This window comes from Fundulus heteroclitus, unplaced genomic scaffold (assembly GCF_011125445.2).
Source record: "Fundulus heteroclitus isolate FHET01 unplaced genomic scaffold, MU-UCD_Fhet_4.1 scaffold_57, whole genome shotgun sequence".
NCBI lineage: Eukaryota > Metazoa > Chordata > Actinopteri > Cyprinodontiformes > Fundulidae > Fundulus > Fundulus heteroclitus.
In genome coordinates, this window is record NW_023397000.1 from 768,362 (window position 1) to 912,540 (window position 144,179).

Here is a 144,179-nt window from a genome sequence, read left to right on the forward strand (position 1 = left end):
AATTTGACTTTGTAAAGTGCCTTGAGATGACATGTTTCATGATTTGGCGCCATATAAATAAAATTTAATTGAATTGAATTGAATGAGAGACGTGAATGTGTTAGTTTAAACCACAAAAAGGTGGTCATCGCGAGAGGTTCGATAAACCAATCAACTGATCATTGATCGGGGAAGGCCGGGGCGTGGTACTTAGTGTGTCAATGAGAAGTAACAGTAAGAAAAGGGAAGTTAAGAGAACTAAGAGTCAAAGAGAAAAGAGAATCTAAGAGTTTTAAGAAGTTTAAAGAGACAAAAAGCGCTAAAAGAACATGTCATTTTGAATATTTTGTGCTTGTGAATGGATTTTGTTTTAACTGTATCGGAAGAAGGGGAAGGGGGAAGTAGTGATTCCAGTGCAAGCCTGACACTTCCTCCACGCAGAACTTTAGAACAGAGAATTGTCACTTTGGAAAGAGGTTTAAGATATACTGAATGGGCGCTCACGATTTGTGTATGTATCTGGGTTTCAATGGCAATAGTTCTACTATGCACAGTAAAATTCAGATATTGGACTGAGAATACAGATCGGACATCACACCCCATACAGACATTAAAACTGCAGTCCATACTAGTTACACGCTTGCCTGTTAGCAGTTTATATATATTACACTAGATTAATTAAGAGTACAGATAAGTTACAGACACATTTACGGGATTAAAACAGGTTTTATTGCAGGATCAGAAAATGGCAACAAAATATGGTAAGAAACTGATGAAAGCATTAGAAGATGCGGGAAGTAAGAAACATAAAAAAAGGGGACATAAGCTGGTAGTGTCCTGGGAAGCGGCAGGTTGGATACCAGTAAGTGATCCTCCAACAGAAGAACAGCTCCAAAGAATTGAGGCTCACCAGGAGGGACTGCTCAAAATGGCCCAAGCAGCAGAAGAAAAAGAGAAAAAAGGTAGGAGTGTTTTTCACCCACAAGGGTGAGGAAGTCAGATGCAGCCCGACCCGAAGGGGAGGAGAAGAAAAAAGGTAGGTCCTCACAACCAGAGCCGCCCACTCCAGCCCAACAGTCATTGTACCCACCCCTGCCATCTGCCCCTCCTCCACCGTACAGCAGCAAGTGTGCTATCAGACATACCAGAAACACTGTGGACAACAGGAGCACATGATGTGGGAAACCTGCAAACAGCTCCTGTTGTGGTTCAAATCAAGCCAGAAATCAATAGACCAGTTTGGAGACCCCAATATAAGATTACTCCAGACCAGATGGAAGGAATCAAGCCTACACTGTGATGAACAGGAGTCGGACCCAAAAACTACCCGAAAACAGGTCAGTGGCGTTAAGAGGTTTGTTTATTTAAAGGAGAGGGGAAGTGTGGCTCTCGGGGCGCGCTGCTTGCGTCTAACCGGCCGGCAGTCTCCTGGAGACAAGGGAACAGGTTAGTGACCAGCGGGGTAGACGTGAGAAATCAGCAAAGCTGGATCACTAACCTGATTGCGGGCTGGATTGTTCGGGGAAGGTGGTTCTGGATATGAGAGGCGTCCGCAGGCAGTTGAGGCCGACAGGCAGAGTCCGTATGGGGTAATCCAGGGGCGCAAATCCAATGACAGTCCGGGTTCGTTAACGTTGGGGCCAAAGATCCAACAGCAGGGATATCCGAGGTCGGGTTCAGGTTCGGTCCAGGTTCGGCATACGGGGAGACAGTCCAGGGGGAAGGGTTTCCAGACAGACAGGTATCGGACAGACAGGACCAGAGAGGGCTTCGGCAGGCTCGGGAAAACAGAAGACAGGTCAGGTCGGCAACAGACAGGCAGGAATAAACTAACAGGCTGGAAGGTGCTCGGCAAAAGGCTAGAGACGTTCTGGCACTGGAGACTGAGATTGACTGGGTTTTTGTGCAGCTGGAGACAGGTGGAGCCAGTAACGGTTAATTGCAGAGAGGTGGAGCCTGAGCAGGTGAGTAAAAAGGGGAAATGGATCAGCTCCAGTGCCAGAAAGCAGGTGGAAAAGGCTGGAGAATGGTTCAAGATTTCAGGCCAATCAATGATGCAACAACACCAGTGGTACATCCCGTACCTGATCCTCATGTAGCATTGGCACATCACTCTCTCCAACATTGACTCATTTCATAGTAGTGGACCTGGCAAATGTGTTTTTCTCAGTGTGTTTTTTTACCGTACCAACAGGAGCTTTCCCGGTCCCGACTGCCTGCTTCCAGGACATTAGTATAGATTTTACTGACATGAGCGCCGAGAATGCAGTGGGAGGCAAAAGGTACTTGTTGTTAATGGTGGACAGATTCTCAAGGTGGGTAGAAGCAATCCCTACTAGAAGAGAAGACAGTAAAACAGTAATCAAATGGTTACAGACAGAATTAATTCCCAGATTTGGAGTTCCTCGGAGAATCAGGTCAGACAATGGAACTCATTTCAATAACAAACATTTAAAGGAGGTGGAAGCTGCGCTTGGAATCACTCACTCCTTTGGTTCTGTTTACCATCCACAGTCTCAGGGACTGGTGGAAAGAGCAAACCAGACCTTGAAGGCTAAAATAGCCAAAGCATGTCATGGAGGTAAGATGAAGTGGACAGAAGCACTTCCTCTTGCGCTTATGAGCATGAGAGCATCAAAAGGGGGAGAAACACATCTTTCCCCACATGAGATCTTAACAGGCAGACCAATTCCTGGACCACCCAATGATGGAGGTCATATGCCATCGTTGGATGTTCAGCAAGTTGAAATGACAGCCGACATGGAGGCTTTAACATCTCTGGTGTCAGCCCTTTCTACCCAGGTGGCGAAGGCATACAAGAAGCCGCAGACCACAACAGAGGGGGAAGAGCACCCAATAAAGGTTGGAGACTGGGTCAGGGTTAAAGTTCACAAGAGGAAGTGGACTGACCCCAGGTGGACTGGACCGTTCGAAGTGAAGGAGGTTACTTCACACTCGGTACAGGTTAAAGGGAAATCCGGAGCCCTTTGGCATCACCTGACACATTGTGCCCCAGCTAATCCACCTAGCCGCAGTTTAGCGGAAACGCAATCTGACCTAAAGCAAAATGCGCTTATTTGGGGATCCAGACTATCCTCAGTCTGGAAGGGGACCGGAGGTACTTACCCAGAACAAGATGGTCAAAAGGGGAATAGTGGCACTCACGGTACTAGCCTTAGTGCTCGGGGTGATTTGGTGGTATCTGGAGAGAGGACAAGTGCCCTCAGATCCAGTTGTTGCTGGTACCGTGGGGACGACAGAACACCACGGTACATAGAAGTGTTAGCACATAGAAGTGTTAATGTCCATCGAAGCAGAACCTGAAATTGGCATAGAATAAGGTCACACCCCAAGGGGTGTGAAAAGGGGGACACAGAAATCTTTACTTTTTACTTTTTACTTATGATTGTTACATTTTAGTTCTTAGGGAAGCTTTGCAATTTCAGCTTAAGTAGCATTTTTATATATATCATTAACATAACAATTAAGTTTTGGTGTCATTTTATTTACTTTTGCCTGCGGAAAATGTTTTGTGCTCTACAGGAGAAGGTCACACACTCTCAGGCAAGAGGTTCTGGTCTGATATCATTTTACCTGTATGAGATAAAGAAAGATTTGCTTACTGCATCAACTACTGATTGTTTCCGTTACGATTAACAGTATTTAGCCTTGTGAGATTCAAGTATTATGGGTTCACTCCTAGTAGGTGTGAAAAGGGGGATTTGAAGGGAAAAGAATGTTTAATGAAGTATTTAAACCATGTGCACTTAATGTTTGTGTTTGCTTGTTTGTCGAGGCCCAGTGGGAGAATTTGCAGCTGGTGTGTGCAGAAGGGTGCAGCCGATATCAGAAAGCCTAAGAAGATAACTCGAAAAATGGTTCAAGGACGCATCCTGAAATCCTGGTGAAAAACAAGTTGCGGAACGGAGCTGCATCCAAGGAGGAGGCAAGGGTAATCGCACCATGCTGTCAACCAGTAAATGAACTGTTACTATGCCCGAGATGCTGCCTTAGCTTATGATCAGACCAATAGGGTCTGTTTGGGCTCCCTTAAGGAGAACCCTTTTATACCAGGTGCGCCATTGTTAAAGCATCCTCTTGGGAGCTTGGTGTTAGAACTGAGCTCCATCAGGACCGTGCACGTTTAACTGTGCGGAATGTATTGCTCTGTTTAGAGTAGGAATAAAATGCTTTTTATTTTTGAACTTATTCAGTTTCCAGTCTTTGATTTTTACTTTCACTTTCTCGCGTGGGGTAACACAAAATCTCCTCAACAAAGGTAAGAGCTTTGTCTTCTTAGCTCTGTTGTTAGCATAGATGCTAGGATAATGATAGCTACGCTACCAACAGGACTTTTTGTCATTTATTAGTTTTTATTTCTCCATTAAGTTGCTACGCTAGCTTTATTATATTAAACTATTGCTATATCCTATTGAAATTCCTTAAATTTTTTATCAAAAAGGTGGATACTATCAGGGCGGATATACCAGCTTTTACTATGAGTCCCTGTGTGGTAAATTGCTGCTCATTTGTCTTTACGCAGTTTCAGCCTGTCTCTCCAGCTGTTTTAACGGAAATTGTTTTAAAGCTAAAACCCTCATCCTGTTCCACTGACCCGGTCCCTCCGCACTTTTTTATGGAAGTTTGGGACACCATTAGCCCGATTGTTGGTGAAATAATTAACAGTAGTCTGTCTTCGGGAACTGTGCCTTCTTTCTGTAAAAAAGCGACAGTTGAACCACTGATAAAAAAACCTGGTTTGGATCCCATAAATCTTTCAAATTATCGTGTTATGAACGGAACTGAACAGGTGGATTCAGTATTCAGGCCAACAAGCAGAATGTAGATGTTAAAGACGATTTATTGCTCTCAGACTAGCAAGATAGGGACAAGCAGGCTCGATGGTCAAAATGGCAGTCCAAAAACCGGTACACAAAAAGCAGTCCAAAACAGGCAGAGGTACAGACAGGGCTAAAGCAAGCTCGGATAATCCTGGGACAGAATCAGGTCGGTAAAACGGTAAATCAATCAGACAGGGCAGGAAGAACAGGTTCAGGGATCACGCTGGCTCAGAATCAAAAAAGGCACTCGGGTTTGCATCAACAGGGCAATCAGAAAAAGAACGCTGGAACAAAACTCACCGTGGGCTCGTAAATGATCTGGCAGAGAACTGAAGACCGAGGCAGAACTATATAGTGGAGTACACAGGTGAAATGGAGTGAAAACTAATTACAGGGAAACAGCTGGAACTAATCAGAGGCAGGGAAGTGACTGATAGAGAACTGAACTGATAAGCTGGTGACTGCTGACAGGGAAGTGACAAACTGATTGGGTGAAAACAGGGAGGTGAGCTGGCAGGTGAACAGAACTGAACTAAAAGCTTGGAGAACCCTGACTGATAGTATAAAACGAAGAACAAAACAAACCACAACAAAACTCAAACTATTCCATAATCCAAAACTAAGACAGAACTTAAAATCATGACATATCGACCAATTTCCAAATTGCTGCTTGTCTCAAAGATTTTGGAGAAATGTGTCTTGGCACAAGTGCAACCTTTTTAGACGAAGCTGGTCTTTTAGATCCTTTTCAGTCAGGGTACAAAAAAATTTCACAGTAGTAAATCAGCACTGTTAAAGGTTTTTAATGACTTGTTTTTAATAACTGATTCTGGTAGTTCAGCTATTTTAGTGCTTTTAGATCTTACTGCTGCTTTTGACACAGTTGACCACACAGTTCTTTTGGACCGACTGAGGGACTGGGTGGGTGTCAGGGGGACTGCTCTGCAGTGGTTTAGGTCCTACCTGTCAGAGAGGTCTTTCTCTGTAAGGCTGGGGGACTGCACGTCATCGTTTGCCCCCCTTTATTGTGGAGTCCCTCAGGGTTCTATCCTGGGACCTTTATTGTTTGCACTATACCTCCTTCCTCTCAAAGAGATTTTTACCAAATATGGTATAGCGTACCATTTCTATGCTGATGATTGTCAACTTCATTTGCCAATTGCTAAAAACAGCCTCTGCCCCCTGACACGCCTTCTTGACTGTCTGGGTGATGTCAAGGCTTGGCTGTCATAAAACTTTCTGAGGCTTAATTAGAGCAAGACAGAGGTGATGGTGTTTGGAAGTGCCATCACTGACTTAGGACCTTTCAAGCATTTTGTGCATTCCAATGTAACCAACCTAGGTGTCACCATAGACAGCGATTTTAAACTGAACGAACAGATAAATAGCGTTTTAAAATCCTGTTTTTAATCATCATCATCTTTTATCTAAGGTAAAACCGTTTTTATATTTTAACCTCTTTGAGCAGGTTTTACACTGTTTTATTTCTAGCCGTCTGGACTACTGCAATGCATTTTATTCAGGCATTAGCCAACGAGCTCTCCCCCGTCAGCAGTTAGTCCAAAATGCAGCGGCTCGTCTTTTAACGGGGACCAGAAAACATCAACAAATTACACCAATTCTTGCGTCTTTGCACTGGCTCCCTGTTCGTTTTAGAATTGATTTTAAGATTTTATTGTTTGTATTTAGAGCCCTGGATGGGATGACTCCTAAATACATCACTGACCTCCTCCAGATTTATTCTCCGGCACGTGCTCTGAGGTCTGAGGGCCGTCTTCAGTTAATAGTGCCTAAGACGAGGCTAAAAACCAGAGGGGACAGAGCCTTTTCTGTAGTTGGCCCTAAACTTTGGAATGCTTTGCCCCTTCATGACTTCCTCTGCGGTGGAGTGTTTTAAGTCTCGTCTTAAGACCCACTTTTACTCTTTGGCTTTTAACACCGCTTAGTTGTGTGGTCCTCTGTGTCCTTTTAGTTTTTTTTAAATGGATTATATATTTTTTTATTTTTTGTTATGTACAGCACATTGGAAACTTTGTCTGTTGTGCTATATAAATAAAGTGGATTGGATTGATTGGATTGGATATCAGCCATTCTGTTTCACAGCTTTTAGCCAATGAGTCACACCAGGGATATAGTTGATGTATAATGTTGAGCCTTTTCATACTTTGTTTTAGAACAGTGTCAATGCTGTTGGCCACTTGGTCACAGTTAGAGCACGCTGTCACAGCTCTATGAATAAAAATGAGGAGCCTCATTCCCTTCAGCTTTTTCTTTTTGTGTAGTATTTTACTGCCGTTGCAGACTTTGCAGTATCCCACAAAGTTCCTCTGTGGGTTCAGTGTGTTTCTCAGTCTCGTCAGTAGATTTGGAGCCTCAATTAATAAAATAATTCTGCCCATTCCTGTTAAAACTGTGATAGTTTATGACATCATAGACTGAGAAAGACGCTGTCAATTATGTTGCATGCACACTAATAATCAGTTCATTATAGTATTTATGGATTATGCTGCTGTCGGGGCAAACTCCTTGTGTCCTATACTGTTATTTTTCAGGAACTGACCAAAAAAACCATGGATTTTAAAAACTTCAGACATCACTGCATATATTTTAGTTATTTATTACATAGATAGGCATTCCTCGGTTTTTAATATTTTCATGCTCGCATGAATTAGTGTTCTTGACTAAAGTCAAATGGAGGATTGAGCCTGAGAGTGCCATAAAAACAAGACCTGGTGTCTTATCAGATTTTTATAGCTTTCAGTCCAAATAACGGTGTCCCATAGGGGTAATTTGATTCTGATAACACTGGTTATTATTATGCACATGTAAATGTAGTCAGTGAGTGAAAAATAAACTTCTTTGCATCTGCTGTTTCCAGCAGTCATAATTTTCATGTTGCTTCTTTGATAAATTAAACATTAGATAAATCCATCTAAAACAGCATGTCTCTATTTCTAGTTTCCACTGGATAAGAAAGAGGATCCCATGGCTCTGGAGTGCCTGTCGTGTTCTTGTGCTGCAGGTAAAGCTCCATGTAATCACATAGTAGCCCTGCTATTTCAGACGGCACACTACAGTACCATTGGCTTCAACACTGTGGCATCCACCAGCTCGCTGCAGACATGGCATCAGCCAAGGACACAGGTTAATTAGTATTTACTACTCTTGATAATGTATTTCTCATATTGTTGTCATTACTAATGTTGTTGATATATTTATTATTGCTTTTGTAGGGAATTGCACCAGAGGCAACAAATGAGACGAAGGTGTTTAAGCCACAGAAAAAAAGAAGTGTTGGAACTGGGGCTAAGTGCACACTTTACAGAGCATATACTGGTGAGTTTAAATTAGTTTTCCTCTCCACTCATTTAACCATCAACGCCTTTTTTTATGCATACCTCCTTTTTGTTTTGTTTTTTATCTGTTAAAATCAGTCCACCAACATTCACCATTGTTCTTAGTCATCGCTCATTGTTATTTATTATGACTTCACATTTGATATTAATTCAATTCAATTCAATTTTATTTATATAGCGCCAAATCATGAAACATGTCATCTCAAGGCACTTTACAAAGTCAAGTTCAATCATATTATACAGATTGGGTCAGATTATACAGATTGGTCAAATATGTCCTATATAAGGAAACCAGTTGATTGCATCAAAGTCCCGACAAGCAGCATTCACTCCTGGAGAAGCGTAGAGCCACAGGAAGAGTCATCTGCATTGTCCATGGCTTTGCAGCAATCCCTCATACTGAGCAAGCATGAAGCGACAGTGGAAAGAAAAACCACCCATTAACGGGAAGGAAAAACCTCCGGCAGAACCAGGCTCAGTATGAACGGTCATCTGCCTCGACCGACTGGGGTTACAGAAGACAGAGCAGAGACACAACAAGACAGACAAAAAGCACAGAAGCACACATTGATCTAGTAATCTGTTCTACATTAGATGGTAATAGCAGGTGAGCCGTCTTCTCTGGATGATACCATACCATACCATACCAGCTTTATTTATAAAGCACTTTAAAACAACCACAGTTGATACAAAGTACTGTACAATCCAAAAACACAACAAAATAAAAATAATTATAATAAAAAGTAGTTTAAAAACAAAGACATACACTTTAAACTAGATCTCACTGGTGTTGAAAGCCAAGTTAAATAGATGGGTTTTAAGACGAGCTTTAAAAGTGGACAGAGAAGGGGCCTCTCTGACCTGCAAAGGTAAGTCATTCCATAATTTGGGGCCTATAACAGAGAAAGCCCTGTCCCCTCTGAGCTTCCTTTTTGTTCTCGGTACCTCCAAGAGCAGCTGATTTGCTGACCTGAGAGACCGATGGGGTATGTGGAGATGAAGAAGCTCAGTGAGGTAAGCCGGGGCAAGATTATGCAATGATTTAAAAACAAACATAAGAATTTTAAAATGAATCCTAAAATATACATGATGATGTCACAGTTAACAGAACGCCAGACCAGGTGTACCTACTATGAAGATAAAAGAGAGAGAACAGAAAGTTAAAGCAGAAATGACAACACATAATGCATAATTGAAGAACAGTAGAACTCTATAGAGTGAGAAAAATAGACCCTGATGTCCTCCAGCAGCCTAAGCCTATAGCAGCATAACTATAGCGGTAGCTCAGGGTAACATGAGCCACTCTAACTAGAAGCTTTGTCACAAAGGAAAGTTTTAAGATTAGTCTTAAAAGTAGACGGGGTGTCTGCCTCACGGACCAAAACTGGGAGTTGGTTCCACAGGAGAGGAGCCTGATAGCTAAAGGATCTGCCTCCCATTCTACTTTTAGAGACTCTAGGAACCACCAGCAGACCTGCAGTCTGAGAGCGAAGTGCTCTGTTAGGAACATACGGGGTAATCAGAGCTCTGATATATGATGGAGCTTGATTATTAAGGGCTTTATACGTTAGAAGAAGCATTTTAAATTCTATTCTTGATTTAACAGGAAGACAATGAAGGGAAGCTAAAACAGGAGAAATATGATCCCTCTTGTTGATTTTCATCAGAACTCTTGCCGCAGCATTTTGGATCAGCTGAAGGCTTTGAACTGCATTTTGTGGACTTCCTGATAGTAAAGAATTACAATAGTCCAGCCTTGAAGTAACAAATGCATGGACCAGTTTTTCAGCATCACTCCTGGACAGAATATTTCTAATTTTGGCGATATTCCTGAGGTGAAAAAAGGAAACTTATTCACCTCATATTAAGATTTATGGGATATTTCCTGTCTGGCAGTATGTTTATTTGGGGTCTTTTCTGCTCACTGACTGAACACCACACGCTGCAAGAGCAAACCTGTTATATCTATAATTTTAACCTAAATCGTAACTAAAAAATAATCGCTCCTACAAGAAACATTTTAAGAAGGAGATGGTGGCTGAGAGCTTCCTGGAAGTGAGTGCAGACACACCTGAACGCTGTTGGAGAGCGGCATTTCAGCACCTGAGTGGGAGCGTCATAAATCTCCCCTGCTGGTGGCAGCAGAAGACAATGAGTCTGAAGCCCCCTCTGTGATGTGACACCGGGTCCTCGGCTGTCTCTTTCTCTCCTATCTTCCCTTTGCTCTATTTTCATCTTCCTTTACAAATATCTTTATAAGATAAGAGTTATTTTTACAGATGACATTGTAATGTAAATTAAATCAAACTTATTTGTTTATCAATTTTTGACAGGGCCTCTTCCAGATCTTCATGTGATGGCCATTGGTGAAAAACTTAAAGACGTTCGTCCACAGCAACAGATGTATAGAAATGAAAAAAATTGTTTAAATTTCTTATAAAAGACATAGGTATTTGCAGCATCTATGGATATTTGTTGATTTTGATGTGAGCAATTTTCTGGGTTACTTCAAAACTTGTAAACAGTGGGCATATCTGTGAATTAAAGTAACCATTTAATGAATAATGCATTCTTTTTTCTTTTTACTTTATTTTGGTTCTCAATTTCAAAGCAAGACACAATGTCATTTTCAAAACAACCATTTAGCATTTACATTCAACCAATTACAATCTTACAGTGTCATAGCTGTAAAGCCTTTTGCAGTAAGATAACATCCAAGCTAGCAGGCCTCAGACGGGCTTGTCCCCCTTGACATCAACAGGTCCCTGGAAATTTGACATCAGGCAGCAGATGGCCCACAGCTGATTCACTCATCCTACCATGGAGAGCGGAACAATTCCATCCCAAATGTGGTATTCAAACGGGCAATGGCCTGGGTCTTCTGAGTGACTGGTTTGCTGACCTGGGTTGATTTCTTTAATGGTGGGATGATGAGATTTACCCCCACCTCTGACAACATTTTCTCAATCAGCAAACCCTTGTCAGCCATTACTTCATCCCCTGGCTGGAGTAGCTGTAGAAGCTGGGATTTCTGGGATGGCAGCTGTAGTCATGATCATTTTGCACTGCCTCCAGGTGGGACCAGTCCTCTGTGCTGCTCCCTGGAACAGGCATCTCATTGTCAGCTGCAAGGCGTTTTCTTGCTCGCCTTGCAGATCGCTCACCTCTTCCTACAATAAAAATTTTGTTATCGTTTTGATGTCATTTCAAACAAGCAATGTGATTGCCACACTTAAAACAGCAACCGCAATTTTAAAAGAAAGAGTTAGCATGAACCCCTTAAGGTATGTTCTTGAGTTCTGAGTAAAAGTTATCTAGTAATTTATTACCAATTTAAATACTGTACTCTTACCTTTGCCCCAATCATTCCACGGGAATTTAGATGGTACTGCTCCCTTCTTTAACTTCTTTCGACCACTTGCAGAAACGTAGGTCTCCTCTGAAGAGAAGTGCTGACTGCAGACATAAGTGCTGCCGTGAAGGATTTTAAAATTTGGCCCCTCGTCTCTTCTTATTGCCGTCACCCAATGGGCACGAATCTCAGCATCAGCCGGGAAGTCGTGAACACTGAGATATGGAACTTTTTTTTGTTGTTCGAGCACTGTGGGACACTGCAGTAGCATTTTCTCTGTGATTGTGCCATGCTTGGTGGATATGATGCTGATGAGAGATGGACACAAGGAGGACAAGGGGAGAAAAATTCAGCCCCATTTACACTACCCTTGTTAAACCGAGCCGAGCCAAGAACAGTCCGAGCTTGGATCAGTTAACCAAGCCGAGACGACCGTTTACACACCACCTATCCCAGTTCCTTGGTTGCTCCTCGCCTCTTAGTAGCGATCTGCGGTACTGCTGTTCTCTGGGATTGAAGGCGGGACAAAGCAAATCAAAACGGCGGCGCCCGTAACATTCAGGATGTTATGGTTGGAAAGAGTCGGCTTTTGGGACGTGGATAAAACAAATGAATGTCTAATAAGGATTTACAGACGCAGGAAACAACAACACACACTGAGGTTCATCACACTGCGTAGCAGAATCATCTCTGGAAATCGTGTGGCACGTAAGGAAGCTAGTATTATTATGAATGTCTGAAATTTGTCTGAATCGGGACGTGCAGCCAGACATGCTGGAAAAACCGCGGACAGTCAGCTGACTGTAAGGGGATGACGTGGTCTGCTCATGTGCTCTTCGTTATCAGATAACCAGGACAGAAAGAATCAGGCCGAGACCACACCAGGAACTGGTCTGCAGTTAGCGCGGCCCGGTTATGTCTAGCTTGGTTGAGTTCAGTCTGCTGACCGTTTACACTCAAGAGTTATCTCGATTACCGAGCTCGGACTGGTCTCGGCTCGGTTAAAAAAGTGTAGTGTAAACGGGCTTTAGATTCATTAATACTTTTTTAAACCTTTATTTAACCAGATAAACTCCTATTGAGATTAAGTTCACTTTTTCAAAGGTTGATCTGACTAAGAGGTCAGCAGCACATGTCATTACTAATACAGTGTAATAAACAAAACAATTTCAGGCCTCTACTTAAAATACACAGTATTTTGCACAAAAACTAAGAAAAAAGTGCATTAATATAAAGTGCAAATATTATGAAGAAAATTCATAATAATACACAGAAAATTCACAATTCAGAAACAGAAGTACTTTCCAATAGACCCACGGTCATTATTTTTTTTTTAGGAATGAACAAAAAGATTCAAATGGAATAAGATATTTTGAATTCAGTGACTGCAATTATATATAACACGTCACCATAATCAAGTAAGGGCAGACCTCTCAACTTTTATCAAAAGTTAAGAGTGAGATTATGCTAATTTGGGGGGCGGGGCTTGTTTGGGGGCGGGGCTAACCGGACCCTGGAAGAGCCGGTGGAGTCAACTCCATCTCATTTTTATCCCACCAGACAAAGAAGTAAACATGTATTACTTTTGTTAAAAAGAGAAAGAGACATATTAATACTTTATTGTTCAGTTAATGGATTAAAACATAAAAAAATACACAATTGTTCAAATAATACTGAATAAAATTAAGTAGTTTTAAGTTATTGAACGAATTATTACACTGTTACACATTCATCTATGGGTTGTTTATCATTGTAAATCTATAACCTGATTGGTGAATCAGGCTGAGTTTCATCAAGCCTTTATGGTCAACATTTTCCCCTCAGCAGCAACACTGAAGCACACAGAGGTTCCCGCAGCGTCTTTACACACGATCCAGCTGCTGATGTCTCCCTCCTTTCAGCTCAATGCACTTCTAGACTGTTACAGTTTATAACATTCTCATCACCTTTCACAGCGACAGGTTTCTCAGTCAGTCGTTGCGCTGACCAGACAAATCTCTATTTCTCTCGTCAGTGCGCTCTGGGGGGTGAGGTGGGCGGATTTTACCCCCGTGCGCTGCGTGCGAGGGATAAACAATGGGGAAAACGTATAACTAATTACTGTAAAGGGCTCCTATAAAGGGAACAGGGGTACTGACAGATCTGAGATGAAGCCCCTGATGTTACAAGTTCTTTAAAATGACCCTTAAAAGTGCGCACCTGAATTAAAGCGCAAGGCAGCACGCCCACCGAAGCGCCACTGATTCTATGTTGTTAGAAAAAATAGCATAAAACACAGCTACTAACTCTCCTATTGACTTTAACTGGCACACGTTGCTACCGATGTGGACATTTAACGCAGTGATTCACGTTTTGAATGGTGAACGGTGATAAAAGCACCTGCTACGAGGGAAAGGAGGGGGGGAGAGGAGCAAGCGCTGAGGCACAGAAATATGGTGCATGTAGTTAAAAAATGCAGAATTAATAAAAACTAAACCTATAAACAGACCAAGTGGCGTTTTAAACTGCATCTGGTTAGCAGAACTGTTTTTATGATCCAGCGTGCAGCCATGACTGGTTCTGAATGAATCGGTCATCTGGCAGCAGCTCTCCCCCGCCCCCTCCTGTGTACGCGTTACAGGACCTTACTGGCTTACTTTCACCACTGTTAAGACTAAAATTATTTATAACTCTGATCACTCTTCTGCTCTGTTAACACGAACTGCAGCAGGAATTATTGATGGCCACAAGCTGTGAAAGAAGCCGAAACAGCTCAGCAGAAGGCAGAGTTTTGTCGTCCGCAGCCCAGATGGGCTTTGTGATTTTTTATGCGTGAGAAATTCCATGTTTGCGTGTGAAGTCAGTGAAATGCGTGTGTCACACGGTCAATGCGTGAGAGTTGAGAGCCCTGAGTAAGGGGAACAATGTTGCAGATAAATGTTTCTTTTCACTCAGTGAAAAACAGGATTTATTTCTATAATAACAAACGAGCTACAGTAATAATTTTATAACATCTACATCAGATTTATGATAGGTAAAGTAAGCTAACAAGCTGCTGCATGTTAGCTTTGATCTTCATGTTACTGTCCCCATCAAAGCATCTATAAAACAGCAATGATTGCTACCAATAGGGCTTGGGATCCGCGTTGCATTGTGGGATGTGGCGGCCATGTTGATGGCTACGGGAACGTTAACATAACGTTGTTGAACGAAGAGACGTAGAAGTAGAATAGATAGAAAAAAAATGTTAAAATTCCGAAAAAGATCTGGAATTTACCGGGACACATTAAATAGAGAAGCCAGGGACCGGTATGTTGACAAAATCAGCATTAATAATAATTTGGATCCATATGAAGTTCCAAACAATGAGTGGAGCGCCGACGACCACTTGTTGCCACTGTTTTGCATATCAGACGTCTTTGGCTACCTTGTTAGTGGTGTGAGTGCCTATACTTCAGAACAGTTCCAAAGCTACAAGTACTTGGAGTCTCATGTGCAGTTCATGAATGGATGGGTTCAGGAGCTGCAGATCTTAAAGCCAGCAAACAGTGGGAACACAGTAATTCACACAAAGGTAAGCTGCGCTCAGACGGGCTCTGCCACCTGCTAACCGTTAGTGCTAACAACCACTCACGCATGTAATGTACTTTTAACTAGCTGCTATGTGTTTCAAAGGTTTAATTAGTAACGTTAACTGCCAACCCTCCCTAAACCCTCCGGGTTTCTCACATATTTGAGCCTTTTCCCGCTGCCCTTTTAGTATTTATGTGCATGTTTGTGGTGGCGGCTGAAGGAAAGAAACAATGTAGGCTATAAAATAAAACCGTGCATCTTTAACTTACCAGAAAGAAAATGCAGGGAGCACACTCTCATTGACATCGGGATACTGTGGAAAGTTATGATCGGTAGTCTTAAAGCCAAGCGAGCCGACGACTCTTTGTTATCTCTGACACTTGTTCTCCGTGGTTCCGCCTCCAGGTAGGAAAGCGGTGGAAAGTTAACGCATTTTCTATGTTTTTCCCATAGCGATCATGTGTGGCGCTGTTACAGCCCACAATACAGCAACGGTTTACCATGGTTGAAATCAAGTTAAGGTGAAATTAATCAAATTAAAACACGGCTGAGAGGGAGTACAGTACGCGGTACACTGCAAAAACGGATCTAAAAATAAGTAAAATGTTCTTAAAGTTAGTGTATTTGTCCTTGATTTAAGCAGGTAAAAAATATTATTTGCCAATGGAATGAGTATTTTTACCCCTAAAATAAGATAATTAGACATTTTGCACTTGAAATAAGGTGATGGAGATGAGTTGTTCCTATTTTAAGTGCAAAAATCTTATTCCATTGGCAAATAGTCTTATTAACCTGCTCAAATCAAGGACAAATACACCCTATTTTAAGAACATTTTACTTATTTTAAGTTCCGTTTTTGCAGTGTAGTCATAGGCAGTAGTCTGAGTAGCGATAAAAGAGGCAATCAACATAGCGGCCACACAAAGTAATTACGTCATGACGCCCAAGCCCTATACTAAGGAAAATAAAGACAGCCAATACGACACGTTTAATATTGTGCTCTCAGTCTTACCTTATGAAATCGTGCTGATTTTCAGTGAAACACATCTTGACCTCCAGAATTTTCTATATAAAAGCATGTAGCCGGATGTGATACCCTGCTCCGCTTCAAAACGGAAGTTGAGTGACGTCATGTGAAAAGGGTCTAACCACTGAGCTATATTATACTAACCTGACTCTCGCCAGCTGTATGTCGCTCCGCCTAGCTTCACTCACATACATCTGGGACATCTCCCATAGAAAGTGATTTCTCCAACCAAATTTATGGTCTGGCCAATCAGGACGCAGGGCTGGAGTTTCATAGATGTGACATAGTGGAGACGCGACCGTGACGTGAGACTGTTTTGATTCAGACAATGGCGGCTCGCATCGAGGCAGCAAGCGTTAACATTGATGCTGCTATTTCTTCCGTGTTGTCCAATCTACCTAATATTGTTTCATTAAAAGAACATCAGAGAACGGCTCTGAAGGCTTTTGTTGGTGGAAACCATGTTTTCGCCCTTCTCCCGACCGGATTTGGCAAGTTTTGTTTTCTGGGGCGCGTCCCCAGCGGAAAACAAAACTTGCTATGGTTAGCGGTTAGCGCGAACCGTATTAGGAGGCCTTTAGTCCTCAACGCGGTCGGCCCGGGATCGACTCCGACCCGCGGCGCTTTGCCACCTGTCTTCCCCCCTCTTCCTGTCAGCTCACTGTCAATAAAACACTTGCCACTAGAGCCGCAAACACATTATTTTTTTTTTCCTGCGTCGCTCTCACAGCGTCACGGGTTAAATAGCACGTCGATAAAGATGACAGACAAGTGGCTTATCCAATCATATGCAAGGATTTTTGATAAGGCCCAGCCTTCTATAAAGGCAATTCCTATGGAGGTATCCCAGATGTATGTGAGTGGAGCTAGGCGGAGCGACATACAGCTGGCGAGAGTCAGGTTAATATTATACCCTGGAGTGCTGATTTTGTCAAAAAACTGAAGTCATTGGCCGCCATCTTGCTACTCCCTACTCTCACAGAATCTCATAGGATTTGGTTGCAACAACAAGCAGTTTTCTGGCTGTGTGAAAACGTTTCACAGGTAATTTTACGGTCAGTGGATGCACTAACACTATCAAATACTAGGAAATTAGGTGCTGAAATATTTTACATGTTATTCATATTCATATTAAATATATATAAATATATATATATATATATATATATATAACATATATATATATATATATATAATAGATATATATAGATATAGATATATATAGATATATATAGATATATATAATATATATATATATATATATATATATATATATATATAATATATATATATATATATATATATATATGTCTATATAAGTATGTGTTTATGTATATATGTATATATATGTATACACATATGTAAATATATGTTTTGTATATTGTTATTTATATATTTAAAAATGTTAAATACATATATTTAAATCAATAAAATGCAAAATATTTCAGTACATGACTTTCTCAGTACTTGATAGTTTTAGTACATAACATAAAAGTATATGGCATTTGACATTTAAAAGTCTTAAGCCCCCACCCCCTTAACATGAGAAAATCCTCGTTATTCCTAGCCTGACTTGTCGGAGCGACATGCGTCTGGCTTGAGTCAGGTTACGTTATTTATTCCATGCTGTAGCGCAAATAGTCCCTAGTTACTGAGGGGAAATAGGGAGTACCAATATGGCGGCTGGTGGCTTCAAAGCGACTCGTTCAAACAGCGGGCTATTAGCACTCCAGTGTATAATATAGCTCAGTGGGTCTATCAGGGAAACAGTTTTGCAACATTGAAAGCAGAATCTCCAAACTGCAGCACATCTAGCTTAGCTGCTGTCAAGATTAAGCACTTCATTTATTGTTTAGTTTACCTAGAAGTTTTATGTATTAAATAACATTTCCACAGATTTGAATCTGGATGCAGATTAAAATTACATTAGAGACGCATTCCATTAGAAACAGTAGCAACTTTAATTGGAAGGGCTTTCCTCAGCCAGCCAATGAGCGCTCGCTTGCATTCTATAAGCACGACCCAATTGGCTAAAAGTAGTCCATCTGTGACATTTTGATACCTGATTGGCCAGGAGGATTGTACACGGGCTGGAGGTCCGCCTGTTATCTTTTCTCTGGGTGGAAGTCATTTTCCATCCAGATTCCAGGCTGGGAGAGAAGAAACGTCGGGAAGCAGACAGCCAAATGGAGGCAGACTAGGAGAAAAGGGGGATCGGAAGTGGTGGCGTGAGAATGCAGCAGGTTTTCTAGCAGAGAGGAGCAGCAGTGTGCAGCGGCGCTTTGTTTCAGGTAGGCTCTTTGTTGTTGGAGCGGTTGATCCAGACAGAGCCCAGAACTGGTGGCATCATATCAAGTTTGCTCCGGTACCATTTTGCCTTGGGGTTTGTTGACAATCATTTGCGTGTAGGGTATACAGCTGACGTGCAAAGACTACGGATTGTTGGTATGTTTGAAATACTTTGGATACTAAAACTAGCTGTGCGTGTGCTGCACTTCTTCGTTCTGCTAACTTCTCAGTGCATGTCTGGTCTCGAAGCGAGAGGACTGAGGTCCAGAGGCGGTTGATCCCTACCTGAAATGAGACAGCGTTTTCTGGAAGTTCACACTGTGGCTTCATCCTCCATGTTAACCACACATGTTTGCTGTGACTGTAGAAGTTGTAATTGTGAACTCATTGTTAATTACCTAAAGCTAATGGGAATAAGGTGCTGAAGTGAAGAGAACATCTCAAAGCAACAGTATTTATGCTGGAGCCTGATGAGTTACTGTAATACCTTGTGGTAGCAGTAATGTTCACGTATCAAGGTGTTACCTGGACGTTTACTGAACTCTGCATGGCTTAGAAAAACAAATGTGTAGCAATCAAGTGTGTCTGCAATAAATCTATAAAACAAGAGTTTCTGACTGGATGCCTATGGCCTAGGCCTATGTGTTCATTGTATGTGCTGGCGAGAGGACACATGCTGTTTGTTATTTAAAGGTAGCAAGTTTTAACAGTTACAGAACATGAAAGAAGACAGAAACACAGAATGTCTCAATGAAAGGATTAATAATATTAAGGCTTATGTCAAATAGTTTTTGAGATAATAAATGCTCCTTAGATCACCTGCACACCAATTGGTGAGCATGTTACTGTGCAGTTGTTAGGCACACGGCATTATGTTTTATTATGAATTTGTATTGCTTCCAATATTTTGCCTGGTCAATGAGAAGATCATTTTAGGTCGGCAATTTGGAATTGGAACATCGTCGAGGTTTAATGTGATGTAACTCCAAATAGATCTTGGACAAATTTTCATAATTGTCCTTGGAAATCGGAATTTCCAAGTAGCAAGTCAATTAAGTCCAGATAACTTGAACATCCCCTAATACTGAAATTCCAAACTTATTAGAAAATTTTAAATTGTTGTTTTAAATTGTGTGTTAATAAAAAAATATCTGAGTTTAGTTAGAATATTGTTGTGCAATTATACACTGTTCAAAATTATTTAATGTTTAATAAATAACCCTCTGTTTGTTAATTATTGTCTGGTGATGATTAGCTCTTAAGCTTATATCAAGACAAAGGTTGAAAGGGATGAATTCGAGCACTAGCGATCTTTTAACAGCAAAACCTGCACACACATAGAATAAAGGAGTGACAACTTCTTTTCAAGTTCAATAATTTAATAACAGAAATAAAATGAACATCCAGAGAACATCACTATGTAATGCTGTTGATCTGAATTAACACTATATTTCGATTACCAAATCCTCTCTACTAGGCTAGTGAAACTTAACTAAACTACTAAGCAAAATAAAGATAAAAAGAAACTAAGCTAAGGAACTATTTAGACGCAAAAACAGGACAAAAGACAAACAAAAGTGGTTGAATAATTCAGTGAATCCCGTTCACTGCAGATCTATTTCAAAAAGCATGTAATGGAGTTAAATTAGCTTAACTAATTTAGGAAAACATTTGGCATGTTTTTCAATCCATTCACAATGCGAATCCTGAGTTAAATAAAACATTATTTGATGAAATAATATTTTGTTTAAGTTAAAGAACCAAAGTTCAACTTAAAGAATGTGAATTGAGGTTAGATTAGCTTGACTAATTCAGAACATTTGACATGTTTCAACCCATTCACAATGAAAATCCCAAGTTAATCAGAACATTATTTTGAGTAAATTACATTCTAAAGACTGAATTGCCCAGTAAAATCATTTACTTTTAGGATTGCTTGCCTTTGTTTATGCAATTCTACCTCCGGGCGCTAGGGGTCACTGTAGCTATGGGCCGCTAAATCGGTTAAAGCCTAACGTTATCAAAATTGCCTTTAAACCGACATTAATATTCAATATTAATGGAGGAATAAGGCTTATAGCTCTATCTAATGATGGCAGAGCGAAAACAACAATCGTTATGCTTTAAGACAAGCTCCTTTGAATGTCCGGAAATCGGAAGCTACTAGAAGCTAATAGTATTTTGGCTAACCGCCTCTGGTTCGTCTGGTTCCGGCGCTCTCAAAGGTTTCTGCGCTTACAGAGGGTCCTGCGCTCATGGGTTCCGACGCCTTCCCCGCGTCCACTTGGTTCCTGCGCCGACAAGGGATCCTGCGCTCCTGAGTTTATGCGCCCATGAGGTTCCTGCGCCCGATGGGTTCCAGCTTTTGTTTTGTTTTTGCCCGCCATCCGGATACCCCTGTTAGGATATCAACGAGGTCAAGTGGAACGAGCTGTTTATCCCAGAACTGCATGGCACACTTAGATGGCACTGACCCAAAAGATTGGCACATATCTATCAGATACCACCCCGGAGGTGACACAGCTTCCCTGCTGATGTCACAGTTTGGATGTGTACCGCCCTTGTATGGGTGTGTCCCGAGATCCCTTTATAATGTTTGTGTGATGAGCACTCGAGGCTTCCTGCCGATCAGGAGCCCATCAGCGCTGGTGTGACTGTAACTATTTCTCTGTCTTTACGTAGATAAAATATAACTAAAAGCATACTTGTCTGTTTTATGCGTCCTACATTCAAGGTAATAAGTAAGTGGGGGTCGCCTGACTGGGTAAAACGAGCTGGGTCCACTGAGGGTGTTTCACTGTAGACGGGACACGGTGAAAACAATAACACCCCCCTCCACCCGCCCAGGCAAGGAGGTTATTGGTCGTCTGGAAGCCGACCTTGGGGGAGGGGGGAGAGATCTAATGTAATGTTGCAGCCTTGAGGCTGCATGCTGAACATTTCTCGCTCCATTTCTCGCTCCAAAACTTTGGAAACCAGCTCTGTGTGTGTGTGTGTGCTGTGTTCTGGGTTCATCCAAGGCAAATCATGACAGTTTCTCTGTCCAACCTGTCAGCGCCTCATGGTCCACTTTGGTCATCCAAGGATGGAGCACTGAAAAGCAGGGAAAATTGTTGGTCTGTTCAACAGCGGGCTGCGGCTCCGCGGCCTAGCAGAAGCAAGCATGTGGCCTGGAGCTAGGCGAAGCGTGGTCTGGGCAGCTTGGAGGCCTCGACCGATGTCCATTCAATAGTCTGATCGCTCAGCTTGGTGAGGGAAGGCATCCACCGTCTCACGTCTGCTTTCCTGCAAAAGCTGACAAAAATAAACAAAGCTGTTTCGGCATCCCTTACTTTGCGGCAGGTTTGCACAGAAGTCAGAGTGCAACTTAGCTTTGTTCCAGCAGTTCCTCCAGTGCCAGGGAGGTCCTCTATCGAAGCAGGCAGATGAGTTTAGCAGCACTCTCCGTGCAGCTGGTGGGCTTTGTAGGCCTCGATCCCCATGGTGCAAGCTTTCTCAAGCAAGCCCCTCTTTCCTCTCAGGAGGAAGGAATGGGGATGGCTGGTAGCTTTGTCCTGGAGAAGTGGTTTGAGAGAGAGGTTCTGAGAGAAGGGCTGATCAGAAGTGTGGCTCTGAGATGAAGTCTGTGAGGCATCGTTTACAGCAGCACCCTGCTGAGATAAAGGCCGTCCTTGCCTGGAACTCTCCTTTGTGGCTGTGTGGTCAGAATTAAATCTGACATCAATTATTTCATAATGGCTGTAATATGGCACAACAATATAAAAGCAACCTTTATTTTTACTGCTGCTAAGGTTTTATAACATTTTGATTTTCACAGTTCTAATAATATAACATTCAATATTTATCAATAGTTATTTTAAATATGACACACAGTCTTTAGCAAAAGGATTTGGCAGCTTTAAGTGCATATTTCACACAATGCTATTCCATTTTGATATTCTACTTCTTTAACTGGGAGTATACCAAGCAGATATTTGCTGGTTTATTAGACAGGCTGTAGCCTGTTGCAGTAGCCAGGCTGCAGTTTGCTGCTTTACAGATATCCTGTTTATAAAACAGTGTTACGTTAGTAAGAGTTAGGGGTTGCACTCTTTCAGTTTTAACATTATGTCTATAATAGTTTCCAAACATTTCCATTTTTCTTCATTTTAAATGAGGCAAACAAGTAGTAGGCTTCTTTTTGTCATCTGACCTGGTGGGGGTGAAGGGGCAGAGTAAAGGAAGAGCTAGTACAGATATCTTGATTTAACATTCAGACAGATATCTTGATTCAGCATTCAGACTGATATCTTCATTCAGATGTTAGCAAGTATAACTTCCTTGGCTAGCATGAGATGTAGCTTTTGTTGAGAACTGGTTCATTTGCTTAGCAGTGCTGCAAATCGCTGTAGGGTTTGTGTAGACTTTTGAACAGCCTGACGAATGGACTCGGTATTCAGCTGTTTTTTAGTTTTTCAGATGATGCAGGTCTTGTAAGGCCTCCCATAATTTTTCGGAGCTGGTTAATTTCCAGCATTATTGTGGTAAATATTTATAAAGGAATATCAAAACAAAACAAATGTCTCAGTTTTCTTGTCAGTTGTGTTAAATTGACAGAATGAGCAGACACACGGTTCAGCTTAGCTACTTTAAGCATACATACCTAGCGGCAGGGTTTTCTCCTAACAGTCTGTCCTTCTTATGTTTAACCTTTTCTAATGCCCCTGCCCCCCCCCCCCCCCCCGCCCCCCCAAATAAACACACGTGGTGACTAAAAAACGGCAGGATATCTGTTTGTGGCTGTCATGGAAACAAAGGGAGTCTGGTGGCAGAAGCTTAAATACAGGCCATGTGCTTCTGGTTCCTACAGCACACTTCATGTCAGAGGCAGCATGCTGCTCTCTATCGGCTGTTTCAGATCATTTTACTTTCCAAAATGTGAAATATTTTCACCGTTTAAGTTTTGACAACTGATTAGTAAGTTAACAGTTAATAAATAAATACTGTGTCACAGTGATTTAAAATGTGTGAGCTTTACTTAGACGCAGCTTAAATGGTTATCCACATCAAGGTTTTGTCCTGTATGAAGAGCATGAACATGAGAGGGGCCTACATATAAATGCTACTTCATGTGCTTACAAAGCCCCATTGCAGGATGGATGCAGATGAAGACTAGACACTCAGTTTTGTCAGTTATGAAGCACAAACATGCAAAATGTAACTTGTCTGTGGAGAATCCTGTTCCAGACTGAGGGTGTAATGTTGCATAGATGGCTGTCACAAAGTAAAGTAGTAGCAGCAGCACCGGGAGCTTGTTCCACAAGCTACATATGAGCTAACCATTATCGCATGATATTGCAGTGAATGAGAACAAGTTATAAATTACAGGAATTCTCTCTAATTATGAGCAATTCCATTTCTCTGTTTGTGTTAAGATGTTTGTATGAATGTGTGAATGTCATGAACCGCTGCAAACCAATTCTGCCTATGCTGGTGAAGATTATCAGTCGTCCAGGTCATGATCATTCCAAAAAAAGTAAAAAAAACAAAACAACTGGACTTCTTTTCCGAAGTTTGAAGATGTTTCGCTTCCCATCCAGAAAGCTTTCTCAATTTCAAATGTCTGGAGTAGTGTGGAGTTCCAAGCTTTATATTATTGACCAAAAATGTCTTGTATGGCTCAGAGGGGGAACCAGTTTCAGTTTCATTTACATGTTATCTAAATATTCAAATCAACAGCTAAAATGTATTTACCACCCAGCCCTACCTTGAAGTAGGGCTGAATGATATAGAAAAACAGCATATTGATAAAATATAAATCATATTGATCAAAATTCATAATTATCAAAAAATTAAAAATGTATTTTAAGTGCAGCCCTGGCCATTTTATTCTGTTGCTTAAATACCCATTTTTAGATATAGAACACTCAAACACTGAATTCAACCAACTTCTTTATAAAAACTGCAAGTTTTTTAAAAAGAAAAAAGAATGCATGCCCTCTGAACTGTTTGAAGGGGGCAGAGGTTGGTGATGAAGCGTTTCTTGGTCTGCGTTTGTAATTGGTTGGGAGGATGGAATGACTGTAGTATTAACCTACCTGATAGTTTGTTACATGATTGTTATTGAATTACCATCTGGCCCTACCTTGAACCAATGACCACAATACAAAGCTGACTATATAAATACCATTTTCTTATTTTCTATTAATGACTGTGTAACAAAATGAACAAATAAAAAAGCTTGCTCTTCACTTTACGCTTAAATGGCCCCTCAGTGAGGCAGCTCATCAGTTTTCCCCCTTACTGTTTACAGTCATCACCCTGAACACACCATCCCCACTGTCAAACAGGGTGGTGGGAGCATCATGGTTTGGGCCTGCTTTTCTTCAGTAGGGACAGGGAAGATGGTTAAAAGTGATGGGAAGATGGATGGAGCCAAATACAGGAGCATTGTGGACGAAAACCTGTTGAAGTCTGTAAAAGACCTGAGACTGGGACGGAGATTTCTCTTCCAACAAGACAATGATCCAAAACATAAAGCAAAATATACAATGGAATGGTTCACAAATAAACATATTCAGGTGTTAGAAGTCCAGACCTGAATCCAATCGAGAATCTGTGGAAAGAACTGGAAACTGCTGTTCACAAACGCTCTCCATCCAACCTCACTGAGCTCGAGCTGTTTTGCAAGGAGGAATGGGCAAAAATTTCTGTCTCTCTGTGTACAAAACTGATAAAGACATTCCCCAAGCGACTTGCAGCTGTAATCGCAGCAAAAGGTATTGCTACAAAGTTTTAACTCAAGGGGGCTGAATAATTTTGCATGCCCAATTTTTCAGTTTGTCATTTGTTAAAAAAGTTTGAAATATCCAATAAATTTCATTTCACTTCATGATTGTGTTCCACTTGTTGATTCTTCACAAAAAAATACAGTTCTATATCTTTATGTTTGAAGCCTGAAATGTGGCAAAAGTTGAAAAGTTTAAGGGGGCTGAATACATTCGCACGGCACTACATATATAGTAGAGTACTATAAAACTGCTGTGATTCATTGTTGAATCACAGCAGTTTTCAGGGGAGGCCACTGCTTTGTCCTTGTGTGAAACATGGGTGGACTGAATTGCTTTGGTATGTGGTGGTCCGTTTCCATCCAGAAGGCCATTTGTGTGTCTGTCTTCCTGTTTGGAATATCAACATCCTCAATAATTTTGCTCCACCCTCTCATAGTCAGGCTATACCATCTCTCTGCAGGCCAATCTAAAGAGGCTACTTATTCTAGTTTTGACTGCTGTTATATTTGATCTTTTGCACTTAGATCAAGCCACTAATGACAACCTTTGTGTTAGTGAAGTAGTCCCCAACCCTGGTTCTCAGTGCTCACTGTCCAGCATGTTTAGGACAGGTCTGTTCCGACACACCTTATTGAAATGAGATGATGGTAATGTGGAGATAATTCGGTTATTTGAATTGGATGTTTTGGAGCTGGTCAACATTTAAAATGTGTAAAACTGATGGCCTGAAGTCGCTAATTGGGTGTACCGGGACAATTCCCGGTGGGCCGGTCTGATATTTGGGCTGCAAGGGCCATTGTTCTCTTTTTAAAAATTTTGACCGCTGTTCAATTATGACACTGTAGAGTGGATCATGTTTTTGCGCTGCTACCGCTATCCTTGGCCTGCCTGTCTCTGCCTCCACTGGCAGCTCTTTTTTTTTTCTTTTCTTTGTTTTGCGCACCCTGACGTTACGTCAGTTCTCTCGGTCAATGGAGTTTGAAAGAGCAGATGGCATGGCAGAGAAAGCTAGACTTAAAGAGGATATCTCTGAAAACAGACGCTGCTAAATATGCAAAAATGGACAGCTTTTTCAATAAAATTAAATAAAAGAAAATACTAAAATCCCATGATTCCCAGCGGTTTGTAATTTCCTTTGAAGATCACTGAAAAAAAATGTGGTCATCCAGATTAGGTACATGTAAGGCAAGGCAAGGCAAGGCAAATTTGTTTATATAGCACAATTCAGTACAAAGACAATGCAAAGTGCTTTACATGATTAAAATATAGCAAAATAAAACAGAATAAAAGCAAGTAGGAATAAAATGTAGATAGAAAAAAGAACAAAAAAGTGGTGATTCAGTTAACTAGAACAGTTGAAGGCAATCCTAAACAAATGTGTTTTTATTCTTGATTTAAAGGAACTCAGGCTTTCAGCACTTTTACAGTTTTCTGGAAGTTTGTTCCAGATAAGTGGAGCATAGGAACTAAATGCTGCTTCTCCTTGTTTAGTTCGTGTTCTAGGTATGCAGAGTAGGCTGGAGCCAGAAGACCTGAGTGGTCTGGAGGGTGGATACACTGATAACAAGTCTGTGATGTATTTAGGTGCTAAGCCATACGGTTATTTATGGACTAATGGACTATTTATGGAAGTATTTCAAAGTCTATTCTCTGAGATACAGGGAGCCAGTGGAAGGACTTTAGAACTGGGGTGATGTTCTCTACTTTCTTAGTCTTAGTGAGGACGCGGGCAGCAGCGTTCTGGATCAGCTGCAGCTGTCTGATCCACTTTTTAGGCAGACCTGTGAAAACACCGTTGCAGTAATGAATTCTATTAAATATAAACGCATGGATTAGTTTTTCCAGATCCTGCTGAGACATTAGTCCTTTAATCCTGGAAATGTTCTTCAGGTGATAGAAAGCCGACCTTGTAATTGTCTTTAGATGCTTTTGAAGGTTCAGGTCTGAGTCCATCACTACACCCAGATTTCAGACCTGATCGGTGGTTCCTAGCTGAAGCTGTGAGCTAACTTTTGATCTTTCCTCTATTGGTCCAAAGATTTTTACTTCAGTTTTGTTTTTATTCAACTGGAGAAAGTTTTGGCACATCCATGCATTGATTTCTTCTAGGCATTTACTCAGTGCCTGAACTGGTTCATAGTTATCTGGTGACATGGTGATGTAGAGCTGTGTGTCGTCTGCATAGTTATGGTAGCTGATGTTGTTATTTTTTTATGATCTGAGCTAGAGGGAGCATGTAGATATTGAAGAGGAGGGGACCCAGGATGGACCCTTGGGGAACCCTACATGTGATTTTTGTTGTCTTTGATCAGACCTCTCAACTTTTATCAAAAGTTAAGAGTGAGATTATGCTAATGTTGGGGGCGGGGCTTGTTTGGGGCGGGCTAACTGGACCCTGGAAGAGCCGGTGGAGTCTCAACTCCATCTCATTTAGACATGTATTACTTTTGTTAAAAAGAGAAAGAGACGTATTAATACCTTATTGTTCAGTTAATGGATTAAAACACAAAAAACACACAATTGTTCAAATAATACTGAATAAAATTAAGTAGTTTTAAGTTATTCACCGAATTATTACACTGTTACACATTCATCTATGGGTTTGTTTATCATTGTAGATCTATAACCTGATTGGTGAATCAGGCTGAGTTTCGTCAAGTCTTTATGGTCAACATTTTTCCCTCAGCAGCAACACTAAAGCACACAGAGGTTCACGCTGCGTCTTTATGCACGATCCAGCTGCTGATGTCTCCCTCTTTTCAGTCAATGCACTTCTAGACTGTTACAGTTTATAACCAGCCCGTTGCCAAAAAACGCATCCCCTGCTGTTTCATAGAAATATACACTTGTAGTTGATGTAACATTTTCTACGTGTTTACACAATTTTTAGATTAAAACATAGGGGGATGCGTTTTCTGGCAGCCCCATAGCCAAAAAACGCATCCCCTGCTATCTCAGAGGAGTTGACACTTGTATGACTGTATTCCTGTATATCCATCTGTAATTAAAGGACAAGGGTCAGCAAATGCAAATTCTGCCCTGTAAAACAATGACAGCGCAATTGTCGCTCTATGATCTGAAGCCCCATTTGGAGCTTTTAAACAGGCTTTTGAAAAACTTTGATAATTTGCTGCTGTACTATTATAGATTTTTCAGAATAAAAAGCTAGCAGATGTACAGAATCAAAACATAACAGAAATACAATTATAGAGCATTCAGTATTGTAAGAAAGCCCACACTGTTTCTGGATAAATAGATTATTGTATGAGTTAAGTTCTATTCCGTTTTATGCCTCTTTCCTTGTAAGTTTGAAATGTCCCATGCTCCTGAATGCACCATAGCTTTATGACGCTCACGAATGCATGTTTTTATATAATTAATATAACAACAAGTCACTCCGTTGGTCGTATTTTAATTCGTTTTCGTCGATATTCATTTGTACAGAGCGAGGCGCGCTCCTGCGACAGGGGATGCATATCTCGGCAGGCATGCACTTTTGAGCATAACAACGGGTCACTTTCACCACTGGTTAAGACTAAAATTATTCATAACTATGATTACTCTTCCTGCTGCTCTGTTAACACGAACTGCAGCAGGAATTACTGATGGCCACAAGTTGTGAAAGAAGCCGAAACAGCTCAGCAGAAGGCGGAGTTTTGTCGTCCGCAGCCCAGAGGGACTTTGTGATTTTTATGCGTGAGAAATTCCATGTTTGCGTGTGAAATGCCATGTGTTGCGTGTGAGCGTGTGAAGTCAGTGAAATGCGTGTGTCACACGGTCAATGCGTGAGAGTTGAGAGCTATGTCTTTGATGTAAAGTTACCTACTGACACAAAAAAGTCCCTGTCCTTTGGGTCCTTAGGATTTAAACCAGTGGAGAGCTGTACCAGAAAGGCCGACCCAGTTCTCCAGGCATTCTAACAGGAAGGAGTGATCAACAGTATCGAATGCTGCACTGAGGTCCAATAGTACCAATATTGTGGTTCTTCCACAGTCTGTATTTATATGGATGTCATTAAACACCTTAATAAGGGCGGTCTCTGTACTGTGGTGAATACGGAAGCCAGACTGGAAAACGTCAAAGCGGCTGGTTGTTGTTAAGGTGTTTAATTGTTGAAACACAGCTTTTTCAATAATCTTACTGATAAAGGAGGTTTGAGATGGGCCTGTAGTTCTGGAGTAGAAGTTTGTCTAAGTTGTTCTTTTTCAGCAGTGGTTTGATAATTGCTGTTTTTAGGGACTGGGGGAAAACACCTGACAGAAGGGACGTGTTTATTATCTGAGTCAGATCAGACGCTATGACAGGTAAAACTTTTTTAAAGAAAGCTGTGGGTAGAACATCAAGACAGCAGGAGGAGGAACTTAGCTGCTGAATGAACTCCTCTAAGGTTTTGGAGTTTATTTGGCTGAATTGGGACATTTTGTCAGAAGTAGTTCCAGCTGAATACAGCATTGGTTCTGGTGTAAAGTCTCTCTTTATAGATGTCATAGTGAACCTAGAGTCTGTTCTTTATCCACCTGCGTTCAGCTTTTCAACATTCCCTTTTTTCACCTCTAACTGCTGGAGCATTTCTCCAAGGAGATTTTTTCTTCCCGGAAAGAACTTTCACTTTAACTGGAGCAATGCAGTCAATGATGTCTGAGACTTTAGACTGAAAGTTATCTACTAGCTCATCTACTGAGTTGCAGCCCAAGGTTGAAGTATCAGAGTAAGCTTGAATAAAAGTTTCTGTGGCATTGTCCTTAAAGGTGCGTTTTCTTACGATGTCCCTTTGGCTAAATGAGTCACTGGTAATGATACATTCAAAGGTAACGGAGAAGTGATCGGATAAGGCAACATCAGTTACATTGACCTGTGAAATGTTTAGACCTTTAGTGATGATTAAGTCTAAATATGGTCCCCTGTTTGTGTGTTGGCTGTTTAACATGTTGAGTTAAACCAAAGTTTCTAAGTGTGTCACACAGTTCTTTTGCACTTCTGTCTTCAGGGTTGTCAACGTGAAAGTTGAAGTCTCCACCAATAATTAAACAGTCATAATCAACACATATCACAGACAGGAGGTCACTAAAATCATTAAAAAAGTTTGATGTGGACTTAGGAGGCCTGTACACATTCAGAAACATAGTTCGTACCGGGCTCTTTACCTGGAGAGCCAAATGTTCAAAAGAGTCAAATTTTCCCAAAAACACCTTTTTACACTTTAGTGAATCATTAAACAATGTTGCTACTCCTCCACCTTTCCTTTGCTGTCTGCTCTCACAAAGAAAATTGTAGTTTGGAGGAGTCGACTCCAGCAGAATGGCTGCTTCATTAGATTCATGTAAGCCATGTTTCTGTTAAAAACATTACATCAAGATTATTGTCCATAATGAAGTCATTAATTAAAAGGGATTTTCCTGACAGAGATCTAATATTTAATAAACCCAGTTTATATGACCAGGTGGTTGATGATGTCTCTGACAGGTTGCATCTGACAGTTTGACTTTTAAGTACGATTGATTATTCCTGTTTGTTTTCCTTTTGCTTTTCTTATTTCTGCCACATATCATAACAGATATTCCATATTCTCTGTCAAGAGGCCCAGGCTGATGCTGGAAGCGGTCTTGTCTGATAAACATACTGCCAGGGCCTTGTGTACATCACAAGGAAGTTATGTACATGTTATGTTAACTACTATCAGTTTCTGGGACTGTATTTCAGCCAGTATAATGATTATCCAGCTTTTTCTTGCATTCCTTGAATTTTTCACACTTCATCTGCGTAGCTCTGGTGTAGTCGCGGAAAAGCATAATAGTGGTGTTTTCCCAACTCAGCTTGCCTTTGTTCCTTTGGTCTGGGTTTTGTGGCCTGGTGGGGTTTGCTAGCTAGCAATCCAACATGGCCATTCAATCTCTCTTCTCCCTTCCATGTTCAGCAAATTTGGCAACAGCTCCTCCAAAAATTTCACCACGGCTCCCTCTTCTTTGCCCCTTCACCATTGGCTCGTAAATGATCTGGCAATTTGGAGTGGACTGAAACTGGTTTAAATAAGGGGGTGAACAGGTGCAAATAATCAAAGGAAGGGTGGTGACTGACAATGAACCGAACTGATTGGCTGTTGAGTTGACAGGGGAGTGACAAGCAAACAGATAGGGTGGTGAGGTGAGCTGGCAGATAGCTGGCAGGTGAACTGAGGTGACTGATTAGAGGCTGATGACAAAGAAGCGATATGAGCAGGCCAAATGAACTAATTACATAAACCAAGTACAAAATCAACCCAAAACAAAACCCAAACTATAACATAAATTGATGTTAATTCCAGATTTAATTCTTCAATTGTTTGTTCTCAGTCAATCGATAAACAACTAGAATTTTTGGCCTTGGATGTAGAAATAGCTAAATCGCTACATATTACTGTGGCTGGGTGTTACAGGCCTCCATTTGCTTAAAAAGAGGCACTCTATTTATTCATTAAAACAGGTTTTAGATCAGTTAAATTACACCAAACTGCTTTTAGTAGGAGATTTCAACTGGGACTGGTTAAATGCAACTTCTGACGAGTTTAAAAGCTTTTGTAATTCTATTAATCTCACCCAGTTAGTTAATTCTCCCACCAGGCCTAATCCCCAAAGTCCAGATAAATCTACCTTGATTGACGTGATCTTAACTAATGTGCCTCATAAATTCTCTTCCTTGGGTGTCTTCTGTAATGACCTAAGTGATCATTGTGTGGTTGCTGCATGTAGAAGCACTAGGATTCCAAAATGCAAACCCCGTATTGTTTGCAGAAGGAACCATAAAAATTTTAATGAGCAAGCCTTTCATCATGATTTGTCTATGGTGAACTGGGAATATAAATCTAATTCCAGATGTACAGCTAGCTTGGACTTTTTTCAGAGACATTTTCATGCATGTTATAACTAAACATGCACCTTTGAAGAAATTCAGGGTAAAGGGGCGAGAAAATCCCTGGTTTTCTCCAGATCTGGCATTCATGAGCGTAATAAAGCATGGGACAAGGCAAAACAAAGTAACTCTGTCAATGATTGATAATTTTTTAGACAGCTTCAAAATAAATGCACTTTTCTTTTTAAAAGGGCGAAAGCAGAATTCTTTTTGTCTGTGACGACTGAAAACCTTAATGACCCACAGAAATTCTGGAAAGTGATCAAATCTCTGTCTTTTAATAAAAACTCATAGACTCTTCCAACATTTGTACCTAAAGACTCGGTCACCGTTTATGATCAAACTAAAATCTTGAATTGTTTTAACCAGCATTTTTCATCATCTGGTTCTCTACTTGATTCAAAAGGGACATCTACCAAGAATATTTGTACAGAATTGCCCATGTTTTATGGAAATCCTTTTAATTTTGCTCCTTTTACTTGTCGCAAAGTACAGTACATAAAGCTTTAAGAACATTAGACCACAGAAAGCCCCCTGGACCTGACTTGATTGAGCCCTACTTCCTAAAACTGGCAGCTGATTTCATAACAGAGCCACTGTCCATTCTTTTTAATCTTTCAATTAAAAACAAGTGGAAATCTGCTTTTGTCCTTCCTTTATTAAAAGGAGGTGATCCATCAGTTCTTACCAATTATAGGCCAATTTCAAATGTATGTGTTTTATCCAAAATTCTGGAGTCTCTTGTTTGTGATCAATTGAAAGAGTTCCTCCAATCAAATGACATCCTTTCTAAATATCAATCGGGTTTAAGAAAAAACACAGCACTATCACTGCTTCTATGAAGATGGTAAATTATATAATTGTAGCACTTGATAAAGAATGGTACTGTGCTTCACTCTTTATTGATCTTTCAAAAGCTTTTGACACTGTAGACCATGCTATTTTAAAACGCAGACTTCTTTTCTTTGGATTGTCAGAGCATGTGGTTGCTTGGTTTTCAAACTATTTAGAATACAGGTCCCAGTGTATAAAATGTGAGGGTCTCTGTTCTGAATTTGTAACTTTTAATAAGGGTGTGCCACAAGGATCTGTTTTTGGGCCCCTCTTATTTATTTTGTACATCAACAATGTTGAACAAAATTTCTCTGATGCTAATATGCATTTTTATGCTGATGATACAATTATGTATTGCTTTGGGTCATCTCTTGAACAGGCTATTAATTCCCTACAGAAAGCCTTTGTTGCTGTGCAGTATTCATTTATTAAATTATTTTTTAATGCTGACAAGACAAAGTTAATGTTGTTTTTCAAATCATAAGAAGGTGCCTCAAACCCTGCCAATAGTGTCCACTCTGGAGGGGAATGTCATTGAAGTGGTACATGAGTATAAATACCTTGGAATTGTAATCGATGACTCCCTCACTTTCAAACCTTTTATTGATAAACTTGTGAAGAAATGAAAACTTAAATTGAGTTTCTTCTTTCATAATAAGAAATGCTTTTCTTTTGGAGTAAAAAAGCGCATCGTCTCTGCCACGTTTTTTTCGGTCTTAGATTATTGTAACCTTTTTTATAAGAATGCTAGTTCTTCATGTCTTCAAATGTTGGACTCTGTTTACCATGCTTCATTAAGGTTCATCACAAACTGTAGAGCCATGACACATCACTGTGACCTGTACTCTCAGGTGGGATGGCCTTCCCTCTTTACAAGGAGGGAGTGTCACTGGTACACTTTTATTTACAAGCCCCTTCTCAGATGACTGCCCTCTTACATTTGTGCCTTAGTTACACAGAAAAGCACGGCCTCTTATGCCCTGAGATCCAACGATCAGCTGTTGCTCATGGTTCCGTTTGCCTGCACCGAGCTAGGGAAGAAAGCCTTTAGCTACGCAGCTCCTTCTGCGTGGAATCTTTTACAAAGAGACTGGAAGTTGACTGAGTTTTTATCTTTAAATGCTTTTAAGTTGAAAGTGAAAGAATTTGAAACAGCCTCAATTATCTGTAATTGTTTTCTTTGATGTTTGTGTGTGCCTGTCATTTAATCTGATGTATACCTGTTCAATGTGTAACTTTGCTGCCTCTTGGCCAGGACTCCCTTGAAAAAGAGGTTTTTAATCTCAATGGGATTTCTTTCCTGGTTAAATAAAGGTTAAATAAAATAAAATAAACCAAAACTAAGACAGAACCTAAACAGAAAACGTAAATTGTGGCATTCTTGTAATTAGTGATATGAGTTTAGTCTCTACCAACGTGGTGGGGCGACATATTTCTGCCAGCCCCCTCAGATCTTCAGAAATGTTTGTTAGTTCTGAGTAAATGTTCCTGATATCCTGACCTATATCCTTAGCTTGTCGCTGGTCGGGTTCCATCTTGGTCCTGCATCATGGCGTCAGCCCCATGTGATCGTAGATGTCTTTGAATATCTCCATAAGCCGAAGTTAGTTAGTCTTAGTTAGTATCAAGTATACTGGAAGCTATTATCTCTGGTGTAAATATTTTAAAGGATATAGGCAATAATGCAGTGTGGCGCTTCCTATCCTGTGGCTTCTTCTTGCATCCCGTTATGTCACTTTGACTAAGACCAAGAAATTCAAATTCTTATCACAATAAGAATTTTTTAAGATAACAATAAAACAATACAATAAAAGCCCAGCCCTGTTTCAAAATGTGATTTAGTGTCAGAAGCCAGTAGTGATGAGGGGCTTGCTCTTGTTAGTATGGAAGAAACAGATGAGCTGTTGTAACAAAGTGTGTGAACAAACAAGCATTAACTTAGTTCTAATACAGCTGCCTTCTATATCCAATGTCAGTGACCCATTATTATATATATATATATATATATATATATATATATATATATATATATATATATATATATATATATATATATATATATATATATATATATATATATATATATATTATTAGCATTAAAAAGATAGTAAGTCTACAAAGGCCACAAGTGAAATGGAATAGGATTAAATATGAAATAAATCTGCTTATTTAAAAAAAATAATAATAAGTCATTATCTTAAGTGGGCCTGTCTGTGGCATGAAACTCCAGAGCTGAAAATTAGTCCCCACTCGGGCCCTGTAGGTAAACATAGTCCGTTTTCTATCTCTGGTTGCTCACATTCCAGTTCTCCTTCTCCATTTGCTTTCCTTTCAACATATCTTCAGCATAACAATCTGATATTGGATGATTCATAGCCAGTCTGAGAATTTCAGCTGGGGGGTACATTGCAGTTTTAGCTGATTTGTGATCTTGGAGAGCAAGATTGCTAAGCTCTGAAAACTGGAGGACCTCTGTCTTTTATTAAAACTCAAAAGGTTTGTTGCTGTCTGGGTTGTTAGTTATGGGTCTAAAACACGAATTAGGACATTTGTTAGCTTTCATACAATGAAGTCAATGGATTGATGTATCAGAAAATAAGTGACAGGAGGAACAGTTCACAGAAGGAAAACCAGGTATGTCTCCAGATCATTCTGGTGTGTTTCCAGGCCTGAAGTAGTGTGTGTCCCTCAAGCTGTAGGTCGAACAGGATCTCCCCCAGTGGGATGTGCGATGAAAACCTTCAAAGCATAGTGTCCACGAGGCATCCTTATCAGGTGGCCAAACCATTTTAAATGAATACATTCAATACCTCCATCCATGGCCAAAAGTAATGAGAATGACACAAATATTATATTTTCACATGATCTGCTGTCCTCTGGTTTTCATGTGTGTATGTCAGAGGTCATCACATATGTACAGAAATACAACTGCAATCATATTATGAGTAACAAAAGCTTTTAATGACAGAATGAGTTAATGCAGCAAGTCAATATTTGCAGTGTTGAGCCCTCTTCTTCAGGACCTCTGCAATTCTCCCTGGCATGCTCTCAATCAACTTCTGGACCAAATCCTGACTGATAGCAGTCCATTCTTGCATAATCAATGCTTGCATTTTGTCTGAAATCCTAGGTTTTCGTTTTTCCACCCGTCTCTTGATGATTGACCACAAGTTTTTAATGGGATTAAGATCAGGGGAGTTTCCAGGCCATGGACCCAAAATCTCTATGTTTTGTTCCCTGAGCCAGTTAGATATTCAATTCAATTCAATTTTATTTATATAGCGCCAATTCATGAAACATGTCATCTCGAGGCACTTTACAAAGTCAGAATCAGTCAGATTATACAGATTGGTCAAGAATTTCTTACAAAAGGGAACCAGTTGATTGCTTCAAAGTCCCGACAAGCAGCATTCACTCCTGAAGAAGCTAAGAGCTACAGGGAGAGTCGTCTGCATTGTCCATGGCTTTGCAGCAATCCCTCATACTGAGCAAGCATGAAGCGATAGTGGAAAGAAAAACCACCCATTAGCAGGAAGGAAAAACCTCCAGCAGAACCAGGCTCAGTATGAACGGTCATCTGCCTCGACCGACTGGGGTTACAGAAGACAGAGCAGAGACACAACAAGAGAGACAAAAAAATCACACAAGCACACATTGATCCAGTAATCTGTTCTACATTAGATGGTAGTAGCGGGTGATCTGTCTTCTCTGGATGATGTCACAGTTAACAGAACGCCAGACCAGGTGTACCTACTATGAAGAAAAAGAGAGAGCAAAAAAGTTAAAAGCTGAAATGACGACAGTCATTTCAATGTAATGCAATGCTAAACTGGAGAACAGTAGAAATCTGTAGAGTGAGAGAAATAGACCCTGATGTCCTCCAGTAGCCTAAGCCTATAGCAGCATAACTATAGAGGTAGCTCAGGGTAACATGAGCCACTCTAACTATAAGCTTTGTCAAAAAGGAAAGTTTTAAAATTATTCTTAAAAGCAGACAGGGAGTCTGCCTCACAGACCAAAACTGGGAGTTGGTTCCACAGGAGAGGAGCCTGATAGCTAAAGGATCTGCCTCCCATTCTACTTTTAGAGATTCTAGGAACCACCAGCAGACCTGCAGTCTGAGAGCGAAGTGCTCTGTTAGGAACATACGGGGTAATCAGAGCTCTGATATATGATGGAGCTTTGATTATTAAGGGCTTTATACGTTAGAAGAATAGTTTTAAATTATATTCTTGATTTAACAGGAAGCCAATGAAGGGAAGCAAAAATTGGAGAAATATGATCCCTCTTGTTGATTTTCATCAGAACTCTTGCTGCAGCATTTTGGATCAGCTGAAGGCTTTGAACTGCATTTTGTGGACTTCCTGATAGTAAAGAATTACAATAGTCCAGCCTTGAAGTAACAAATGCATGGACTAGTTTTTCAGCATCACTCCTGGACAGAATGTTTCTAATTTTGACAATTTTACGGAGGTGAAAAAAGGAAACTCTGGAAACCTGTTTAATATGGGATTTAAATGACATGTCTTGGTCGAAAACAACACCAAGATTTTTAACTTTATTACCAGAGGCCAAGTTAATGCCATCCAGATTAAGTGATTGATTAAGAAGTTTATATTTTGAGGACTCTGGTCCAAAGATTACAACTTCTGTCTTTTCAGAATTTAAATGCAGGAAATTTAAAGTCATCCAGCTTTTGATGTCATTAAGACATGACTGCAGTCGAAGTAATTGATTGGATTCATCAGGATTTATGGATAAATATAGCTGAGTGTCATCAGCAAAACAGTGGAAATTAATCCCATGCTGTCTGATAATTTTGCCGATCGGAAGCATATATATAGTAAAGAGAATTGGTCCAAGGACTGAACCCTGTGGTACTCCACAGGTGACCCTAGAGTTTGAGGAAGATTTATTATTAACATGAACAAACTGGAATCTGTCCGACAGATAAGATTTAAACCAGCCTAATGCTTTCTACTTAATCCCTACAGTATGCTCAAGTCTTTGTAGGAGAATATTGTGATCAACTGTGTCAAATGCAGCACTGAGATCTAACAGGACAAGTATAGACAAAAGTTCATTATCTGAGGCCATGAGAATATCATTAGTGACCTTCACCAGAGCTGTTTCAGTGCTATGATGAGCTCTGAAGCCTGACTGAAACTCCTCAAGTAGGTCATTGCTTTGTAAATGTTCACATAGTTGATTAGCAACTACTTTCTCAAGCATTTTAGATAAGAAAAGATTAGATGTAGGTCTGTAGTTTACTAACTCATCTTGATCAAGAGATGGTTTCTTAAGTAAAGGTTTAATAACAGCTTCTTTAAAAGCCTGTGGTACATATTCATTTACCAAGGATAGATTAATCATGTCTAAAATAGGACCACAGATCAGAGGGAATACCTCCTTAAACAACTTGGTTGGGATTGGGTCTAACATACAGGTAGAAGCTTTAGATGAAGCTAAAGTGTTAGATAGCTCAGAAAGCTCTACTGCTTCTAAACAGTTCAGACACTGCGCAGGTTCTAAAGATTCCTCCAACGCTGCCTCACTTACTGAGGATGAGGTAATCATGTTTGGGAGGATGCCAATTATTTTATTTTTAATGGAGTAAATTTTATTTATGAAGAATCCCATAAAATCATTACTGCTAAGAGCTAAGGGAATGGATGGATCAACGGAGCTATGACTCTGTGTAAGTTTGGCAACTGTACTGAAGAGAAATCTAGGATTATTTTTATTCTCCTCAATTAATGATGAAAAATATGCTGCTCTAACTCTGCAAAGGGTCCCTCCAGATTAGGTAGGATTCCTCTTGGTGTGTAGAGCGCCATTTTCTCTCCAATTTCCTAACATTGTGCTTCAAGGAACGCAGCTCTGAATTAAACCAAGGAGCCAGCTTCCTGTGAATAATCACCTTCTTTTTCAAGGGAGCTACATTGTCTAATGCAGAACGCAATGACGAAGTCATACCGTTAACAAAAAAAATCTATTTGTGAATGGGAAGAAACAACATTGCTGCTATATGCAGGGCATTTCTGCAATACTGAGGATATTAATAGGGGAACAGACTCTTTAAAGTTTGATACAGCATTGTCCGATAAAGATCTACTATAATGGAACCCTCTTTTTGGGGTGGAGAACTCAGTTAGATTAAACTCAAATGTTATTAAAAAATTATCAGATAGGACAGGGTTGTGAGGAAATACTGTTAATTCTTCACAATCAATGCCATAGTCAGCACAAGGTCTAAAGTATGGAGCCAAGAGTGCGTCGGTTTATGCACATTTTGAGCAAAACCAATTGAATCTAGGATAGTTTTAAAGGCTACGCTAAGGTTATCACATTCTGTGTCAACATGAATGTTAAAATCACCCACTATAATAACCTTGTCAGTGTTTATCACCAAATCAGATAAGAAGTCTGACAACTGATCCAAAAACTGAGAGTAAGGGCCTGGTAGACGATACAAAACAACAAACAGAAGAGGTTTTATTGCTTTGCAGTTTGGATGAGGGAAACTGAGGGTTAAATGTTCAAAAGAACTGTAGTTATTAATTGGCCTGGGACTAATTAATAAATCAGACTGAAAGATGGTTGCCACTCCTCCTCTTCTTCCCACAGATCTGGGAATGTGTAAATTTGAATAATTGGAGGAAGTTGACTCATTTATACTAATGTAGTCCTCTTGTAGCCAGGTTTCTGTGAGACAAAATAAATCAATCTGATTATCAGAAATAAATTCATTAACTAACAAAGTCTTTGGAGGGAAGGACCTTACATTTAATGGACCACATTTAATTGCTTTATTTTTAGGTTCAAGATGAACCATATTGACATCGTCCCAATAGGGTAATGTGTGGGTAACAGTACAGAAGCTGCAGGGAGGTGTGTTAAACTACGGCTCTGCTTCCTGGTCTGGACCCTGGGTTGTCAGCATTTAGGAGAACTAATAAATCCGGCCAGATTCCTAGTAAAAAGAGCTACACCATCCAAAGTAGGATGGATGCCGTCTCTCCGGATCAGACCAGGTTTTCCCCAGAAAGTTCTCCAGTTATCAATGTAGCCCACTTCGTTTTCTGGACACCACCTAGACAACCAGCGGTTGAATGATGACATGCGGCTAAACATGTCATCACTGGTCAGATCAGGCAGGGGACCAGAAAAAATTACGGAGTCAGCCGTTGCTTTAGCAAACTCACACACCGAAGCAATACCAACTTTAGTGACCTCCGATCGGCGTGACCAGGTGTCATTACCGCCAGCGTGAATAACAATCTTACTGTATTTACGCTTATCCTTAGCCAGCAGTTTCAGGTAAGATTCTATGTCGCCCGTTCTGGCCCCTGGCAGGCATTTAACTATGGTCCCTGGTGTCTCTAGTGCCACGTTTCTGACTATTGAGCTACCAATCACCAGGATCGGCTTCTCAGAGGGTGTGTCGCTGAGTGGGGAAAATTTGTTAGAAACGCAGATAGGTTGGTGTAAACTGGGGGCTGAAATCTAGAGCTATGCTTTCTACAAACAGTTACCCGGCTGCTCGGGTGCTTCTGGAGGACCACTAAGTGAAGTTACGCTAGGTCTATGTGGCTCCGCGCTAGCAAAGGGGTGGCTATCAGCTGGTTTTTCCATAGCACGGAGCCGAGTCTCTAATTCTGACACCGACACCCTCGCCTCCAAAGCTACAAAAACACTACATTTATTACAAGTACTATTATCACTAAAGGAGGGGAGACTTAGTCAGAGACGGAGAAGCTGAAGTAATATTAGGTAAGGAAGCCATTGTGGAGCTAAAGCTAGGCTAGGCTAAAGCTAGGCTAGCGCCCATTTACCACGCCAAGAGAGCAAACCGTGTAAAACACGAGGAGTTCCCAAGCGCACCTTTGCTTTATGGCAAGGTGCTCCATCACGCTGGAAAAGGCATTGTTCATCACCAAACTGCTCCTGGACGGTTGGGAGAAGTTGCTCTCGGAGGACATTCTGGTACCATTCTTTATTCATGGCTGTGTTTTTAGGTAAGACTGTGAGAGAGCTGACTCCCTTGGCTGAGAAGCAACCCCACACATGAATGGTTTCAGGATGCTTTACAGTTGGCATGACACAAGACTGGTGGTAGCGCTCACCTCGTCTTCTCCCTACAAGCTGTTTTCCAGATGTCCCAAACAATGGGAAAGGGGATTCATCAGAGAAAACGACTTTACCCCAGTCCTCAGCAGTCCACTCCCTGTACCTTTTACAGAATATCAGTCTGTCCCTGATGTTTTTCCTGCAGAGAAGTGGCTTCTTTGCTGCCCTCCTTGAGACCAGGCCTTGCTCCAAGAGTCTCCGCCTCACAGTGCGTGCAGATGCACTCACACCTGCCTGCTGCCATTCCTGAGCAAGCTCTGCACTGCTGGTAGCCCGATCCCGCAGCTGAAACACTTTTAAGAGGCGGTCCTGGCGCTTGCTGGTCTTTCTTGGGCACCCTGGAGCCTTTTTGGCAACAATGGAACCTCTCTTTGAAGTTCTTGATAATGCCATAGATTGTTGACAGAGGTGCAATGTTTCTAGCTGCCATTCTCTTTCCTGTTAGGCCTTTTTTGTGCAGTGCAATGCTGACTGCATGTGTTTCTTTAGAGATAAGCATGGTTCACAGAAGAGAAACAATGATGCCAAGCACCAGCCTCTTTTTAAAGTGTCCAGTGGTGTCATTCTTACTTAATCATGACAGATCGATCTCCAGCCCTGTCCTCATCACCACCCACACCTGTGTTAATGGAGCAATCCCTGAAACAATGTTAGCTGCTCCCTTAAGGCAGGGCTGCAATGATGTTGAAATGTGTTTTGGGGGATAAAGTTCATTTTCTAGGCAAATATTGACTTTGCAATTAATTGCTGTTACGCTGATCACTCTTTATAACATTCCGGAGTATATGCAAATTGTTGTTATAAAAACTAAAGCAGTAGACTTTGTAAATATTAACATTTGAATCATTTTCAATACTTTTGGCCATGGCTGTAGAGGCATTTTTGCCTTTTGGTCCTGGACTCTCTTGAACATAACAGCACCACCACCAGCACACTACTGCAGACAAACCTCAAATTGTCAGGGTCTCACGTTCCAGCCCACCCCCACTCACATACTAGACACATGAACTGACCCTGAATCTGAATGGTGTAGATCAGGGGTTTTCAAATTCATTGAATGTGAGCCCCCCTTGGAATAGGTAAAGATAACTAAGCCCCCCCTCCCCCCAACACACACACACACACACACACACACACACACACACACACACACACACACACACACACACACACACACACACACACACACACACACACACACACAGGTCCCTGCAGTATATGCATCTTTCTTTTGTGTTCCTGGAATGCTGTTTCAAAAACAACTGATAGCCCTATACATGTTTTTTTTTATTGTATTTGTTTAACAAAGTGCATTCATTAAAAAGGCCTACTCATAAAATATCCATCCAAATATTTCCATCTTACATGCTACTTTTACTGAGACATCACGAACAGAGGACCTACTTTTAAAATTGACCTGTCATTAAAAGCAAATTCATAAACGATTGTTTTCAATAGCAGACAAACTGAACTAAACAGACGCCAATGTCAAACTGAACTCGCGTCAGCAGGAGACGTCAACTGAAATAATAATAATAAAAACGATTTAACAGACATCAACGTATTCCATATTACGATTTACGTTTTAGGCTAATTATGCACAATTTAAACCTGTTGCTATTTTAACAACTATGTTCTTAAGCATTCTCAATGTGAACAATGAGGACGCGCCTTTGATGGGCAAAGCTGTTCGATGCGGGGTTGTACAGAAAAAAGGAACAGCCACAAGTCATCCTGCACTTGTAGCCTTGAGCTGCATTTGTTTTTGATCAGGGTGTGAGTGGAAAACCCACATTCACACATGTAAGTGAAGATGAAAGGGATCAGGACTCTCATGGCTTTGCGGACACATGGGGAAACTCGTTCTCGACACTCAACCAGAATCGCCTAATCGGCATTTCCACCAGTCTCTGTTTTAAGTCCACATTCAGGGCTCTCAACTCTCCCGCATTGACCGTGTGACACATGCATTTCACTAACTTCACACGCAACACACGGCATTTCTCACGCATAAAAATATCAAAGTCCATCTGGGATCCGTTCACAGCTCTGTTCATCCAGAGCTCAGTCTATACCTCGCCTTCTGCGGAACTGTTTCAGCTTCTTTCACAGCTTATTTCTGCTGCAGTTAACAGAGCAGCAGGAAGAGCGATCAGAGTCATGATTTTTTCGTCTTAACCAGCGGTGAAAGTGCGAAGCAGGAGGCAAGGGGGAGAGCGGCTCCAAGATAAAGCCTTCATTCAGAACCAGTCTTGGCTGCACGCTGGATCAGAAAACATCTGCTAACCAGATACAGTCTAAAACACCATACAGTTTGTTTATAAGTTTTGTTCTTATTTATTCTGCATTTTTTTTAACTACGTGCGCTGTGTTTCTGTGCCTCAACACTCTAACTGCTCCTCTCTCCTCCCTTCCCTCGGAGCCAGGTGCTTTTATCAGCGGTCAGCCTTCAAAACGTGAATCACTACGTTTAATGTCCTTCCAATTGTACCAAAATGCCCCAATTAAAATCAATAGGAGAGTCAGTAGCTGTGTTTCATGCTCTTTTGTTTTTTAACGACACAGAACCAGTGTGTTGCACGGTGGGCGTGCTGCCTTGCGCTTGAATTCAGGTGCGCAAAATTCTGTCACATGTAATTTAGGTGCGCACTTTTAAGGGTCATTTTAAGGAACTTGTAACATCAGGGGCTTCAGCTCAGACCTATTATTCCTTCTATTCCCGCTAAAGGAGCCCTTTACAGTCTTCATTTATGCATTTTCCCCACTGTTTATCCAACAGCTGGATGCAGCGTGGGAAAGTAACCAAAACATAAATAAAACCCAGAGACTCCTTCTGGTTGCCACCCCAGAAGCCAGCTGCCCGCTCATTACAGATGCTCCATTGTAACCTTGTCCAACAAGGTTGGATTTGTACTCAAGTCCATATCTTTCTAAACAGTTGATTATTCTGTCCTTAAGTCCTCCTGCATCAAACTTTGTTGCTTGTTGAAAGTCAACAAAGCTTTAATTTGCACTGCTCTGTTGTCGTAATGACGAAGGACCAATGAAATCTGCTCCTACTTCTTTAGATCTTTGGTCTCATCAGTGATTACTGAAAAAATGTCACTTTTCTTCACTTCATGAATTATGTCTTCATGGACCATATTGGCCAAGCATGCCAATATTTAATTCTGTATTAATGAACTTGTGTATTTGGCATTCTGTCTTCCATTAATTTGCTTTAACCAGTGTGTCATGCATTGCTGTCAGTTCTAACATTTCTAAAAAGTTACCTTTGTTTTCTACCTCTTAAGTCTTATGGTGACCGCTTTGGGCAATGTTTTGTGTTGCAATTTTGTGTTGCTTATATATCAAGCGGAGTACTATAGCGAAAGCAGTAATGCTCCACTTGTGAAAGTAAATCTTTTGGGCTCTCTTTGGCATTAAGAAATCAATTCTTAATGCTTCGCAGCCAAACAGGACATGTTAAAAAAGAAAAAAAAATGCTCCTAAAACACTCACAGCCAATAAGAGCCGGTGGAATTGGGCCAGGTAAAAATAAATAAAAAGGTACTGTTTAAAGGTGAAAAATAGTAGGTGCCAAGCCCGGAGTGGCTAATCGGGAGGATTGGGAGAACTCCCACTGTAAGGCCTGGAAGTGAGGTTTTTTGTGGGTTGGGGAAGTGGTGAGGATATTTTGAGAGGGTAATTTAAATTCGAGAGAAACCAGCGAGAGAGCATATGTACGAAAGGAAAAAGTGGACTTATTCTCTGAGTTGCGGTGAGTTTCTGATTTTCATTATCCCAGAAAGAAAATGCATGGTTTCTTGTATTCTTCATAAATATAGGTGCTGTTGTATAGGTAGCATTATAGAAGTCATTAATGATGCAAATTACAGAATGTCGCATAAGAGCTCTAGAACTGATTCCACCTGCTGGATTTATGGTGGAACTTAGAGAATGGACACTTAAAAACAACATCGTTTTATTTCAAAACCAAATTTACTGACAGCTAACAGGTACAGCAATGGGGGCATGTTTTGCCACCAATTATGCCAATCTCTATATGGGTTTTTGGGAAGAAAGATGTCTCTACTCGGATTTAAATGAGTACCTTGACAAAGTTATATGGTGGGGTCGTTACATTGATGATATACTTGTACTATCGTCTGGGACAGATCGAGAACTGTTACATTTTCATTCTTATCTAAATAACACAAATGCAAATTTGAAACTAAGTCTTGATTTTTCTTTGTCAGAAATTAATTTTCTAGATTTAAAGATTACAAATATTGCAATGGTGATTTACACTATTTTCACACAACGCTACCAATGTTGAATATAGACCTGTTCATGCGGTTGTTTTTATGTAGACAGAACAAAATGCAAACTTAAAGCCAGATTAGCAGAACATAAGCAAGCCATCATGACAAATCCACTATACCCCAAGACCATGCATTACAAACATGCAAAGCATGGCAACTGTAACACCTTCAAAATCTGTGGCATAGAACAAATCCAAGAGTCTGTAAGAGTTGGTGATAGACTAATCAAACACTGATTTACACCCATAAAGCGACACAATATTGAGGTTTGAATGAAGAACTGGACTTTTCCTCTTTTCTGTGAGCGTTATAAACTCTACAACAATTTTGGAAATGGTTGTCAGTTATCAATGTAAAACTATGAATGCTTCATTGCAATGTTTTACTTACTTTTCTTATGTATATTTTTCTTATGTATATTTCTATTGTACTTGATCAGATATGGGTTATATCACCAGGTGACACTGGGTCAGGCCCCTCTGAGCATGTAATTTACAAACAGGTCCCTGGCAGCCATCTCGAGTTTGCCCTGATGAAGGCCTAGGAGCTGACATGCGTTGGCATTTTTTAACCATTTAGCCATGTTTAAACAAAGTCTTTTTTAAAACAATCATCAATTTTTGAGTGCCTCAGTTTCCTGTATTTTACAGAATGTTACATGTCAGTTTGGGTTGTTGTTTTAAAGCTAAATTAGATACTTTAACCAATGGTTAGCATCAACAGCTAAGGATTGTTAACTTTTTAGTGCATAACATAAAGTAACTGTTCGGATATGTTTGTATGTAAACTCTCCATGCATTAGTTGGGTATAATCACAGTTGTTCGCTGTTATGTACACTAAGTAAATTTCATGGCTTCAAGTTTTCTTTATGTCAGGATGTATATTCTTCAATATAAAATAACATATTACATTTTTAACCCATTAGAATCCACGGTGACACCAGTGTAACAATCAATTTGATTGTTCCAGATGCTTCCTTCTAAGGCTTTATGTCTGATATATGGTATGGAAATGCAAAAAAAAAAGCATTTTATGTTATCAAGCAGTAAATCTGTCAGGTTTACTTATTTTCAAAATTAACATTTGTTGAGCTCTCTAATAGCTCTAGGTAGACCTATTAGAGCGACCTGTCCAGGTTGTACCCCGCCTCTCACCCATTGACAGCTGGAGATAGACACCGGCACCCCTCACGAACCCAGCAGGGATAAGCGTGTTAGAAAATGAATGATGGATGGTCTGGGCTATTTCTTTTTCCTCGCCATCAAGATCTTTGCCAACTGGCGTCAGAAAATGCTATTATTGGGCTTTCTTCGTCTGGAAACAAATGTTTACAACACCTTACGGGCGCAGCCATGATGAACTGGTGAACTCGCACAGCTGACAATACAGCGATCTGATTGGCTGAGCAGCAAAAATCACGTGACCTCTTGGACCGGAGCGCACCAGTTTAGATTTTTTATCGGCTATAACTTATTAATGTACAAGTGAAAACGTGGGAACATTGGTGTTTTGAGATCACTGCTATGTGTAGCAACTTATCCAAGTGCAAGAAAGTTGCCCCCTGACAGTTCATACCAAAAGTCACTCTACAGATTCTGGCCCACGGACTAAGTGCAATGATGGGATCTTTTCTTTTTGGAGCTTGTGTTTTAAATATTACAACTGATCATTTTGCTTATTTATATTTTCAGGAAGGATAGCAGCAGGCAGTTATCTCTGTCAGACTTATTCATGTGGACACACCAGTGAAAGGCATAAGCTTTTTCACAGTATCTTTTGGTCAGATACTGTTGGTGTGGAAGCTATGGTACAGACATATTTCTTCCTGTCGTTTCCATAGGACTCGGTTGAAGATCACATTCTTCACAGTTGCAGAAATATACCAGAGCAGAATCACTTTTCTCTGCAACAGTGGATCTGCCTGCTGTTCTATGCATATGGGGGTAGGGGGGGGGGCACAGGCAGAGGCTGCTTCACAATATGGGAGGTTGTGGACGAAAGTACCTGGAAGAGAACGAAAGAGAATCAATCTCGGACCAGTTCAAATTTATGTTTCACAAACCTGACAACATGAAATTTTGTGAGGACATTATGTACAAAAAAAATTATTTGCCATATTGTGAATGTTGTACTGTGTTAGTTTTTTTTGTCTCAGAGTAAAGCTCTATAAAACTTTGATTATGTGACTTGGTGTGTTTGCTTTCTCATTGATCACTTAATAATTTGACTTATACTGTAGATATCAAGAGTTAGGGTAGTATTTAGTGGTACTTAGGTATTCCAGCAGCACAAGAACATAATTAACATAGACATAGAACCAAACAGAAAATTAATGGTGGTTAAGAATACAACTAGTGAATAATACAAAAGAAAAAATAACTGAAACAAATATAAAGAGAAAGAGCAGTGCAATAAAGTCTAAATGAAATGATAATGAAAAAGCAATGAAGTACTCTGAATAGTACATCCATCCATCTATCCATCCATTGTCTTCCTCTTATCCGGGGTCGGGTCGCGGGGGTAGCAGCTTCAGTAGGGAGGCCCAGACGTCCCTCTCCCCAGCCACTTGGGCCAGCTCCTCCGGAGGAATCCCAAGGCGTTCCCTGAGCTGCCACCTTACTGTGGTGGTGGGGTTTGAGTGTCCCAATGACCCTAGGAGCTATGCTGTCAGGGGCAGACAGGTCCTAAATGAGGGACCAGACAAAGAGCAGCCCAAAGACCCCTTATGATGAGCAACATAAATGGATCTCGTGTTCCCTCGCACGGACGCCGGGCTTTTACGCATGGAGCCCGGCCGGGCACCGCCCGAAGAGGAGACATGGGTCCCCCTTCCAATAGGCTCACCACCTGTAGGAGCGATTAAACCGGAAATGCATACGCAATTTTATTTTGAAATGTGTCCCTTGTATTTCCAGGCCTGACATTGGAGCCTGCAGTGGCAGGCATAGACGTCATATACGTAGACGCCCCATTGTACGCTGCCGGCCGCTAGGCCGACGTGCCTACAGGGCGGCCATCTTGGGTCAGACCACAGATCAGACAGCTGCTGTCAGAATGAATAGGAGGCAGCTCAGATCTCATTTTAATCGTATGTTCAAAATGCTCGTGACCTTTCAGACAGATTACATATATTTATTCAGAACCAAAACTATTTAAACTGAAGTCAAACTGGATGAAAAATGTACACGCACTTACATATTTTGCAGTTACATATTAATCTAATATACACACAAATTACACACATAAATCTCTCTTTCTTTCTTCATATATATATATATATATATATATATATATATATATATATATATATATATATATATATATATATATATATATATCTATATATATATATATATATATATATATATATATATATATATATATATATATATATACGGTATTATTTACGGTATTAAAATAAAGCCAAACGGTGCTACTTCCCCTGTTCATGTGTTTTCGCTGCTGCGGTCTCTCTCAGCTGTTTCTTTGCTAAGTTTGTGTGAGAGCTGAGTGGGCGGGCCAGGCTGAGCCTGCGTGCTGATTGGCTGGCGCCGCTGAGCCATGTACGAGAGGGGAGGGGGAGCGGGAGAGTGCTGTCGTGACAGCGCGCTGCAGTCAGCGCGCCTGCTGACTGACACTGACTGAAAGCATGTGAGCAACATGCGTTAATGCGCGATAAAATAAATATCGCCGTTAATAGTCTAATGAATTAACGCGAAATTAACGCGTTAACTTGCCCAGCCCTAAAATATATATATATATATATATATATATATATATATATATATATATATATATATATATATATATATATATATATATATATATACACACAGTCAGTGTCAGTCAGCACTCACGGCAGCACACTTTATTTTAATACCGTAAATGAAATCAAGCTGTATGTTTTGTAAAAAGCCGGTTCATTTCAGTGGAAACACAACAAATTTATCTAAGCACGTGAAAAAACATGAAAACGTCGAGCCCCAGAAACGGAGAGAGGAGACGAAACTTCTCTCACTGCCCCGACAGACCCACATACGTCTCTGACTGAGGCGTTTCAGTCCTCCAGGGAACATCCAGGTAGATCAGTGGATGGATGGATGGATGGATGGATGGATGTTACTGGAGCCCACACATAACATGTAATTAAGACCTTGAAAGAACCCAGAACATATATTAAAAAGTGTTATTTAAGATAAGATAACATTAGCTAATCCTTTTTTTATCCCACGACGGGGAAATTTATAGGATTAAAGCAACAGGCAGGTGCACACAACACAGACAAAATTACATAAGGATTGAAATATATAAGAGGTGGATTAGCGAAAAAACACTGAACATAACATTATTATTATTATTATTATTATTATTATTATTATTATTATTATTATTATTATTATTATTATTTAATTGTAATAATAAAATAAAAACCACAAAACCCAAAAGGTCAACAGTTTCATGATACATCAAGCTTAGGGACTGGCTAATATACAGCAGGTCCAAAAAGGCCATATTTTGGCTGCAGTGCTTGCTGTTCTCTTATGAATAAAAGATCAACTAGTGCACTAAATTCAATAGATGGGTTGAAAATATCCAGTATAAAATAAGTGCTACAAATGTTACAACACTTTTGTTCATATGGCAGCAGAACATTAAAATAACAGTGCTCTTTACACTACTTTTGAATTCATTCTTGGAGTTTGTAAATACAATGCGATTAATCGCGATTAATCAGGGCGATTAATCGCGATTAAATATTTTAATCGTTGCCCAGCCCTAATATATATATATATATATATATATATATATATATATATATATATATATATATATATATATATATATATATGTGTATATATATATATATATATATATATATATATATATATGTGTGTATATATATATATATATATATATGTGTGTATATGTATATATGTGTGTATATGTGTCGGCCCCTCCTGGGCGCCCTGCTTTAGGGACCCCTTTGGGAGTCCGGGGTTATGGGTCCCCTGACCCCTGCCTCTGCGCTCGGGGAAGGTGGGTCTTTGGTTCTCCACAACCACTATCAAGCTATTTCCTTCTGGATAATTTTCACCGAAACTGGTGCACTCTCACAAACTCCCACAGGTGCTGGGTCCCAGGTATTAAATGTTCACTTATATACAGAAAGCCTATAATTTATTTCAGTTCTTTCACTTTCTTTTTTCAAGTATCACATTACACATGTCAGCTTACATAATAATATATATGATTTAGCAATGGCATCTAGATGTTATTCAATTGTATCTGTTGCTTTATGTCTGTTGGTTGTGCTGTTCTTTTTGCATCTCTCTTTCCAGGTGACGGAGCAGACGGAGAAGGTTTTATCATTCTCTCCCTTTTATCTCTTCTTTCTTTCACCTCTTCTCTTTCTTTCTTTTTCTCTCTCTTCTTGTTCTTCCTTTACTCTCCCATTCACATGCACAAATCAAGTGGAGCATTATGGCGAAAGCTGTTCGCTCCACTTGTTAAAGCAAAATCTGTCGAGCTCTATCTGGCATTGAGACATCAATTTCTGTTGCCACATTGCTAGACAGGACACTGGGGGGAAAAAAAAAAAAAAAAAAAAAAGCATTTGTTTTACCCAACCTGACTTTTTTGAGTCTATAGTCACAATAAAATTAGGTAACTTATAAAGTGACTACATAAAATATGTTCTGTTTTTGTGTCTCCAGGTTTTTACAGACCAAATATGTTCACCTGAATTGCAACGTAAACGACCACCCCCTGTTCCTTCACTCTGTGTACTCTGGTCGGTCCATTTTTCATTATGAACCACACTCCCAGCCCCCACCTGTCTGAAGGTGGGAAGTCAGCTGGAGGTAGTCTCTTCTGTAGCATGGGGCTGGGATCGGACAGGGGGATCTGCTCTCCAGACAGCCTCGCCCACACTCCCAGCCCCACTGGAGGAACACCCAGCTCCAGCCCTCCACTTCTGTTGTCGCCTGGACTTGGAGGCCTCGGACTGGGTTCGTTGGGTGAGGCAGCTGGAGGTGACTGGGAGACCAGAGAGGAGCTGAGGCTCAGGGAGCTGGAGGAAGCTCGGGCCAGGGCGGCCCAGATGGAGAAGACCATGAGGTGGTGGTCAGATTGCACAGCCAATTGGAGAGAGAAATGGAGTAAGGTGGGCAGAGAAGTTTTCTATGTTTGCTGCCCATTTTTTGTAGTAAGCCTACTGAGGGTTCGCCTGTCTTGAAAGCCATTGCTCCTTCCTATTGACTTCTGCTGTTCATGTTTGCCAGGTTCGTGCAGAACGTAACAGAGCTCGGGATGAGATCCGGCAGCTGAGGCAGCGCCTGGACACCCTTACGAAGGAGCTCACCGGTGTTCGGCGGGAGCGGCAGGAACTTGCCACAGAGAATGAAACACTGCGGCAGGAGACACTTCGCCTCATTGGGGACAGCGCAGCTCACCCTGTTACTGGCTCATCTTCCTTACCTTCCTCACCTCACCATCACGGTGCTTCTTCCTCTTCCTCCTCATCTGCCCCCCTCTCCTCCCCGGCATATTCCCTCTGTTCCTCCAAGGTAGCAACAGACTGCAAGTTTGAGGAGGGATCACCAGGGTCTCCTGAAGCAGAACCAGTGAGAGATGTGGACTTGGACAGACAGAAGGTGGGTCAGCAAAAGGTGAGAGGCCTTTTCTCAGTATTCTGTTGTTTTCATGTCTTATTTTTAGATAAATATATTTTGTATATTTAATTTTGTTTGTTTTTCTTTAAAACCCTGTGAAACATGTTTCATGGGGCAGACAGTGATTTCACTTCAGCACCTAGTTCCTTCATCTTTTTTTATGTGAATTAACAAGTTAAAGTCTGTCTTGTGTTTTACCTATTGTGCAGCTCTTTGGTCAACCATATGTTGCATTTTAAGTCCTAAATACATTAACATTTATGGTATGGTACACATAATTGAAATATTGTTGATAATCTTTTAAGGTAAAGGATATCATATAAATAATATGAACCTATTTATTACCTATTTCTGACTGGGCTAATCTTCAAAGGACTTTTCCCTAGAGGTATGAAGGATATATCTTGCTTTGCCAACAACTGAAATCTAGTGCACAAGTTAAACTTGGTCATGCTGCTCGTTACAGAGTTTTAATGTTATTTATTGAACGTGTCCTGTCTTTCAAAATGGTCTCTTGGTATGGAAATGCCTTGGTCAAAGACAACAACAAGCTGAATCGGGCAGTCAAACAGGCCAGTAAAATAAATGGTCTTCAACTAATTCATCCTCTCGATTTACATAAAAAGGCTTTGAGGAAAAAGCAATACAGATCTACAGTACAAAAATCCCACTCATGCTTTGCATGCCCCATTAACAAAAATAATCATGTATAAAAATTCTTTCATTCTCTCTGCTGTGACCTTTTTGAATAAGGAATACTTTAGTTAATCACTGCTCATACCATTGTGGGTCACACTTTATTTATTTATTCAGTCATTTATATGTGGTCTTTTATGTAAATGTGTGTTAAATATAGTTTTTTTTTTAACGCTGTTCTTTTAGATATGCCTTTTAAATTATGTGTTTTTATGTATGAACCATGGCCAGATGTCATAAACGCATCTCCATCTCAGGAAATGTGATTGGACAATAAAGTTGTCTTATCTTATTAAAAGGTGTAGAACCTCAAGTGTCATTGCATTTATTATATTTATTGTTGTTGTTATTGAGCTTGTTGGAAACAGTGAGGTTCTAAAGTCAAACAGCTGTTGAGAGTTAAGATCTGCATTAACACCACTTTGTGTATTTATCTTTGTGTGGTTTGTGTTTCGACCAGCCGAGAAGTGCAAGGAAGAGGGAAATGCTTCCTGGGGGTTGCATTAGCCCCCTTCCCCCCACCCCACACCCTGTTTGCGACATTGATACTTTAAAGCAATCTGCGATAAATGGTAAATGTTAAAAAAAATCATTAGAAATAAAAACACAAAAGAAAAAAATACAAATAGCTGAAAAATTGTAAATGGAAGATTGTCTTGGATATTTTTTAAGGGTAATGTAATCCACCCTGATAAATATCTGGATCACACAGCAGCTTAAACTAATAATAAAATAAGGCACAGCCCGGCTGCGGGCTGCTTTCTTAGCCGGAAGAGCTTTCAGGCGTTTCAAGAGTGCAAGCTGCTTTTAGTTGCTCTTCAGTATTTCTGGACTTCCTTGAAAAAGAAAACTTCTTTTCAGCCCGAGGCTAATCACTGGAAAGCAGTGTGTTCACTCAAAACTCTGCTCAAGTCCCCTTGGTTTGACCCTACACTTGAGTAGGGCTGGAGACACCCGGGATGGTCCTGAAAAAGACTGCTGCTGAAACACCCGCAGGCAGACTGAGCCAGGTGGTGTGTGGCCAAACTAAGTCAGTGAAACTGGAACTTAGGATATAGCAGTCTTTCGCTGAAAAAGCTCTCCAGCTCTGCAACAGCTGGACTGGTGCCCCCCAGGGGTGTGTTCTCTCCCCATTCCTTTCACTAAACTTTCGTTATGGTAACACATAATGACAATAAAGATTCTTGATTTTCTGCACACTAATGACTGCAAATCTGCGGAATTGTCTGTGAAATCACTGAAGTTTGCAGACAACACCACTGTCATTGGTCTGATCCAGGACAGTGAAGAGTCTGCATAAAGACAGACACATTGACACAATCCATAAAAAGGTGCAGCAGAGACTGCACTACCTGTAGCAACTTAAGAAAAAAAAGTATTGAGAATGACATACAAATTACATTTCCACAGGGTCTGCTCCTTCAGAGTTTTTAGGTGTTTTGTCAGATGTTTCTGTGGAATACTGACATATACTCAAAAGTTCATGCAACAAGTCAATATTTGCAGTGTTGGCCCTTCTTTTTCAAGACCTCTGCAATTCTTTCTGGCAACTTCAGGACCAAAACCTGACTGATGACAGTGCATTCATGCATAATCAATGCTTGGAGTCTGTCATAATGTTTTTTGTTTTTTTGTGGGCGACAGTGGCACAGAGGTCTGGGAGTTTGTCCTGTAATTGGTGGGTTGCTGGTTCAATACCCTGCTCTAACTGTCTCTGTCGTTGTGTCGTGGGGCAAAACACTTCACCCACATTGCCTGCTGGCGGTGGTCAGATGGCCCGGTGGTGCAGGGTAGCTACAGCTGGGGCAGGGTGCTATGTTAGCAGCTGTAGCTACTAACATAGCTCACCACCGTCAAGGTGTGAATGGGTGAATGACTAAAACTGTAGTGTGAAGCGCTTTGGAAGTCTCAAACTAGTTAAAGCACTATACAAGTATAACCCATTTACCCTCCTCTTGAGGATTGACCACAAGTTCTCAATGGGATTAAGATCTGTGGGCTTTCCTCTCCATGGACCCAAACTCTTAATGTTTTGTTCCCTGAGCCATTTAGTTATTACTTTCGCTTTATGGCAAAGTGCTCCATCATGCTGGAAAAGGCATTATCACCAAACTGCTCTTGGATGGTTGGGAGAAGTTGCTCTTGGAGGATGTTCTGGTACCAATCTTTTTTCATGGCTGTGTTTTTAGGCAAGATTGTTAGAGAGCCCACTCCCTTGACTGATAAGCAACTCCACACATGAGATAAGACAAATGGTAGCGCTCACCTCATCTTTTCCGAACATGTTTTCTTCAGGATTCCCCACACAATTCATCAGAGAAAACAACTTTATCCCAGTCCTCAGCAGTCCAATCCCTGTACCTTTTGCAGAATATCAGTCTGTCCTTTATGTTTTTTCTGGAGAGAAGTGGCTTCTTTGCAGATGCATTCACACCTGCCTGCACTGCTGGTGGTCCCGCAGCTGAAACAACTCTAGGACACGGTCCTGGCACTTGCTAGACTTTCTTGGGTGCCCTGGAGCCTGTTTGGCAACAATTGAATCTCTCTCCTTGAAGTTCTTGGTAATCCAATAAAGGTTGAATAAGTTGCTATGAATTTCCCTGTTGGGCCCTTTTTGTGCAATACAATGATGACTGTATGTGTTTCCTCGCAGATAACCTTGGTTAACAGGAGTCAGATTATGATGTCAAGCACCACCCTCCTTTTGAAGTGTCCAGTCTGTTATTCTATCTCAATCATGAAAGATTGATCTCCAGCCTTGTCCTCATCAATACCCACACCTGTGTTAATGGAGAAATTAATGAAATTATGCTAGGTGGTCCTTTTGTGACAGGGCTGAAGTGCAGTGCAAATGTTTTTTGGGGGGACAAGGTTAATTTTCAAGGCAAAGAGGGACTTTGCAATTAATTGCAGTTGATATGATCACTCCTCATAACATTCTGGAGTATATGGAAATTGCGATTCTAAATACTGAAGCAGCAAACCTTGTGAAAATATATTTGTGTCATTCTCAAAACGTTTTGCCACGACTGTACAAACCTCCTCTGGAGCTACTGATCATCTTTTACGCTGCTATCATTCAGTCTGTCTTGTGCTCTTCGATGTCTTTGTGGTCCAGGTCATCCACAAAACTCGACAGGTCCAAAATGCAACAAATAATTAAATCTACAGAGGTGATCATTTCACAGTGAATGTAACTTTGTTATTTCCACTTTCTGCTCCAATTGAGCTAGCTATGAACAAAACGTTATGTATTGATTTTCAACAAACACCTAATTACCTCTGTGTTATCCTTTTGTTCCTTCTCTTCTTTTCTTCTTTTTAGACATGATTCTAACTTAACTTCTTCCCTGTAACATGTGGAGTGTTGATCATGGCCAGCTGTTTGCTGTGTGTCTACTAGTGTCAGCAGTGCTCTCTCCTGGGTTGGCTGCCGCTGGGGATTTGTTAAACTGAGCTGCGCTCTCTGTTCACTGTCTGGCCAGCACAATACTGTGCACCTTATGAAAGTGTACCTTTGAACTATGCTTTATATAAGTTGTAGTGGGTTTTGCTAATTTCATGAAATAATAGTTGGCTATATATATTATTAGTTGTAGGCTTTTGGTATGAAAATAAAAAAACAAAAAGTAACTCACCCTCAGTGTGTCCCTATGAATCCACTATGCCCCTAGCATTTGCCTATAGTCAGGGCCGGCTAAGGGTTCTCCAGTGTACCACAGCGAGAGCCATTATCCACAAATGGCGAAAGCAGTGAGCAGTGGTGAACGTTCCCAGGAGTGGCCGGGCAACCAAAATTATCCCAAGAGCACAGCGATGACTCATCCAAGAGGTCACAAAAGACCCCACAATAACATCCAAAGACCTGCAGGTCTGACTTGTCTCAGTTGAGGTCAGAGTCCATGCCTCTACCATAAGATTCCAAAACATGGAGGGAGAATGTTTAATTTTGCGACAGTGCCCTTCAGGGACACTAAACCTGGAAGTTACCATTACTATATGGTGCACATAAACCCTTAAAGTTTCTCAAATTTTCTTAAAATCTGGTCCGACTTACATATAATTACCGTTATTTTTACTGACCGATTTTATGTGATACAATGCGCTCAAAAGTCTGTTAAAATGTGTAAGTACGACTTGCGTAAGAAACGAAATCGCTCAGCTCAAATAATATTTGGAGCATGACGGTACACTGTGTCACTACATGATCGGACCCCTGAGGAGTCTACTAGACTGCCTGAGTGTAATGTCTAAGCTAGAAGTGCATTCATGTAAAGACCCCCACAATCTCGGGTATAGTTTTACTCCGTGGATGTCTGGCCTTATGTTAGAAACAGCAGTGTAGTCCAACTACTCTGTCTACCAGACAGAGACTTGATATAGAGCTGTGTATGTGTAGGGGCAGAGAGTTCTGATGAAAATCAACAAGAGGGATCATATTTCTCCAATTTTAGCTTCCCTTCTTTGGCTTCCTTTTAAATCAAGAATAGAATTTAAAATTCTCCTTCTAACGTATAAAGCCCTTAATAATCAAGCTCCATCATATATCAGAGCTCTGATTACCCCGTATGTTCCTAACAGAGCACTTCGCTCTCAGACTGCAGGTCTGCTGGTGGTTCCTAGAGTCTCTAAAAGTAGAATGGGAGGCAGATCCTTTAGCTATCAGGCTCCTCTCCTGTGGAACCAACTCCCAGTTTTGGTCCGTGAGGCAGACACCCTGTCTACTTTTAAGACTAGGCTTAAAACTTTTCTTTTTGACAAAAATTATAACTAGAGTGACTCATGTTACCCTGAGCTACCGCTATAGTTATGTTGCTATAGGCTTAGGCTGCTGGAGGACATCAGGGCCTATTTTTCTCACTCTGCTGAGTTCTCCTACTGTTCTCCAGTTTGCATTGCTTGTTTTCATTTCAGCTTTTAATTTTTGTTCTCTGTCGTTATTTTTCTTCATAGTAGGTACACCTGGTCTGGCGTTCTGTTAGCTGTGACATCATCCATCCATCTAATGTAGAACAGATTACTAGATCAATGTGTGCTTCTGTGCTTTTTTGTCTCTCTTATTGTGTCTCTGCTCTGTCTTCTCAAACCCCCAGTCGGTCGAGGCAGATGACCGTTCATACTGAGCCCAGTTCTGCAGGAGGCTTTTCCTCCCTGTTAATGGGGAGTTTTTCTTCCCACTGTCGCTTCATGCTTGCTCAGTGAGGGATTGCAGCAAAGCCATGGACAATGCAGACGACTGTACCTGTGGCTCTACACTCCTTCAGGAGGAGTGAATGCTGCTTGGAGAGACTTGATGCAACCTACTGGGTTTCCTTAGATAGGAAACTTTTTGACCAATCTGTATGATTTGACTGAATTTGACTTTGTAATGTGCCTTGAGATGACATGTATTGTGAATTGGCACTTGTTACGACCCAACTCGTCTAGGGGGTAGGGGGAAGTAACATTTAGAGCCAACACGAAAAAGTTTATGTAAAAACGTAACGATTTATTGTTTAGTTGGCTTTAGGAACTGTTTAGAAGCAGTAGAGCTTTCTGAGCTATCTAAAATTTTAGCTTCATCTAAACCTTCTACCTGTATGTTAGACCCAATCCCAACCAAGTTGTTTAAGGACATATTCCCTTTGATCAGTGGCACTATTTTAGACATGATTAATCTATCCTTAGTAAATGGATATGTACCACAGGTTTTTAAAGTAGCTGTTATTAAACCTTTACTTAAGAAACCTTCTCTTGATCAAGATGAGTTAGTAAATTACAGACCTATATCTAATCTTCTTTTCTTATCTAAACTTCTTGAGAACGTAGTTGCTAATCAACTTTGTGAACATTTACAAAGTAATGACCTACTTGAGGAGTTTCAGTCAGGCTTCAGAGCTCATCATAGCACTGAAACAGCTCTGGTGAAGGTCACTAATGATATTCTCATGGCCTCAGATAATGGACTTGTGTCTATACTTGTCCTGTTAGATCTCAGTGCTGCGTTTGATACAGTTGATCACAATATTCTCCTACAAAGACTTGAACATACTGTAGGGATTAAGGGGAAAGCATTAGGCTGGTTTAAATCTTATCTGTCAGACAGATTCCAATTTGTTCATGTTAATAATAAATCTTCCTCAAACTCTAGGGTCACCTGTGGAGTACCACAGGGTTCAGTCCTTGGACCAATTCTCTTTACTATATATATGCTTCCGATTGGCAAAATTATTAGACAGCATAGGATTAATTTCCACTGTTATGCTGATGATACTCAGCTATATTTATCCATAAATCCTGATGAATCCAATCAATTACTTCGACTGCAGTCATGTCTTGATGACATCAAAAGCTGGATGACTTTAAATTTCCTGCATTGAATTCTGACAAGACCGAAGTTGTAATCTTTGGGCCAGAGTCCTCAAAAAATAAACTTCTTAACCAATCACTTAATCTCGGTGGCATTAACCTGGCCTCTGGTAATAAAGTTAAAAATCTTGGTGTTGTTTTCGACCAAGACATGTCATTTAAATCCCATATTAAACAGGTTTCCAGAGTTTCCTTTTTTCACCTCCGGAATATCGCCAAAATTAGAAATATTCTGTCTAGGAGTGATGCTGAAAAACTAGTCCATGCATTTGTTACTTCAAGGCTGGACTATTGTAATTCTTTACTATCAGGAAGTCCACAAAATGCAGTTCAAAGTCTTCAGCTGATCCAAAATGCTGCAGCAAGAGTTCTGATGAAAATCAACAAGAGGGATCATATTTCTCCAATTTTAGCTTCCCTTCATTGGCTTCCTGTTAAATCAAGAATAGAATTTAAAATGCTTCTTCTAACGTATAAAGCCCTTAATAATCAAGCTCCATCATATATCAGAGCTCTGATTACCCCGTATGTTCCTAACAGAGCACTTCGCTCTCAGACTGCAGGTCTGCTGGTGGTTCCTAGAGTCTCTAAAAGTAGAATGGGAGGCAGATCCTTTAGCTATCAGGCTCCTCTCCTGTGGAACCAACTCCCAGTTTTGGTCCGTGAGGCAGACACCCCGTCTACTTTTAAGACTAATCTTAAAACTTTCCTTTTTGACAAAAATTATAACTAGTGGCTCATGTTACTCTCAGCTACCTTTATAGTTTTACTGCTATAGGCTTAGGCTACTGGAGTATATCAGAATCTAATTTTCTCACTCTATTGAGTTCTACTGTTCTTCAATTATGCATTATATGTTGTCATTTCTGCTTTAACTTTTTGCTCTCTCTCTTTTTCTTCATAGTAGGTACACCTGGTCTGGCGTTCTGTTAACTGTGACATCATCCAGAGAAGACGGTTCACCCGCTATTACCATCTAATGTAGAACAGATTACTAGATCAATGTGTGCTTCTGTGCTTTTTTGTCTCTCTTGTTGTGTCTCTGTTCTGTCTTCTGTAACCCCCAGTCGGTCGAGGCAGATGACCGTTCATACTGAGCCCGGTTCTGCCGGAGGTTTTTCCTTCCCGCTAATGGGTGGTTTTTCTTCCCACTGTCGCTTCATGCTTGCTCAGTATGAGGGATTGCAGCAAAGCCATGTACAATGCAGACGACTCTCCCTGTGGCTCTACGCTTCCCCAGGAGTGAATGCTGCTTGTCGGGACTTTGATGCAATCAACTGGTTTCCTTATATAGGACATTTTTGACCAATCTGTATAATCTGACCCAATCCGGATAATATGATTGAACTTGACTTTGTAAAGTGCCTTGAGATGACATGTTTCATGATTTGGCGCTATATAAATAAAATTGAATTAAATTGAATAGGAACAAAACGGGTAAAAACAAGAAATACACCCCCAAGGGACAAAACACAATCTAATAACAAAAGAAAAAACCCAGAATGACTTAAGGCCACAAGAACTGATGTGTTGATGCTGGAAGTATCAACACTGAAACAAACCAAAAGGCAAAAGCAAAACAACATCAAACTAGTAGCACAACCAGCCTATTATAAGACTATAGGTTTCTTATAATAGGCACAAGGTTCTTTATGTTATTGGATTTCTTACTTTGTGTTCTTTAGATGCATTTTGTGTTGAATAACTTTCTCTCCCACTTTGTAAGGACATGGAGCTACTGGAATCAGTCTTGCATGGTGGAGCAGCTGGTTCAGACACTCAGGACACCTGGAATAGCCGTGGCACTAGTTCAGCTGGCTCACGCTCATCCTCATGTTTGGGCCGTCAGGAACGGAACAGGCAGCTGTGGGAGGACATGGGCACAGTGGAGGAAGACTCCAGCAAGCTCAACGCCTTGCAGCTTCGGCTTGACGAGTCTCAGAAAGTCTTGCTGAAAGAGAGAGAGTAAGAAGGGACCAAAGCTAACTGTAGGGGATGTATATCACAAGATCTTAGGTTTAAGATAAGATAAGTTATTTTATTGTCCCACAATGGGAAATAACAATAGCAAATCTAACCTAAAGTTAGTTCTAAAGCAACACAGAATGAATTTATCAGAAAGGCCAAAATAAAAAAAATAAAAAATTAGAGTAAATATTGCACAATTATTAATTACATAGCAAATTCAGGTAAAAAACAAAATATTGAAGTGAAACAGAGGAAAAACAGCAGACAATTTACTCAACGATGTGAGACAATTATAAAATATGCATGATCGTACAAGCAACATCTCGATGTAGCTGAGCCCTGTGCAAGTGCAACTCAGCACCTGAGAGACTAATGATAATCAGATAAATGCAATGTTCTGAGGAAATACAGTAGTTGATTTACTCAATGAAGTAAGGAAAATATGCAGTATGCATGATTGTACAAGCAACACCCAGTGTAGCAAAAACGTGTGCAAATTTACATTAGCATCTGAGAGACAGTGCACATGATTCTTGATCAGATCAGAACCCTGGAAATTATTAGCATGTTGTAAACACTTCTTGATTTTGTTTTGAATAACAGAGATTATAAAGTCCATAAGCAGTGATAAAGGACTTGTGGAGGCACTCCTTTGAGCATCTGGGGTGCAGCAGTCTATCTCTGAAAGAGCTCTCCAGCTCTGCAACAGCTCCATGCATGGGGTGGGAGACGTTGTCCATGAATTATGTTATTTTTCCTACAGTCCCTTTGTCACCCACCACCTGCATTGTCTCCAGGGGGCATCCCAGGACAGAGCTGGCCCTCCTAATGAGCTTAACCAACTGCTTCTTCTCAGCTACAGAAAAGCTGTTGTTCCAACACACCACTCGCTGGTGAAGATTCTCAGTCATCCAGGCCATGGTCATTCCAAAAAAAGTAAAAAACAAAACAACTGGACTTGTTTTCTGTAGTTGAAGACGTTTCGCTTCCATGAAGCTTTCTCAATTCAAAAAGTCTGGAGTAACGTACAGTACCATGCTTTATACTACTGCCCTAACAAAGGCCTTGTAATGGCTTAGATAACATGCAGATTCAACAGAAACAGGACCACCCCTTAGTAATGGGCGGTTGTTATAGCCATTAAACCAGCAGATTGGACAGAATCTGGTCCACTCCTCTGTAACGAGGAGTTGTTAGGGTTGTTGTTGGCCTGGCTTAAAGGAACAATGTTTTGATCACCTGAATGAGGGTGAGAACTGAGGTGATGATTGGCCGGAATTAATCCTATAGCTGTGTTGTAAGTTTTTGACCTTGCTATTATTTTAGCCGCCTGGTGGGGAACACACCACATCATATAGAAAACTCCAAGGACTTTGCAAACAAAATCAAACATTTAAAGATTGCACCAGGGGAAACTGGTGTCTTTCGATGTCACTTCACTTTTCACTTGCATACCTACATCAGAGGCAGTAAAAACAGTCAGGAAACGTCTTCAACAAGATAGTGACCTAAATAACAGAACTAATTTCACTCCAGACCAGATCTGTACCCTACTGGACCTTTGTCTTTCTACAACTTATTTCAAGTTCAGCGATCAATTTTACAGACAGAAGCATGGTTGTGCCATGGGATCTCCAGTGTCACCAATTGTAGCCAATCTTTACATGGAAGAAATGGAAAAGAGAGTTTTGGGAACCTTCAGAAGAACACTACCAAGCCACTGGTTTAGATATGTGGATGACACCTTTGTCAAAATCCAGGTAAAAGAGGTGGAAGCTTTCATAAGACACATCAACTCTGTGGACAACAACATCAAGTTTACCAGAGAGGATGCCAACAACAACAAGCTACCTTTTCTCGCTTGTTTGGTGAACATGGAAGGAGATGTTGAAGTGTATAGGAAACCCCCACACACAAACCAATATCTTCTTTTTGACTCATACCACCCACTGGAGCACAAACTTTCGGTCATCAGAACCTTACAACACCGGACCGAGCATGTCCCGACTAAAACAGAAGAGAAGCACAAGGAACAGAAACACATCAGAGATGCCCTCCAAACCTGTGGGTACCCTAACTGGGCTTTTGTCAAATCAGCAAGAAAATCCAAAAGACCCGCTGCAGAACATAATGGTGAGAAGAATAAACGCAAAAACATTGTCATCCCATATGTTGCTGGAGTCTCTGAAAAACTCAAGAGGATTTTCTCCAAACACAAAATCCCAGTACATTTCAAAGCAAACAGGAGCCTCAGACAGAGGCTGGTGCATCCCAAGGACAAAACCCCCAAACCTAAGATGAGCGGAGTGGTGTATGCAGTTCAGTGCAGTGAGGAATGTTCTGATCTTTATATTGGAGAAACCAAACAACCTCTCCACAGACGCATGGCTCAACACAGGAGAGCTACCTCCTCAGGACAAGACTCTGCTGTCACCTTACATCTTAAGGACAAAGGACACTCTTTTGAGGACCAACATGTTCACATTTTGGACAAAGAAGACAGATGGTTTGAAAGGGGTGTGAAGGAAGCCATCTACGTTAAGAGAGGAGGAGGCCTTAGGTTCCAACTCTCAAAAACTTACAATACAGCTATAGGATTAATTCCAGCCAATCATCACCTCAGTTCTCACCCTCATATGGGTGATCAAAACATCGTTCCTTTAAAGGCATACTATGCAACATTTTTCAGTTAATTAATGTGTTCCATACCGTTTTGGATGATTAAATGAGTCATTTCAGGTCGAACAAAGGTTTTCTCGGCCGCCCTGGTGGTCTGTGGGGGAAATACCGTACTTGCAATTGCAAGAGCCCTCGGCCTGCACACACAGGCTCAGAAGTCTCGTGCAAGACCGCGAGAGTCGGTCTTGCTTTACGGCGAGAACTCCATGTGTTTTTGCCCTGCCATTCACTATATGCACGTGCAAAAGCAACAACAAAGAACCGCGTGTTAACGTCAAATAAACATGCAAGCATATCGAGTTTTATTATTATTATTATTATTATTATTTATTTTTATTTTTTTTGAATGTTGGCGAGGCGGTAGCGTGAGTTTGGCGAGGCGGCCGCCTCGCCAAGATAGCGCTGCGGGAAACCCTGATGTTCATACTTTCACTGTGTTAGTCATTGTTTGTACCATCGTTTTTTTCCACTTTTCGTTGCGGTCGCCTGTCTGCTAAGCTCAAAACAACCGCGCCTGGCTTGATGGAGAAACCAGAACAGCTGAGCATCTTTATGACAGTGCACTTTTACTTTCGCCCTCTGGGGGGAGCCTCGCTGGAAAATCAACCCAGGTTGCATAGTATACCTTTAAGCCAAGCCAATAACGACCCTAACAACTCCTCGTTACAGAGGAGTGGACCAGTTCGGTTCAATCTGCTGGTTTAATGGCTATAACAACCGCCCATTACTAAGAGGTGGACCTGTTTCTGTTGAATCTGCATGTTATCTAAGCCATTACAAGGCCTTTGTTAGGCAGTAGTATAAAGCTTGGTACTGTACGTTACTCCAGACCTTTTTGAATTGAGAAAGCTTCCTGGAGAGGAAGCGAAACGTCTTCAACTACGGAAAACAACTCCAGTTGCTTTGTTTTTTACTTTTTTTGGAACAACACACCACTCCATAAAAGTCAAAGCCACAGAGTCAAAGAAGGTATTTATGAGTGATATTTAATATCTGCAATGCATGATAGGTAGCTAACTGCACTTGTTTTCCTCATTGCAATAATTGCAATTATTGACTAGTTTTGGGGTGACATAATTTATCTGTTTGGGTTTATTGGAAAGAAAAACATAGAATGCATCCAGATAAAGTCATTTGGGATGGGTACCGAAATCGGTACTTTTTTTGGTACCGATCAAATCCTGTCGGTACTACCGGGTACCGATTCACGTAAAATCAAACCATGTTTCGGTACCTAAATGCATTGCTGTGACACTGAGGGAGTAGAAGAGTGTGCAATATTCCATACTGAACATAAACACAGCATTGCACAGACAAGAGCGTGTTGACGTCAGTAGCCGCGGGTCCAGTCAACAAAGCATCGTTGATAGAAAGCTTTGTCTCCGCTTTTCAAAATGCACTGCAGAATACACTCGCTGCGATATTTGTGAGGGGAACTTTCCTCCGCAATTGCCGACTTCCTGTGAAAGTAACAATCGTGCTTGAGTTTGTCTTCTTGTAGAAGTGCTCTTCAACCACTTCTACAAGCTTCTCCAAGCTCTGTCTCCCAGACAGACAGCTGCCTCGTCCTGACAATTGCCTGCAGTCAGAGCAAATAGCACCGTTCCGCCATTGTAAATGTAACCCGCTCTGATTTACAAAGTGGGATAAATGTTGTTAATATACGTTTTTCTTCTCTGAAACTGTTGCACTAAAACAATTCCCTGAATTTTATACACATATAGCTTCAACCCCGTATTCACCTCATTCACGCTGTGCCTCTGATAGTTGTTGTTTTGGTAAAACCTTGTTTTATTATTACATTATTATTGAGGCAATGTATTAAAAGTCATAAATTATTTACTAAGGTTCATTTGTAGATCTAAACAAGTTTATATATTGAGAAATAAATTTGTTAATTTGAAAAATTATGGAAACATGTTTTAAAGATGTTGTTATTTTACTCAGTCAAATATACTTAATGTCACGTTGCTAATCTTTATTTCTGGTATTCCCAGAGACAAGCTGGCCCTGAGTAAGAGCATTGAGAGACTGGAGGCTGAACTTAACCAGTGGAAAGTAAAATATGAGGACCTTAGCAAGAGCAAACAGGAAGCCCTCAAACAGGTGAGAATGCAAGCATAGAACTCGGTTAATAGACTGCATCTGATCACTTCGCACTTTATTTCTAACTTTTTCAATTTCCCCTGGGACAAACACTCACTCATGTTTCCTCAGTTCATTCCCTTAAAGGTATATAGCCACATTATATGCTTAAAAAAAGACCAAAAACCATTTAATCATGATAAAATAAGGTTACATACACCAAGCATCCATCCTGAAAGTATTTTGATGGTCCTTTTTGTGGATAAATAGCCCCAGAGCCAGGTGGGATTAGCAGATAAAACAGATGTGGCACCATCTAGCGACACTATCATAATGTCAGTTTGCTTAATTAATAAATCAAAATTAAATAATGCCAGACCGAGCCTGACCCTCTGAAATGTCTTGTAGTAAAGCAGAAGCTTGCCGTGATCGAAGCCCAACTGTTGTTAATTGAATAAAACAATCTAAAAGCAACTTTGAGAGTCTCATATCAGAACATTTACTCATGTCAGTAAACTCTGCGTCACATCTGTGCAATCGGCAGGTTTAACGTCCACTTCATTGAACACCAAGCGACATACCGTCTTTTCCGTCTTGGAGTAATTAATTTTTTGCATTTTTTTCCACTAGATCTTGGAACACTCTTCATCGCTTTAGCTGGAGATGCTAATAGTCGTTAGCCGGTTCCTTGTTTTAACCCCTGCTGCGCATATGCAGTACATACTTCAGTTAAAATCATAAATAAACACGAAAGGCTTAATTTACTAACAAATTAAGCAAAAGCAAAGCATAAAACACCAAAAATAACAACTTATACGGCCGTAGGATATGCTAATCTTTCATAAAAACTTTGTATGCAACGAGAGTGAGCTTCTGATGTGTAAATAAATAAAAAGTCAAATAACGTGGCTATGCACCTTTAAGAATTTTGAGTTGGTCCCTGTTTGTTGGTTTCTTCACTTGTTTTTGAGAACTGATCATAGGTTCCAGACTGTTAGTGTTCTGATGTCATGTTGCATGTGTTTATTGATGGACCATTGTGTAGACAAGAGCCTGAGAGCTGCGTGGCGAAGGGAACAATATTTTCTTCACTTGTATTTTATTGTTTTTAAATATATAAATTATTACACATAAAACAACGTTCACAGAACAGGTGGTCAGTTATTAATATACAAATGTCCGTATTTTCCAAAAATCTTCATATTTTGCTTGTTGCAACCTTATTATAAATGTAAGTCTTTCCATGCTGTGAAATTCTTCGACAGTGTCCATCCAGCTCTTAACTGTAGGGGGTTCTTGTTTGTACCATCTGTATGTGATGGTTTTTTGAATAAGGTTAAAAAAATAATTTCAGAATCCCTGTTCCCATTACATAACCAAAATATAATGTCAGTATTGTTCTTGGCATGCAGCACCCCAATACCTTCTCAAAATTGGGACAAGTTGTGACACTGCCAGAAGAGACGTGTAAGACCCACATCCTGCTCTCCACACAGTCTCCAGCAGGGTTGGTGTAAGGACAGTGATGCCTTTTTTTATCTTTGGGAATGATGATTTAAGAACAAAATGACAACTTACAAACTCAGCAAGCAAAAACAAGGACCATGAAAACAGCAAGGAGCAAATCAGAGTAGGGAAATCATAACAAAGACTCCGACAAAGAGAGATAGAAAACCAGCTGTTTCAAATAGGGAAATAAAACAGAGGGCAAAGGAGGTGAGAGTATTTAGCACAGGTATATGACATGATGGTAATGAGCTGAGGGAGAGAAATTATCTGACAGACGAAGGGGAAAACAGAACAAGAATACAAAAGGCGCAGTAAATAAATAGACTTAATAACAAAATGAATTCCCTAATGACTGAACTAAAGACAGAAAACAGGCAGGTAGGAAAACAAAGAATAAACTAACTAAATTCATAATAAACAGAATACAAAAAATTACACGAAACAAAAAGGAAGGAATCCAATCTATAGACTTAATAACACTATAAGGTGAATAAATGATACTAAAAGCTGAAAAACTGACAGAGTGCACGATCTCCAGGACCCTAAGACTAAAAATAGTCAAACACCTGGGGATCGTGACAGAACTTGGGTGTGAAACTTGGCTGTGAGGCAGATCTGTCTGCAACCCCTCATCTGTAAACCACTCACTCATTGAGAAACCCAAGAATGTGAGCAGGGAGTTGGAGTGACAATGATGATGGTGGTGCAGCCAAAGTCAATGGTCCGTCCGTCTTCTTCCGCTTATCCGGGGTCGGGTCGCGGGGGTAGCAGCTTCAGTAGGGAGGCCCAGACGTCCCTCTCCCCAGCCACTTGGGCCAGCTCCTCAGGAGGAATCCCAAGGCGTTCCCAGCAGAGAGACATAGTCCCTCCAACGTGTCCTGGGTCTTCCCCTGGGCCTCCTCCCGGTGGGACGTGCCCGGAACACCTCACCAGGGAGGCGTCCAGGAGGCATCCTGACCAGATACCCGAGCCACCTCAACTGGCTCCTCTGGACGTGGAGGAGCAGCGGCTCTACTCTGAGTCCTCCCCGGATGACTGAGCTCCTCACCCTATCTCTAAGGGAGAGTCCAGACACACTACGGAGAAAACTCATTTCAGCCGCTTGTATCCGGGATGTCGTTCTTTCGGTCACGACCCAAAGCTCGTGACCATAGGTGAGGGTAGGAACGTAGATCGACCAGTAAATCGAGAGCTTGGCCTTTTGGATCAGCTCTCTCTTCACCACAACGGACCGGTACAGCGCCCGCTTCACAGTAGACGCCGCACCAATCCGCCTGTCGATCTCCCGCTCCATCTTCCCCTCATTCCTGAACAATGGTGTAGATGAAATAATAAAATAATTTCCCTCTGGGATTAATAAAGTATTTCTGATTCTGATTCTGAAGAGGCTGATGGAACTGAAGACTGAGCCAGGAGTAAAGATGAAGATGGAATTGGCAGTGAATAGGCTCTGGTGCCGTCTGGCAACTCAGTACAGGCGGTGGTGGTGGAAATACTGCTGCTGCTAATGGCCCAGGAAGCCCTGCTGTAGCTGCCACCATGGAAAAGCCAGGTGCGGCCGATGACGTGGATGTCCAAGGCTATGCTGTGTCTGTGGAAGTCCCACGCTGACAGCGGTCCCTATGGTGCGGGACTGAAGCAACTGCAGACAGGCAGGAAACATAAACCCAAGCCTTGGGAACGAGGACACCACCATGGGGCCACAGAGACATGAGTTAGTGCATCGGGCTGAGCTGCTGAGGCTGAAAATGAAACTCCGGGCTCAACTGTAGAGGCTGGAGCTGAAATGCTTGGCTGAGACACAGAGGCAGGAGCTGTTGTATCGTGCTGAGTTGTAGCTGAAATGCCAGACTGAGCTGTAGAGGAACCGGGTGAGCTGCTAGAAAGTGGTGTTCTTCTGCCAGGACCTTGAACTGAAAATCTGGGTCAATACTCCCTGGCAGATGAACTCCATGTTCCACCATCCAGATCTCCTCAGAGGTGGATGGGGGAAAGATTCTTCCCCACTCTCTCACCCAGGAGTCCACACGGTTAACCAGCTCTAGCCTCCTCCAAGGTAATGTATTAGTCTTCTGTAGTTGCTGGAGCACGTCTGACCTTGGCTTCTTTTAAAGGAGTGGTGGCATCATTGCATGAACTATTTAATGTAGTTGATATTGATGCATACGTTACTTCTCCAAAGAATTTCATTTTAGTAAAAGTCACCTTTTTGTAGGGGGCTGTTTTGGCAGGCCAGGTTTACCTCTTCAGTGAAAGAGCTAAGTATGGTAATGATATGTGGCTCTACCTTGTTGACGTCACTCTGATTGGTTATAATCATATTTGCGAAACTGATCAAACGAGCCTCCACATGCCCTTGCCCGCTCCATCCACACTTCTCAGAGCAACACTTTGTTACAAATCCTAGTGAAATGGCTAGTGGAAGTATTGGTGTTGCTGGATGTCAGATAGCTGAGGCCAAGCTCACCAAAGGCGTTAACCTGGCATCGCGATTCATCAGCCACACAGTGGGACCGAAGTACAAAGCCAAATACAGCACTGGGGCGGAGAGCTCGCTGCACAGCTGCAACAGGAACGTAATGCAGCTGTGCAGCATAGGGGCCGGTGGTTTAGTTGGTCACTTAGTCAGTGAACCTGATTTTTCAGTTAAAAACACCCTTCCTCTCATTTGACAGCATTTAGGAATCAAACAAACTTACGGGTAATGACAGTGTTGTGGTCGCGACCTTCAGTGTTGATACAGAAGTTTTTATATTCACCTTTGTTTAGGTAACAGTCTTCAGTAAAGTGCGCTGAACATAGTCTCAAATTGGGGCTATATTGAGTGGTACTTTCCAAATAAATAAACTTCAGCCACTCTTCTGTGATTCTCTCATCCTTCAGGAGACGGTGGAAACTGTTTATGGATATAACAGCTCCTCTTTTTAGTGGCCAGCCTCTTCTCAAGTGAAGTTGCGAGATATACTAGAGTGACTCACACCATTAAATTAGATGGTCGATGTATCAGCTGGGGGAAGGAAGAGAGAGGAAGTGGGGAGGGGAAGGCTGTTTGCTTGATGGTGTGCTTTAATTGGAGAAAATTAATTACGTAGATAGAAAGAAAACTTTCACACTGGGTTGGTGAAGACAAGGACCATGAAAACAGCAAGGAGCATACCAGAAAAGAGGAAGGGAGAGGAAAGCAGCACTTTAAAATAGGGCAGGAAACATAAGACAAAGCAGGTGAGAGTAACTAGCACAGGTAAATGACATGACGACAATGAACAGAGGGAGAGGAAGAGCAATGATCTGACAGAGACTAGGAGAAAAACAGAACCGAACAACAATACAAAAAACTCAGTAAATAAATTGACTCAATAACTAAATGAACCCACTAGTGACTAAACTAAAGACAGAAATCAGACAGGTAGGACAACAAGATCCAATAGAAGCAAGAACAAACTAAATCCATAATGAACAGAATACCCAAATAATGGCAGGAAACAAGAAAGAACAGAATCTATAGACAAAATAATTCTAAAACGTAAATAAACAATACTAAAAGGTGAAAAGCTGACAGAATATACGATCACCAGGAACCTTAGACTAAAAATAACCACCTGAGGATTGTGATATGTAATGTTTTAGTCATTGTTATTCTTCTGAGGTTTTAGCCACTGTTTCACTTGAGACGTGTGAGACAGCGCTCCATCATGCTGGAAATTCAGAGATTAAACAGTTGCTAGATGTTGGAAGAAGCTGCTTTGGGAGAAGGTTCTGGTCCAGCTCTTTGTTCTGTGCTTTGGGCAGAATTGTTTGGAAGTTCACTCCCTCGGGGAAAAACAACCCCACACATGGGTATGAACAGGATTCTCTGTTGGCACTACACAAGACTCATGGTTAGGCTCAACTTTTCTTTTTCAGATAACTTATTATCAAAATGTCTCAAACAATCAGAAGATTGTAATTCCTGCTTAATTTCAGCATATCTTTGATGGTTTACTTGGACAAAACAGTTTTTTCTGCTTGCCTTCTCTTCACAAGTCATTATCTTATGCGTGTGATATGTTGAGCAAGTTCTGCTTGTTGCTTGTTGGACTCTCTTAGATAACCTGAAGCATCTTTAGTGCAGCTCAAACCTCTTACCCAACAGTTGGTGATCATTTTAGCATAATTTTCCTGCATGTAAGGCCTTTTATGACACATCTTACCTCCATTTGGAGGTAACTATTGCTGATAAAAAAAGAATTGATTTAAGCCCACCTGCTCTGCAGTCACTCAGCTGATTAGGAGTTTTGATGTAAATTAATCTTAATGATCTTTGAATGCCTCTAATGTCCACACAACCATCAGGCTCTGTGTTTCTGCAAAAACCTTTGGCCATTACTCTGTTTCATTTATGAAAAGAGCTCTCATCTTCCTTGGATTGTGCTTACTCTTTATGTACTGGTTATTCATTTAAAAATATAAAATATTCTTAGATCTCAACATCACTCTTCAGGGATAATTATCAAAATCTTTCAATTTGACATTTCACATGTAAAAGGTTTAGTGTCAAGTAACAAAATGACAACAAATAAAGGAATTTAAATATATATGCTGTTGTTTAATAGGAAGCTGAATTTTTGCATTGATCATAAATCAATATTGGTCAAAATCGGATGTAAATTAGAATAGATAACAGTCAACAAATAGTAAGAGTGGGGTAGCTAGAGCTTTAGATTGGGAAGAAGACTTTACAGACCTCTACACTGTAAAGAACAATACAAGTGTAAGACAAACTATAGTCTGATTAAAGGTATACTATGCAACCGGGGTTGATTTTCCAGCGAGGCTCCCCCCAGAGGGCGAAAGTAAAAGTGCACTGTCGTAAAGATGCTCAGCTGTTCTGGTTTCTCCATCAAGCCAGGCGTGGTTGTTTTGAGCTTAGCAGACAGGCAAACGCAACGAAAAGTGGAAAAAACGGCAGTACAAACAATGACTAACACAGTGAAGGTATGAACATCAAGCTTCCTGCAGCGCTATCTTGGTGAGGCGGCCGCCTCGCCAACATAAAAAAAAAAAAAAAAAAAAATAATAATAATAATAATAATAATAAAAAAAAAACAACTTGTGGTTCTTTGTTGCTGCTGTCACGCGTGCATATAGTGAATAGCAGGGCAAAAACACATGGAGTTCTCGCCGTAAAGCGAGACTTCTGTAACCTGACAACAGCCAGCTGTATGTATCGCTCCGCCTAGCTCCACTCACATACATCTGGGACACGGCTCATTGAAAATGATTTCCCCAACCAAATTTTTGGTCTGGCCAATCAGGACGCAGGGCGGGTGTTTCATGGATGTGACGTAGTGGAGAAGCCACCGTGAGATTCCAACAACAATGGCGGCTCGCATCGAGGAAGCAAGCGTTAGCATTGATGCTGCTATTTCCTCCGTGTTGTCCAATCTATCTGATATTGTTTCATTAAAAGAACATCAGAGAACGGCTCTGAAGGCTGTTGTTGGTGGAAACCATGTTTTCGCCCTTCTCCCGACCGGATTTGGCAAGTTTTGTTTTCCGGGGCGCGTACGCGGACGCGCCCCGGAGCGGTTAGCGGCTAGCGCTAACCATATTGGGAGGCCTATTAGTCCTCAACGCAGTCAGCCCGGGATCGACTCCGACCCGCGGCGCTTTGCCGCCTGTCTTCCCCCTCTTCCTGTTGCTTATGCGAGGCGGATCGACTCGCGGACCGGGGGGGGGGGGGGGGGGGGTGGATGACTTTTTCTCCGCGGGGGGGGGGTGGACGACACGTTTTCCGCGGACCGGCTCGCGGAGCGGAGGGGGGGGGGGGGGGGGTGGACGACACGTTTTCCGCGGCCGCCTCGCCAAGATAGCGCTGCGGGAAACCCTGCACTAGAGCCGCAAACACATAAAAAAAAAAAAAAAAAGTTTTTTTTTCCGGCGTCGGTCTCATCAGCGTCACGGGTTAGCTTCGGTGTGAGTGGTTGAAATAGCACGTTGATAAAGATGACAGACAAGTGGCTTATCCAATCATATGCAAGGAGTTTTGATAAGGCCCAGCCTTCAGTAAAGGCAATGCCTATGGCGGTGTATGTGAGTGGAGCTAGGCGGAGCGATACATACAGCTGGCTGTTGTCAGGTTAAGACTTCTGAGCCTGTGAGGGCTCTTGCAATTGCAAGTGCGGTATTTCCCCCACAGACCACCAGGGCGGCCGAGAAAACCTTTGTTCGACCTGAAATGACTCATTTAATCATCCAAAACGGTATGGAACACATTAATTAACTGAAAAATGTTGCATAGTATGCCTTTAAGTTATTTGGGTTTATTACAATTGTGTTACTATTTCTGCACAATAAATTAAATAAGGGATAAACCTAGACAAAAAAGTACAAACAAAAAGCTCAAAACTCTAAATATCTACCGACAGATATGGCATGCACATTAAAATATGGTGCCTATACAAACTTTATGCGTTATAATAAAATGCTGATTGTCTAAAACCAAGTGCATTCATATGTCCTTTAATATTTTATTTTCTGCTCCTTAACATGACATCACAATAATAATGGCTAAAATAAGAACAGTATGTACAGTTAAAAAATAGTTTTGTTGAATTTGTTTTTGCATCTTGTAACCAAACATTGTTTGTAGTGGTGTCTTGTCCGGTCAGAGTGTTCTGACACAGTGTTCTATGATTGGCTCCAGATAGGTGCATTCATTAGCATTAGGGTTGGTTGCCTTTAAGAATGTGATTTGGCCTTGTCTGAACAGTCCAGCTGCATAGATTGCTTAGAGTTAGAGCAGAAACGGAAAGTTGCAAGTGGCTTGACACAATGTGGACAGAAGTTGTCATTTAGATTTGTTTCCTGAACAAAGAAATATTACTGTATAACCCACTAGGAGGTGCTCCAGCCCCACAGGCAGGAGGAGGATGGAATGATAAAAACACTGGTCAAACTAACAGGTGTCAAAGGGGAAAAAAATTATGTGAAACCTAATTTAAATAGCAACTACAAACTTAGGTATTCTTAAAAAGGGTTTAGAGAGGATGAGAAGAAGATTGGGATGGGTGTTCTCAGCAGAAGGCATAGAGGGGCCAGATGAAACCCGCCAAAATTGGAATTAAGAAGAAGCCTTGGAACTGGCTTGGGAACAACATATTTATCATTATAAAGGACCTAGGTTTATGTATTGGCTTCTTTTGGATCCGAACATTTTCTCCAAAATGCTGAAATATATTGCAACACCTGGAAGACCTGTTTTGTAACATCTTTTTCTGTTTCTCCCTTTTGACACCGTTTAGTTGAACCTAATGAAGGAAATGCATCAGGATGAACTGGGCCGCATATCGGAAGACTTGGAGGATGAACTGGGAGCTCGGACCAGTATGGACAAGAAACTGGCAGAGCTACGAGCTGAGGTAAGCAGGTCAGCAAAGAAAGGTCTGTGTTCTTGTACTTGCAGCTGAGCGACAACATTTTTTGCTCATTTTACTAGTAAAGTGAGAACTTTCATGTAAAGCGAGGACCTTTTTTTAGTCCTTACTTTTTTGTACTAGGGGTCATGTTTAGCACTAAGGTCTCAATTAGGTTTAGGTTAGGTTAGACCATTGCATGGCTTGGAAATGAATGGAAGTCTAAGGAAGTCAAGGTAAGGTAAGGTCTTCACTTTGTACTTTAAACAACGATGTGTGTGTTTGTGTTGTGGGCAATAATGATAACCAATTTCCCAGTTACTTATTGAATAAAAGGAAATGGTGATTCCATCAAGTTTCAGCAAGTTCCAGCACCGCAGCCTGCCCCTTTGTCTGCTCCCAGCCCTGGTCTCCTGTGAATCTGTGCCTACCTCCTCCTCACACTCTGCTATATTGACTGACCAGACCAGACGTAACATCAAACAGTTTACAGTCTCACACAGAAAATATGCAACCGTTGATCTTGATTGACCGTCTCCTTCCTTAATGCAATTATGTTCAGATGTTTTCGAGGGAAATAGATCAGAGGTGATTTTAGGACCCCAAGCTGTAATGCTTCCATTTACATTTTGTTAGGGAGTTTCCTGGCCATTGGGCTCATCATTTCTTCTTTGGTATTAATTGGGACAGATGACATGGTGCTCTCTCATGCAAAAGATTTATAGATCATCGTTAGACTGGGTTATCGGAAAAAGTTATATTTGAATTGGATTTTGATTCCAGCCTTTATTGATTGCAGAGTTCTTGGCCAGAACTGTCAATAAGCTCCCTTGTACTTCATTGTCAACGAACTGCAAACTTATAAGTTTACACTGACTTTCTTCCTGCTGAATATCAGTCCCTATCAACCCATTCTGAAAAAATCTTTGACCTGTATATTATGCTCTATTAAAGGATTTCGTATTGTATTAGTTGTCAATTTGGGTTTCTAGTCATTTTGAAAGTTTTTAAACATATCTGAGCCCAGAGCTTGGTTCAAAGGTGAATGATAAATCCTCCTCCCATTTCATAATAGGTAGAGATATTGAAACATCTAGTTTAGACAGAGTACTGTATAATTTAGACTTAATAATTTGGGGGGCGTTTAAATCAACGAACTCTAATTCATTTAATGACATTTCTAAACTACCCTTAATGAGCTTAAATGTATTTTTATTACAGATTTAATTTGTTGAAATCCTAAGATTTTTAATGATGTATCTCATATCAAATGAGATAAACTCAGTTTCTTCAAATATATGTTCATGTTTTTCTGTAGGATGTCAGGATTATTCCAGATGGGTGCACGGCTGCACGGGCTAAGTGATGACTCCGTCATTTTAAGAAACTCCCCCCATGCGGTCAGAGAAGAGCTGATGTTGATATTTTTAAAGCACTTTATGTTTGAGCTAATAAATGGCTAGAGATGAAGGACTCCACAGACCAACCAAACAATCATTTATTTGGGATCACTGAGAATAAGTAATTAATTCTAGGTAAAATTATTTGAAGCAACCCTTCCAATAAGTGAAATTTGTAGATATTTCCACCTGGCAAGATCATCTTCTATTTTCTTTAAGAGGAGTGTGTGGTTAAGGTTTGTTAAATCTGCCAATTTAGGTGACATTGTAATACCCAAATATGTAATACTCCCAAAACAGGGGACTGTAGAAATAGCCCCAATCTCTCCCATATGCATACGCATGTGCATGGGGGAGAGTTTGCATGAGGAGCTGCGAATTCTAACATCAAGTTTTTCTTTATAGATCACTGTCTTTACATGGAAAGGGACATACGCAAGATTTTGTCCCTATTTTGTGCATAGGCAAGCTTTATGAATAAGGCCCCTGGTCTTTGAGCCTAGAAGGATGTTGTTTTGAGAAGTGACAGTAAAAAAACAATCAAATGAGCCGTGCTCTCAGACTGACAGTAGTCGGTTAAGCCGGGCATACACTGTACGAGTTTTTCAGTCGTGGTACTTATATACATCTCAAACTGTGCGATGGAACCGCGGGGTTTAAAAGTTCACCGCTCACGGTCTGTACGGCGCGACGCTCGGACACGACCGGAGTGCTCACACTGTACGTCGTGCCCCGGTGGGTGACAGGGACCCAGACCACGGGAGGCACCGGGCGTCGAGGGTAACGGAGGGGAGAGAGGAAAGACGACATGCCCCGGCGGCCGCACGGCATGGCAGACCGCCCGGCCCGCACCCCCCGTACGGAAAAAGACGGCCAGCGCGGACCGGAACGCTCGCCCTCCCCAACCCCCCCCGCGAGCCGACGTCCGGGCCCGCTCCCCTCCCTCTCTTGGCGGGGAGGGAGAGGTGGGAGGGCGCCCCTGCTTGAACAACAGGATGCGCTCACGAAAACCTCACGACGGTCGACTGAATTTCAAACATGTTTGATTTTCAAACCGACCGTCCGATTCCTGATCAGGAGGTAGTCGTGACAACCCAATCGCCCCTCCTCGCCCATCTACGATCAAGCTGAAATTCGGCCTGATTCAAAAAATGCTCGCATGACTGAAGAATCGGCCCGAAAAGGGCAAAAACTCGCACAGTGTACGCCTGGCTTTAGTTAGTGAGTTTGCTCACAATCATTTAGTTTGTGATAAATAATCACAAACTAATTTAAATAATCTTCCACATTAGTTGCAATGTAAGGATGAAACCCCCACCAAAGGCCAGATTTAACCAGTTAGACTCATCCAAGACTGGTTTGGTGTCAGAGGTTATCAATGTTTCATTCAAACAAGCGTGCAAGAACTTTTAAGTGCACCTTCAGCCATGTTCTCCATCCATTTCTGTATATATTTATCCTGTATATCATTTATCCTGCAGATACTGTTTAGCTGAGAATCCGCCATGTTCTTGGTATTTAGACACCACTACAAGTGTGGTTTCAGTTCTGCCAAACAGAAGGACATCTAATAGATAGTCCTGATTTTATCTCTCCATCAGATGGAGAGACTGCAAGTGGAGAATGCTGCAGAGTGGGGCCGCAGGGAACGTTTGGAGACAGAAAAACTGGCCCTTGAGAGGGACAACAAAAAACTGCGGGCACAGGTTGAAGACGTTGAGGAGCAGTTGGCAAAGAAACGTCGACAGGCTGCCTCAGCTCTTGACACAGACCTGAAGGCTATCCAGAGTGACTTGTTTGAGAGAAACAAGGTGGGTACAGCAATCCTAAAATAATTCCTTACAATAAAAAAAAGAATTGTTTTCACATAATGTCTTTTTTACTTTATTGCTAATTTGTTTGATTAGCTTTCTGTTGCTTGTTGTGGGATTGACTTCACTATGTGTATGCTGGGTGTATTATACTGATTTATTGATTAAGCCTCCTTTAGTAGGACTCAAAATCAAGAACAACTTGAAAAGGATGAGTCTGTAGGTGTGACGTTTTGGAGAATTCTTAAGGAAACATATTACAGAGCAGAAAATCTTCAGCTTTTGCACTTTTGTATAGACAACTAATAAACTGTTTTCTCAAAATGATGATGTCATACTCTGAAGTGTGCCAGGTTTATGTTGATGCTCAAGACGACATTGTTCATGTTTGGTTGATTTTTGTGGCAGTGTTTTATCACCTTTTTTACTGTCTGGCCTGGAGCAGCTTTACATTCCCTCCTCTATCCAGAGGCGCAATCAGACCAAAATATATGCTTCCAAAATCATTATTAACAGTGGTGTCTCTGGGGGGCGCTGTGGAGCATGGATAGGGAGTAGACGCGTCCTGACCAGCTCCTGCATATTTTGTTAAAATAAGTTTCCTATACGGCCCATCTCCCGGTCAGTAAGATCCACAAGATGACAGGGAAAGGCAGTTCTAGACGCGGAATACGGACAAAGCTGATGCTAACATTGGTGCTAACCTGCGGCTACATGACGGCGGCGTCAGCTTGAAGGATGAGTAGCCCTCCCTCTCCTCCGTGGTCAGGCTGATTGAGTCCTTTCGTAGTGAATCTCGCAACTCCATTAGGACTCTCCAGTCCACTATTGATGCTAATGCCTCTCGCCTCACAGATGTTGAATCTTCTCTCCAAAATATTGACGGCAGGGTCGCCGAGCTCGAGGCGAAATGTGATGCGCTCAGCAAAAGCAACACGTTGCTTGTGTCCAAAACTGAAGACTTGGAGTTCAGAAGCAGACGCTTTAATTTAAGGGTTTTGGGAATCCCCGAAAACACAGAGGGGCCTCAGGCAACATTTATTCATTTATGTCAAACTTTTTTGCTGAACAGCAGGCCATTGAAAACTCCGGAGCCTTCCCATTACTGGATATAGCCCAACGCTCGCTAGCTTCTAAGCCCAAACCAGGAACCCCTCACGCCCAATGATTGTTAAAGTCCATCACTTTCAGGTTAAACAACAGATCCTCCGGCTTGCGAGAGAGAGAGCTCCGCTAATGTTCGGTGGACATGAAGTATGCATCTTTCACCGTAGACGTCGCTAAGCAGAGAGCCACATTCACCAGCATCAAGCAGAAACTCTGGCTGCGAAGGTCAGATATGGCCTCCTGTTTCCCGCACGGCTACAGCTCACGTTCAACAATGAGAAGCATATTTTCAACAGCCCGCAGGCTGCCGAAAAATACTATGAGGAAAAGATTGCTGTGTCTAGGGGCATTACAATATCTTTGTCTGCTCATCTCAGGCAAAGGAAGGAGGCAAAACAGCAGAATTTGGAACAACTCCGAGAGAATTTTATATCAACCCTTCCAGTGACTTGAGATCTCAAATTGACACCACAACAGCAGCTCTGGATATACTTATGTTATGCCAGAAACCTGTTTGATTATGAATATTATTATTAATTATAATTTGCTATTATAATTTAATAATAGATCATTCAAACTCAAATAGTAGCCATAACAAATATAATTCAAATAGTTGTGATTCAAGGGATATGAGCCTGTAATGATTAACACTAACAATGCATTTATTAATTAGCTGTTATGAACTTATTTATGCTGGAAAAGTGTGATCTGACCGGTTGTTGACCGATTAGACTTATCCAGCAAATGTTGATAACTCAAATTATAACTGCAATTGGAGTTTTAACCCTTACTTCTTTATCACAAACTAATGAAAATGTCAGTTAATTCAGTTAACTCAATAAGGAAGTACTTCTTTTACTCTTAGTGACCATTTAACTTCTAGATCAAAATAACCACAATTACAATTTCACACGTTATTATTTATTAATATAGTAATCCCTGTTACAGCAATTACGCTACTTAATAAAACACTAGGAAACACTACTCCCTACTTAAAAGAACATGCAAAAGAAAATAAATGAAAATAAAACAAGTCAAAAATGGATTAAATGAGAGGTAGCACTGCTTAAATCAATTCACACGCTTCATGCTGGGAGCTGGAGTTTGTCACGTCATACCATGGCATAACACTTATGTCATCAGAGGCCCAGAAATCCCTGTTTTTTGCTAAACATAGAATATATGAGTTTGAGAATAAGTCCTGTAAATACTTGGCAAACTTGGTTAAGTCCAGATCTCACTCACAAGCGGTTTCTGCAGTAAAAGATGAGACAGGTAAAATAGTCCATTATAGTAAGGACATTAACAGATGCTTTTTAGGGTTTTATGAATATTTATACAAATCCGAATTGAAGCGTCAGTCTGAGGCCCCGATGCAAAACTTTCTGTCAGCCATCACTCTGCCTCAGGCTTCTCAGACCCAGAAAGATGTGTTAAACAGCCCTATCTCACGAGATGAAGTCATTGCAGCTATTAATGAACTGCAAAATGACAAGGTCCTGGGCCCTGATGGCCAGACTCCTGAGTTTTTAAAATCTTTTCAGAGTCTGCTAGCTGACCCTCTGCTTAAAATGTTATCTCACTCGTTTAAGTCTGGCCACCTTCCAAATACTATTATGGATACTAACATCTCACTGATTCTGAAGAAGGACAGGCCACCTGAGGATTGCGCCTCATACAGACCAATTGCTTTTCTGGATGTAGATAGAAAACTTATTGCAAAAATCTTAGCTAGAGGATTAGAGCAGGTCCTTCCAGGCCTTATTTCAATGTACCAAACCGGCTTTATTTAAGGACGTAATTCAGGCGAAAATTTTAGAAGACTGAATATTATCCAACTTGTAACTTTTGAACATAATTCATAATTTGAATTATGTTTATTAATTATTAATCCATGCGGTTTAACTAAAATAAACAATATGGCACTAATAAGTTATTTTTGAATTATTGGCACTAATACAGGAGCCAGTGATAGTCCTATCCCCTGCAAACCATACTGTATAAATAAATATAAATATTTTCCCCTAATTCTCCCACAGAGGGGAAGTTTGTTTTCTGCTTTTAAACCATTGCTTAGGGAGCAGTGTGCTGCCGACACTCAGTGGCGCAAAGGAAGCAATCTGGGGCTAAGGGTCCTGCTCAGGCACTCAGTGACCAAGTTTTAAACCGCCGACCTACGGGCTTCTCCAAGAAACACACGTCGGCCTCTCTGGATATATGTGTGTATATATATATATATATATATATATATATATATATATATATATATATACATCCATTTGACAGATTTTTCTACATCTTCATTGGTAGTGCCAAACAGTGTAGCTGAAACTGCAGCTCTTGGGCTTGTATTTCTTGTTATTCACACAATACAAAACATCCCTTTTTTATGTGGCAGAGCAGGTTCAGAAAAGCTTCATGGAAGATGTTTTTTAAGTGAAAGCCATTACAGGGGAGGTAGTGAAGTGCCAAAATAAATCAGCACCATCAAGTTTGAAAGTGCAGTTTGTGAAGATGCATTATTAATGGGTCCATTATCTTCATACAAAGATTTTCCACTGTCAACAACAGTGCATATCCATGAGTGGGTGTGGTTTAAACCTGAGTATAACTATAACTACTCACAGTTACATCCTGAAAGATCTGTGAACACAACCAAATGTATGCATGTTAATGCTTCAGTTGAGAGCCATTACAGAAAAGTCTGTTGCCAGTAGAAGCTGGATGTTGTTTGTTGCCTTCAGTGAAATGTCAGGGAGAAAGCTAATATCATATCCTGCTCTCTCTATATACTGTAAACATCACACTGAAAGGAAACTCTGGCTTTGGGACAAGTCAGTCCTTCATTTCATTTTATTCTCCAAACCAGCCAAAAACAAGTCCTCTAACTTGTTACAATATTGAAACAGAAATATGCACTAGGCTTATGATGCACATTTACATCTTTTTAGGTATTTCCTGTATGTGGTTTAATTTCTCTGCTGCATTCATTTCTCTTGATAATTTTGTTATGTGTACTATTTTTGCAAAAATAAATATTTAGGGTGATGTTGCATTTTTTATGACTTAAATTTAATTGATTTTTGGCCTGATGCATCTCAATAATCCAGACATTGTCCCCAGGGATCTTATGGCTGAAAAAACAGTCTATGTTGAAGGTCCATCTGACCAATTTCTCAATTTTATATGTGAGTGTACACTCCTCTTTCAAACAATTTCGAACAAATTGTTCTCAACAGCACCTAGGTCCAGCACCAAGCGCTCAACCGCCCCTTACAAGTTCCTTGAGCTATATGTCATTCACAAGCTGCTGCCTAAATATATTTATGTATATCATAATAAATAATATGGCCTCTACCAATATCTTCTAATCACACTAACAAGAAGCACCTGGACTCTGGCATGTGCCCAACAATTGGGCAGCTTGGAATGTTTTGCGTTTCATTATTTTTTGGGTCCTAAGCCAATTACACCACATTCCCAAAGTCATCATGTTTTTCCTGTTTTGGCAACCCGGTCAGGGCCCCAGACCCGAAATAGGCTGGAGAACAAAGCTAACAGTGAGTTATTAGCCCTTTCCCTAACTCCAGCCAGAGATTATCCAATAAACAGCCATACATTTTTTTTAAACATAGTCAGAGAGTCAGGCTTACAGGCAACATACTTAAATCTTAGAGTTTTACTTGTGTCTGTCACAACTGTTTTTTCTGGTGTATGGCAGCCTCTCAGTCTGCCTCAGGCCACAAACATAGCTTACCACTGTCATGGTGTGAATGTGTGCATGAATAGGTGAATGACTAATTGTAGTGTAAAGTGCTTTGGGGTTGTTGGACTTGATACAAGTACAAGCCATTTACCATGCCATGAAACATTCTTGACAACCTGTCTTGACAACATGTTTTACCCAGCACTTTTAAGATGGCAGCACAGGGTTCTGCAGACACCAGGATTGAATTACGATTCAACCCTGGAGTACATGGATCGTATTGACCGCTAAAGCTGGACTTAATTCATCCCAATTGGCACCGAACAACAGAACACCCCTCTCTCCCTGTCTTGGAGAGCCAGCTCCTGGTGTACACGCAGGAGGAAAAAAAAATGGGGCAGGTGAGGAGACCTACGCACTCGGCTATAAGCTAATCCACACAGACCAACGCTCCCGAGCCTCGTTCTGGCCCATGTAAAATCCTGTACCAACAAACTTGACAAGATCCGGTTAAGAATCACCTAACAAACGATCCCACATCCTTCCATTCCATATTCATAGATTTAGCCAACGATATGTGCGGCATCGAACTAGAAACTTGAAAAAGACACAGCAGTTTAGAGGTCAGGTTTATAGATAAGGCTGATGTGTTTTCATTCCAATACATGTCAGGAATCTGCAATTTTTCACCAGAGACTAACAGTCCTCAAAATCAGAGTCAGGCCGTAGTACATTGGGCACAATGTACTGCAGTAAAATAGTCCTGAGTGTGAACCGTCAGTCAATCAGAGGTTGAAGTGATAGTTGCAGTTTTTATTGATTGCTTTGACCTGTTTGAAGAAACTGGCAACCTCTCAGTTTTCCTCATCACCATCTCAGCAGAGCAAAAGACACCTCTTGCAAATGAGTTAACCCATTCTCATTGGTTTGACACATTTTTCCGACCCATTTGCAAAACAGTTAACACAGATGTCATTCAAGCAGTCCAAACTCCATTGCTTTAAACTGTGGTAGCCAAACAGAAACCATATGTTCCAAGCTCTTAGAAACTTCTTGATCAGAATGAAATCACTGAAGCACCTGTTTGACACTTCTTTACACAACTCTTCAATTTGCAACCAGTCTGCAGGCCTTAAAAGGTGCCATGTTGTATGTTGTTCTTTGCAAGCATTGATGGTCTAAGGCAGATGAGAGTAAGAGTAAGAGGTAGATGGCTAAGGGAAAGAGGAGTCCAAGGAAGTGGAGTCCATGTGTGAGGTGGAGGTGTAGCTGGAAGGGCTCAAGTTACATATGAAATTCGGGCAACTATGATTGATCATGTGGTAAATCATGGCCTTTCACTTAGAGAGGCTGGACAAAGAGCCCAACCTGTCCTCAATAGAGACACAGTTGCATCCATTGTAAGAGTTCTTCGACTGGAGAGCAGGAAATGTTGCTATACAGTATATACAGATATATCTGTATCTATTCCTGTATAGAGGAATTCTTCAGCGCATGGAGATGGAAGGTATATGATCACCACCCTTATGAGCAGATGCCCTTGCTCAGTGCAATGACTGCTGCTGCCCATGATATAGATGCAGAGGCATGTCAAGGATGGATCAGGCATGCAAGAAGATTTTCCCCTAGGTGCATCGCAAGGAAAAATATTGAGTGTGATGTAGATGAGGCCATGTGGCTTATTCGTCAAGAGAGAAAAGACTAGAAGAGACAGACAGCTCTAGTATCTTCTGTTGGAATATTTCATTTGTTAGTCACAATCTGAAAAAAAGAATGAATAATCAATAAAATTTGCATCACAGCATATCTGGTTCTGGATCCATTTTTTGCAAGAAGGCAAATTTGACTACAAATGACACTGACATGTAAGGTGCGTGCAGTGATTGGCTACAATGAACCAGCAATGCCACACTGATTTACTTTGAGTGTGGTATTTTGTATTCTGTTGCCCCTTGTGTAATGAGTGATTGGAAGGGCTCAAACATTTGTGTGCAAGTTGTGTTGTTTGAGGGCAAAATGTGCTTTTGGTCCATATTTTAAATGTTTTGGCAGAGTTGGAGCCTTTTGCAAACAAAATGTGTAATTTTGACCATTGTTGCCACTGTTTAGACCTCTGGGTTAACTGTTTTGAAAAATGTGGATTTTGAGTTGACTGCTGCGTCAAAGCAATCAATAAAAACTGTAATCTGTGCATCAAATCTCTACCCGTAAGATTTAATGGACACGGGGACGACACCAAAAAGGGATGCTTCAGCCGAACTCCCTGCGGAGCACAACTCTGTAGAGGAACAGAAAAACGTTCCCTGTTTCACCTGAAGCAGAAACAGAATGAACATAACGGCCACTGAGCTTTGGCTGCTCCTTGATACATTTAGCAGATAACACAGAGTGAGTTGCACCTGAATCAACAACAAAAGAAATTTCTTCACCCATCACCATCATAGAAAACATAGGCATTTTTTTAAGGCAGGGGTCCCTGTGTGGAGATATGTGCTTGATGTAAATATGTTAAAGTCCATCATATGTTACAATCACTGCACTGTTATTGCCTATTAGCACACTCTTCTCTCAGGAAAATCAATTGCACATTTCTGTAAATGTAGCCTCAAAATCATTGCACAAAGCATCTAATTACCTCATTACCTGTGTATCATGAAGGATGGACTAATCTACCTAACATGGCTCATATCACTTGCAAAGGGACTGATATCAAGCCCTCAGACTCTGACACAAAGTTTTTATCTTATATCTTTTTATCTTTTGCACGCTCTAATGTGGGGGAAAAAAAGCTGTACACATGTTTATTGTCTTGTTTTTGTGTGTACTCTAACCCGGAGTATGTCCTGAAAAGAATACCACCACACTAACATGCGGTGACAATAAGGAATCTTGAGTCTTGTATTTTAAACAACTATCTTAACATTCATTTCCATGGTCAAGTGACTTAAAGGAAACACATAACCATCTTGACATGACCATTAGGTAAGAGATATTTGTTATGTTTGTATAGAAACTTAATTTCTTTTTTTCCCCACAAACACAGATAAAGTGGCAAATAACCACATATGTGAAAAACTTTACCTCTGGTAGTCTGGGTGTGAGTGGGTACTCCTAGTGGTCTTCCACAGCTTAAGCTTAAACAAATTTCAGAGGTAGTCTGTGTTCTTCAGGACACAGAACTGTGATGATATATAGTTTCATTTAGCAATCATCAGACACATTAGCCCGATGTACCCCTTAACAGCCAAGCTAAAGATAGCAAGGAAGATTACACAGAAAGAGCCTTCATCACTATCACAGAAGGACCTATCACACAAAAAATGGACCCCCTGGTTACTCCAACAAAGAACCTAAAACGTCCTTCCCCCAAACACCAGCCCAGACTGCACCCTCCTCCCCTCTCTTCCCACTCAGCCCACATGACCCTTTCCTGGATTTTACCAACAACATGAAAGAGGTTTTTAAGATTGGTTTACATCTGACATCTTCTCCACACAGCCACCCTCACAGTCCAGACTCTGCTACTAAACCACCATCTTCCAAATCTATCTCCTCCACATGTCAAGGATGATGAACATGTTTGTGCTCAGGACCTTCAGGTCACTTCACCCTAATATACACCTGTATACACCCTCCCCTGTTTCTCTGTCTGCTTCTATCAATCTTTTTTGGAGCCTCTTTTTACATATCTTCCAAATTCTAAATTATGGATCGGGTAAGCTGAACTCTCAACATAACTGACCACATTTTCTCGACGAGAAGACTGGGTGAAGGAGAGCTCCCCTGTGCCCGATGGGACATGTGCAGCTGGACACACTGTGGGAGGAGGATCGTGGGTCTCTCCATTTTGTCAGTCGAGAACGTTGAAAATGCTGCCAAAACTGGATTTATAATAACAGAATTTCTGCCTTTTGGAGCTGGTGATTACCTGGGTTATCTAGAAATTCTGAAACTGCCCATGTCAAGGCTGCCTGATCTATTTGAAGGGTATGTCTGCTACCAGCACTAAGGCTGAAATGCTGTGTAAGCAGAACTGCAGCCAGATGTGGTTCCTGAACTTGCTGGCAGAATGGAAACAATGTTGCAGAAAGCTGGAATCTGGACTCCACAATTTTGGCTGTTTTGGAATCAACATTGAAATGTACCAGTGAGGATTGTTACCCTGTGTGCCTGACCTAGCCCGTTCCTGGACTATCTAAGCTTGCCTGACCTTTTCTGTTATTTTCTGCCTGTTGTGTACCGAACCGGACCCGTTACTTGACTGCCAAATCTGCCTGTCCTCTCCTAGCCAGTCTGCTTGTTTGTGTACCCAAACCCTGGATTTGTTATACTGACTTCTGAGCCCGCCTGTCCCTGTCTTACCTATTTGACTTAAATAAACCATCTTGAAATCTTAAATTGTTGTCTGGCTGAATACTGGGTCCTTCTGTCCCCGTTCGTGACAGGCGCAGTCACGTAGTGATAAAGAAAGTTTTTATACAGCTTCAAATAAAACACAGTACCCCAAGCATTGGTCCTGATAGTGTTTAGTCTGACCTTTTTTGACCCCAAAAAGAGTTTATGAATCTGCTTGATTCTTTAATTAGAAACGCAAGGTGTAAGCACTGGACAACAGACATATAAGCACAAATGTTTATTGTCTTAACAATATAGTAAGTGCTTTGCAGTTTTCACACTTCATTGTTTATTTATTTATTTATTTTTTTACACCTCCAATGTACATCATTTCCAGCTTACTCATCATGCACATGTGCAATATTGTACCTTCAGGTCCCAATATTTGTTTACACAGTAGTTCACTGTGGTTGCATACAAAGGTTTCCCAATTAAAGGATTGTTTATTATATTTTACTTCTGTTTTACAGTTTTTATGTACTTTTTGTTAGTAAAGTAGATGCATTTGCATAAGAAAGCAGACAAATAGAAATAAAAAAGTAAAAATCCAGTATAAAAATGTTCAAAGAAGTATATAATAGCAAGACACATAGGACACAAGTAGCTGTAGTATGAACATACAAACGTTGTTTATATTATGTGTTCGTTATGGATGTGTGGTTACAAGAATGGCCCGAACGCTGTGCTGTCGAGTGCTAATACCCTGCATTTTGTAATTAAAGTGTTAGTCAAACTGTTTTTAGGCTAAAAAAGGTCAGAGTAAACACTACCAGGATGAATGCCTGAGGTATTGTGTTTTATCCATCCATTTTCTAAACCGCTTAATCCCTCATGGGGTCGCGAGGGTTGCTGGTGCCTATCTCCAGCTGTCAATGAGTGAGAGGCAGGGTTCACCCTGGACAGGTCGCCAGTCTGTCGCAGGGCAACACAGAGACAAACAGGACAAACAACCATTCACACACACACTCACACCTAAGGAGAATTTAGAGAGGCCAATTAACCTAACAATTATGTTTTCAGACTGTGGGAGGAAGCTGGAGTACTCAGAGAGAACCCATGTATGCACAGGGAGAACATGCAGACTCCATGCAGAAAGACCCAGGGTTGGATTTGAACCCAGAACCTTCTTGCTGCAAGGCACAGTGCTACCTACTGGGTTACTGTGGAGCCCTGTATTGTGTATTATTTGAATCTCAATTTTTTAAGAGCCAGTACTTCACTAGATTTTTAACAATGGGGCGTGGTTGCTTAAAAACATTTCTTTGACTGATCAAGGTCTTGGAATTTTGGATAGGTGAAAACTGATAAAATATGATGAAAGAGGGTGCATTTTTTTAATGTTTGGGAAATGAATGAATGAAAGGTTTTTAAACTTTTTTTGCTATTCCTTTCTGTGTATGCCATTTGAGGAACACTTGAGGCACTTCTGTCTTCACCTTTTTGCATAAATTAGGTTGCTGTAAATCTGAACATCTACAACAGTAATCAACACAAAACTGCTCTTCCCTTAAGGACATGTAGCAGTGCCTCAAAGCTATTGCCAAGCTTCTTTGGTGGTAAACTTAGTAAGGGGAAAAGGGAGTCCCCTCACCAAGTTTACCATTGAAGAGGTCGAGAGTGAAGTCCACTTAAGAATAGAAAGACCAAGAGAATGGTGTTATTATGGTATAAATAATTACACATTTGCAAATGCAATAGCAAAAGAGGTTTTCAAGGCTTTCCTCCACACGACATAGAACTGCACCTTGGCACAAAAGTCTGTCCATCTTCCTATCACTTCCTCAACGTATCTGCTGCTTGTGCCACCAACTATGTGCCATTGCCTTAGACAGGAATGTTCAGTCACTCAACCATTGAATATGTATTGAAAGTCTGAATTAAGGACACATAGTAAATCAAGTGCAGGTACAACCCACCCCCCAAAAAAATTAAAAATAGAAAAAAAAAAAATATGTACTTTATGAACATCTTTGATGCATGGACACACATCCAAGATTTTTGCAGGTTGGACTTCATCCCTCGTAGCATCTGCATCGATGAAAGCCCTACGGGCCTCAAACTCAAGGTCAATATTTGAGTAACATTGTTTTGATTGGGTTTTGCATCGGGCTTGTTGCTCAAAGGTTGTTAGTGCCTAGCCTGCATTAGCAGTAGCAGTAACTGACCTAAATTGACATCAATGTACTTAAAATAAAAAAACAATACAATGATTTGATATTGTTTACATTAATTTGATCAATGTGCGTTGACTGCTGTATATCTAAAAAAGTCTTTGTCAACATCCACAATAATACGGAAATAACTGAAGTTGATACCAAACCCAAAAAGTACTTATTTTTTTGGCTACGAATCTGTATACATGGATGTCTAATAGGGTGGTCTACATGTCCCAGACAGACATTAGAAGATATACAGCACATTTGCTAAAAATCTGCTTTTGCTTCCAAAACTACAGGGTTCGTTTCCTCTTTAGGTAACGAGGTGTTTCTGCATTGTATCTTGAATATTGAGATTGGTTTAAAAAGAAAAACTGACATCAGTTTTTAGGTGATCAGCCCACTTAACATATTTGGCTGGAAAACACAGCTTTTGACAGGTTGCTAGAATTTTGGCTGCTATTCACAACATTTTACTCTTGAAAGTATCTTGATAAAGAATCTGTCAAAACAGGTGTTATTGTGTGATAGAAAATTTTAAATGTACTTATGTACATTCAATTCAATTCAATTCAATTTTATTTATATAGCGCCAATTCATGAAACATGTCATCTCAAGGCACTTTACAAAGTCAAGTTCAATCATATTATACAGATTGGGTCAGATTATACAGATTGGTCAAAAATGTCCTATATAAGGAAACCAGTTGATTGCATCAAAGTCCCGACAAGCAGCAGTCACTCCTGGGGAACCGTAGAGCTACAGGGAGAGTCGTCTGCATTGTACATGGCTTTGCTGCAATCCCTCATACTGAGCAAGCATGAAGCGACAGTGGAAAGAAAAACCACCCATTAACGGGAAGGAAAACCTCCGGCAGAACCGGGCTCAGTATGAACGGTCATCTGCCTCGACCGACTGGGGTTAGTTGTACATGTTGTACATATGTATATATTTCAATGTAATGTTGTGTCCGTGCACTCATATTAAGGCTGGACGATAAAACAGAACTCATTTTGGATCAATATTATCAAATAATTCAAAACACACATTTTAACTGCAGCCCTGGTCATTTTATACTTTTGAGAAAAAGAGCACATGCTATCTGAACTCTTTGAAGGAGGTGGATTTAGGTGATGGGGCATTCCTGGGTCTGTGTTTCTGATTGCTTGGGAGAATGTAATGACTGTAGTATTAACCTACATGATTGGCTAGAAAACAAAAGGAAGGGAAAACCTTTTACTGACCTTTTTTTTCTATTGAACCACACGTCGATCGATCGATATATATTGTTATTGAATCATTGTCTGGCCCTAACTCATATTATTAGTTAATTTATGTAAAACTGTAGAAAATTTATTGAACAAGATATTGTTGTGCAATTATGCACTGTTTTAAAGTTATTTAACGTTTAATAAATAAACATTAAATAATAAATAAATATTAATAAATATTTATTAAAATAACTTTTAATAAATATTGTCCGGTGAATATCAGCTCTAATGCTGATATCAGGACAAAATTTGAACCAGTGACTTATGAAATGTACAAGCGCCTTTAGAAAAAAAACAAGCCCAAAGTCGCATGAAATAAACAGTCTGTGCAACAGTGAGCGCGGGTCTGTTTTGCTACAGTTCTCTAGCTCTCTTGAAACTACAGAAAGCGCAGAGGATAAAAGAAACACAGTCCTGAGAGCGCGGCGGGGGAAAAAAAGTTAGGGAACGGTGTGTGTGTTTTGACGCGCGATTAACGGCGACAAAAAAAATGTCTGAGTTGTGCTCTAACACGTTAATAACCCGTTAAAACTGACAGCCCTAATTTATATACATTTTTAAAAATCCATAATATTACTTACTCAGACCAGACCAGAGGGGAGGGGAGGAATGTATCCCACCCAGGGATAAAACATGAATGACCAGAGGGGGGGACGTCACAAACAGAGGGGGGGTAAATCCACCCCATCCCCCCAGCAAATCGCACCCAGGTAACGGCACTACCTAATTGTGCTCCAGAGTCGTTTTGGTCAGTTTGTTTCGTCATGGTTTAAATAAACTGACTCTGGAATGAGCACAAATACGGAGGCAGAAAAACAGTTTAAGGGGTTTTATTGAAAAAAATGTGTATCCCTTGTGGGGTCGCAAGGGTTGCTAGTGCCTATCTCCAGCTGTCAACGGGCGAGAGGCAGAGTTCTAGTGAATCACTCCAAAAAAAAAGCTGGTTGGCTGAGCAGGGGGCGAGGAAGCGGTTTCGGGGGAACTCGGCAGACTTTCCTTGCGTGGCTGTGGAGGGGGGTGTTGCAACGTTTTTAGGCACCGTCTTGCCGTCGGAAACTCTCTCTGCCCAGCTTTACTGCCAAAACTGACAAAAATTACAAAAGCTGGTTTCGGTAGGGGCTGATTCCTTACTCCAGCATCTGATTATGCAGAAGACAGACTGCAGAATTAACTTCAAACCTGCCTGCATATGAAGCAGGTCTTCGAAAGAGAGAGATCATTCCCCTTTAGTGCAACTGATGACCAGCAGCGGAAGAAGATATGCCTAGGCGGCTAGTCTTTATATAGTGGGCCACCCTGCTGTGAAGACAATCCCCTGATGTCTGTAAAAGTCTCACTATCAGGCGGCTTTCAATTTACAGTCTAATCTTATATTCTCTCTTGGATGAAAGAACAACATTGTGTTTGATATCTACACACTGCAACTTCTGGTTGCCTGAGAAAACAGCTCACCTGTGGTGTCTCTCAGGCTTTGAAAACTGGCCAGCTATTTCAAAATCTTGCCGTGTGAACCAGCCTGTAGTCTGCTATTTTAACTTAGGCTTTAACATTAATTTGTTTGTGGTTACCTTGAAATAACGTCCCTGACATGATTCCCCAGTTTGGAATATTTTTCCCCCTGTATTTCTGCCTTAATGGCGGCAGAAAAGGCCAAAAATGTGTCTTTTAACGCTGTGAACTTCACTATCACTGCCACTACAACATGTTTGTTTGTCATGGGTTAGAGCAGCGTGAGGTACACTTGATATTACAGTTAGCCTCACGTCAGTTACCAGAGTGAAGCAGAGCAAAGAGTGGCACACAGCCAGCCAGCTTGGGTAAGTGAGAAGATAAAAACTTTAATTTTTAAATTCCACATCAGATGTGGTTGAAATGTGTTGAGTAGCATCCAAAGGTGTTCTACTAACAACCTGAAGCGACAGTATCCACTGAAAGCATAAGGTATAATAGCAACATTGACAGCAACTTAGGTCAAAGTGAATAAATGTAGAGATTTTGAGGGCCTTTTGTTTTGAAACTCCACATCAGATGTGGATGACATCTGTTGAGCATTTTCTGGAGGTGTTTTGCTTTTGTGGTGAATCAAAACAGTTCACAGCAAATGTACCGTTTAATAGCTACATCAACAGCAACTGAGGTCAAAGTGACCTAACGTGGAATTTTTTGTTGTTATGGAGGCTAATAGGAGTGACCAAAATATATATATTTACGTATTCACCAGCAGACCTGAATAATAAAAAAAATACATAAAGCAGTAAAAATTATATCAACTAACTCAAGTTGATATGTGTAAAATTAATGAATAAAAAAGGTTGATACAAGTCAAACATATTACTTGTATCTTGAAAAGTAGTCTCAGGACTTCCTACCATAATGTATGATGTTCGCATGAACTACAAAACCAAGTAACGGCTGGCTTGACTGTTGTTTTCAATGTGGCGGCTGGCTTGACCGCAGTTGGAAAAACACATATTTCCTCAGTATACTTAATCTGTTTATTATTTGAGACCTTTCTAAAACATTATCCATACTAGATTTTGAAACTAAATGCTTTAAACTTATTAACGCACTACTTTATTTAATAACTCAGGGAAGCTTACTAACCTTAAGCAGCTTTTCTTTTGCAAATGTAATTGTTGAATCTAGAACCAGAATCACTGATGTCATCATAGAGTTGGTGTTGAAGGTCTTCTTATTCTTCTTTGTTTTGTGGCAGTTGGGACACAACTTTAGGTGCATTACCGCCACCTTCTGGATTGGAGTATGGATCAGTACCTAATATTCCTACATTATATTCTATTTACAATACCTGTTCTTTTCAAGATTTTTTTTGAAGAACATTAAGTGATTCATGGATGTTGATGTATTGGGAATTTGATTTTACTAGTTTCCTGTTTTGTTTTCTTTGGCTGTTTTGTCAGCTTGCCCCAGTCTGTAGCTATTAACATAGCTCACCACTGTCACGGTCTAAATGGGTGAATGACTGATTGTAGGGTAAGGCACTTTGGGGTTGTTGGGCTAGTTATAGGGCTATACAAGTACAAGCCATTTGCCATTATAAACATAGGTCATCAGAAACGCCATGGACTGTAAGATGAGTTGTGGGTAAAGTTCTATAATTTCTTTAAAATCATTACATGCTTTAAGTGATACCATAAACACTGCACTTCAGATGCCTTTGTATGAAACTTGAATCAATTCCAGCTTGTTACTGGATCTTAAAACAAGATTTATTTTGATGAAACTGGGGGAAAATGCAATACATCTCATTTTAACTCATTTGCCTCATTTTAAGGTTTTCTGGCCATATTGGACAAAAGGTTTTGATTGTGCTTGATTTAAGATTTTAGTGTAAATTTGAACACTTAAAATTACAAATTATGTCTTAAAAGAAGATAAATGTACAGCACTTTGAATCGTTGTTACTAAAAAGTGCTATATGGATAAACTTGCCTTGCCTTTCTTTACGGGATGAGGAGGAAGAGTAGCAACCATCTTTCAGTTTGATTTATTAATTAGTCCCAGGCCAATTAATAACTACAATTATTTTGAACATTTAACCCTTAGCTTCACTTATCCAAACTGCAAAGCAATAAAACCTCTTCTGTTTGTTCTTTTGTATCGTCCATCAGGCCCTTACTCTGTTTTTTTCTATCGTTCGTCAGACTTCTTATCTGATTTAGTGTTAAACACTGACAAGGTTATTATAGTGGTGGATTTTAACATTCATGTTGACAATGAATGTGATAACCATAATGTAACCTTTAATACTATCCTAGATTTAATTGGTTTTGCTCAAAATGTGCATAAACCAACGCATTATTGCCTTCATACTGATATATGGCATTGATTTCAAGGAATTAACAGTATTTTTCTCACAACCCTTTCCAGGGACGGCTGGTTTAAGTGGGCTAGTAGGGCTAAGCCCTCCCTGGTGTTTACAATTTTTTTTAAAATACCAAATAACCACAAATTAAAAATATGGTCCATGTCAAATTTGTCAAATTTACAACAAAACCGGTGCCAAACAGTCTTTGAAAATCCTAGGGTCTTTCCATAGCACTAATTTTTCACAGCCCCGCTCATGTAATGTCTTTTTTGGTTCAGAATAATTGACGTCTCACCACGTCCCCTCAGTTTGCGGCTCATTGGGGCTCATTTTTTCCAGCCCAGCGTCAGCCCAAGGCCACAATTTAGCCAATGCGCATACTCCAAAGGATATTCAATTCCTACAAAGGGAAAAGTGGCACAAAAAAATCTAGTTCTTCTGTGATTGGCTAACGGCAAGTGTAACAAAAAAATTATTTTCTGCTTTCTGTGTTTGCTGTTTGGAGGAAACACAGGTTGGACTCAACAAGGAATTTTTGATTTAAAACATTATTCGTTAAAACCCCTAATGCAGGTAAAGTAGGTTGGACAACTGACAGCTGTTTAAACTTGTTTTTGGTATGTTTTCTTGGCTTTTTAGTGGTTATCTTTGAGCTCAAAAAGGACATGTCCACTTATAGCAGATTTTCTTTATTTCGAGTTGCATGCTTCTGTTGTTAGAATTCAGTCTGTAGCATTTTATTACGTATAAATCGTTATCTGTTAGCCCACCCTACAATTATCACCACCAGCTGCCACTGACCCTGTCCAATCTGACCATTTTAAACAACATTTGAGTTCAATTTATCTGAGTTCTCGACCCACAAAAGAAGCTTTCATTATAGTAGATCTTTGTCAAATAATGTTGTAACAAACTTTAAAGAGCATGTCCCCTTTTAATGTCCCAGTATCACAGAAATACCCAGTAGAGGACAGCAATGTTATTTCTTCCCATTTACAAATTGATGCTTTCGTTGATGCCATTACTTTCTCGTTGCGTTTTGCATTATACAACGTTACCCTCTTGAAAAAGAAGGTAAAAACATTTATCATTTCAGCAGCGGGCTAGCCTGCGGCTCTGCGGCCTAGCAGCAGCAGACATCTGGCCATGAGCTAGCCTTAACATGGTTGGGATCGGAGGCCTGGGCCTACATCCTTTTAGTAGTCCGAGCTCTCAGCTTCTTTGGTGAGGGAAGGTGACCAATCCGCGAAGTCTCGATCCTGCAACAGCTGACAAAAATAAACAAAGCTGTTTCAGCATTATTTACTTCGCGGCTGGTTGTGCAGAAGTAAGAGTGCAACTTAGCTTTGTTCCAGCAGTTCCTCCAATGCCAGGGAGGTCCTCCACTCCGCAGAGGATGAGAATTTCCCCCTTTTCGTATGTGGGGTTCCCCAAGGGTCCATCCTGGGTCCCCTCCTCTTCAATATCTACATGCTCCCTTTAGCTCAGATCATAAAAAACAACAATATCCGTTACCATAACTATGCAGACGACACACAGCTCTACATCACCATGTCACCAGGTGACTGTGAATCCATTCAAGCACTGAGTAAATGCTTAGAAGAATCAATGCATGGATGTGCCAAAAACAAAGCTGAAGTAATAATTTTTGGACCAGCTGCTTCAGCTAATAATCACTGATTAGACCCAAAATCTAAGTCAAGTGACGGACTTATACCTGAACCTTCAAAGGCATCTAAACACAATTACACAGTTGGCCTTCTGTTACCAGAAAAACATTTCCAGGATTAAAGGACTGTCTCCACAAGATTTTGAGAAATGAATCCATGCTTTATCTTTAGTCTTATTGATTACAGCAACGGTGTCTTGAAAGGTCCGTCAAAAAAGTCGATCAGACAGCTGCAGTTGATCCAGAACGCTGTTAACCACTTCCTCACTAAGACTAAGAAAATAGAACACATCACCCCAGTTCTAAAGTCCTTACACTGGCTCCCTGGTTCTCAGAAAATAGACTTCAAAATCCTAGTTAGTCTATAAATCCCTGAATGGCTTAGCACCTAAATACACCACAGACTTGTTATCAGCGTATCAACCCTCCAGACCACTCAGGTCTTCTGTCTCAAGTCTACTCTGCAGAACCAGAACTAGAACCAACCATAGAAAACCAGCATTTAGTTCTTATGCTCCACAACAACAAACTCCCATAAGATTGCAAAAGTGCTGAAAGCCTGAGGTTCTTTAAATAAAGTTAATGTATTAGTTTGTAGTCCAACTTGTCTTTTCACTTGACCAACTGTTACTCTTCCGCTGCAGTGTACATTCTTCTGCAATTTTTTCTTTTCTTATGTTCAGTTCATGTACAGCACTTGGAATTTCTTGTTAATAAAATTTGCTTTACAAAACAAAGTGCCTTGCACATTACATCTTCAATATACAATAAATGAAAAAGCCTAAGACCAGTGGCGGGTGGTGAAAAAAGATCTTGGTGGGGCTGGCCAATAGATTTCCCTGCCTAGCCCAGTACATGCATTTAAATTAAAAGTTGGAAAATTACTACGATTCCACAATAAGCATTTAATTAATAAAAAAACATTGTTCACAAAGGATTATTTTGGTGTTTTATTTATTGTCTTATTAATCCTTTTCACAGACTCATGCCAGAGGGTTTGTATACATTGTACATGTACGTATATTATTACGAAACAAACGTTTACGTCTTCACTTAAATATATATCCTATTTCTTTATTTATATAATGATTTAAGTAGAACAATGACTAATGCAAAATTAAGTTGTATTTACCGGAGATGAAGTGTAGACTGCAAATTCTGTCATGGTAAGATGGCTCCCACAGTCCATTGGGATTGTCTTCCTTCATCCTTTTCATTGAAATTATCCATTTCTTTCTTCTTTCTTCGTCCTTCGGTAAACAAAAGAAATGTACATCCGACGATTTGGAATGCCTCTGTGTGCAATCAGGTAAACACAAGTCGTAGGCATTGTTTAGATTCCAAAAATAAACTAAAAGTACGCTCTAATTTACCCGTTTTGTCACGCTGGTAAGCGAAAACAGTAATGTTTTTGCCGACCACTGTGACCCGGATGTAGCTCATGACGTCACGCGTGAAGTGCACCTATCACTGTGCAGCTAGGGCTATGACTCCAGGAGCCCCAAAGCCATTCATTTTGGCGATGCTGATTGGCCAAATATTTATAAATCTTCCCTAGCAACAGTATACGATTGGATATTTCGCTACACTTGTAGGGCTCCTTGAGTGACAGCCCCAGAAGTGTAGAAGAAGAGAAATGATACGTTCTGTTGGTGGAAATGCACTGTTAAATGATATAGTCAATTAGTAGAAGTGTTTTAATAATTCTTATTACATGTAGCCATGTACTATTAATTAAAACTGACATTAATAATACTTTTAAAATCTATATATATTTTGACTTTTCCCCTCCACATCTAGGGAGGGCAGCGCCCGAGTGCCCCCTATGGGCCAGCCGCCACTGTCTAAGCCTCTGCTCTGTCTTCAGGAGTTGGCTGATCTTCGTCATCTTCATGCGAAGCTTAAGAAGCAGTTCCAGGAGAAGACTGCAGAGCTGGCACATGCTAACCGGAGGGTAGAGAGCCATGATGCTGAGGTTAAGAAGCTTCGTTTAAGGGTTGAGGAGCTCAAGAAAGAACTGGGACAGGCTGAAGATGAGGTAGGAACATGTCTAAATAAGAGTGTTTTTTTCTGTCTTTGAGGGTTTTGTTGTAATACATTAATAATATTTCCTTTGGTATTTAAATTAGTAGTAATTGTACTGTTTTGAATACTTAATTCAAAACTGATGCAAAATATATGCACATCAGTTTGGTAAGTTCGAGGAGTCGAGTGAGTGTGATGTATCTAATCACTGGTATGTAAGAGCCCACTCCTCTGGCAGTTTTACATGTCATTACACTGTGACCTGGTCACAGGTTTTCTACCAGTTACATTTTTATTTTAAAGCCAGATTTAGATTTTGTGTCTTTGTAAAATTATTGCTATTACTTACTAAAAAAAATTCTCTCATCAGTTTTTTGCTGCACAAAACTATTATAAATGAATGGGAACAAATAAAATGAACACATAAAAAAATCTGAATAGTTTAGTTTAGACTACAACTAAAAACAACACTGTCTAGTTCCATTTTGAGCCAGTTGGTGAAAATACCCTGAACATATATGGAAAATCAAGCTAAAGCAATAAAACCTGAAATACATTGTAATAGGGCAAGTCATTTCACATGTTGTTTTTTTCTATTAACATGTGTTGTACTGAAGGTCACAGAAACAACATAGACCAATCGGCATCAGTCATAAGTAGGGTTTTAGACCCGCAACATTTGACAACAGAACTGAGCTGATAAAGATCACTGGGTGGTTTGTTCTGTTTCGGCAACTTCCCCAGTTTGTTGATCTTAACCTAGCTTTTCGATAACCATAGTAAACTTTTTCACGCGATAAATATCCCAAAGACCATGACAGCTGACAGTATTAAGAGACCTGTGTGTGTGTGTGTGTGTGTGTGTGTGTGTGTGTGTGTGTGTGTGTGTGTGTGTGTGTCCAGCTGGACGAGTCTCATAACCAGACAAGGAAGCTGCAGAGATCCCTGGATGAGCAGGTGGAGCAGACTGAGAATCTGCAGGTTCAACTTGAACATTTACAGTCAAGGTGAGTCTCTCTCTCTCTTTCTCTCTCACACACGCACGCACGCGTTTTAAATACTTTTTGAGGACCTCACCTTGACTTCCATTTACTCCCATTCAACCCTTTCTATGGCCTTACCTAACTCTAATGGTGCGATCACACCCAATGTGTATTGAGTGTCAAAAAGGCATTCAACGACTCTACTTGGATGCTCTGAGCAACGTGTGGCCAGAGTGGACTGACGGGCATTGGGAGGAGCTACCCTGTTCTTTCGTCAATTTCGGGGAGATATTTATCATGTTCAAAGTTTTGATACCTTACCAGAGATCCCAACTACTTTCCTAATTGTCCTCTAGCTAAGGTCCTTTACTGTCTCTGTGGTGATAGTTTGAATGATCATAGATGGGCACAAACAGTGATGATGAGTTTGTCCTTCGTTGTCGACTTGATAGATTAAAACTTCAGTAACACTTGAAGTATAAGAGGCAGACTTTATTAACAGACCAACGCATTGCGCCTTGTGGCCTTCTTCAGGGTCATTAATTCAATTCATCCATCCATTTTCCAAACCGCTTAATCCCTCATGGGGTCGTGGGGGTTGCTGGTGCCTATCTCCAGCGTTCACTGGGCGGGAGGCGGGGTACACCCTGAACAGGTCGGCAGTCTGTCGCAGGGCAACACAGACACAAACAGGACGAACAACCATTCACACACACACTCACACCTAAGGACAACTTAGAGAAGCCATTTAACCTAACAGTCATGTTTTTGGACCGTGGGAGGAAGCTGGAGTACCCGGAGAGAACCCACGCATGCACAGGGAGAACATGCAAACTCCATGCAGAAACACCCAGGGTTGGATTTGAACCTAGAACCTTCTTGCTGCAAGGTACCTCAATTCAAGTTTATTTATATAGCGCCAATTCATGAAACATGTCATCTCAAGGCACTTTGCAAAGTCAAAATCAATCAGATTGTACAGATTGGGTCAAATTATACAGATTGGTCAAAATAAATTTTCTATATAAGGGAACCAGTTGATTGAATCAAAGTCCAGACAAGCAGCATTCCCTCCTGAAGAAGCGTAGAGCTACAGGGAGAGTCGTCAGCATTGTCCATGGCTTTGCAGCAATCCCTCATACTGAGCAAGCATGAAGAGACAGTGGAAGGCAAACCTCCAGCAGAAGAACGCTCAGTATGAACGGTCATCTGCCTCGACCGACTGGGGGTTACAGAAGACAGAGCAGAGACACAACAAGACAGGCAAAAAAGCACAGAAGCACACATTGATCTAGTAATCTGTTCTACATTAGATGGTAGTAGCGGGTGATCTGTCTTTCCTGGATGATGCCACAGCTAACAGAATGCCAGACCAGGTGTACCTACAATGGAGAGAGAGAACAAAAAGTTAAAAGCTGAAATAACAACAGTCATGCAAAACTGGAGAAAGTAGACTGGAGAACAGTAGAACTCAGCAGAGTGAGAAAAATAGGCCCTGATGTCCTCCAGTAGCCTAAGCCTATAGCAACATAACTATAGAGGTAGCTCAGGGTAACATGAGCCACTCTAACTAGAAGCTTTGTCAAATAGGAAAGTTTTAAGATTAGTCTTAAAAGTAGACGGGGTGTCTGCCTCACGGATCAAAACTGTAAACATTACAAATCACAATGTCAGTTATCTTTAAATATGAAGTACAATGAAGAAATTTTTCAAACAAACCAATCACTTATTCAGACATAGACACACTGTCATGGTTTTTAGGTGCTTAGCCCACATGCAGACCACACTCGGGAGACAAAGAGCAGTTCAGAGCTTTTATTAAAGCACACTCGGGTTTAAAGTTAACAGAGTGGGAACACACTGGCGCTGGAATGAGCTTGTGCGATCAGTGAGGAAAGGCAGAGGGTTAACTACGCAAGAGGGGAACGATATTTGGGGTTCGTGGGTGAGATGCTTACCACCGGGCTCTGCAACCTATCCGGGGGGAGTGGAGAGACAGACTGGCTCAGCAGCTTAATTAAAATTATTTATTAAGGCGAAGGGGGCAGACCAAAGATCTGTAAGCAAAGCTGGATCGGAACGGGACCTCCGGGAACGAAGGAGTGGGAGCGTAACTGTGACAACGAGCGGGCGAGAGGTTAGTGAAGGAAAACAACGAGCTGAGGTACTCTTGATCAGAAGGAGTAGCTTACTGTGGGTGAGTTGACAATCCGCCAGGGGGGAAGGAAGTGAGCAGACTGGGTGGATGACTGGAGGCTGGATGTCGGGGATGCGAGAAGGAAATGTCTCTCCAGAGGACGGTAGAAGTGAGGCAGGGAGGCAAAGAGTGGTGGAGGGTGAGCAGGCTTCGATAGGGCACGGCGCGGGAGGACTTGGTCGGTCAGCTGGGAATCTCTGGGGAAGAGTCTACCTTGGGAACTTTCGGTAGACCGCGGAGGATTTCGGAGCGGGATCTGGCGCTGGATAAAACCTGAGGTACGACAGACACAAGGTGAGACGTGAAGAGATCAAAACGTCTTGTGACAGGGGGCCAGCTGAGTCATACTATGAGGGTAAACACTCTGGCAGTGAAGTACTAACAGCCGTCTGCTTTTAAGCTCCTCCAGAGGATCGCAAAACGAGAAACACCTGCGGCTCCGCCACCTGTTGAGAAAGATGGAGAGCAGCAGCAGCACACTGACCGGGAGCCGCTCCCAGATCCTGACACTATCCCCCTCAACGGCTGCCACCCAGCAGCCCTGAGGACGTGGAGGGGCGAGAGGAGAGGTAGTCCGAGATGAGGTAAGGGTCATAAATGAACGAGCTGGGCACCCGGGTGCGGTCCTCAGGACCATAGCCCTCCCAATCGACAAGGTACTGCCAGCCCCGACCTCGTCGACCAGCGTCCACGATCCGGTGGACTGGGTAGATTGGGTGCCCCTTGAGGTCCCAGGCGGGTGGAGGTGGTTCGGCCGGAGGGTACAAGGTACTGGTCCGGACTGGCTTGACTTGGGAGACATGGAACGTAGAATGGACCCGGGAGTTAGGAGGGAGGCGGAGACGAACTGCGGTGTGACTGATGACGGACTTGATTTCATAGGGGCCGATGAAGCGGGAAGCCAGTGTCTGTGGATTTGAAGGGGATGTCATGGGAGGAGAGCCAGACTTTTTGACCGGGTTGGTATTCTGGAGCTGGTGTATGCTTCTTGTAAGCAAACCTGCGGTTCTGCTCCGCGGTGCCTTGGAGGGCCTTGATGGTGTGTTGGACCAGATGTGTCTGCAACATTGTATGTGATGGTGGACAGAAGGGACAAAAAATCCTCCTTCTCGTCGAAACGGAACAGTGGTGGCTGATAACCTAGGGATACTTCAAAGGGGGAGTGACCAGTGGCGGCAGAGACGTGCGAGTTGTGGGCATACTCGACCCATGGGTTGGTGGTGGTGAGACATCTGAGAGTGGATTCAAGTTGTTGATTCGCACATGAAACATGCCAGAACGTATTCCTTGACGTCTTTATGTAGTGATGGCCACCAAAATCGCCGGGTGATCATGGGTATGGTTCAACTGGTACCTTTAATTAACCAGTGGCGTCATTCTTCAAGGGCCAATTTAATGGCTAGTAGTTCTCTGTCCCCTATGTCATAATTCCATTTGGCGGGGGATAGGTGTCAGGAGAAATAGGCACAAGGATGGAGCTTATGGTCGGAATCAGAGTGCCAAGATAGAACAGCTTTAACTCCAGTGTCTGCAGCGTCGATCTCCAAGGTGAATTGCTTCTGCGGGTCAGGGTGCACAAGGATGGGCGCTTGAGAGAACTTTTTCTTCAATTCCAGAAAGACGGAGTTGGCCTCTGGGTTCCAGGCAAACGTTGAATTGGTGGATGTGAATAGAAAACTATCCTCATAAGTTGGAAAAGTAAGGAAAATCTCAGTATCAATCAGTATAGAGATCTTTTGTTGGATCATATTAATCTTGAGACAGCATCTGCATCCACATCTGATCGATCTTTTTGGGCTCCTTTGATCAGCACCATCACTTAGTGGAATGGGGGCGGTGGGTTGCTTCTTGCAGGGCGCAGTGGCGGATAGGGGGTCCCTGGGGCTCTGGGGGGCACTCGGAGTGTGGCGCCTGGTGGGTCTGACCTCTGGGTCTGTTGCCCCCAACTGGGAGGGGCCGCTGTAGGCCTATGGGCGGCCTACAGCTGCTGCCTGCGGCGCTCTTGGGGAGTTTTGTGGTGATGGACGTGGGTGCATGGACATTAACATCTCAGGGCAGATGCTCTTCCCCTTCTTTGAGTTGGCACTCTGCCAGTGGGGGGAGGGGAGGGAGGGGGAGTAGGGACTAACCCAGCCTGGATGTCTATTGTTGTATGTATGGAGAGTTGTTTGAATGTTAGTGCTGGGGAGGGATTACATCTATGGGTGGGGTGTGGGGGGGAGGGTGAATGTGGACGTTTTGGTGGGCTGGTGTCCGGCCCCTGTCTTGGTCCTGGTCCGTGCCGTCTCCCGGTACGGGTTTCGCCTGGGGCTGAGCGGTGGGGGTTTTGGATGGCTCGTGCGGGCTGGCTAGCCAGGGTCCCCCTCTTATTTATTAATTATTATTATTATTATTATTATTATTATTGGGGGGGAGCCAGTAGGCTTGGTGGGTGGGCTGGGGGGGGGGGGGGGGGGGGGGGGGGTGGAGGTGTTGGTCCTGGTGGGTGGGTGGTTGGCTCGCGGGCCCTGCCACCTCTCCCTGGCTGCCACTGGTGGGGCCCCCTTCTCCGGGTGGGCTTTCGGGGAGCGGGGGTGCCTATTGGAGTCAGTAGGGGAGCTGGCTCCCTGGGAGCTGTAGGCTCCCCAGTCCTTTTCTCCCCATCACCGGACTCCTCCCTCTGCCTGCTCCATCACGCTGCCACACATGTAGGACCTTGGGGTGGGGGGTGTTACTGGAGGTTGCCACTCTCTGATGACGTCCCTCACCCCATGTTTATTATGCATTTTAGACACTTTCACTCCAAACATTTTCACAACGCACATTCATGTAGGCCATGGTAGGGGTGGGGGGTGGGGGGAAGACGTCTGGGGGGGGGGGGGGGGGCTTATGTTGTGTGAGCCTCGCCTCGGATGGCTCCCTTCACCCCCTCCCGCATTTAGACATTGAGGGTTCTGGACAGTTACTTGGAGGGGGTGCGCTGGCACCAGCTACCTTACGGAGGGTGTGTGTGTGCTGTGCCAGGCACCCCCTTCGGCGCTCTCAGTTTTGAGAACAACATGCAACAACACAACATCTGAGCAGGCATAGGGAGGATCGGGGTCTTTTCCACACCCCCGTTCTCTGATTGTGGCACGGAGGCTGGGGCCTGGAGGAGGAGCGGGCCACTGGGTCTGGGGTCTTGGCGGGGGTTGCTGTGGGGCGCGAGCGGCTTGCCAGGACTGGGGCTGACGCCTCTGCTCTCCCCAGAAAGGGGTGGGGGGAGGGGTGGCTAGGATAAGGTGGGTGAGGGAGTGGATTTATTAGCTATTTAGGGGGTAAGGGGGGTTCTGGTTGGGTGGCCCGTAGGGGTCATGTTGGCCCCCTCCCTGGGGGGCCTGGTCCGGGGGGCGTCTTGTCCGGGGGCGGGATCGGGGGTCGGGCACAGGCACTTGGGATTGTTGGATGTGAGTGTTATGTGGTAATGTGTGTACAGCGTCGGGTTTTTTTGTAAGTATGTGTGTGGTGAGTGGGGCACTAGGGTGGGATGGTGTGAATGAGTCTCTTTTTTTTTTTTTTGCCTGGTTCGGGTCCGGTCCGCTCCCTCTCCCAAGAACATCTCAAGTCTCCGCTAGGTGCTGAGCCCATCCCCCCACGTCCTGCCCCCCTCCGTTGGCTGGCGCCTTGGCCCGCTGGCGCATTGGCGGCCCTCGGGTTTGGCACACGCTGCTCCGGCGCCTTTGGTTCTTCACAACCACCATTGAGCAATTTCCTTTTGGATAAATTTCACATACACAAGTGCACCCTCACAAACACCCACATGTGCTGGGTTCCAGGTTCTAAGTGTTCACTTCTATACAGAAAGCCCGTAATTTATTTATTTATTTATTTATTTATTCACTTTCTTTTCTCAGGTATCACTTTACACATGTCAGCTTAAATAATAATACATATGATTTAGCAATAGTATCAAGGTGTTACTCTATTGTATCTGTTACACTATGTCTGTTGGTTGTGCTGTTCTTTTTACATCTCTCTTTTCAGGTGATGAAGCAGACGGAAGACGTTTTATCATTCTTTCCCTTTTATCTATTCTTTCTTTCACCTCTTCTCTTTCTTTTTTTTCTCTTCTTGTTCTTCCTTTACTCTCCTACTTTCCCATTGTAGTGTCCACATAATTTGAAATTCTCTCTGCAGGAATCACAATAAAATATGCATAAATCAAGCGGAGCATTATGGTGAAAGCTGATTGCTCAACTTGTGAAAGTAAAATCTGTCGAGCTCTATTTGGCATTAAGAAATCAATTCTTATTGCCACATTGCTAGACAGGACACTGGGGGGAAAAAAAAGAATTGGTGGATGTTAGGGCATGTAGTGGGGTGGCAATCTGGCTATATTTACGGATGAAGCAGCGGTAGAACGAATGTGACGTCAATGCTCAGTGAGGTTCTTAGAATAGATGAGAATGTCGTCGAGGTATACCAAAACAAAGATGTTAAGAAAGTCTCTGAGAATATAATTTACAAGGGCATGGAAAACGGCATCACAAAGTCCAAACGGCATGACTAAGTATTTAAAATGGCCCATGGGTGTCTTGAAAGCTGTTTTCCACTCATCCAGGCATTTCGTAGGTCTAATTTAGTGAAGACCACCAGCTCACGCACTTTGGGAATCCGTGCTCTAGAGCTTGCCGTTTGATCTCAGAGATATTATAAAGTTGGCTGGAGGGTAATGGTGCCCCAGGTAGAAGATCTATCGCACAATCATACGGCCGATGTGGAGGTAACGACTTGGCTTTGCTCTTGCAGAATACTAGCTTAGGATCTCAGTATTCTTATGGTTCCTGACCGAGATGGATGGAGTCCTCCTCCTCGGGAACCACCGGAGACTAACTTGGGGGAACGGCAGACTGTAGACAAAGGGAATGACAATTAGGGCACCAGGATTGGATTCTCAGCTCGGACCAATTAAATGCGGAGTGTGCTGTTTTAACCAGGAGATGCTTAGAACAATCGGAGAATGTTTGATGGGAAACAGGTAAAACGAAGCTTGTTCTCTGTGGTTACAGGAAATTACTAGTTCGACAGGCTTGGGCCGGTGGGTTACCCAGGGGAGGCTCTTGCCATTCAGGGCTAAGACCTGGAAGGGAGTGGCAAGTGGTTCAGTTTCAATCTGGGCTTGCCAGATTGATCTATTAAATTAAAGTCGCAATCAGAATCGACTAGAGTGGAAAGATTAAAGTAAGTGAGAGGACTCTGTGGAGCGGATCACTGGAGGCGGGGCGTCGGGGCTCTAAGAAGGAATCGTCTCTCCAGGGGTCGATGGAGGTGAGGCAGGGAGGCCGAGAGCGTTGGAGGGTGAGCATGGTTTGACGGGGCATGGCTCGGGAGTACGGAGTCGGTCAGCTGAACCATGGGAACAACATTTTCACAACAAGCATAGCAGCCAGTTACTTAACATAGTAACTTTATGAAGACAGTAGTCAAGAGAGCATTAATATTGACTGAGTCAGAGGTACCACATGTTAAATCAATGGCAGATGTGGAAATTTTAATTGTAGGCAAGTTTATTTATATAGAACTATTCATACACCAGAATCAAAGTATCAAAGGAAGGACAGAAAGAAAAAGTATAAGTATAAAATCATTGCATAAAAGAAAAAGATGTTAAGATAAAGATATTAAAGGCGTGAAAGTTGGAAGTCGACTCTCAATGGTGTCATAGTTGGTTCAAGTGAGAGCTTTCCTCGTTTCAATCTTTTAGCCTTTGCTCATTCAGTACAAGTCCTATGACTAGCCAGTAGATTTCTTAAATTACTTATTGCTGTTGATGTCCAGTGTAGGCATATTCTGATAATGTTTTCTTTATTACCTTATCTTATATTTTGCTTATCTTGTGTTGCTTAGCGTGTAGGGTACATGTACCCCAGTCCCTTAATTTCCACTGTCCATGGAAGAGATAGCAAACAGTTCACATAAGAACACTTTGCTTGGTTAATATTCATTATATCAGCTCTATAAAAATAAATTTCCCTTTATAGTTCCACAGAGGGGAAATTTGTCTCAGTGTTTGTACCATCCCTTAGGAAACAGTCTGCTGCCACATAATGAGCAACCTGTGGTCAAGAGTCTTGCTCTTGTGACAGACTAAGGCTATGTTCACACTGCAGGTCTTGATAATCAATTATGATTTTTTTTGCTGAAATCAGATTTTTTTTTTTAGGTAGTCTTCATACTACTATTAAATGTGGCCGTCATCAGACTTCTGTCTGAATGGTTTAAAACCGCAAATTGTCCCACAAGCGCAGATAACAGAAGGAGAAGTCACGTGGCAGCGCACTGTTTGAGGAACACTTCTAGAAACAATCTAGAAGTGTTCAATAAAGTTTTGTTTAAAGAAAAAATGTTCAAAAGGAAAAAAAAACCAGATAATAGTAGAAAGATGTTGAGCAATGAGAACCGACAATGTTAAGACCGCATCATAGCAAGAAGAAATAAGATAAGAAGAAGGTAGCACAGCTATTAACAATGGTCTATTATAGAGCGCCAACAGTGACTACTGTGTGTGGATATGTAGTGAGATACTGGAGAGTGATGTGATAGTCCTATAAAATGCAACATGGCCGTTCAGACTGCCGATGCTTTGAAAAAAATCAGATACGTATCTGAATTATTACCACATATGAAAGTGGCACAAATCAGATTTTTTGGGGGATGAAAATATCGGAAATGGGCCATTCACACTTTTGTGAAAAAGACAGAAACCGGTTGCATATGAGCAAAAAGATCCAATTTGGGTCGCATTTCGCTGCATTGTGAACGTATCCTTTGTTACAGAGTGACAGACTAAGTTTTGAACTGCTGACCTTTGCGGCCTCTCTAGATGCAAATATATGGGAGGCCTAGTGGTTAGGGACCCAGACGAGAACAAACTAGGCCGTAAGCCATTCTTGCTTTGCGTACACTACCACAGTATCACTCTTTCACGCTAGCTCCCTCAAACCAAAACAGCAATGAATAATGTTAAACCTTTTCAGTTTTAACTAGAGCATGTTGAAATTGATGACAATGTAGTAATAATAATAACAATAATATTAATAAATAAATAATGAAATGATGAATGACGTTCCGCTCGTAGGAATGTGTGATCCGGCAAGTAGTGCTCTGTGTCTGTTGTCAGGCCCAATAACACATGCTTAGGATCTAATTGGTCTGGTCTTCGGTCCGTTAACACCTGTTAAGGGTCTGGTCTTCGGCCCAGTGTCAGTCAATCAATCAATCAATCAATCAATCAATCAATCAATCAAATTTTATTGTCAATTACAATTTGCATTGCAATCGAAAAATCAGTTCCAGTACAACCGTCCATAATCAAACAAACATTTTGGGGGAACGATTGACTGAGGCCTTGCGTTGCCAAGGAACGCAGCCAGTCGGCCGCTGCTATAAGCGCAGCCGTTACACGCATTCCTCCACCCAGCCCCAGACCCCATTTACACGGAGACTATGAGGCGCTGCCCTTGAAATCTGTTGAAGGAAGATTTAGAACATCAGGGTAGTGGAGGGAAAAAAGACAAGAATTTATCATGATGTAAAAAATGTTACAGTATGCGAAGTCCTACGTAAAAAAACCTCATTGCATAAAGGCACACATATAACGAGACACATAATAGCAGAAGGAGAACATTTTAGATTGGTCGTGTGTAGTCCATGAGATAAATGTGGTCAGTGGTTTGTGCATGTTGTGTGGAAATCTGTATGTCCATGAAGGCCATCCCTCTGGCAGGCAAGTGTCCTTGATGGAAAGTCTATTATCACTTCACAGCTCCAGCTTGACGCCTCCACAGATGTCTTGCAGGGGGGGTGAGGAAGCAGGGGGAGTAGGTCTGTGCGATTTCGCCATAACAACGCAGGGGAGAATTTAGATAGTGGAAAGTCTGATTTAAATACCCAGTCTAATAAAGGCCGAATTTGCTGCCAGCAGTCGCTGAAGTTGCTGATACATCAGAAATCCCCCACATCCAATAAGGAGAAATCCGAGAATCATAAATCCAAATATATACTTGTCTTCGGCGTCCTCCACGGAAATGATTGAGAGGCACACCGTGGACCACCTATTCCACCGATCCACGGAGTATCCCGCAAAAAAAGTTCCATCAGGACAGGAATGCTCCCCGTTCCTTTGCTTTCCAGTTGAAAAAAATTGATCAATGGCATTTAGAGACCAGCTGACGAGATCCATAATTTGATTAGCTTCTGTTTCCGAGCTTTTTGGTTGCTGTGAAGAAATTGCACAAAGACACAGAACGAAGCAAATAGCAGGAGAGACGGGTGCGGCAGGGCAAGCAGATAAGGAGCTCTGCAGAGAGCTGAAAACATGACCGACCTCGAAGATAGTCAGACAGAGTGAGACAGTGTCGGGTCCGTGATTTCACATTCGGTACCTCCAGCAGTGGCAGTAGCTTCATTATTTAAAAGGGCTTCCAGTGTTGCCTGTCTAATGTTTCTCCCAGCCTCTTTTGCTTGCAAGGCATCAGGGTTTAGGCGCTTCGTGGATAAAAATAGTCGGCACAGCAGTTGGTTTTAGCTTGCAAGGGTGACTCCCACCTGTTAGCGCCTTCATCAATTTTGTTTGTACAAATGACTCAAAATCTTCTGGAATGAAGTGTTGAGAGCACAAATGTGAGTCCTTCGGAAGTTGTCTTCTTCCAACAGCTTTTTTCCATTGCACTTTTCTTTTTTTAATGAGGAATGTGGTGAAGGCTCACCTCACCGTTTCTCTTGTTTTATGTTTTCAAAGTACAGCCAACAGCAACACCATATGGCATTGTCTAAATTTACAACAGTCAAACTCAATAAAATAAAAAACTGTGATAACTCTTTAGGTTCCAGTCCAGTTGGAGATGACCACATCATTAACCAGTATGTATAGCTGAAAAAATGGTGACCTCCGTGGGTAAAAAATATAACAAAAAGATATATAATTCTTGAAGTAAATATGAGTTTTTACTAGGGCTGTCAGTTTTAAGGCGTTATTAACGTGTTACACCATAACGCCGACATTTTTTTGACGTGTATTTTTCCCTGCAGCGCTCTCTGGACTGTTTCTTTTACCCTCAGCACTATCCGTAGTTCCAGGAATGCTAGAGACTGTTGCACAACAGACCCTTGCTTACTGTTGGCAAGTCTGCTTGTATCATGCGGCTTTGGGCTTCTTTTTTTCTAAAGTCGCTTATAATTTCATGAGTTGCTGAAGAAGATCTAAGTATGCAAAGGGAGTAGAAATTTGAAGTAAATCAGAGAGATATGGAGGGGAGAGATTGTGAATAACTTTAAAAGTAAGTAGGAGGATTTTGAACTGAATTCTATAATTCACAGGTAGCCAGTGGAGCTGCTGCAGGACTGGGGTGATGTGATGAAAAGAGGGGGTTCTAGAAATGATGCGAGCTGCTGAGTTTTGTACTGACTGAAGCTTGTGAATGGATTTTTGGGAAGACCGAAAAGAAGAGAATTACAGTAATCGATGCGGGAAGTGACCAGACTATGAACAAAAGTACAGGTGGAGCTAGGGGAGAGAGAGGGGCGAAGGCGATTGACATGGTGTAAGTGAAAGTAAGCGGAGCGGGTAAGGTTGTTAATATGAGAGAAGAAGGACAAGGTGCTATCAAGGATGACACCCAGGCTCCTGACTTGAGGTGAGGGGGAGAATATGGAGTTGTCAAATGAAAGGGAGAAACTGTCAGCTTTGGCTAAAGTAGATTTTTTTCCCACTAAGAGGATTTCTGTCTTGTCATTATTTAATTTAAGAAAGTTGAAGGTGAAACCATTTAAAAAAAATATTAATAAAACATTATAGGAAATAAAAGGTTTCATTATCTTCAGTATGTAGGTAAACTGGATTAATTTCCTTAGTATTAATCAAATTACACTGTACCCATAAACAGCCAAAAATATTATGAACTATTCAAATGTGAACATTAACTGCTGAACATAACAAATAGATGATTGATAATGTATCTCACGCAGACACCCAGACACATTTTATACTACATATTAATCTGTGCAGGGCTGCTGGCACGTGGCTGTCTATTCCCTGTAAAGGTTTGTGCTTTTCGTGCTTGAGACTGTACACCTTAAGTAATCACAAACAAAACATAACCATAGAGAGTGTTTTATGTCTCATCTCAACTGTATGGCATGGGATCTATGCAGTTCAGGAGAGGTAGGACTTAGCACAGGTAGTGAGAACTGTGCAGGGGCTTGTGAGATGCCGTCTGCAGGATCTAGACTCAATTTATGCAGAATGAGTCCAACTGGAAATGTGAGGGCAATCGCCCCCTGATGGGAGACTGCAGTCCAACGCTTTAAAAATCACCACACTGTAACTAACCCATCATACGTTACAATCACCTTAAAGTTACTGCCTACTTGCACACTATCATCTCAGAATATCTAAATGCTCATTGCTGTAAATGAAGCCTTAAATCATCATTGTACAATAAGCACCTTACTACCTCATTAACTGCCATCAGTGACTCTCCTGAACGCTACCAAAAAAAGGATCATTGTAACCCTTGTTCATAGCCTGTTTGTTTGTCAGTTTCCCTTCATTATGTGTAATGAGAACTGGAGTGGCCAAAGAGAAAATTTGTCATGGTAACACACGGTAACAATAAAAGACTCTTGACTCTTGATAAAAAAAGCTATTTTATTAATGGTTTTAATTGACATTTACATTTGTGAGGAATATTTCTAGATTCAATGTGACTCCTGCAATCACTGGTACCATTTACAGTCCCTGCTAATGGATCTAGCTGAAATCCCAGATCTGACGAGATAAGCTGGGTCACTTTTAGATTTAATTACTGATTTCTGTTAGAGAAATGTTTGCAATTTTATAAGAGAGAAAGTTAATATTTGTTTTATGGCTGTTAATCTGTTTTATATGATATACATTTTTGTTTATGCTGTCTTGAAAAAAATACAAAATTTTGGTGAATAAAAAAACAATAGCAAGAATTCTCGTATTATTAATATTTTTTTTTTCAAAAATCTCCAGTAAAATTCTGAAATATTTATTCCGGTTATAGCATAAGTGACCCTTTAAGATCATATGAAGAGGGTTTGATATCATGTCTTGGGATTTTGGAGAAATAAATTCCTCAAAATGAGTAAAAAGCATTTCCTAGATAAGCATTATAAAGAACTTTGACTTTTATCTAGAGTAAAATTAGGAAATTATTATTTTGGTTATAGCATGTTTGCATTAAAGTAATAACTTTGTCATAAATATACATTTTTGGAGGGTCCGCTTGTCACCTGCAAATCCATCCCTACTGGTCTGTTACTGTGATGCACTATGTATGTGCAAAGCTACTTTTTAAGGGCGCTCTAATATCGGCTGGCTCAAAAGAATATTTTCAGGCTTGTGGCGCAGAAGGTAGCGCGACCCATGTATGGAGGCCTTAATCCTCCACGCGGTCGACCGGGGTTCGACTCTGATCTGTGGTCCTTTGCCACATGTCTCTCCCCCTCTTCCACCCCCTTCCTGTCAGCCTACTGTGTTAAAAAAGCGAGCCACTAGAGCCGTGAAAAAAAATCTCAACATGTTTTTTTGGATGTTCACCTTAATCTGCATCAACAGCTGCCACAGAGTAAATGGTAAATGGACAGAGCTTATATTGCACTTTTCCAGTCGTACTGACCACTCAAAGTGCTGTACACTAGAGCCACATTCACCCAATCGCACTCACTAACGCACACATTTATACACCGACACGCAGCTCGGTAGGCAACTTGGGGTTAAGTGCCTTGCACATCAAGATGTGACAACGGGAAGCTGGAATCTAACACATTGCTTCCAATTGCAAGCCGACTACTCAACCCATCAAGCCACAGTCACCCACAGAGCCATTCAACCAGCAAAGGGTTTGTGACCTGGCTGGGATAAAAGAGGTTTCATGAGCAATCATGACTGAATTAATTTAGCCTCGCCTGCAGCAGGAGTTTATATAGACTGCAAGACCCAGCTTTTATTTTAGTAGTCCACTTCCACTTATCGGCAAGTGAATTTGCATACTAGCTAAACATTTAAAACAGAGTTAAATATTTAGTTAACAGCAAGCTAGCTAAATATTAATAAGTTCAAAAATGAATATTAAATTTGGAGCTAACCAAATATTTAATTTGGAGTTAAATATTTAATTTGCCAATTTTTTTCCCTCTTACGACATGCTAAATAACCCAAAATATTGCTGTACATTTTTTGACTGTCTAACTTTACAAACGACACCTCATACTGGACCTTGCTGGTTTCTGAATTAAGGCGTTGAGGTGGGCGGAAACATTTTATTTAATTGGTCTGCACGCGAGGGATAAACTTAGTGGGGGGGGGGGATAAATACAGACTGTAAAGGACTCTGGATCCGCTCCGGAGTCGCTGGCTGCAGGTGGAGCCCACAGGCTTGTCACCACAGCTCCCAGGGGCTTCGGCGTTGTGGCTGTTTGGGTGTGTACTGGGGCTCCTCTGTGCTCTCCCCTGGGATGGGGGAGGTAGCTATCCTTGTGTTGGTCCCTCTTGGTTCCCTTTGCTCTGGGGGTCTTTTCGGGCGTCTGGGTTTCTGGTTTCCCCGATGTCTGTCTTGGCACTGTGTGGGGCAGGTCTTTGGCTATGGCAAAAGCAAGAATGCTCCACTTGTGAAAGTAAAATCTGTTGGGCTCTTTTTGGTATTAAGACAACAATTCTTCATGCTACACTGCCAGACAGGACATGTAAAAAAAATCTAAAATAAAAAATAAAGAGGAAAAATATAAAGGGAAGAGAAAGAATGAGGGGTCTGAGCTGAAGCCTCCAATGTTACAAGATCCTACAAATGCCCCTTATAAACAGATCAAGAAAGAGGACTTTATAGCTGGCAGCCACTCTCTCTCCTCTTTCCGGTACTGCGTACCGCCTCTGATTCTTCTAGTGCAGGGGTGGGCAAACTTTTTGCCAGGAGGGCCACATTGGGTTCTAAGATTTGACAGGGGGGCCGGACCGGGAACAGATGGATGGAGTGTTTGTGTGAAATAATATAAATTACATGTAAAAGCCATTACGTGAGAGGATTTGGCCTACAAGCAAGGCTCATTGTACAGTTTTTTTTTTCAAATGCATTAATTTCATTTAATTAAGAATAAACACAGTAGAGAAATTCACAGTATACATTTGATTTACTTGAATTATTTACATTTGATTATCACAGAATAACAGCAGAGAAACTCACAGTTTCAGTGGGAACAGTGTTGTTGATCTCCCTTTTTGGCCAATGCATCAAAGTCTGGAGTGAGTTTGGTTGTGGCAATTCTCAGGATAGCTCTGAGATGCTGGTCAGTTAACCTGGATCGGTGACTGGATTTGTTGATGTTCATGACGCTGAATGTCTGCTCACAGACGTAGGTCGAGTCAAACAAAGTTAGCATCTTCTGTGCCGTCTTCCGGAGTTTTGGGAACATGGCTTCGTTGAGTGCAGCAGAAGTCATTCAGTTTTAGAGAGTTGAACTTCTCTTTTAAGAGGGAGTCTGACTGAAGATCGATCAGTTCTAATTGCACCTCTTGTGGTGCCTTTTCAGGGTCTTATGACAGGGGACAGGACACCAGCTGAAGTGACGTTTCAATGTTGTCAAAATCAGAGAACTGACGGCTAAATTCTCTGTGCAGGTCGTCAATTGATTGGCTGTATTTCTTTGCGTTTCGCGTCGTGTCTTTCTGTGTGGCAAGTGTGGAGAAATGAACAAAAGAATTGTTTGCAATTTGTCTGGAGAACAAAGTTAGCTTAGATTTGAAGGTTTGTACATGTTTGTACATGTCGTGCACAAACTGATCTTTCCCCTGTAGTTTAACATTCAGCTCATTCAAATACGAAAATATGTCCACAGCAAACGCAAAATCACAAAGCCAGTTCTTGTCGCTTAGCTCAGGAAATTCAGTGGATTTCCCCACTAACTCCAAAAACTCGCTGATCTCATCTTGCAGGTCCCACACTCGTTGAAAAACTTAACCAGCGGACACGAGAGTGGTACAGCAAGTCATGATGATCCGCATTAGTTTTTTCCAGGAACGCAATGAACTGACGATGGTGAAGTCCCTTTGCGCGTATAAAGTTGACTAGTTTTACCACTGGTTTCATGACGTGATCAAGCTGCAATATAGACTTACACAGTGATTCCTGATGGATGATGCAATGTAGGAAGATAACATCCTGGTCAGGGTTTTCCTCTTTCACTTTATCTTGGATTCTTTTCAGCAGCCCAACATGTCTTCCAGTCAAATTTGGTAATCCATCCGTTCTGACATTGGCCAGTTTACTCCAAGGTAGCTTACGTCTTTCAATGGCAGCAGACACATGGTTGTACAGATCCTCTCCACGCGTTGTTCCCTTCAGAGACTCCATGGCCAAAAACTCTTCCGTTATTTCAAAATTGTCATTAATCCCACGGATAAAAATTAAGAGTTGAGCAGTGTCTTTCACATCATTGCTTTCATCCAGTGCTAATGAATATAGCTTAAAGGACTCAGCCTTTTTGTTTATTTGGCTGGCTATATCTTCCTCAATCAGTTCCACACGGTGAGTCACAGTCCTGCGTGATAAACCGATCTTTTCAAACTTGCCTTGGCTCTCAGGTTACAAAATACCTGCCGCCTCTACCATGCATTCTTTTAAAAACTCGCCTTTGGAGAAAGGCTTGCTAGCTTTGGCTACTTTGAATGACAGCAAAAAGCTTGCTTTGGTGGATGACTCTTGAATCGCAGTTTGTCGGCAAACAAGATGTTGCTGAGCCTGTAAATTAGCCGCCAACCTCTGGGCCGTGGCTGTTTGTGTTGACTGTTTGCTGGCGTAGTTAGCATGCTTTGTAGCAAAGTGGCGGCTGATATTGTACTCTTTGTAAACCGCGACAGTTTCTTGGCATATCAGACACACAGTGATCGGACTTCGGTAAAAAAATATTTTGTTGTCCACTCTGCATTAAACACTCGGCACTCACTGTCCACTTTTCTTTGCTTTCATAAGCTCATTTTTACAGAGGGGCTCACAGCACAAAGCTAAAGAGAAGAAGGGAGTAATAGGGTAGTTCACTGCTATTGTTTTCATCCGGGTTTTTCGCGCATGCGCGTCGGACTGGTTGGCAAAAGGTGAACACAATGGCGGACGCAAACACAGAAACTGACGAGTTCTCCACGTATTTTTCTTCTTTAGATAACGTATCACAAGATCGTTTTAAGAGTAAGTTGATGGTTGATGGTATCAGATTGCCAGATCCACACAGGAAAAGCCTGAAGGGACGGAGCGAGTCTGTGAAATGCTGGCCAAGTGTCCCGTACCGCGACATATACAGCTGCCTTATAAACACGCAGGCCAGTACACACGAGAGAGCATGGAAGCATGAAACCACTGGACGGCTACAATTATTTTATATCGGGACATAGACACCAGCAACTCCCGCGACGCCATGAGGGATTAAGAGGGTCAGAAAATGGATGGATGGATGTTCAGACATGTTTGAAACAGCAGAAATCGGCGTCGGACACAGACCGCGTCTCAGCAGAGAGGAAGACCCGCCCGGTAGGTTAAAAAAAAACATTGTTCACTACGGATTATTTTGGTGTTATTGTCTTGTTAAAATGGTTGGGGGTGTCGGCGACGTTGCAGCGTAAACACAGATGTACTAGCGCGCGTGAACGGGGGCGTAATGCAGCCGCTGTCTGGTGAACATTATTGCACACTGTTTGCATGAAGAAAACTAAAATGATGCGGCGTGCTGCTGCTGCAGCGCATCGACTCCGCTTCTCCCGGCCCCGTCTAGCGATCGCCACCTCCCCTCCGCCGCTATTAGAACAATGACTAGTGCAGAATTAAGTTGTATTTACCGGAGATGAATTGTAGACTGCAAATTCTGTCGTGGTATGATGGCTCCCACAGTCGATTGGGATTGTCTGCCTGCATCCTTTTCATTGAAATTATCCATTTCTTTCTTCTTTCTTTGTCCTTCGGTAAACGACAGAAACGTACATCCAACGATTTGGAATGCCTCTGTGTGCAACCGGGAGCACAAAAAGTCGTAGGCATTGTTTAGATTCCAAAAATAAACTAACTAAAAGTACGCTCTAAATCACCCGTTTTGTCATGTAGTAGACGAGAACTGTACTGTTTTTGCCTACCAGTGACCCGGATGTAGTGCTGACGTCACGCGTGAACTGGTCTATATACCACAGGCCAAAAAGGTCAATGAGCGCCATGTAGTGGGGAAACGCGGTATTACAGGGATATGGTGAAACGAACAAGGTTTACCGACGATAATAATATGAAATGTAATTTAATAATAGAAGTTAATGGGTGGCTCCTCCTTAATGATAGTCAAGCGCTGAAAACGCATATGGGAGACAGAAGCCTTAACATTGATAAGAGTTTTTTGTAAAAAAAATAAAATAAAATATTAATTTAAAAAATTTGGACAAGTTCCGCAGGCCGTAGTTTGCCCATGTCTGTTCTAGTGGTATGCAATAACAGTCCGTACCTGCTTACTTTAACCCCTGAGTGTAAAAGTTTCTAATGTGCTAATGTAGTGCTTCGTCACTGTACTGGCCTTGTAGAACCCAGCTCTACTATCCAGGAGTTAAACACCTCTACAAAATAAGTAATCGACACCAGGATGGGTTTAGACTGTTTGCTATATGGCAGGTGTGAAACTGTATTAGAACAATACAGTATACATGAGTGGAAATACACAGAAATACAGTAACCACGTTTTTCATGCTAGCGCTAACCATATGTATTAAAATGAATCACAGAAGCTAGCTTAGAAATGGCTCCCCTTTATCCTCACAAATCGTTTTTAAACAAATCTTATTAATCTCAATCATTAACTGTTATCACAAATGTATTGCATACTCACAGGGAATGCCTTTCATGAACTCAAGCATCCCTAGAACACATGTCAGCTATCAGAGAGTTCTCAACTTTTCTGCTCCCTACTACAAATGACCGATAGGAGTGATGTCATATCCTGTTCAAACCCGCGAAGCAAGCCTTCAAAATAAAAGTGCATGACACACGTCAGAACACTCCCCGCCTGGAATCCCAGGGATAGCACCAACTTAAACTTGAACCTCATTAGATAACAAGAGAACCATCTCTGAAATTGGCCTAAAATAACACTTAACAGTCCCTTGTGAGGCAACTTTAACCTCTGCCTTCCTTATGATCCCATCCTCACTAGGGAAAGTTTTAACAATGACACCCATTGGCCACTCATTTCTTCTTGTCTGCCTGTCCTTGAGGAGAACGATACCCCCTTGTTTGATATCCATCTTCTTGCAGTGCCCCTTTTGACGAGTTTGCAGTGTGCTGAGATACTCTTTGAGCCACCTGCTCCAGAAGGTGTCCGCAAGAAACTGAACACGCTTCCAATGGCTTTTGAGCATTTCTTTGGGGTCCACGTTGTCACAGATGGGGGGTACAACTTGTGTTTTTTGAGTCAGCAGCATTGCAGGTGAGAGAATGTGGGGATGCTCTGGGTCTGATGAGATTGGGACCAAAGGACGTGCATTTATGGCTGTGACTTCTGCAAGGAAAGTGGTTAGGATTTCGTGGGTGAGTCGAACAAGACCAGCTTGCAGCAGCCTGTTATCCAATATATGCCGCGCCAACCCAATCATCCTTTCCCATACTCCCCCCATGTGGGAAGAATGAGGAGGGTTGAAGATCCAGGTACACTTCTGATCCTGTAGAAACCTTTGTACTTTGTCCCTTTCTTGTGTTTTTGTGGACATCTCCTTGTAGGCTCTGACGAAGTTTGTGGCACAATCTGAGCGCAGCTGTTTTGCAGGACCACACAGAGCAAAGAAACGCCTCAATGCGTTGATGAAACTTGATGAGCTCATCTCCTCTACTACTTCAATGTGGCCACCCCTTGTGCATAAACATGTGAATAGTATTGCCCACTGTTTGCCTTCCCCCCTCTCGTACGTCTTGAAGTGACCTCCCATGGGCCAAACATGTCCATACCCACGTACGAAAATGGAGGAGCCACTTGGAGTCTGTCCAGAGGCAAATCACTCATAAGCTGCTCTTCTAACTTCCCTCTTAGTTTTTTACATGTCACACATTTGCTTATAGCATTTCCAATGCATCCCTTTGCTCCTACTATCCACAAGCCGTTTTCTCTGACAGCACCCTCTGTAAAATGCCTTCCCTGATGGTTTACCTTTTCATGGTAGTATCGCACAATCAGGGTTGTGATGTGATTACTTCCTGGTAGGATTATAGGGTTTGTTTCTTTTACTCCCAGCCCTGAACGACTAATGCAACCACCAACTCTCTACAACTTGTTTTCTCCAATGAAGGGGTTAGGCTTTGTGAGTGGGCTGTTTGTATGAAGGTTCTGCTTTGTATTGATGGATTGCATTTCCTCTGCCTATGCTTCAGACTGCACATTTCTGATGATTAATGTCTCAGCTTGTTCTAACAGTTTGGGGGTGATGGCTGTTCTACAGATGTTCCACCCCGTGCAGTTTGGGTTCGTTTTTGACTGAGAGTAGCATTGTGCAACATGGATGAGGCGTGGCATGGTTTTATTTAACGAGGGCCAAGTGGAAAAGTGCTTCCAACGCATTGTGCCAAGGGTGCCCTTAGAAACCTTAGTGCAAAGTGTCTTTACTTCTGGGCATACCTCTACATCATTTTCTGGATCGAGAAGTTCAAATCCATGTTGCTCTGGCTGGTTATCCGAATGCTGAAGGAAGGTTGGACCTCTGAACCACGATGTGTTCAGCAACTCTGCAGCAGGGACAGATCGCGAACCGTGGTCAGCAGGGTTCTGGTCTGTGGTAACGAAATGCCATTGCTCTGGAGTAGTTGACTCTCTGATGCGGCACACAGGGTTGTTCACATACACATAAAAGCGCCTGGACTGGTTGTGAATATAACCTAGGACCACTTTGCTGTCTGTGTAGAAACTAGTTTTGTCAATGGGATGATCAATCTCTTCCTTTATGATCTCTGCCATTTCAACCGCCATTACTGCGGCCTACTTTTAAATGTGAAATGGAAAGCCATGGGTGCAGCTCAGCCTAGGGCCTTAATTTCCTGAAAACATGCAGTTTTCATATCAGTTTAACTCATAAGTCATTTGAGTGAGCTATTTAAAGCCTGTAATATTTGCAGAAAGTACTTAGATACACCAGAGAAATGAAACTTGGTTTTCATTCTCCTCTTCTTAAAAAAAATGGGAAGCACTTAAAATTAAGGGAAAACCCTGATTTGTTACGTTTTTCTAAAAGTTGGCTCTTTCAACACCTTGTAACTTTTAGTTATGAGTTTAGTCCCTAGTAATGATTGAAAAAGTGCAGAAATTGTTTAGTTCCAGAGTCACAGGAACGAAACTCAATTTAGAGCAACCCTATAGATGACAGCTACCGGCCTACGTGACTGATTAACACATCAAAAGACTCACTCGCAGACACACTCAGACAGTGTCTTGATAGTGACTGAAATATGACAGGTAAACATCTAATTCTCCTCCTTCACCAGGCTGAGGCGGCAGCAGCAGAGTCCAGGTCTGTTTGGAAAGATGCGATCCGCTCGCTTTGGCCCTGAAAACCCGGATGGTCCCAGAAGTGAAGGTGATGAGGAAGAGGAGGACCTGCAACTCCAGATTCCATGACAAATGTGCCCATCCATGTCAGAAAAACAGGAGCCAAATGAAGAATGTGAACTCTAAGAAATGTTTTGCAGGAATGGTAAAATGATGAAAGTAACAATATTCCAAGAAAATAATGCTCTAAATTAAAATCTAGCAGTCACTGAGTTTCTTATCCAATTTATAAATTAATTCAATCTTTTCAGAATCCCAACTAATTGCTGACCATAAATTAATCAACAGAAAAGAGAGCAATAGTCATTATCAAATCAAAAGACTGCACTCGATAAAGTTAATTTATGATCGGATATGTTTACAAAGACACACAAGCACGAAACCCAGCAGCTGCTCCAGTTGTTTGTTAAAAACATCTACAAAGCTACATGATCATAAGCCAGTCTGTGTGTCAGTTAATTTTACCTCAAATGCACAAATACTTCAGCATCCTAATTTGAACAATACTACTGTAAAAAAACAACAACACTTAAGCCTTCATTTACATGAATAACATTAATATATCCCCCTTTGCTATCATTTGAGTGATAATTACTTTCTGCAGATTGAAATATTATTTCTAATCAACAAATCATCCTTGGGTTCAACTTGTTGTTCAGATGTTTTTCTATATGTTATGCCCATGCTGCCCTGTGGACTTGATCTGGATGAAGTAGGTATAGGCATGTACATTAAAGCTTCAATCTAATCCAAAAAGGGATATGTTGAGTATGATCCACCAACACCACAAAGGTTTTGATTGAAAGCAAAAGGAAAATTCTACCTATGTTTACCCGGATTTACAAGTATGTAATAATTCAACTGTTAAACATTGCATCTATTAAAAACATACTATAAAAGACAAAAAAAATCACATAATCACAGGTTCTTTTATTGCTCATTAAGAGGAAAAAGATATGTTGGAAACTTGTGAATTGCGTTTTTAAAAAGGTATAACTATATAAATCTGAAGCTTTTCATGAGAATGCAGTAGTGAGAGCTTAAAATTCATGAATTGATGGAGCTGTTTGAAGAAAATACTTCTTCAGGTTCTTCAGCTGCACATCTTTCTCTTGCATTCTGCTTTTTTCCCTGTAAAAGAGCTGAATCCACATTTGCCAGACAGTAAGGAACACCAACTTCTAAGGCATAGTTGAAGTTCAGGGTTTCCCCAAGTTTAGCGTTACATGACTGTACATGTTTGAAGGCCAGTCCTTAATTTTTTGAGTGCAAGATAGCATCAGATTTCTATCAGAACACATTTATTTCCCTTTTTACCCCCATTTGGGAGATTCTAACTTATAGACAAACTATCCATAAGTTAGATAACATTTGTATTTCTGGGAAGGAGGATGTCCTAAAAAGTTCTCATCAAATCAGCTCTAATCCAAATTTGTCTTGTTTAGAAAATTTCATTAGCCCAAAAGTGGAGAAAGCTTTTGTAACCTTATTGAATTCAATTCAAGAATACTTTATTTATCCCAAAGGGAAATTAAATGTTGATGTAACTCATTTTGTCAAGGAGTTATTATAGATGGTGATAGCTGTGGGCAGGAAAGATCTGCTGTAGTAGTCCATTTTACAACCAGTCTCAAGACATTGACAAATTCATAAAGAGGATGTTCAGGATTTTCCATAATTTTCCACAGTCATCCCCATAACAGAACCCGCTTTCTTTATCAGGTTGTTGAGCCTCTTTAGGTCCCCGGCTCTGATGCTGCTGCCCCAACAGATGATGGCAGAGGAAATGATGCTCTCAACAACAGGTTTATAGAAGATATGCAGCATCTTGCTGCAAACCTTGAAAGATCTTAGCTTCCTCAAAAAGTACATTCTGCTCTGTCCTTTCTTGTAGATGGCTTCACTGTTGCGTCTCCAGTCTATTGTCTAGATAAACATCAAGGTATTTATATTCTTCAACCTCCTCCACTTCTTCTCCCATGATGGAAACAGAGTTTGATCTGATCCTGTTTCTTCTGAAATCTACAATCATCTCCTTTGCTTTGTTCATAGTCAAGATGAGATGATTGTTCCCACACCAAGCTACAAAGCTCTTTGTACTCAGCTTCTTGTCCATCTCTGATAGACCCAACAACTGCAGAGTCATCTGATTATTTCTGTAGATGACAGGACTCAGACTTGTACTGGAGGTATGAAGTGAACAGAGTGAAAAGGAACAGTCAGAGTACAGTCCCCTGTGGTGCTCCTGTGCTGCTGACCACCTGGTTAGACACACAGTCCTTCATTCTCATAAAATGTGGTCTGTTTGTCAGGTAGTCATTGATCCAGGCGATTATTGAGGCCTCACTTGAGTCTTCTAGAGTTTCAGATGAAGCAGATGAGGCTGAATTTTATTAAATGCACTGGAGAAATAAAAGAACATGATCCTCACAGTGCTGCCTGCTTTGTCCAGATGACAATGGGTTTGTTTGAACGAGGTGTATGACGGTGTCTTCATCTCCAACTCCACGGCAATAAGCAAACTGCAGGTGGTCCTGATATATGCTGGTTTGCTTGCACAGATGGACCAACAGGAATCTCTACAGGACCCTCATGATGTGGGATGTCAGGGCAACAGGTCTGTAGTTGTCATTGATGACTGATGGTTGAATGTTATTTGGTACTGCAACCAGACAGGATGTCTTCCACAACAGCAGTACCATCTCTTGGGTCAAGCTTAGATTGAAGAAATGCAGCAGAATCCCACAGAGCTGCTCTGCACAGAACTGCAGGACTCTGGGGCTGACAACATCTGGACCTGCAGTCTTGTTCCAGTTCAATCTCTCCAGCTGCCTCTTCACCTGACTTCTAGATACAGAAAAGTGGAAGGGGGATGGAGCCAGACCCGGCGGCATAGGCGGGCATTGGGGGGCCGTGCCCGCCCTGTGAGCCAGCTGTGCCCGACCTGGACTGGAAGCTGTCTTTTGTTTTTATATATATACCTCGGAGTGGCCATCGTCCTTTTAGTACTATCTTTGATGTGTCAATCATACAATTTAACCAATCAAATCAACGACTGAAGGCAACATGCTAGCCAATCACAGATGGAGTGGGGCGGGACACTGAGTTATAGCCTTCAGTCGCCGACGTGGTGTTCGGCTGTGGTCACCGTCGGTGTCGGTAGAGCGGGATGGAAATTTGGTCTGATTACCAAACAATTACAAAAAGTGACAACGAAGCAGACAAGAGCGAGCTGGAAGCAGCGCGATTAATTACTGTTTGAAATGTCAGACTGAAGTCTAAACTGGAGTAAACATTCACGCTAGGAGGGTTAGCTAGGACAGTTAGCAGGGTTAGCTAGGACAGCAAGCAGGGTTAGCTTGGACAGCTAGGAGCACAAGCTGTTCTGCTCCTTGTTCTCATAGCTGCTGTAATTACAGAACCTCTTCTAGTCAGAATTGTTACTTCAGTCAGTGTTCAGCCTTACACCAGCGCTCATGTTTATTAGCATGTAGCTTATGCTGGACTTTTAGACACAGCGCTACAGGTTATCCTATGTCACTGTTAGTTTCCAGTAACCCAAACCAGCATAAAACCTGCCCAACTTAAAAGAAAAAAACAAGCCCAAATCTCAAACTCTCTCATGTTAAAAGCATAGAACTATTAAACACATAAGAACATGCCATTAGCACACAACTGCGCTGACACAAAGAAAAAAAACTACGCATATGGGTTCCAAACAAAATGTACAATCAGACAACCAAGTAACACACAAGATCTCTTTAACAACCAGGATATATCAACCGGAATTTTTTTATTATAAATAGCTTCCCAACACGAATTGTAAATCTACCTTAATATAAATTGAATTTCTCTCAGTATAACTCAATTAAACATTTCTCTTACACGCAGTCATGAAATATTTTTAAGTTGATAAGTAGAACTCAACCCCTCTTGGGCGTTTACACTTAGCCTGACATGGTCATACTCAATTCTAGTCAGAATTTGAGTCTGATACTGCTCCATAGAGCTGTGATTATGGGGCGTGTTTCGATCGAACCAGGAAAAAAAATGCCTCTGGACTCAATTGGATAGACCTACAACCAATAAGAGCAACGGAGTGTGTGACGTATGTTAAGCGACGCGTAGTTGTTGTCAACGCAACTCAACTGCATGCTGGAAAAGAAGTAGCCTAGCATAAGAAGATGAGCGTGAACGATTTTTGCCGGTGAAGCAAAAAGAATGTGCGGATCCAAGGAGTTATTCAACACACGAACTTCATTTTTCAGAAAAACAATACAGGCGAATGCACATACGAACAAGTTCTCCGTTTAGGATTACAACTCTACAAAACGTCAAATAAATCGCATCGCATTTGTCAGTCCTGTCAGAACGTTATAACACGGTTGGAACGCGACAACGTCTTGTTTTCTCTGTTAGAGCAGCTGACAAAATGTTGAAACGCTGGCAGTGTAGCAGAGAGTGAGAAATGATTAAAATCACCAGATATTGCCACAAAAGAATTGGGGTGTTGGGCCTGTGTCTTAGCGACAACAGAACTGATGACATCACATGTATTATCAGCAACAGCTGAGGGTGGAACGTAAACAATCACCAAATCAACACTTTCTTGGCAAACATTATGGATGAAAACTTACTGCCAAAAGTTCAATGTCTAGACTGCAGAGACGACACTTAATAGTAACGTGTGCTGGGTGACACCAACTGTTGATGACCAGCCCTGCCAATCCACGTCCTTTCCTTTACCTGCTGCTCTTTGTATAGTCAGGAAGCCCAGCAGAGAGACGTTGGAGTCGGAGATATGATCCTGGAGCCATGTCTCAGTAAAATACATAATACTGCATTCCTGATATGCTTGCTGAGTCCTTGTCAAGGCTTGAAATTTATCCAACTTGTTAGCTAACGATCTCACATGGCCCATGATGATGGATGGCAGAGATGCTTTGAACTTCCTCCTTGTCTCTCTCCTCTTTGCTCCTGCTCTGCATCTCCTGTGGGATTTCTGGCTTCAGTTGTTGTATTATTTCTGCTTTTGCAATGTTAATCAGCTGCTCCCTGTTGTAAACCACTCTGTTGCTATGGTTATGCATCATAACAAAAAGAGCAAATATAAAAAAGTATTGGGGGAAAGTAATCCATCTGCACAGCATCCAATACAAGAAGAAACAGTTGTTCAAAAAAGGAATGAAATTTTGAAGAAGAAAAAAAACCTCAAAGTTACAGAGCTACTTCAACGTGCTGCCACCTTGAGCAACGCAATTCTAGAACACCTTATTTCTTTGTCATGGTGTACTTCAATTTACCAATCAGACTATATGTAAGGAAAGTTTACCAATCATTCAAAAGTAAATGTCCACACAGTAGCCAAGTTAAGATACTTGAGAATTGACTTAACTTAGGAAGCTGCGTTGTTCATTGCTGCAGCTTTTCTCTTCTTCTTGATTCTTGATTCCTTTGCTGTTCACAGATTTTTGTGTGCTTCTCTCTGGTATCACTGAAAAACAAAAAGCCCCAAATTTCAAATCTAAACTTCAGTCATGTTGTGGCTAAAATGATAAAAATTCTATTACAATTACATTACAATACAGAATAATTATTTCTTAAAGTTTGGTAAAAGAATTAAACATTGCACATCTGAAAGTTCTGAATTTATTTATTTAGTCTGTGACCTGCATTCAGACAAATAAATGTACTTATTGGGACATGTGATATTATTGTTCCTTAATTTCAGATAAAAATATTTTAAAGATTTACAATCTTTCAAAAACAGTTCTGGATTTTTTTTTCATATTTCCCTGCCAAAATTTCCTACACCTGTATTAAGGAAGAAAGTATAGCCATCTTTAAAGAATGAAACACAGTTAGGAGCAGTTTGATATAATTGTGTTTGTGTAATTCTGATAAAACAACCTGTTAATACTGTTAAAACAACCATCCTTTGAAAAGGAGGACATGTTTGAGACTGCAGGACTAAATCTGTGCTGAGCTAAATCTTCAGCTCTACTCTGTCACAGTATTTACCTTTTCTATTCCCAGTTACCCTGCCTCAGGCTCATCTCTGATGCTGGAAGAGGACCAATATATTTTTAATGATCAACATTCTGTATTTCTATTATTTATGCTGTTGTTATAAGCTTGTTTTTATAAAAGTTGTGTACCACAGTTGTTTGTATTATCTCTATAAATGTCAACTCTACATACAAAGAAACATGAGTCTGTTTTTTTTTTTATTTTCACTAAGAGTTCTTTCATCATGTGTCTGACTGTGAAACGGATAATTTTCTCTGAAGCAGAAAAACTATAGAGCCAAATCAGTGACAACTTACATTAACATTGAAAAAGAGATTTGGCATTGTAAAATCAGTCATTGAAAATTTAAACATACAACAAAGTATAAATGTAAATATATCATGATAATGAAAAACTAATTTTAAACTTCATGTTTTTTTTAATGTCAATGTCCACGCAGAGTTCTTGATCAACGTTGTTGATTAACGTTTATCTAAATTACTATTTTTATATTTGAAAGAAAGGCAGATGGCGAGGAAGACTTTGCCACAAGAACAAGAGAAAAAATATGAGGTGGATGCCTTTAATGTGAAGGCACTTGTGTCTTACATGTTTGACTATATATAGGTCAATATGAATATGTAGCAGTAAAAATATTGTACACAAATACAGGTTAATACTACATTTATATTACCCACTTAGCTTGTTTTGTGTATTTATGTTGTTTATTTTGTACTTGGATATTTATTTTTGTATTTTTCACTTTATGTTAAATTACAAAAAGACTCCTTGAATCCTTGAAACTGCAACTCATGTTATATAAATTCTTTACAGACAGAGTAAGATAGTCCAAGCTTTTGTCTTGTAATTTTTATTATTGCTTATGGGCATAAAGCTAAAGTCATTGTCAGACAGAATATCCACATTTTTATATGCAGCTGTTTGTTGTGCTTCCAGAGTGACTTTGGCAGCCCTCCGCTGCATTGAGAATAAGAGGAAGAAGCAAGCAAGAAAACAGAATGGTGCCCTCTATTCCATTTCGAGAAGCTGTCTACAAGTCAACATAATCATTCAGAACTAAATGTTTTGATCATCATTTGACATTATTCATTTATTTTATATCTCATTAAATAAGTTATGTAATGACTAGGACCAAACAACACAATTTAAATAATGAAACAGGAATAAGATTATTAATCTATTTTATATACACATCTATATAACAAAATTGTTTGCAAAATTCAACAATTCATACAGTGCAAAACAAAAAATTAGAAAAATTTTCTAATTTTCTAAAAAGAAAAAACAACAACACCATGCACAAAGAAAACCCTTCATTTGGTTTAGCCCAGTGATGCTATTAATGAAACCTTTACAAACAGAAATAACTTTTCATAGGTTGTGGAGTTAGGATCTGGAAAAAATGGACAAACAATAATGAGGAAGGATTAAAGAATCATTCACAAGGAAAAACCTGGGTTAATAATCTTATCCTAAAACATATATGCTTGGATGCAAACAGTAACATAATGCAAGATAGTATGTGAAGCAAAGTTACAACAGCAATGTTAAACTTTAGCATTTTTAATTAATATAAATGGAGGTGATGTGAAATATGGATATAATGAAGGAATAATTGGTGAATTATTCCAACCCACTCTCACTGAAAAAACATGTAATAGTGACGTTGGTCCACAGGGGGAGTATTGTCCCAATTTGTCTCTTCTCTCCTTTCAGTCCAATGTTTTATTTGGCCTATTCATTTATATTGTCCTGCAACGAGGTCATGTTGACAATCAAGTTTCCCCCAGTAAAAAAACAAACAAAAACATGGCTGTCGTTCCCTGTACCTTATGTGGAAGTCAACATTTAAAGAAAAATAATTGTGTTTATATGCATTTGATGACATTTATGGAAAGAATTATACATAATTATACATATCGGAGGCGTCGGATTGCGGCAGATCGGAGGCCTCGGGTTTGGGCAGAGCAGGCCCCTCGGAGGCCGGCAGAACAGGGCTTTCGTCGGCCGGAGCTGGAACGTGCACACCCACGCAAACTTGGGCCATGGCGTGCGCATCAGGGACCACCGCGGAGGCCAGCGGAGCAGAGAGCTTTGAGATGGCCGGCTGTGCAGGTAAATGCAAACTCACGCAGGCTTGGGCTGTGGCATGTGATGCAGCTCTGCGGACAGGGGAAATCAACGGAGGGAGGTCGTCAAACTCCTCCGGTAACTGCAGGACAGAGGCTGCTGTGTGAAGGGAGGAGGAGGCACATTCGGGCGTCTTGGAGCCAGCATGAAGGTTGTTGGGCGGCAGTAGACGGAAGCGAAGAGTAAAGGTGTAGGCGACGGTGGCTGACCCTCACGCAAGGTATGCGGGGCGTCAGCCAGGAAAGACGCGGGATTTCCTCTTCGTCTCCGAACTCCACGCCTGGTCCGCGCTGGTGGCTGACCCTGGTGGGGAGCTTGAGAGTCGTCAGCCCTGATCGGCGCAGAGTCTCTGCGTGCCCAGAGCCGATTACACAACTCGATGATCTCCAGTCCCGTTGGCTGGCTGGCTCCTGCACAAAAGGTCTGTGTGTGGGTCGGGTTCATCCTTTGGCCGGTCCGTGCTGTCATGATTTGTCCAGATGAACCGAACACACACCACACACACGGAGCTTAATTCTGAGAGTTTATTGCTAGTGAGATGGGTTGTGCAGGGAGGAGAACCAGTGTCTATACCAGAATGGAGCAGGTGGAAGGTGAATGCAGGAGCCAGAGGACTGGAGGTGCTGAAGGACTGGAGAGAGCTGGAGAGCTGCGGGTGCAGCGCTGAGAATCAGCAGCTTAGCAGAGAGAGTTATTGCACGCGGGTGGCTGTAGTAGGACCAGGAGCGCAGCAGAGATAGTCCATACAATGCTGGGGCTGCAGTGGACCCAGCAGTGCGGCAGAGAGGGTTCTTGGAACACAGGGGCTGCAGAAGGACAATGAGCGCAGCAGAGAGTGAGCCCTTTGAACACGGTAGCTTGTGGCACTGGAATGCTGGAGTAGCAGGAGAACCGGTAGCACAGCAGGAAGAACCCTTGGAGGTGCAGACAGGCGCGGGGAACTCTGGTAACCAGACGTGGGAAAATCTCTGGTTGCCAGACTAAGGAGAGTTGACTTTCAGCGAGATATGGGAGAATCTCTGAATGAGGGCATCAGATGATTGAAAATGGACCGGCAGTGAGGAACTGACTGAGGGAGGCTTTTATAGAGAAGCTGGCAGGTGGAAAGAGTCCGGGCTGATTGAAGGCTAAACAGATGAGGATAATTAGTGGAGTGGAGACAGAGCTGGGTGGAAGATGAAAGGTGCTGGAAAGGTTCAGGGTGCAGCAGGCAGGATTGCACCCTGACATTGAAGCATCAAGTGTCCTAAAAAAGGTTTTGGGATAAATACTGGTATGCACTGAAACAGGTACAAGAGTTTTGGTAACACATTCATGTTGATACAGCTGATCCTGCTTGCTAAATAAAGTTGCAGCATGGACCAGCGCTGAAAGTCCTGAGTCAGCTGATAAAGTAAGGGAGTGAAATTGATTTTGTGAGAAGTTGTGAGACATTCTTAGTTACGTGGATCTCCAGGTACTTAAATCCTTGCAGTGAAATCATGGATGGTAAACTAGTAAGTTGGTAGGCTGTAGCTGCACTATTAATAGGAAATAATTCACCTTAATTAACGTTCAGCTTATATCCAGATATTTGTCCAAACTTTTCAAGTATGTCTAATACTCTGGGTCTGAAAGAAAAAGCAATAGGTCGTCAGCATATAAGGAGACTCTACGGTCTAGACCACCTCTAGTGATGCCAATGCATGGACTGGATCCAAGGGCTCCAGCTAAATGTGCTATACAGCAAACAAAAGAGGGGAAAGTGGACAGCCCTGACGGGTTCCACGGCCCAGGTGAAAGTACTCCTGAATGATCATAATTTGTACGAACACTGGCTACCAGAGAAGTATACAACAATTTGATCCAAGAAATAAAAGAGCAGCCAAAACCAAAACGTCCCAAAGTATAAAAGAAATAGGACCACTCCACCTGTTCAAAAGCCTTTTCAGTATCCATTGAGATGATCCCTTCCGGGGTATCAACTGATGTAGGTGAATATATATTTATCAGCCACCTAATAATATGAAAGGAGTGTCTGTTTTTAATGAAACCTGTTTGGTTAGGGTTGAGAATTTTTGTTATGATTATCACCAGGCAATTTGCCAACATCTTTGCCAAAATCTTGACATCGGTACAGAGCAATGAATCAGGCGGTAATTATTGCAGACCATTTTTCTTTAGGGTAAGAGAGATAGTGGCTTGCCTCATTGTGAGAGGGAGAACACCAAGTTCAAGGGCACTCTCCACTCTGCATTGATAATATAGCACTATTGACCTCAGCAAGCGCAAAGGGTTCATCTAATTCAGAGGCCATTTCTGGGTCAATTTTAGGGATTGTAAAACTATCAAATAAACTTTCAAAACAAGCTTGATCAAGCGAGGACTCTGGGGTGTATAAAGTGCAATAGAAGTCGCTAAACTTGTCATGTTATGAAGGTTAGGTTGATGGTTGGACCCAAATGCAGAGAGACCAAGGCAGGGAGCAGTTAAGACTAAGTTTAACAACAAAAAATCCAAAAATTTACAAAAGGCACTGGAGAACTCAGGAGCAAAAACCAAAACGTAAACCTGGGGTGGAACACGAGGACGTGATGAGGCAAGATGACAGGCAGCAGTGGGCACAGGGGAGGCACAGGAAGCAGAGCCGACAGAAGGAACAGTAGAAACCAGCACCGAGTGGAGAAATGAGAGGAGCTTAAATACTGTGGGGAAAAGAGCTGGAAACAAAGCCAGGGGTAGATTGGTTAATTAGACACAGGTGTGGAGAAGGAGCTGAGAGAGAAACTGAGGAGAGAGAGCGAGATGGTGGCAACAGAAGGTGACAAAAGAGTCCAAATACAGTAAAAGAAACAGAATGAAAAACAACCCAAAAAAGGGCGAACTAAGAGTCTCTGGCAGACGTCCTGAAGGAAGAACACGGCGAGGCAGGATGTCTGGCGGGCATCCATCAGGATAGCCCTGGCGTGGAGGCGTCTCTGGTGGGCGTCCCAGAGGACGGCCCCGGCATGGAGGCGTCTCTGGTGGGCGTCCTGGAGGACGGCCCCGGCGAGGAGGCGTCTCTGGTGGGTGTCCCGGAGGAAGGCCCCGGTGTGGAGGCGTCTCTGGTGGGCGTCCCGGAGGATGGCCCCAGCGTGGAGGCGTCTCTGGTGGGCGTCCCGGAGGACGGCCCCAGCGTGGAGGCATCTCTGGTGGGCGTCTCTGGTGGGTGTCCCGGAGGCGGTCCCGGCTACGTAGCAAAACCCTAGGCGGCCGGCAATGACGGAGGACCCCCACCTTGAGGGACACTGGAGCGAAGGCTGGAGGCGGGTGCACTGGGACAGCCTCCTCACTGGACAGTGGAGAAAAGATGGGCGACGGGTCCTCCTGGACTGCCACCTCGCAGGACCCTGGAGAGCAGATGGGCAACGGGTCCTCCTGGACCGCCACCTTGCAGGTTCCTGGAGAGAAGATGGGTGACGGGTCCTCCTGGACCGCCACCTCGCAGGACCCTGGAGAGAAGATGGGTAAGGGTCCTCCTGGACCGCCACCTCGCAGGACCCTGTAGAGAAGATGGGCGACGGGTCCTCCTGGACCGCCACCTCGCAGGACCCTGTAGAGAAGATGGGCGACGGGTCCTCCTGGACCGCCACCTCGCAGGACCCTGGAGAGAAGATGGGCGACGGGTCCTCCTGGACCGCCACCTCGCAGGACCCTGGAGAGAAGTTGGGCGACGGGTCCTCCTGGACCACCTCCTCACAGGACCCTGGAGAGCATATGGGCGACGGGTGTTCATGGTCCGCCACCTCGCAGGACCCTGGACAGCCGATGGGCGACGGGTGTTCATGGACCACCACCTCGCAGGACACTGGAGAGCAGGTGGGCGGCCCCTCCCGCTGGACCGCCACCTTGCAGGACACTGGAGAGAAGATGGGAGGTGGATCCAACTGAACCCCCTCCTCGCAGGATGCCAGAGAACAGGCTAGAGGCAGATCCATCTGGACCCCCTCTACATCGGTCACTGGAACACCAATGGGAGGCGGATCTGCTTTGACCTCCTCCACACCAGATTCCAGAGCACCAACTGGAGGACCAGCGACCGTTGCACCCTCGCAGGCAGGGGCAACAGCAACTGTCGCACCCTCGCAGGACACTGGAGAGCAGACAGGCGGCAGGTCCTCTTGGACCGCCATCCCGTAGGACACTGGAGAGAAGATGGGAGGCGGATCCAACTGAACCCCCTCCTCGCAGGATGCTGGAGAACAGGCTAGAGGCAGATCCATCTGGATCCCCTCCACATCGGCCACTGGAACACCAATGGGAGGCGGATCTGCTTTGACCTCCTCCATGCCAGATTCCAGAGCACCAACTGGAGGACCAGTGACCATTGCACCCTCACAGGCAGGGGCACCAGCAACCGTGGCACCCTCGCAAGCAAGGGCACCAGCGACCATCGCACCCTCGCAGGCAGGGGCACCAGAGATTGTCGCACCCTCACAGGCAGGGGCACCAGTGATTGTTGCACCCTCGCAGGCAGGGGCACCAGCAACCGTGGCACCCTCGCAAGCAAGGGCACCAGCGACCATCGCACCCTCGCAGGCAGGGGCACCAGAGATCGTCGCACCCTCACAGGCAGGGGCACCAGCGATTGTTGCACCCTCGCAGGCAGGGGCACCAGCGACCGTCGCACCCTCGCAGGCAGGGGCACCAGCAACCGTCGCACCCTCGCAGGCTGGACCCAAGGCTTCAATCAGGTCCTCTACAACAAGACCCTCACTTCTTCCAGAATTCCACTGCTCCTTCACCATTGCTTCCTGCCTGAGACAAAGAAGGAAGGAGGCTGGCCCGAACCATGATGGCTCACGGGCCCAAAAGACAGGAGCCAGCACAGGGGAGAAATCCCTCGACCCCCGGGGCATATAACATGGCCATGTCTACTGCTACTAAGCCACTAGCCGCTGCTGAAAGACCAACGATTTTCCCTGCTTTTCAGCGTTCTTTTGGTCTTGTCCTCACACAGTTCTTCTTAAGACACTTGGTTTCAAGAGTCTTTTATTACTGCAGAAGTCTACAATAGAAACACCACATTAGTCAGTAAAATACCCTGGGGTGACCGCAGCCTGGTCTATAGAGTAACAAGAGGGATCATATTTCTCCCATTTTATCTTCCCTTCATTGATTTCCTGTTAGCTGTGATTTCCTGTTAGGGGTGATGGCCATTACCCTCCAACATAAAAAGGATTCCTGGATCAATATGTCCCTTCTATGCTTTTTCTGCGTCTCTGCTCTGTCTTTTCTAAACCCCTGTCGGTCGAGGCAGATGACTGTTCACACTGAGCCTCGTTGTGCTGGAAGTTTTCCCTCCTGTTAAAGGCGAGTTTTCCTCTCCAATGTTGCTTCATGCTTGCTCAGTATGAGAGATTGCTTCAAAGCCATGGATAATGCAGATGACTGTCCACTGTGGCTCTACGCTCTTTCAGGAGGAGTGAATGCTGATTGTTAAGACTTGATGCAATCTGCTGGGTTTCCTTAGATAGGAAACGTTTTCTTTCTGTATGATTTGATTGAATTTGACTTTGTAAAGTGCCTTGATATGACATGTGCTGTGAATTGGCACTGTATAAATAAAATTGGTTCTCTGAAAAAACTGCTTTTTTTATTTAAATCCTAGAGCTGTAGTTGTCCTGTCCTGCTTGTCCAATGTTAGGCTAACAGTATTACTAAGGGAGTGACCAAGGGGAACAAAAAAGACAAACAGATAGAAAAATGAAACAGTAAGTCCACCCTTACAAGTAAGCAACAGGCCCGAGGACACTAAACAGGGACGGACTAACTGAAAATTAGTCTTAAAATAACATAGGGACAGCAGGAGCAATCAAAGACCATCACTTTGAACAAGCATAAAATGCCAAATTACAAATGACAAAATCACTATATACTTTTAATAACAACCAATTTTAACCCCCAACAATAAAGAAACCTGTGTGTCGTGAGCAGTGATGTGAAAGTTACTTCCAAACTGTAATACATTATAGATTACTTGTTTCTGTTATTTAAAAGTAATTATTTACATTACAATATTACTGTCTCGGAATTGTAATGCGTTACATTACTCCTGTATTACTTTTGAGGTACTTTCACCAAAATAACTACAAGGTAGACCTTTCCATTTCTAAAATGACAATGTAAAAATAAATTACATGTAAGTAACATAGTAAATGTTAACAGAGCATTTTACATCCAGTAGAAGGCAGTATGATGTTCCAAAATGACTGTGGGCTATCCAGGCTACTAACAATATAACATATAATTGGCAAAGTGAAGTCTCAAGACAAGAAAGGATGACAGACAAAATCACAAATTATCTAAGTCTGTTAAAAGTATGGTAGAGGAAAAGTCATTATCTGGTAATATCCATGAATAGCTTGGGTATATTAATATTAGACACAACAGAACTTTAGTTAAAGTCTAATGTCATGACAAGATTTGTTCTTTATTTTTTTTATTCAAGAGGTTCACAACACAAAACTGTCATGAACAAAGTGCACATGATGAACAAGCCTTATCCTTTTTCAGGAAGTATAAAGTGCACTTGGAGGACCAACCCTCAGTCTGTCAGTCCATAGAAATGCACATATAGGCTAAACATAGCCTAACTGATTAGTAAGATAACACAGAACAAAAACAGAGACCCTTAGGCCTATATCTCTAAAAAGACTAAAACAAAACAGGCTACCAAATAGAGGCAGGTTAAAACAAATCCACTTGCTACAATGAGAAGGTGCTTGATGTGATCTCTTCTGGTTTCCTCTTTTACCCAGCGAAGTTTAAATTTGGGCAGCGAGACGGCAGCTAGAAGGGCATTCTTGGAGTCAATTGTTGTGGCAAAGCGAGTTTTAATTGCTCCCACAATTATTTCAGGCAACCCAGTGATCATCTGTGAAAGGCCATTTTGCATTGCTAAAGTTTTGGCCATTAGAACTTCAAGTGTTGGTTGAAGTGTCCCATAAAAACAAGTTTCCTCACCCTGTAGGATGTCCAGTGCAACACAGAAAGGCTTCATAATGGAGAAGTATTCCTTCAGAAACTGGTATTCCCTGTCATTCATACATTTAATCTGAATCTGTGTGCATAAATTGTTAATGTCAGTTAGTGGCATTTCACGAATCACAAACATAGGCATCATAAAATGAGTTCCACCGGGTTACTGAGAGCACAATCAACTTCCTTTCACTGATCTCTTCTAGGCATTCAGATGCAACTGTGGACCGGCTAGCTTTGGTCCATAGTGCTGAACACTTAGCTGTGGAACTGTGGTAAACAGTCCTGGATTCTGGGTTTGATACCAACCATTTATGAACCTCATTGTTGGCAATGAGGTTGAGTGTGTGAGCTGCACATTTATGATGTGCAGGCAGCACACACAGTCTTTGCTGTGCATCCGCATTGTCTCCTTCAGTGAGAATGCTGTGGAGGTCAGTGAAGGCCACTTTCCCATCATCATCTTCCTCCACCTCCTCTTCTTCATCATCCTCAGTTTCGACTCGTTGGTATTCCTTAAAATCTTTAACAAAGTTGCTGCAATTGTCTGTCACACATGCAGTCACTTTTTCAGTGGTTAATCCATACCGGGAAAAAATAACCTCAAGTTCAGATGCAATAGCGTCATAAGTGTGTCTACCTCTGAACCTACGACAAGCGATCGCAGACTTCTTCCGTTGCAACGTCTCTGAATCGCTCCAATGGACCGTCACCCCCAAAAAACTCCTGTTGTTGGCAGTCCATATGTCTGCAGTTGTTGACAAGTACTGCTGCTCATCAATTGTTTTCTTTAGCTCTTTTTCCATGACAGTATAGGTCCTATCCAGTTCTTTGGCAAATGTTGTTCTGCATGGCAGTACATGCTGAAAAATAAGTAAAATACACATATATTATTAAAAAATATATTAAAACTCCAGATCATGATCATGCTATTCTTAATCACATGTTTGCAAATTGTCTCTTTATAATATAAACACAAGAACATACATTCATATTATGCTGCTGTATATACATTGAATATATCAATGATTCATAAACTGTGTTTTTTTTAAGGTAAGTAGTTGCAATCACTTTATTTTCTCTAAATTTAAATAGACACGTTTAGATGACTTTCAACATGGTTATATTTCAAATGGGGTTAAAACAAAATGATTGCAACCACTTTAAAACATTTTGTAAATTCACTGATGAATCTATTTTTCACTTTAGGTCTGTTGATTATGGAAGCTTGTTTCCTCCACTAAATAAAAAAAAGGAAATAATAATTTCGACTTTTTATCTCAGGCAATTGCGACTTTATATCTATCAATTCTGACTTTATATCTCACAATTCTGACTTATAACACGCAATTGTGAATTAATATCTTGCAATTCTTACTTTACGTCTCGCAATTCTGAGAAATAAAGTCAGAACTGGGAGATGTAAACTCGCAATTGTGAGGAAAAAAAAAGAATTGTGAGATAAAAAGTCGCAATACCTTTTTTATTTTTCATTCTGTGACAGAAACAATTCCTTAGTTGATGGCTATAATATTTTGACTATACATTTTTACCCAGTGACAGAATCTTAATGAACTAGATACAATTCTAGCTAGTCATCATAGAAACAATAGCTTACCTTTTAATTGTTGGTCACAGGGATCTTGCTAACTAACTTCTTGAACGCAGGAGATTCCACCGTAGTCAATGGTAACATGTCTTCGACGACATACTCTGCCACAAGTCTTCTGACTTCTCGAGGTTCAAGAGGTATGATGGCAGGCCGAGAGAAATTTAATTTCTGCTGCTTTGGCTTATCTCTCCCATCCTCAGCTATTTTTCTCTTCTCAGCAAATGTAGTGGTAGCATGGCACCGTTCTAGATGTTATTTAAATTGCTAGTACTATTTCGCGACGTCGACAGTTCTTTCGGTTTTACACAAATGTTGCATTTGACTATTACGTTCTTCTTGTCCTTATCTCTGACAAACTCGAAGTAATGCGCATACGTCCATCTCATGAATGTACAGTTGTCTTCTGCCATCTTCGTTAGCTTTTCCACTGGCAAGCGCGAGCACTATGCAGAAATCATGTCTCGCGCCACTCCTGTAAAACCCGCCCTAATCCTCCTTCATAAATGTCTCGCGGTCTCGCAGTTTTGACTTTTTTTTTTTAAATAAATAAGTGTTGTAACGCAAGCTTTGCTGAACATGTACCGAGTAAAATATTACAGAAAATGTATTAGTAACACATGGGACCCGTAAGCTTCCTGGGCTCCCACGGAAACTGACACCTCACGGGAAATACCGCCAGCTTCTGCTTTAATCTGTTTAGACATGGGGCTGCAGTGCCACCCCGGGGTACCACTCGTTACATCATGTTAGAATCATTGCTAATACAAAACAATTTTATTTATTAAGCACCTAAAAATAACAATGTGACCAAAGTGCTTTACACAAATAAAAACTAATAAAATGCAGAAATACTCTCGCTAACATGGGCCAACATTCAAATAACATATCCCAAAGACAGAATACCCAAGCCACAGCTGTGTGTCGTTGTGTATGCAGTCCAGTGCAGCGAGGACTGTCCAGACTCCTAAATTGGGGAAACTAAACAATATGGGGCCAAAAAAGTAGCTTTAACATTTGCAAATGTGTGTGGAGAGTTGTGTGTCTGTATCTCGATTTGTGCGTGTGCAGTGGGATTTGAAAATGTGTGAGGAGATTTGTGTGTCTGTACAACTATCTGCAAATGTGTAAAACTACTTGTGTGTAATCCGTTTTGCAAATGTGTAAAAAATCCACAAATCTGTATTCAGATCTGCAAATGTGTACTGAGATTCCCAAATGAGTAGATCAATCTGTAAGCACAGTATTTCCGCTTTAAGACCCAGAAATACAGACAAATCATTGGTTACAAGTCAAGCGGTTTTTCGGTTGGCTCTTTTTACACACGTGATTTTTGCTACCCTTCTGCCGTGTGAGATGCACAAATGCGTGGAAGGATTTGTATGCGTATCTTTTCGATTTGTGTCCCCTTGCGCAGGCTCGCAGGCTCACAGCCTCACATACTGCCCTGAGCGCAGGCTCACAGGCACACAGGCTGCCTCTTCCGGCTGTGGGAGGTCACGTGACTTTCAAGGATTTTACCAAAGCGTTTTGCTTCCAGACGGCTGATAAGGCAACTTGTTATAACTATATAACTTTCTCCCTTTAACGGCAAAGGTTTCTTGTTTTAATGAGAGACTTATCTTGCTAAAACAACATAATTTCCTTCTCATAACAACGCAACATAACCCGGCATCAGCTCGCGGGATATTTTAGTGTCACGGAGAAGAGGAAAGACGGAGGGGCGCCTTTTATTTCTTTTTAAAAAGTCGTCATTTGTCGCAGGAATGTATTTCTGGACTGAGGAGTGACAAGGTAAGTCATAAATATACAGCAAGTCCTCTACTTGAAATTTTACCAATTCGGCAGTTATTTATATTTGACAACTATGCTTTGGATACATCTACAGCACTGTAGTACAGTCTCTGGCACTGTTTATACAGTGAAAACAGTCCATCTGTACATTAGTAGAAACCTCCCAGAAAGAGGAAAAGCTGGGTAAAATCTATAAAAAAAAATGTCATTATGACATTAAACAAATATTAGACTAATACAAAACTTTGAACATGGCCATAAGTAAGGAAGCTTCTTAGCTAATCAGCTAAAATAAATAAATAAAGAAAAAACAACTATATTTGCAGTTACAGTCTCAATTGGAAGGACAGTGTGGTTTTCTTCCTGGCCGTGGAACACTGGATCAGCTCTACACCCTCGGTAGGATCCTGGAGGGTGCATGGGAGTTTGCCTAACCTATGAGCATGTGTTTTGTGGATTTGGAGAAGGCATTCAACTGTGTCCCTCAGGTTGTTCCTGTGGGGGGTACTCCGGGAGTATGGAGTACCGGACCCTTTAATAAGGGCTGTCAGGTCTCTGTACGACCGGTGTCAGAGTCTGGTCCGCATTGCCGGCAGTAAGTCGGACTCGTTTCCAGTGAGAGTTGGACTCCAACAAAGTTGCCCTTTGTCACCGATTCTGTTCATAACTTTTATGGACAGAATTTCTAGGCGCAGCCAAGGTGTTGAGGGGATCCGTTTTGGTGGCCTTAGGATTGCGTCTCTGCTATTCGCGGATGACGTGGTCCTATTGGCTTCATCAGGGCGTGATCTACAGCTCTCACTGGAGCGGTTCGCAGCCGAGTGCGAAGCGGCCGGGATGAAAATCAGTGCCTCCAAATCCGAGACCATGGTCTTGAACCGGAAAAGGGTAGAGTGCCTTCTCCGGGTTGGGAAGGATGTGCTGCCCCTAGTGGAGGAGTTCAAGTATCTTGGGGTCTTGTTCACCAATGAGGGGAAGATGGGGCAGGAGATCGACAGGCGGATTGGTGCAGCGTCTGCTGTAAAGCAGGCACTGTGAAGAGAGAGCTGAGCCAAAAGGCCAAGCTCTCGATCTACGTTCCTACCCTCAGCTGAGCCAGTTGAGGTGGCTCGGGCATCTGGTTAGGATGCCCCCTGGACACCTCCCTGGTAAGGTGTTCCGGGCACGTCCCACCGGGACATGACCCAGGGGAAGACCCAGGACACGCTGGAGGGACTATATTTCTCGGCTCGTCTAGGAGCATCTTCGGATTCCCCCGTAGGAGCTGGCCCAAGTGGCCGGGGAAAGGGAAGTCTAAAGCTGCTACCCCCGTGACCCGACCCTGGATAAGCAGAAGAAAATGGATGGATGGATGATTGGATAATTTCTTAGTAGTGAGCGCAGTTCTTGCTGCAGCATATGCATCTGAAAGAGCTTCCCAGACATTTTTGTCAATAAGGAGGATGCAAAGCTTACACACAGTTTCATCACAGTGGTACTGCCCTTGTGGGATGCACTCCTCCTTGAAAACAGCTATAACCACCTCCAGAACAGGTTGAAGTTTGTCTTCTGCTGCATACAGCTGTGGCATGCTGAACATTAGAATAGGGCGTCCTCCAAGTGTTCCATAGGTGGGCCTTGTTCTTATTAGGTGTGTATTCCATGTTCTTACAGCCTTGTCCAGTTCATCCTATGACAATAAATATTTAATTAAAATTGTTGCCAGCAACAACACCCCTTTAAATACCGAAAAGGATCATTTATTTTAGCAATCTATAGACTTATATGAAATAGAAAAGCCAGCACAGTGGGTATTTGGTCAATTACAAACATAAAATATTTGGATAAAGATATTACTGCTGGGAGTGGATATTGAATTGGAGTAAACTGTGAGCACATCACTGTGATAGTGTCATTTAAACAGGTATTTAGAAATTACCTGGATGAGGTTGAGAAAGCAGAATTATATCAGGATTTTTTTCGAGGAAGTTCCCTGTGAAATAGCCATCATCTCTCACGGTTTTAAAAATGTCCATCCAAAATTGCACTCTCTGCTGTCGTAAAACTCCCCACCATGACTCTATCCGTTGATTTGCCATGCTTCATCCATAAAGAAAGCTTCCTTCTCCTGCATGATGGTCCTAGTGATAAGAACAGCTGCATTTCTCTGACATGCCCGATTTCCATACCTGGGTCGGCTCGCACCAGCTGTGGACAGCCTCCAAAATGTGTCACTGTGTTAATGAAGAAGTCCACGATCACTTTTGGTGTAATACGCTTCCACATAATGTGATGACTAAATCCGTCAATGCAGAACATTAATTGCAAACGGCTTAAGTTTATCATATGAATCCATGTGCCACAGTGCATTGGGCCCCCTGCTGATGTACTGCTGACATCCATAAAGGATCCAGAAGGAGTTCCACTCCTTCTGGATCCAAAATCTTGATGATCATCCTCATTGTATTCTGAGAAACAACAATCCATATTTGAATGGCACGCAGATATAACCACAGATAGCCTTGTAGTCGACCACTACCAGACAGCTCTTCTTTCACGAAAGAGAACCAAACGGATCTTCTGGATCCGTTTGGTTCTTTCTTCGAAACAGACATGGTCATTTGCACAATCTTTTCAAAGTTCTGATACTGATAATAATTTGATGCTGGGTTGCTAAAAGACTTAGTATTTCCTTATTTGTGAAAACGATGCCAAAGTATAACTTCACAAGATGCTAGGCATTCCTTATTTTACAGAAGACAGTGCTTCTTGTAAGAGTTGTCATTAAATATAACTTTATTATTATAGTATTATGACTCTATTCTCATAATGTAATGACTTTATTCTCCTAATATTATGACTTTATGCTTGTGTTGTTATGCCTTTATTCTCATATTCTGACTTTGTTCTCATAATGTTATGACTTTATAATGTTACAGCTTTATTCTCGTAATATTATGACTTTATGCTTGTATTGTTATGACTTTATTCTTGTCATGGTTTAGTTTTGATCCATCTTTTTTAGTTAGTTTTCAGTTCTTCCTCCTCCTGTCACTCAGCTTAACCTCCACTCCTTCTGCAATCAGTCACACCTGTTGGACATTAATTAGTCAGAACTCACCTGTCAGCCTCCCTACATAAACCTCCCTCAGTCTTCTCTTCCCTGCCGGTTCGTCATCAGTCTCCACTCACTTCACGTCTGTCAACCTGGTTTGCCCCTGCTTGCTGCTGGAACCCTGCCACCTCTGTGTCTCTCGTTAAGTCTCTGCCTGCTGTTGGATTTTCCTGTCTCACCTCTGAGTTTCAAGTAAGGCCTCTACTCACTGCTAAATTAACTTGCCACCTCTCTGCATCAAGCCTCTGCTAGCTGCTAGATTTACCTGCCTCCTCTGTGCTTCAGCTGCTGCATTTACCTGCCACCTCTCTCCTTCTAGTGAGGCCTCCGTTTGCTGCTGGATCCTCCTGCCTCCTCTGAGCCTTAAGTAGGCCTCTGCTGACTGCTGGATTATCCTGCCTCCTCAGAGCTTCAAGTCAAGCCTCTGCCAGCCATTGGGTTTCCTGCCTCCTCTGTGCTCCAGCAGTCCTGCTCTCAAGAACTCTCTCCGGTCTTCTAGCTCCAGCACCCATCCACAACCTTCTGCTCCTGTTCAGTCGAGACTCTGGTTACTCACTCCACTACTCATCCTCTTTTCAATAAACTCTTATAAACCTAGCTCAGTGTGTGGTTGAATTCGGGCTCATCAGATAAATCGTGGCAATTCTCATGACTTTATTCACGTAATATTATGACTTTATGCTTGTATTGTTATGACTTTATTCTGATAATGTTATGACTTTATAATGTTACAGTTTTATTCTCGTAATATTATGACTTTATGCTTGTATTGTTATGACTTTATTCTCATATTATGACTTTATTCTGATAATTTTATGACTTTATAATGTTACAGATTTATTCTCATAATCTCTTGTAATATTACAATTTAAAAATCTTCTCTAGTCGTAGATTTGCTTTGATGTGGTAAAAAGAGGTGAGATCACATTTTACTTTGAAAGGTATTGTCAAAAAAGATCTTATTTTTCTTGACTGATTACAATTTACTAAGCATTTTCACTGGCCTGCCAGGCTTTATCTGTTTTGTAGATTACAAACTGGGAGGTAATTTAACTAAAAATAGCTAAATAAATAAATATTCTGATTGCAGACAAACTAGAGTATCCACTAGTTACCACATCAAGTTGTTAGATAATATTTGAACAGGAGTGTAAGTTTGGTTGCCAGCCACATCAATATGTGGATTTACTCCCTGCCCCATCCCTCCTCCACCACTTCCCCTACGTTTTACTGTAGAAAAAGGGTCAAGGTGGCACGTAGATGGTTGGCTGGGCGTGTTAAGGGCGTGTGCATTAGCTTTGTCCCGTCGGGCTCCAAAACGTTCCAGCTCTGAGCCCATCTCAGAGCCGACTGGAGCTTCAGACAGAGATCGGCGACAGAGGGAGGGCTAGAAGTCGATCCCTGAATGCGCATCCAGGCTTGATCACACAGGCGCTTCAGAGCCCACTCGTGTGTTTTGGATTTACCGTGGCGTGTGCTTCAGCACATGCAGAGCTGGTGGCGCGGCTGAAGCGGAGCCTTTAGTCAGCGGAGGAAGAAATATTCAGACCCTGACCGTCAACAGTTCCCCGGGAAGAGAGAGCTGAACGCACGATCAAAACTGCAGGTAACATGGATGGATGAGGATGTCTGCTTTCAGTCTTCACAGTTTACTGACACTTTAAATATATTCTTGTTCAGCAACAGATCCCTGCAATAGGAGCTATATTTAAT

General features: G+C 41.8%; 1 protein-coding gene and 1 pseudogene across 3 annotated transcripts; one reads left to right on the forward strand and one right to left on the reverse strand.

Moving 5' to 3' along the window:
- Positions 1–9,480: 9,480 nt before the first annotated feature.
- LOC118561141 lies at positions 9,481–34,420 on the reverse strand (annotated as a pseudogene).
- On the forward strand, positions 18,187–121,054 carry ccdc102a (coiled-coil domain containing 102A). Of its 3 annotated transcripts, none has more exons than XM_021312341.2 (11): positions 18,187–18,398; positions 51,035–51,483; positions 51,602–51,988; positions 60,762–61,000; positions 65,680–65,788; positions 74,560–74,676; positions 77,672–77,881; positions 97,883–98,053; positions 98,944–99,047; positions 101,621–101,804; positions 120,747–120,843. In XM_021312341.2, exons 2-10 carry the CDS (start codon positions 51,130–51,132, stop codon positions 101,763–101,765), a joined length of 1,836 nt encoding a protein of 611 aa, XP_021168016.2. In that variant the 5' UTR covers positions 18,187–18,398; positions 51,035–51,129; the 3' UTR covers positions 101,766–101,804; positions 120,747–120,843. The 3 variants fall into 3 exon arrangements, with proteins under 3 accessions (XP_021168016.2, XP_021168018.2, XP_012711064.2); XM_021312343.2 differs by having other exon boundaries at positions 51,602–51,973; XM_012855610.3 differs by lacking the exon at positions 101,621–101,804 and having other exon boundaries at positions 18,190–18,398; positions 120,747–121,054.
- The last annotated feature ends 23,125 nt before the right edge of the window (positions 121,055–144,179 follow it).

Bases quoted from the DNA above. Each gene is read 5' to 3' on its own strand.
- ccdc102a (XM_021312341.2), top strand. From the start codon at position 51,130: ATGAACCACACTCCCAGCCCCCACCTGTCTGAAGGTGGGAAGTCAGCT. The intron at 51,989-60,761 runs GTGAGAGGCCTT...CCACTTTGTAAG, and splicing joins AGAAGGTGGGTCAGCAAAAG to GACATGGAGCTACTGGAATC. The intron at 99,048-101,620 runs GTGAGTCTCTCT...TCTGCTTTTAAG, and splicing joins CTTGAACATTTACAGTCAAG to CTCCTCCAGAGGATCGCAAA.